We start from the raw sequence: 144,179 nt of genomic DNA, 5'->3' as shown, positions 1-144,179 counted from the left end.
AGGACTCTGGAACTAAACACCTCCCTCTGCAACTGGATCCTGGACTTCCTGATGGGCCGCCCCCAGGTGGTAAGGGTTGGCAACAACATGTCTGCCACGCTGATCCTCAACACCGGGGCCCCTCAAGGGTGTGTACTTAGTCCCCTCCTGTATTCCCTTTTCACCTACGACTGCGTGGCCAAACACGACTCCAACACCATCATTAAGTTTGCTGACGACACAAGTGGTAGGCCTGATCAACGATGAGACTGCCTATAGGGAAGAGGTCAGAGAACTGGTAGTGTGGTGCCAGGACAACAACCTCTCCCTCAGTGTGAGCAAGACAAAAGAGCTGATCGTGGACTACAGGAAAAGGCGGATCGAACAGGCCCCCATTAACATCGACGGGGCTGGAGCGGGTCGAGAGTTTCAAGTTCCTTGGTGTCCACATCACCAACGAACTATCACGGTGCAAACATACCAAGATAGTCGTGAAGAGGGCACGACAAAACCTTTTCCCCCTCAGGAGACTGAAAAGATTTGACATGGGTCCCCAGATCCTCAAAAGGTTCTACAGCTGCACCATCGAGAGCATCCTGACCGGTTGCATCACCGCCTGGTATGGCAACTGCTCGGCATCTGACCGTAAGGCGCTACAGAGGGTAGTGTGTACGGCCCAGTTCATCACTGGGGCCAAGCTTCCTGCCATCCAGGACCTTTAAACTGGGTGGTGTCAGAGGAAAGCCCAAAAAATTATCAGACACTCTGTTCACCCAACATAGTCATAGACTGTTCTCTCTGCTACCACACAGCAAGCGGTACCGGAGCGCCAAGTCTAGGACCAAAAGGCTCCTAAACAACCTCAAGCCATTAGACGGCTAAACAATTCATAAAAATCGCCACCGGACAATTTACGTTGACACACCCCCTTGTACACTGCTGCTACTCGCTGTTTGTTTGTTACCTGTGCATAGTCACTTCGCCCCCACCTACATGTACAGATTACCTCAACTAGCCTGTACCCCAGCACACTGACTCTGTACCGGTACCCCCTGTATATAGCCTCCACATTGACTCTGTACCGGTACCCCCTGTATATAGTCTCATTACTAACCGGTGCCCCCACACATTGACTCTGTACCGGTACCCCCTGTATATAGCCTCCACATTGACTCTGTACCGGTACCCCCTGTATATAGCCTCCACATTGACTCTGTACCGGTACCCCCTGTATATAGCCTCCACATTGACTCTGTACCGGTACCCCCTGTATATAGCCTCCACATTTACTCTGTACCGGTACCCCCCTGTATATAGCCTCCACATTGACTCTGTACCGGTACCCCCTGTATATAGCCTCCACATTGACTCTGTACCGGTACCCCCTGTATATAGCCTCCACATTGACTCTGTACCGGTACCCCCTGTATATAGCCTCCACATTGACTCTGTACCGGTACCCCCTGTATATAGCCTCCACATTGACTCTGTACCGGTACCCCCTGTATATAGCCTCCACATTGACTCTGTACCGGTGCCCCCTGTATATAGCCTCCACATTGACTCTGTACCGGTACCCCCTGTATATAGCCTCCACATTGTCTCTGTACCGGTACCCCCTGTATATAGCCTCCACATTGACTCTGTACCGGTACCCCCTGTATATAGCCTCCACATTGACTCTGTACCGGTACCCCCTGTATATAGCCTCCACATTGACTCTGTACCGTTGCCCCCTGTATATAGCCTCCACATTGACTCTGTACCGGTGCCCCCTGTATATAGCCTCCACATTGACTCTGTACCGGTGCCCCCTGTATATAGCCTCCACATTGACTCTGTACCGGTGCCCCCTGTATATAGCCTCCACATTGACTCTGTACCGGTACCCCCTGTATATAGCCTCCACATTGACTCTGTACCGGTACCCCCTGTATATAGCCTCCACATTGACTCTGTACCGGTACCCCCTGTATATAGCCTCCACATTGACTCTGTACCGGTACCCCCTGTATATAGCCTCCACATTGACTCTGTACCGGTACCCCCTGTATATAGCCTCCACATTGACTCTGTACCGGTACCCCCTGTATATAGCCTCCACATTGACTCTGTACCGGTGCCCCCTGTATATAGCCTCCACATTGACTCTGTACCGGTGCCCCCTGTATATAGCCTCCACATTGACTCTGTACCGGTGCCCCCTGTATATAGCCTCCACATTGACTCTGTACCGGTACCCCCTGTATATAGCCTCCACATTGTCTCTGTACCGGTACCCCCTGTATATAGCCTCCACATTGATTCTGTACCGGTACCCCCTGTATATAGCCTCCACATTGATTCTGTACCGGTACCCCCTGTATATAGTCTCCACATTGACTCTGTACCGGTACCCCCTGTATATAGTCTCCACATTGACTCTGTACCGGTACCCCCTGTATATAGCCTCCACATTGACTCTGTACCGGTACCCCCTGTATATAGCCTCCACATTGACTCTGTACCGGTACCCCCTGTATATAGCCTCCACATTGACTCTGTACCGGTACCCCCTGTATATAGCCTCCACATTGACTCTGTACCGGTACCCCCTGTATATAGCCTCCACATTGACTCTGTACCGGTACCCCCTGTATATAGCCTCCACATTGACTCTGTACCGGTACCCCCTGTATATAGCCTCCACATTGACTCTGTACCGGTACCCCCTGTATATAGCCTCCACATTGACTCTGTACCGGTACCCCCTGTATATAGCCTCCACATTGACTCTGTACCGGTACCCCCTGTATATAGCCTCCACATTGACTCTGTACCGGTACCCCCTGTATATAGCCTCCACATTGACTCTGTACCGGTACCCCCTGTATATAGCCTCCACATTGACTCTGTACCGGTACCCCCTGTATATAGCCTCCACATTGACTCTGTACCGGTACCCCCTGTATATAGCCTCCACATTGACTCTGTACCGGTACCCCCTGTATATAGCCTCCACATTGACTCTGTACCGGTACCCCCTGTATATAGCCTCCACATTGACTCTGTACCGGTACCCCCCTGTATATAGCCTCCACATTGACTCTGTACCGGTACCCCCTGTATACAGCCTCCACATTGACCTCGTTATTCTTATTGTGTTACTTTTTATTATAACTTTTTATTTTATTCTACTTAGTAAATATTTTCTTCTTGAACTGCGCTGTTGGTTCGGGGTTTGTAAGTCAGCATTTCACGGTCAAGTCTACACTTGTTGTATTCGGCGCATGTGGCAAATAAAGCTTGATTTTGATTTGAGGTGCTCCAGTCACTTTATGAACTTTGTCCTCACACACATTTCAGCAAACGGGCAGTACCCACACTATATAAGCAAGCTAAAGCCAAAGTTATCAATGAATTGGCCAATGCACCATGTTTTGCGCTTACTACAGATGGCTGGACCTCCAGGCTACAGAGCTACTTAACAGCCAGTCACATGACCCTGGAGTATGATGCTACAGATACCTTTTTGGTTAAGTTAAATGACAGTCATATATTTGTCTCTTTGTAACAAACATAGCATAGTCATATACGATGTCTGAGCCATGTTTCCATATTGAGTACACACATATAACACTCTATTTGTCTGCTGTGGATGAGTAATGGTGTTTTTCACCAAACTGTCATCAGGCCTTATATGACTCATGATCATCTATGGAATCAAACTTTTGGCTTTTCTTCAATACTCAAAATGAACTACACTGTTGGCTTTTCATTTTATTTCTGTACCGGAACCAAACCAAGAGGCCAAGATGTCCATCCAGGACGGGTCTGGTGAAGTTTTCCAGCAGTGTTGTCGGTGGGTACAGTAATCCTGTTTTGTGTTGGTCTTCCAGGTGCAGACCCGCAGTGCTGATGAACCCATGACCACCTTCGTCTTCTGTAATGACTGTGGGAACAGATGGAAGGTATGTTGTCTACACGCACGCTGTAAACAGACTTACCAAATCCCTTTTGTCTGTTTCACCACATTGTTGAATGTAGGTGTTGTGTTTAACTACATATACACAGTCTCTTCTCTGTCCTCATCTAAGGCTCTTTACTGTTCATCTTCTAGTTCTGTTGAGATCGGGAGAAGGAGACCTTCAGACAGAACCAACCAACCATACAGACGCACCCTCTATTTCTATTGGAAGATATTGTCCATAGCCCCTGTCCTCAGCCGTTCAGATGATAAACACTGTTTCTTCTGTTACCATCCAACATTTTATATGTAGTTTTAACATTTAGACAAAACTTGGATCTACAATTTACTATAGATTTTAGCTTCTTCGACCTTCATGAATTTTTATTTTATTTAAATTTACCAGTAAAATTTTATCCATTTGTTTAAAAATAATGTCTCTGTTTTTTTTGTTTTGTTTTTTTTTGGTCCTGAACAAGTTCTGGTACAAACATCCTCTTGGATGGGTTTCCCAGACCAACATTAAAGGTAGAGTCTGCAATTCATGAAGTAGAGCACAGCATCAGGCCGACCTCTGCAACAGCGATGTGAAGGGCGAGTCTATACTTCAGCTAATCGCAGCACATTGAAGCGTTCATGTGAGCGCGTAACATCTGTTCTAGGTTCATCTTTCTGCTCGTGGAAACGTCATATCACTGAGTCTCAGATGAAGCCTGTCGACCGATTTATGATTTTTCAACGCCGATACCGGTTATTGGAGGACCAACAAAAGCCGATACCGATTAAACTGCCGATATTTTATTTTTATTTTTTATGAATGTATTTCTAATAATGACAATTACAACAATACTGAATGAACACTTTTATTTTAACTTAATATAGTACATAAATAAAATCTATTTAGTTTCAAACAAATAATGAAACATGTTCAATTTGGTTTAAATAATGCAAAAACAAAGTGTTGGAGAATAAAGTAAAAGTGCAATATTTGCCATGTAAAAAAAGCTAACGTTTAAGTTCCTTGCTCAGAACATGAGAACATATGAAAGCTGGTGGTTCCTTTTAACATGAGTCTTCAATATTCCCAGGTAAGAAGTTTTAGGTTGTAGTTATTATAGGAATTATTGACGCGTCGATAATTTCTTTCTACCATTTGTATTTCATATACCTTTGACTATTGGATGTTCTTATAGGCACTATAGTATTGCCAGCCTAATCTAGGGAGTTGATTGGCTTGAAGTCATAAACAGCGCTGTGCCTCAAGCATTGCTAAGAGCTGCTGGCAAATGCAGGAAAGTGCTGTTTGAATGAATGCTTATGAGCCTGCTGCTGCCTACCACCGCTCAGTCAGACTGCTCTATCAAATATCAAATCATAGACTTAATTATAATATAATAAACACAGAAATACGAGCAATTATTCATTAATATGGTCAAATCCAGAAACTAGCATTTCAAAAACAAAACGTTTTTTCTTTCAGTGAAATACGGAACCGTTCCATATTTTATCTAACGGGTGGCATCCATAAATCTAAATATTGCTGTTACATTGAACAACCGTCAATGTTATGTCATAATTATGTAAAATTCTGGCAAATTAGTGCACAGTTCACAACGAGCCAGGCGGCCCAAACTGCTGCATATACCCTGACTCTGGGTGCAATGAACGCAAGACAAATGACACAATTTCCCTTGTTAATATTACCTGCTAACATGAATTTCTTTTAACTAAATATGCAGGTTGAATTTTTTTTTTTACTTCTGTGTATTGATTTAAGAAGGACATTGATGTATGTGGTTATGTACATTTGTGCAACGATTGTGCTTTTTTTTCGCGAATGCGCTTTTGTTAAATCATCCCCCGTTTGGCGAAGTAGGCTGTGATTCGATGATAAATTAACAGGCACCGCATTTCAACAAGAATGTTGTCTTTGCTTTACTAACCACAGTTAGACATTTATTTCTCAAAATGTCTGAAGGACTGCCAGTCACAGGAAGAATCCGTCAATTTAAAGGCAAGGAAATACAAGGAAATTCTCAAAGCTGCTAATGAGAACCTTGACGACCTTGTACCTAGCCGGTGGGGTGCCCCCCCACCCAGGCAGTGGCAGTGCTGGCAACACTAGCTGCAGTAACCCATGGGGAGGGGGGTCACACTCGGACATTCAGAGAGGGGGTATATTATTGTGGCCCTGGTGGCACAAAATCAAAGGTCTGACTGCATGGAGATGCTTAGGGAATATGGTCAATACGGGGGACCGTGTTGTGGGTGTTTCAGGGGAAAGGTTTGACCTCCATCATCTAGGATGTGACAATGGTTAATAAAATCTCTCAATTTCTGCCCATTTTTTTTGCACAGTCTTGCAGGACTTCTCATACAGCTGCAACTGTATATGCATTTGTAAATCAAGACCTTTCTTGAGTTGGGCTCTGGGATGGTGCAACTGTTGAGAATGTGAGCCTTTGGTTGTGTGGGGGGGAAGAGGGTTGAGTGTGTGGGGGGACTTTTTCCAGACATAGGTACAGCAGATCCCCTTATTGTATGGGACACTTTTTAATGTGCCTTTTAGAGGCCATGCAATGCAGTACTCATCTATAAAAGTAAAGCAATTTAGATCCAAAGAGTCCATATTAACAAAGGAAATGGAAGGACTAACAGTACAGTTAGATAGCAATAACAACTGTACCATAGAGGCACAGAATAAGTTAGAGGAAAAGCAAAAAGAAATGGAGGAACTTATTCAAGAAAGATCCAGTGTAATATATTATAAAAAATAAAGCGAACTGGATGGAATATGGGGGGAAAAATGCACCAAATTATTTATCAATCTTCAATATAGAAATGCTACCAAAAAAGAAAGTTGAAACTTGTTACAAATGGAGTCATGCATTCACTGAATTATATTTTGAAAGAGGAAGTAAAGTACTTTAAGAATATGTTTTTGTTTCAGTCTCCTCCATCTCCACTAACTGAAACTAATTGTATGGATTTTTTTTCCCTAATAATAATGTAAAATTAACATCTGTACAGAAAGACTCATGTGAAATTACAGAGGAGGAACTTCTTGATGCAATTAAAGCCTTTAAGGATGGGAAAACTCCAGGGCTGGATGGCACACCAGTGGAAGTATACAAAACTTTTTTTGATATACTCAGAGGACCATTATTAGCATGTTTTAACCACTCCTATATAAATGGTAGATTATCGGACACACAACAAGAAGGTCTGATATTATTACTGAAACAGGACCCAAGTGGTATATATAAAGATCCAGTCCATTGAAAAAATTTGGAGACCTCTTACACTTCAGTGTTGTGATGCAAAAATCGTAGCAAAATGCTTGGCTCAGAATTAAAAAGTATTGGTAGATATTATTCATCCTAATCAGACAGGTTTTTTACATGGATGATACATTGGAGATAATATAAGACAAGTACTGGAAACAATAGAAAACTATGAAATATCGGGAACACCAGGCCTGGTTTTCAAAGCTGATTTTGAAAATGCCTAGAATATTTCAATTTTGGGGAATCTCTTATAAAATTGGTTCAAGTTGTATATAGTAACCCTAGGTGTAATAAATAATGGCTACATCTCAGAAAGTTTTAAACTATCTAGAGGAGTAAAACAAGGTTGTCCACTATCGGCATATCTATTTATTATTGCCATCGAAATGTTAGCTGTTAAGATTAGATCAAACAATAATATTAAGGGATTAGAAATCCGCGGCTTAAAAACTAAGGTGTCATTGTACGCGGATGATTCATGTTTTCTTTTAAAACCACAATTAGAATCTCTCCACGGCCTCAGAGGATCTAGATACTTTTGCTATCCTCTGGATTAAAGCCAAATTAGTGTACTATATTACGTATTGGATCACAAAAAAATGATTTTACATTACCATGTAGTTTACCAATTAAATGGTCTGATGGAGATGTGGACATACTCGGTATCCCAAAAGAAAGAAATTATCTCACTCCAATAAATTTTTATAGAAAGTTTGCAAAAACAGATAAGATCTTGCTACCATGGAAAGGAAAATACCTGTCTATATGTGGAAAAATCACCCTGATTAACTCTTTAGTCATATCACAGTTTACCTCTTTGCTTATGGTTTTGCCTACAACTAGTGACCTGCTTTTTAAATTATATGAACAAAAAATATTACATTTTTTGGGGGATGGCAAGCCAGACAAAATTAAAATGGCCTATTTATATAACTAATATGAATTCGGAGGGCAGAAATTATTAAAGCATTAGACCTCTCACTAAAGGCATCAGTCATACGAAAGGTATACTTAAATCCAAACTGGTTCTCTAGTAAATTGGTAGGAATGTCTCATCCTATGTTCAACAATGGCCTTTTTCCCTTTATTCAGATTACACCTGCTCACTTTCGGTTGTTTGAAAAGGAAATAATCTCCCAAATATATATATATTTTTTTTTTAAACAAGCCTTAGAAAGTTGGTTGCAGTTTCAGTTTAATCCACCTGAAAAGACAGAACAAATAATACAACAAATATTGTGGTTAAACTCAAATATACTAATTGATCAAAAAAGAAACATATTTTTTCGAAGAAATGTTTATAAAAGGTATAATTTTTGTGAATGATATCATAAATAGGACTGGTGGAGTGATGTCACACATGCAGCTAACACAGACATATGGAAATGTCTGCTCTACCCAAAATTACAACCAACAAATTGCAGAATTACCACAAAAATGGAAGAGGCAAGTAGAAGGGGGAAAAAGTAAGGAACTTGTATGTCGGCCCTGTATTAAAGAACATAAATGGTTAAATAAAAGTGTGATAAATAAAAACATATACCAATTTCATTTAAGGACCAAAAAACTGACAGCTGTGCCATATAAATTGCTAAATAGTTTGGAAGAGATTTTGGATGTACCGATTCCATGGCACATGGTTTATGAATTGATACACAAAACAACGCCTGATTCAAAACAATGAATTTTTCAATTTAAATGACTATACAAAATTCTTGCAACCAATAGAATGTTATATACATGGGGGATACAATCTTCCCAGATTCTGCAGATTCTGCTGTGAGGAGTCATTAGATCATTTATTTTGATATTGTCCTTATGGAGCTCGTTTCTGGTCACAGGTCCAGGAATGGCTGAAGAATTACAACATTTCTCAAGAACTAACGCTGCAGATAGCAATACTGGGTGATTTGAAAAGCCAATAATATAATAATTATTTTAGATTTTTTTTTATTTTTATTTACAATCTGTAGCTATGTAGCTATGAGAATAGAAAGGTTCAGTACTTTTGTGAAGCATCACAGCACAGTTGAAAAATATATGGCAAATAGAAATCCAACATGGATGATGTTGAGAGATAGATGGGAGGGGTTGAATGGAGCTGAAGGGTGGGACTAATAACAAGATAAACAATATAAAACATACAGGGGGTCTGTAAAATGTATATAGGTTCAGAACTGTTGTGAAATAACACAGTTACAAATAGAAATCAAACTAGATGGACATAAGAAATAGAGGAAGGACTAAAAACAAACAAAATAAAATAGATTGTGTCTGTAAAATGTGTATGATATGTATAAACTGAAGGTAGAAGCCTAATGTTTATTAGTTTACTCCAATTGGGGGAAGGGTGGTAGGGTTTGGGGAATAATAAAGGTATATTCTTTAAAAAGTATGTATATCTATAGGTATGTGTATGTATATATGTGTATATAGGTATGTGTATGTATATACAGTATATCACAAAAGTGAGTACACCCCTCACAGTTTTGTAAATATTTGAGTATATATTTTCATGTGACAACACTGAAGAAATGACACTTTGCTACAATGTAAAGTAGTGAGTGTACAGCTTGTATAACAGTGTAAATTTGCTGTCCCCTCAGCGGTTTAGACATTAATGGCTGTGTGTTGAGTTATTTTGAGGGGACAGCAAATTTACACTGTTATTCAAGCTGTACACTCACTACTTTACATTGTAGCAAAGTGTAATTTCTTCAGTGTTGTCACATGAAAAGATATACTCATATTTACAAAAATGTGAGGAGGGTACTCACTTTTGTGATATACTGTATGTGTATATAGGTATTTTTACATTTGTATTTTTTTATTTCACCTTTATTTAACCAGGTAGGCTAGTTGAGAACAAGTTCTCATTTACAACTGCGACCTGGCCAAGATAAAGCAAAGCAGTTTGACACATACAACAACAGAGTTACACATGGAGTAAACAATAAACAAGCCAATAACACAATAAACAGGTCAATGACACAGTAGAAAAAAAAAGAAAGTCTATATACAGTGCGTGCAAAAGGCAGGAGGAGGTAGGCAATAAATAGGCCATTGTAGTGAAGTAATTACAGTTCAGCAGATTAACACTGGAGGGATAGATGAGCAGATGATGATGAGCAAGTAGCGATCGGTTAGCAGCTCCGATAGCTGATGTTTAAAGTTGGTGAGGGAAATAAAAGTCTCCAACTTCAGCGATTTTTGCAATTTGTTCCAGTCACTGGCAGCAGAGAACTGGAAGGAAAGGCGGCCAAAGGAGGTGTTGGCTTTGGGGATGACCAGTGAGATATACCTGCTGGAGCGCGTGTTGCAATGGTGACCAGTGAGCTGAGATAAGGCAGGGCTTTACCTAGCAGAGACTTATTGATGACCTGGAGCCAGTGGGTCTGGCAACGAATATGTAGCAAGGGCCAGACGACTAGAGCATACAGGTCACAGTGGAGGGTAGTATATGGGGCTTTGGTGACAAAACGGATGGCACTGTGATAGACTGCATCCAATTTGCTGAGTAGAGTGTTGGAGGCTATTTTGTAAATGACATCGTCAAGTCAAGGATCGGTAGGATAGTCAGTTTTACGAGGGTATGTTTGGCAGCATGAGTGAAGGAGGCTTTGTTGCAAAATAGAAATCCGATTCTAGATTTGATTTTGGATTGGAGATGTTTAATGTGAGTCTGGAAGGAGAGTTTACAGTCTAACCAGACACCCAGGTATTTATAGTTGTCCACATATTCTAGGTCGGAACCGTCCAGAGTAGTGATGCTGGACGGGCGGGCGGGTGCGGCCAGCGATCGGTTGAAGAGCATGCATTTAGTTTTACTAGCATTTAAGAGTAGTTGGAGGCCACGGAAGGAGTGTTGTATGGTATTGAAGCTCGTTTGGAGGTTTGTTAACACAGTGTCCAAGGAAGGGCCAGATGTATACAGAATGGTGTCGTCTGCGTAGAGGTGGATCAGGGAATCACCCGCAGCAAGAGCGACATCGTTGATATATACAGAGTCGGCCCGAGAATTGAACCCTGTGGCACCCCAATGGAGACTGCCAGAGGCCCGGACAACAGGCCCTCCGATTTAACACACTGAACTCTGAGAAGTAGTTGGTGAACCAGGCGAGGCAGTCATTAGAGAAACCAAGGCTGTTGAGTCTGCCGATGAGAATGCGGTGATTGACAGAGTCGAAAGCCTTGGCCAGGTCGATGAATACGGCTGCGCAGTATTGTTTCTTATCGATGGCGGTTATGATGTCATTTAGGACCTTGAGCGTGGCTGAGGTGCACCCATGACCAGCTCGGAAACCGGATTGCATAGCGGAGAAGGTACGGTGGGATTCGAAATGGTCAGTGATCTGTTTGTTAACTTGGCTTTCGAAGACCTTAGAAAGGCAGGGTAGGATGGATATGGGTCTGTAACAGTTTGGTTCTAGAGTGTCACCCCCTTTGAAGAGGGGATGACCGTGTATATAGGTATCTGTGTATATATATATATGTATACACGTATGTATATATATATATGTATGTATATATATATATATATGTATATGTATATATATGTATATATATATGTATATGTATGTATATGTATATATGTGTATATATATATGTGTGTGTGTGTGTGTGTGTGTGTGTGTGTGTGTGTGTGTGTGTGTATGTATATATGTATATATATATGTATGTATGTATATATGTATGTATATATGTATGTATATATGTATGTATGTATATATGTATATGTATGTATGTATATATGTATATGTATGTATATATGTATATGTATATGTATGTATATATGTATATGTATATATGTATATATGTGTGTATATATGTATGTATATATATGTGTGTATATATGTGTGTATATATATGTATATATATATATATATGTGTGTATATATATATGTGTATATATAGGTATGTGTATGTATGTGTATATGGGTATGTGTATGTATATATGGGTATGTGTGTATGTATATGGATATATTTATTTACCCCAAAATATATATGGGGGATTGGAAATGATGCAGACAATTACATTGATGGAAGCAACAATCTTTCCTCAATATTAAGGTGATCCACCCCTTAAAAAAACCAAACAGGCACCGCATTGATTATATGCAACGCAGGACAAGCTAGTTAACCTGGTAATATCATCAACCATGTGTAGTTAACTAGTGATTATGTTAAGATTGATCGTTTTTTATAAGATACGTTTAATGCTAGCTAGCAACTTACCTTGGCTCCTTGCTGCGCTCGCGTAACAGGTGGTCAGCCTGCCAAGCAGTCTCCTCGTGGAGTGCAATGTAATCTGCCATAATTACAGATTGTTATAAAAACGTGAAATCCGCCCTAATTAATCGGCCATGCCGATTTAATCGGTCGACCTCTAATTGATACTCTGTTCAATATAACCTCTGTTCCTCTCCATTGACAGGCTGCGTCCCAAATGGCAGCCCATAGAGCCCTGTGGCCCAGAGCCCTGTGTTGTAATATTGAGTGTGATCTGATGAATGATAAATGTCCCTGTGTGAATATGATTGAGGCCAAAGAACTGATGGATGACTGTGATTGGTTAAGCCAGCAGGACACAATGAGACCTCTTCCTTTGTGGTATTCAGGTGCAGACACTTCACCACAGGAAGGTGGTGGCTGTTCTGTTCTGACACAAAGGGGCCCATAGAGCCAGCCAGGGGCCCATAGAGCCAGCCAGGGGCCCATAGAGCCAGCCAGGGGCCCATAGAGCCAGCTAGGGGCCCATAGAGCCAGCCAGGGGCCTATAGAGCCAGCCAGCGGCCCATAGAGCCAGCCAGGGACCCATAGAGCCAGCCAGGGGCCCATAGAGCCAGCCAGGGGCCCATAGAGCCAGCCAGGGACCCATAGAGCCAGCCAGGGGCCCATACAGAGACACAGAAACATACCCACCCACTCTGAAACGCACACACAACTAGTCCAGAGGAGCTCATTGCTCCAGTCTGTTTAAACACACTGGAGAGAAGACCCATTTTTTAAAAGCACAATAATTTGACTATCTTAAAGTATCAAAATGGCAACATCATTATTTTCTTGGAATAAAACAGAATAAAAATGTAATTTTTTTTACTGTAAACATTCACATATTTGTTTTAAAAATTTATCCTTTAGTAAAGTCGCTGTAAAATAAGACAGTTGATATGTGAACAGAAACTATGAACCTGAATAAGCAGTCTCTCCTAACCCTTAAATTGTGTTTGATCTATTCATCACCTCATATTGCACATAAGAAACATTCTAAAGGTGGCCCAAATGGCACCCTATTCCCTGTATAGTGCACTACTATAGACCAGAGCCCTATTCCCTATATAGTACACTACTATAGACCAGGGCCCTATTCCCTATATTGTACACTACTATAGACCAGAGCCCTATTCCCTATATAGTACACTACTATAGACCAGAGCCCTATTCCCTATATAGTGCACTACTATAGACCAGGGCCCTATTCCCTATATAGTACACTACTATAGACCAGAGCCCTATTCCCTATATAGTGCACTACTATAGACCAGGGCCCTATTCCCTATATTGTACACTACTATAGACCAGGGCCCTATTCCCTATATAGTACACTACTATAGACCAGAGCCCTATTCCCTATATTGTACACTACTATAGACCAGGGCCCTATTCCCTATATTGTACACTACTATAGACCAGAGCCCTATTCCCTATATAGTACACTACTATAGACCAGAGCCCTATTCCCTATATTGTACACTACTATAGACCAGAGCCCTATTCCCTATATTGTACACTACTATAGACCAGGGCCCAATAGGGACTAGGGACCAATAGGGAACAGGGACCAGGTTCCAATAGGGACTAGGGACCAGGTTCCATAGGGCCCAATAGGGACCAATAGGGACTAGGGACCAGGGCCCAATAGGGACCAATAGGGACCAGGTTCCATAGGGACCAGGGACCAATAGGAACCGGGTTCCATAGGGACCAATAGGGACCGGGTTCCATAGGGACCAATAGGGACCGGGTTCCATAGGGACCAATAGGGACCGGGTTCCATAGGGACCAATAGGGACCAGGATCCATAGGGACCAGGGACCAATAGGAACCGGGTTCCATAGGGACCAATAGGGAACAGGGACCAGGTTCCAATAGGGACTAGGGACCAGGTTCCATAGGGCCCAATAGGGACTAGGGACCAGGGACCAGGGCCCAATAGGGACCAATAGGGACCAGGTTCCATAGGGACCAGGGACCAATAGGAACCGGGTTCCATAGGGACCAATAGGGACCGGGTTCCATAGGGACCAATAGGGACCGGGTTCCATAGGGACCAATAGGGACCGGGTTCCATAGGGACCAATAGGGACCAGGATCCATAGGGACCAATAGGGACCGGGTTCCATAGGGACCAATAGGGACCGGGTTCCATAGGGACCAATAGGGACCGGGTTCCATAGGGACCAATAGGGACCGGGTTCCATAGGGACCAATAGGGACCGGGTTCCATAGGGACCAATAGGGACCAGGATCCATAGGGACCAATAGGGACCAGGATCCATAGGGACCAGGGACCATAGGGACCAGGTTCCATAGGGACCAGGGACCAATAGGAACCGGGTTCCATAGGGACCAATAGGGACCGGGTTCCATAGGGACCAATAGGAACCGGGTTCCATAGGGACCAATAGGGACCGGGTTCCATAGGGACCAATAGGAACCGGGTTCCATAGGGACCAATAGGGACCGGGTTCCATAGGGACCAATAGGGACCGGGTTCCATAGGGACCAATAGGGACCGGGTTCCATAGGGACCAATAGGGACCGGGTTCCATAGGGACCAATAGGGACCGGGTTCCATAGGGACCAATAGGAACCGGGTTCCATAGGGACCAATAGGGACCGGGTTCCATAGGGACCAATAGGAACCGGGTTCCATAGGGACCAATAGGGACCGGGTTCCATAGGGACCAGGGACCAATAGGAACCGGGTTCCATAGGGACCAGGGACCAATAGGGACCGGGTTCCATAGGGACCAATAGGAACCGGGTTCCATAGGGACCAGGGACCAATAGGGACCAATAGGAACCGGGTTCCATAGGGACCAATAGGGACCGGGTTCCATAGGGACCAATAGGGACCGGGTTCCATAGGGACCAATAGGGACCGGGTTCCATAGGGACCAGGGACCAATAGGAACCGGGTTCCATAGGGACCAATAGGGACCGGGTTCCATAGGGACCAATAGGAACCGGGTTCCATAGGGACCAATAGGAACCGGGTTCCATAGGGACCAATAGGGACCGGGTTCCATAGGGACCAATAGGGACCGGGTTCCATAGGGACCAATAGGGACCGGGTTCCATAGGGACCAATAGGGACCGGGTTCCATAGGGACCAATAGAGTTCTGGACAAAAGTTGTGCACTAAATAGAGAATAGGGTGACGTCACATCCTTCCATGTCTGCTGACGGTCTCTCTTTGACTCATATATGAGGACTAGTGATTCCTTCCCCCCCCCATGAGGATAGATTAACCTGACCTGACCTGAGGACTAGTGATTCCTTCCCCCCCCATGAGGATAGATTAACCTGACCTGAGGACTAGTGATTCCTTCCCCCTCCATGATGAACCTGACCTGAGGACTAGTGATTCCTTCCCCCCCCCATGATGAACCTGACCTGAGGACTAGTGATTCCTTCCCCCCCCATGAGGATAGATTAACCTGACCTGAGGACTAGTGATTCCTTCCCCCCATGAGGATAGATTAACCTGACCTGAGGACTAGTGATTCCTTCCCCCCCATGATGAACCTGACCTGAGGACTAGTGATTCCTTCCCCCCCCATGAGGATAGATTAACCTGACCTGAGGACTAGTGATTCCTTCCCCCATGAGGATAGATTAACCTGACCTGAGGACTAGTGATTCCTTCCCCCCCATGATGAACCTGACCTGAGGACTAGTGATTCCTTCCCCCCCATGAGGATAGATTAACCTGACCTGAGGACTAGTGATTCCTTCCCCCCCCATGAGGATAGATGAACCTGACCTGAGGACTAGTGATTCCTTCCCCCCCATGAGGATAGATTAACCTGACCTGACCTGAGGACTAGTGATTCCTTCCCCCCCATGAGGATAGATTAACCTGACCTGAGGACTAGTGATTCCTTCCCCCCATGATGAACCTGACCTGAGGACTAGTGATTCCTTCCCCCCCCATGATGAACCTGACCTGAGGACTGGTGAGATCATACAGATAGGGCCTATAGTCTTTAGCTCTGTGGGCTAATGCGGTCTTGAGGCACACAAATGACTCGGGTTCGACACCCGGTTCGGTTTGTCACGTCTTATAGTTAATAAACACAAGCCCTAGTCCTAATGCCAGCCAATCAGGAGGACAGGTCTCCTTCAGCCAGCCAATCAGAAGGACAGGTCAAAGGTCAGGCTGGGAAGGAGTGAGTGTGCTCTAGAAACCATCTATATGGCAAGAGTTATTTTGTGTCCCAAATGACACCCTATTTCCCCATATAGTGAGTGAGTGCACTACTTTTGTCCAGAGCCCTATGGCAACCTATTAACTCTATAGTGCCATACTTTTGACTAGGGCCCGTGCACCCTATTCCCTACTGCTATTCCATATAGTGCACCCTATTCCCTATAGTGCACCCTATTCCCTATAGTGCACCCTATTCCCTATAGTGCACCCTATTCCCTATAGTGCACCCTATTCCCTACTGCTATTCCATATAGTGCACCCTATTCCATATAATGCACCCTATTTCCTATATAGTGCACCCTATTTCCTATATAGTGCACCACTTTTTTTTTTTACAAGGGCCCATTAGCACCCTATTCCCTACTGCATAGTACACTAGGGTGCCATTCCAGACGCAGACATAGTGAACACTATTGCCTGGTAGAGAGATGATGTCACAACAGGATCTGATGTCACAACAGGATCTGATGTCAAGGCACTTCCCCGGAGAGGGAGGATATTGTCTTTATAGTGACAACACGCCTGAGGCAACAACATATTAAACTAGATCATTAAAAACAAAAACACTAGGTGTTTAAGTGAGAAGTAGGCATTGGTCTGAAGCCGAAAAGAAAGGAAGCACCACAATGCCTCTTCCACCCATGCTCTACCAAGGTTTAACAGCACCACAATGCCTACTCCACCCATGCTCTACCAAGGTTTAACAGCACCACAATGCCTATTCCACCCATTGTCTACCAAGGTTTAACAGCACCACAATGCCTCTTCCACCCATGCTCTACCAAGGTTTAACAGCACCACAATGCCTCTTCCACCCATGCTCTACCAAGGTTTAACAGCACCACAATGCCTCTTCCACCCATGCTCTACCAAGGTTTAACAGCACCACAATGCCTCTTCCACCCATGCTCTACCAAGGTTTAACAGCACCACAATGCCTCTTCCACCCATGCTCTACCAAGGTTTAACAGCACCACAATGCCTACTCCACCCATGCTCTACCAAGGTTTAACAGCACCACAATGCCTACTCCACCCATGCTCTACTAAGGTTTAACAGCACCACAATGCCTCTTCCACCCATGCTCTACCAAGGTTTAACAGCACCACAATGCCTATTCCACCCATGCTCTACCAAGGTTTAACAGCACCACAATGCCTCTTCCACCCATGCTCTACCAAGGTTTAACAGCACCACAATGCCTATTCCACCCATGCTCTACCAAGGTTTAACAGCACCACAATGCCTCTTCCACCCATGCTCTACCAAGGTTTAACAGCACCACAATGCCTATTCCACCCATGCTCTACCAAGGTTTAACAGCACCACAATGCCTCTTCCACCCATGCTCTACCAAGGTTTAACAGCACCACAATGCCTACTCCACCCATGCTCTACCAAGGTTTAACAGCACCACAATGCCTACTCCACCCATGCTCTACTAAGGTTTAACAGCACCACAATGCCTATTCCACCCATGCTCTACCAAGGTTTAACAGCACCACAATGCCTATTCCACCCATGCTCTACCAAGGTTTAACAGCACCACAATGCCTATTCCACCCATGCTCTACCAAGGTTTAACAGCACCACAATGCCTATTCCACCCATGCTCTACCAAGGTTTAACAGCACCACAATGCCTATTCCACCCATGCTCTACCAAGGTTTAACAGCACCACAATGCCTATTCCACCCATGCTCTACTAAGGTTTAACAGCACCACAATGCCTATTCCACCCATGCTCTACCAAGGTTTAACAGCACCACAATGCCTATTCCACCCATGCTCTACCAAGGTTTAACAGCACCACAATGCCTATTCCACCCATTGTCTACCAAGGTTTAACAGCACCACAATGCCTCTTCCACCCATGCTCTACCAAGGTTTAACAGCACCACAATGCCTCTTCCACCCATGCTCTACCAAGGTTTAACAGCACACAGCTTCGACCTACTATGTTGGGGCGGCAGGTTAGCGCGCTGGGCCAGTAACCGAAAGGTTGCTGGAACGAATCCCTGAGCTGACATGGTAAAAATCAGTCGTTCTGCCCCTGAGCAAGGCAGTTAACCCACTGTTCCCCGGGCGCCGAAGACGTGGATGTCGATTATGGCAGCCCCCCCCTCTCTGATTCAGAGGGGTTGGGTTAAATGCAGAAGACACATTTCAGTTGAATACATTCAGTTGTACAACTGACTAGGTAACCCCCTTTCCCTATTGTACAAACTATGTTGCTTAGGATTAAAACCTTCTCAAACAGCCTAAGTCCTAGTCTTAGAGGTGATTTGTACCACATTGTAAAGTATTGGATTCTTCACACCACACTCAGACATTATCCCATTACTCTCCTTTCAAGCTGTTTTTATTAACCCTTTAGACCCCAATAGAATTCTGCTGTAGATTACTGAGAATTTTATATAAACCTAATTTTCTCACACATTTCAAACAGACATAGCTCATAAACAAAGAACAAGTTAACTTAGTTTTAAAGAGCACAACCTCTTCTTTGATATGACACCACATTTATGTCAATAGGAATACCACTCTCTTCCATTGTGTAGACATTCACTTTAAAAAAAACTAAACAGTTAACACAAAATCCTAGAATATTTAAGTTGTAAATTTGACTAATTTACTCAAAATATACCAACTATATTATTATACTTAGAAATATTATTTAAATATAAATAAATAAAATATTTAAAATATGACCAGAGGACAATATTCAGAAAATATATCAAAACCCACACAAAGTAGACTATTTGATTGACAACAATGTATAAATATTACATATACAATATTATAGTACAGACCAGACACAATATGTAGATAACCTCTCAATAAGATTTAATACAGACCAGGCCTCACACAATTCAGTGAATGCAACAAGTATTCTAATGAGACAGATAAAGAGATACAAAACACAACTGTTCAGTGACAAAAGATTTGTAGGACAAATTCATATTTCATTTAACCTAGAACATGTCATGGAACTTCTGGAAGCACGACCTCATCCTGCAAAGTGGCACAGAACACGTAGAGTAGAGGTCGACCGATTAATCGGAATGGGCGATTAATTAGGGCCGATGTTATGAAAACTTGAAAATCTGCATTTTTGGACACCGATTATGGCCGATTACATTGCACTCCACGAGGAGACTGCGTGGCAGGCTGACTACCTTTTACGCGAGTGCAGCAAGGAGCCAAGGTAAGTTGCTAGCTAGCATTAAACTTATCTTATAAAAAAACAATCAATCTTAACATAATCACTAGTTAACTACACATGGTTGATGATATTACTAGTTTATCTAACGTGTCCTGCGTTGCATATAATCGATGCGGTGCCTGTTAATTTCTCATCGAATCACATCCTACTTCGACAAACGGGTGATTTAACAAGCGCATTGCGAAAAAAGCACTGCCGTTGCACCAATGTACCTAACCATAAACATCAATGCCTTTCATTAAAATCAATACACAAGTATATATTTTTAAACCTGCATATTTAGTTAATATTGCCTGCTAACATGAATTTCTTTTAACTAGGGAAATTGTGTCACTTCTCTTGCGTTCTGTGCAAGCAGAGTCTGGGTATATACAGCAGTTTGCGCTGCCTGGCTCATTGCAAACTGTGTGAAGACCATTTCTTCCTAACAAAGACCGTAATTTGCCAGAATTGTACATAATTATGACGTAACGTTGAAGGTTGTGCAATGTAACAGCAATATTTAGACTTAGGGATTTCACTGAAAGAATAAACATTTTGTTTTTGAAATGATAGTTTCCAGATTTGACCATATTAATGACTTAACGCTCGTATTTCTGTGTTTATTATATTATAATTAAGTCTATGATTTGATATTTGATAGAGCAGTCTGACTGAGCGGTGGTAGGCAGCAGCAGGCTCATAAGCATTCATTCAAACAGCACTTTCCTGCATTTGCCAGCAGCTCTTCGCTGTGCATCAAGCATTGCGATGTTTATGATCTCAAGCCTATCAACTCCCGAGATTCGGCTGTCAATACTATAGCGCCTATAAGAACATCCTATAGACAAAGGTATATGAAACACAAATGGTATAGAGAGAAATAGTCCTTTAATTCCTATAATAACTACAACCTAAAACTTCTTACCTGGGAATATTGAAGACTCATGTTAAAAGGAACCACCAGCTTTCATATGTTCTCATGTTCTGAGCAAGGAACTTAAACGTTAGCTTTCTTACATGGCACATATTGCACTTTTACTTTATTCTCCAACACTTTGTTTTTGCATTATTTAAACCAAATTGAACATGTTTCATTATTTGTTTGAGACTAATTTGATTTTATTGATGTATTATATTCAGTATTGTTGTAATTGTCATTATACATATATATATAAAAAAATATTTAAAAAAATCGGCCGATTAATCGGTATCGTCTTTTTTTGGTCCTCCAATAATTGGTATCGGCGTAGAACAATCATAATCAGTCGATCTCTAACGTAGAGCATCAAAAGGTTTCTACACAACTCTTTACCCTGGTTCCACTCTTTACCCTGGTTCAACTCTTTACCCTGGTTCCACTCTTTACCCTGGTTCCACTCTTTACCCTGGTTCCACTCTTTACCCTGGTTCCACTCTTTACCCTGGTTCCACTCCGGATGCACACCTCATAACCTCTGGTGCCATTCAAACTGCACCTGCTTTCAGATGAGTGACAGGGTCCACACGCCCTGGTGCCACTCTTGGCTCCCCTCTTCCTGTCACCGTAGCATGTCAGAAAGTGAATGCTGCATTTTGAATGCCTTCAGGAACCAGTGCCTGCAGTTTCTGGGAAGGGGCCTTTGCAGGGTCCCCCACACAATTTGACCCTACTAGAAAGTGTGTGCCCTCAGGCCTGGAGGGAAGTTAAAGTCATTCCCCTACCCAAGAATAGTAAAGCCCCCTTTACTGGCTCATAGCCGACCAATCAGCCTGTTACCAACCCTTAGTAAACTTCGGGGGGAAAAAATGTGTTTGACCAGATACAATGCTATTTTACAGTAAACAAATTGACAACAGACTTTCAGCACACTTATAGGGAAGGACATTCAACAAGCACAGCACTTACACAACTGACTTTGACCAGACTATTGCTCAGTCGTGTGGTCAGGTGCCACAAAGAGGGACTTGGGAAAATTGCAGTTGGCTCAGAACAGAGCAGCACGGCTGGCCCTTGGATGGACACAGAGAGCTAAAATTAATGACATGCAGGTCAATCTCTCTTGGCTCAAAGTAGAGGAGAGATTTGACTTCACCATTTGTGTTTATAAGAGGTATTGATTGACATGTTGAAGGTACTGAGCTACTGGTACACAGCTCAGACACCCATCCATACCCCACAAGACATGCCACCAGAGGTCTGTTTAAACTACTGGCACACAGCTCAGACACCCATCCATACCCCACAAGACATGCCACCAGAGGTCTGTTTAAACTACTGGCACACAGCTCAGACACCCATACATACCCCACAAGACATGCCACCAGAGGTCTGTATAAACTACTGGCACACAGCTCAGACACCCATACATACCCCACAAGACATGCCACCAGAGGTCTGTTTAAACTACTGGCACACAGCTCAGACACCCATCCATACCCCACAAGACATGCCACCAGAGGTCTGTTTAAACTACTGGCACACAGCTCAGACACCCATCCATACCCCACAAGACATGCCACCAGAGGTCTCTTCCCAGTCCCCAAGTCCAGAACAGACTATGGGATGAGCACAGTACTACATAGAGCCATGACTACATGGAACTCTATTCCACATCAGGTAACTGATGCAGCAGGAGAATCAGATTTAAAAACAGATAAAAATACACCTTATGGAACAGCGAGGAGTGAAGCAACACTAACATTGGCACAGACACATGTATACACACACACGATAACATACGCACTATACACACATGGATTTAGTACTGTAGATATGTGGTGGAGTAGTTCCTGCCTTGTATAAACTGCCTTAATTTTGCTGGACCCCAGGAAGAGTAGCTGCTGCCTTGGCAGGAACTAATGGGGATCCATAATAAACCCCAGGAAGAGTAGCTGCTGCCTTGGCAGGAACTAATGGGGATCCATAATAAACCCCAGGAAGAGTAGCTGCTGCCTTGGCAGAAACTAATAGGGATCCATAATAAACCCCAGGAAGAGTAGCCGCTGCCTTGGCAGGAACTAATGGGGATCCATAATAAACCCCAGGAAGACTAGCTGCTGCCTTGACAGGAACTAATGGGGATCCATAATAAACCCCAGGAAGAGTAGCCGCTGCCTTGGCAGGAACTAATGGGGATCCATAATAAACCCCAGGAAGAGTAGCTGCTGCCTTGGCAGGAACTAATGGGGATCCATAATAAACCCCAGGAAGAGTAGCTGCTGTCTTGGCAGGAACTAATGGGGATCCATAATAAACCCCAGGAAGAGTAGCTGCTGCCTTGACAGGAACTAATGGGGATCCATAATAAATACAAATGTACACATTTATGATTGCAATGTTGAGCATCCCCCAAAACGTACTTCCACCATTGTCTGCCTGTGTCCAACATTGTAATAGCTCCTCAGTTTGTCAAGATGGTCAAACCCGCCCATTTTCTTGTTGTAAACAGGAAGTGTTATGGGGATCCAACTAAAATACCACACTATTTTTTTTTATAATAAAACGTATCGGTGCTCATCGGCCACTGGACATAAACATTACACAACAAGTTGAAAATCGTAAATTCAACAATGAGTGGTTTGCAATGAATCAGTGGCTAACTGCAAGCGTTGCAAAGCAATCACTAGCCTGCTATTCAGTGGAGTGGGTGTGTGGTCCCAAGTCTGTGTTTAAGGGTCTCTTTACCAAGCTTAAAAGGATAAACATTCAACATTGGCCATGTTGTCAATCCAGCATGACTTCTGTCGACCTGAAGATTACTGACGTCGTCATGATTCAAAACAACTGGAAGCTTGGAACTGGGAAATCTGACTTCGAGACAACTGGGAAGTCAGGAACTCAGGCCTCTTCCTAGAGCGCCGACCTGAAGATCACTGACGTCATCATGACTCGACCTTGTTTTTCCTCAGAGTTCCCAGTTGTCTTGAAAACACCATAAATCCAGAGAATGACAGAATTTGATGACCAAGTTTAATGACAGAATTTGCCCACGAAGGACCGCCACACCACCTTCCTGTTCAAGTGAGCACAGCGCAACAAGGTGAGTCCAAAAATGTCTTGTATGCTGCTGCATAAATTATGTAATATGCCAGGGAGATGTGTATACCGTAGCTAAGAAAGCAATACTAAGTGTATGTTGTGTAGTAAGCTGTTAGTAGCCCATGTGCCTCACCCTAATCATTTGGTCCCTTTTCCCCTCATGTGCCAGCCTACTAGTGAGCTAGCTTCATAAACATATTTTGGGGAATTCTGTAGTGTATTGGAATAATTTACCAAACTATAAAACTAGCTAGCCAGCTACGTTAGCTTGATAGGTACAGTAATTAACATTTTTAAGCTCAACTTTAAGATTTTCACCTCTCGGATCATCACTCCCTTCTTATTCTTCTCCTGTGGGTTTTATGGCAGACTACACCCAAAAAAGGTGTATTGCAGCCAACTGGATGGTTTGAAACCAAAATGTAAAAAAATCCATATGTAATAGTGAAACTAACTTAATCTACCCCAATAAAAATAATACATTGCCAAAACAAAACAAACAAACTCCCACTTCTTCCTTTTAGTTCTCCATATCACCGTTAGGCTCTAGGACCTGAGAGGGTCTAGGACCTGAGAGGGTGGTGAAGCTCTAGGACCTGAGAGGGTGGTACGGCTCTAGGACCTGAGAGGGTCTAGGACCTGTGAGGGTGGTACGGCTAGGACCTGAGAGGGTGGTACGGCTAGGACCTGAGAGGGTGGTATGGCTCTAGGACCTGAGAGGGTGGTACGGCTAGGACCTGAGAGGGTGGTACGGCTCTAGGACCTGAGAGGGTCTAGGACCTGAGAGGGTGGTGAAGCTCTAGGACCTGAGAGGGTGGTACGGCTAGGACCTGAGAGGGTGGTACGGCTAGGACCTGAGAGGGTGGTACGGCTCTAGGACCTGAGAGGGTCTAGGACCTGAGAGGGTCTAGGACCTGAGAGGGTGGTAGGGCTCTAGGGCCTGAGAGGGTGGTATGGCTCTAGGACCTGAGAGGGTCTAGGACCTGAGAGGGTGGTGAAGCTCTAGGACCTGAGAGGGTGGTAGGGCTCTAGGATCTGAGAGGGTGGTACGGCTCTAGGACCTGAGAGGGTGGTACGACTCTAGGGCCTGAGAGGGTGGTCCGGCTCTGGGGCCTGAGAGGGTGGTACGACTTGTAGCAATATTGCATGTAACTCCTTCGCTGAGAAATCTTTCAGCCCCAGGAGCCGCTCTGCTGCGGTTCACACTATAAATTCTATCTTCCTGGACCTTCTCTCCACCTTGGCAGTGCCATTAATTACCACAGCTATACATGCCATAACGACCACCTTCTTAACCTTTAAAATGTCAGGACTTGCTGGTGAAAGGCAACCCCTGCAGTCTGCAGTGTTGGGCTATCCACCACCATGGGCTCTTCTGATGCACCATTCAGCCCCTCTACCCTTTTCCCAGCTGCTGCATACAGTATGAAATGCTTTGGACAGCCCTGGCTTTGGCCACCTCGTTCTGTTTCCCCCTTGTGGGGCGTTAGGAAGACGTGGCTTCATGGTTCCCACCATAATTACAACATGTCACATTTTCATCACTTTTATAAACACATGATATGGTCCTTTCCACAACTTGGACATCTCTGCTTCTCCCTTCTGCCAACACTTACTACATGACCAAAACCTTAACAATGATCCCACTGCATTGGTCTTGGGATAAATGACTCTGTAGTTAATATACCCTAACTGCACTAGAGTAGGGAGAGACTCCATATAAAATAAATAACTGACGGACTTCACTTTTCCACCATTCACCACACGATTCATCAACATGCTTCATCTCTTCAATATCAACCCCATTGAGGGGAGCTCTGTTCCGAAGAGACACACATGACACTTCAAACTTATCAAATCGGTTAAGATACAAGGCACGTTCCTTCTGATCCGCAGAGACAACAACAACAACAACAAGCCCGCATCTCGTGATCCTCACATCCTTCACTTTACCCAGCACTCTCTCTACCAGTTTGGATAACTCCTGGTTTCTTCCAGATTGGTACTCTGGTCCAGCTGTTCCTCATTTAGAAACAGTACTCCTATTAGATAGGAAGGGTCATTCTCATCACTGTAAACTACTTTGCTCCGTTTTCCATTCTTCCCGACTATATTCCAGTTCTCCTTGGTTCTGCGGCCATATTCAGGATCCACTTCTGCCATCTTTCTTCCGTCCGTCCAGCTTGCTACCATCAAACAGCCTCCACCCTACTCCTCTCATCACTCCCTTGGTCGGGGAACGGACATTTATTAAGGTACACTGGGATGTGACGAGGTGAAACGAGATTGAAGGGTTGAGGGTTTAGGGTCGAGGGTTTAGGGCCGAGGGTTTAGGGTTTATGGCTGAGGGTTTAGGGCCGAGGACAGCTGACTGGATGTTCAGGGCGCTGCTTCCTGCTGACAGCATCACATTGTAGTTGTTAGCGGAGAGATACCAATGGCCTTTTGATTTTAAACCACATAAATTCATGCTCTATTTGGCTTGTGTGTTTTAACGGTAGGAAAATTATATTGTAATGTTTCTATGAGATTACAGGTTCTGTATTGTGTGTTATATCGTTAGAATATCTTGGCGTTGATGCTAGCTATCGTTAGCTTGCACCACGGTATTGACATTAGCCAGTTAGCTAAATTAGCTGGCGAGACGACTCGAACGCATTCAGTAACAACACTCATTTCGGGATTTGTTGACAAGTGCTGTCGTTGTAACTAAATAATACACTTGTTCTGTCAATAACGTTACTGCACCAACATGACATTGCATTACATTGGCCAAGTTCGCTAGCTATGACCTGAGTTGGGCTAACTAGCTAGCTACTGGCTAATGCTGCGTTAGCTAAAGCAGCTGATCTGGTTACGGAGTTGGTAATGAATTCCTGGCATGCTCTAACAAACTGCTTTAACAAACTGCTTTATCAAACTGCTTTAACAAACTGCTCTCACCTGCAGAATTAGGATATTATGAAAAATGAATGATGCAAAATCTCGCTATGTTTGTATGTATATATGTGTGTCCCCCAATAACGTGTTGATTTGGTGTGTGTGTGTCCCAATAACGTGCTGATTTGAGACCTGGGTATTATTTATCAAACACACCTGTCTCCTTCCTTCCAGGTAGTTATTGATTCTTGTCCAGAGAGGTATCCTACAGGTGTATCAGGATGGATATCCGCGGGGCGGTGGATGCTGCAGTGCCCACCAACATCATCGCTGCCAAGGCAGCTGAGGTCAGAGCAAACAAGGTCAACTGGCAGTCTTACCTGCAGTAAGTACACCTTCATCCTACTCCTCTTCCTCCACCTCTCTTCATGGAGAGGACACTATGCCTGTTCGCCCTTTTAACGCTGCAATATGTAACGTTTTGGGTGACTTGACCAAATTCACATAGAAATGTTTGTTATCGATCTGTCATTCTTATTGAAAGGAAGTCTCTAAGAAGAAGTAGATCTGTTCTGTGAGCTATTTATATGCTTCCCGATATTAAGTTTAGTTTTTGCGTCTTCCGGTTTTGTACACCAGTTTCAAACACTTGAAAATACAATATTTTGGGTTATGGAAAATCTTTTTTTTTTAAATGGTACAATGATTCTCTTCTCTATAGTGCACCTTTAATTCCGGCATTTTCATGCTGGGCACTAGGCCTAGTACTAGTCTATAGGTTATTTTGGTATTTCTGGGCTGTGAGTCACAGTCTTGTGGATATGAGTTATTCATGGCTGCTCATTCATAGTATTACACTGATTCTTCTAATCTTGGTCTTTTAATAAGAAGTTGAATCAGCTTGTATAGTGCTGAGCTGGGACAAAAGCCAGTTCCCTCTGCTGTTGTAGTAGTTCCAGGGGTAATGCCAGTGTTGTCAGCTGCTTCTGTAATTAGGAACTACTGTAAGTGTTAAACAGATGTCAAAAGACAGACAGAGAAGTGAATCCCAGTGTCTTTATCTAAAGCAGAACTAGGCCCATAACACTGGGGTTCACTGCTCCATCTAAAGCAGAACTGGGCCCATAACACTGGGATTCACTGCTCCATCTAAAGCAGAACTGGGGTTCACTGCTCCATCTAAAGCAGAACTGGGCCCATAACCCTGGGATTCACTGCTCCATCTAAAGCAGAACTAGGCCCATAACCCTGGGGTTCACTGCTCCATCTAAAGCAGAACTGGGCCCATAAAACTGGGGTTCACTGCTCCATCTAAAGCAGAACTGGGCCCATAACACTGGGGTTCACTGCTCCATCTAAAGCAGAACTGGGCCCATAACCCTGGTGTTCACTGCTCCATCTAAAGCAGAACTGGGCCCATAACCCTGGGATTCACTGCTCCATCTAAAGCAGAACTGGGCCCATAACCCTGGGATTCACTGCTCCATCTAAAGCAGAACTGGGCCCATAACCCTGGGATTCTAGTCTAATTATGTGGACCCCAGGAAGAGTAGATGATGCTTTTGCAGTGGCTAATGGGATCCTAATAAATACCAAATTAGATTTTTCTTTGAATGTTCTCATTGTATGTCTAACATGTATTTTAATATTCATTAATCATAATGTGTGTATCTCGTCTCCAAAGGGGTCAAATTATTTCAGCAGAGGTCGAGGAAAAACTGAATATCTATTATCTATATAATATAGGTCATGTGATTAGGGTCAGGTGACTTCAGCAGTGGATTACAAGAACATTTGTAGTTCAATAATCATGCCGTGTTGCCTGTGTCTTAGGCGTCAATCATTTAGCCAGATATTATGAGGACTATAAATATGTGAAGGAGTAAACTGTGAGCGTTGTCTGCGTAATCAAATAACATACAGCTCAGAAACCTGTAGATCCTGCCACATGCGTCTCGTGTCTGAGCAGTAGAATTGCGACTCTACTTTGTCTCTATACTGACGCTTAGCTTGTATACAGGGGGTACCCATACGGAGTCAATGTGTAGGGTTTCAGGCTCGTCGAGGTAATATGTACATGTAGGTGTCTTCCCTGTGGCTCAGTTGGTAGAGCATGGTGTTTGCAACGCCAGCATGGTGTTTGCAACGCCAGCATGGTGTTTGCAATGCCAGGGTTGTGGGTTCGATTCCCACAGGGGGCCAGTACAAAAAAAAATAAAAAATGCTTGAACTGAAATGTATGCATTCACTACTGTAAGTCGCTCTGGATAAGAGCGTCTGCTAAATTACTAAAATGTAAATGTAGGTAGGGATCAAGTGACCATGCATTGATAATGAACAGCAAGTAGCAGCAGCGTAAAAAATAAATACATAATGCTAATAGTCAGAGTAGCCATTTGATTACCTGTTCAGGAGTCTTATGGCTTGGGGGTAGAAGCTGTTAAGAAGCCTCTTGGACCTAGATTTGGCACTGCTTGCCGTGGTGTTGCAGAGAGAACAGTCTTTGACTGGGGTGGCTGGAGTCTTTGGCAATTCGTAGGGTCTTCCTTTGACACCGCCTGGTATATAGGTCCTGGATGGCAGGAAGCTTGGCCCCGGTGATGTACTGGGCAGTTCGCGCTACCCTCTGTAGTGCCTTGTGGTCGGAGGCCGAACAGTTGCCATACCAGGCGATGATGCAACCAGTCAGGATGCTCTCGATGGTGCAGCTGTAGAACTTTGAGGACCCAAGCCAAATCTTTTCATAGGGGGAATAGGTTTTGTCATTCCCTCTTCACGACTGTCTTGGTGTGTTTGGACCATGACAGTTTATGGACGATGTGGACACCAAGGAACTTGAAGCTCTCAACCTGCTCCACTACAGCCCTGTCGATGAGAATGTGGGCGTGCTCGGTCCTCCTTTTTCCTGTAGTCCACGATCATCTCCTTTGTCTTTATCACGTTGAGGGAGAGGTTGTTGTCCTGGCACAACACTGCCAGGTCTCTGACCTGCACCCTATAGGCTGTCTTGTCGGTGATCAGACCTAATAACACCGTTGTGTCGTCAGCTAACTTAATGATGGTGTTGGAGTCGTGCTTGGGTTTCTGAACTGTATGTTATTTGATTACGCAGACAACGCTCACAGCCTTCCATCCCGCTGGCTTTCATCCCGCTGGCTTTTATCCCGCTGGCTTTTATCCCGCTGGCTTTCATCCCGCTGCCTTTTATCCCGCTGCCTTTTATCCCGCTGCCTTCCATCCCGCTGCCTTTCATCCCGCTGCCTTTTATCCCGCTGCCTTTCACCTTTCATCCCTCTCCTGCTGCTTTGCATCCCGCTCCCTTTCACCTTTCATCCCTCTCCTGCTGCCTTTTATCCCGCTGCCTTTCACCTTTCATCCCTCTCCGCTGCCTTTCATCCCGCTGCCTTTCATCCCGCTGCCTTTCATCCCGCTGCCTTTCATCCCGCTGCCTTGCATCCCGCTGCCTTTCACCTACCATCCCGCTGCTTTGCATCCCGCTCCCTTTCACCTTTCATCCCGCTCCCGCAAGAACTGGTCCCAAACCCGACTGCAGCCCTGCAGTGTTATTTTAGGCTTATGTGACGCAGCTCACTTTGCAGCCCCAACCCCAGCTATTTTGGCCAGCCTAGTCAAGAACTAAATGCACAAAAATATCCTAAGAAATAGTTTAAAATAAGAGATTCTCACCTGGCCCATTTATATTAGGCTTAATTCAATTGATTGGACATGATTTGGAAAGGCACACACCTATCTACAGTATATAAGGTCCCACAGTTGACAGCGCATGTCAGAGCAAAAACCAAACCATGAGGTTGAAGGAATTGATCGTAGAGCTCTGAGACAGGATTGTGTCGAGGTACAGATCTGGAGCTTCCATCCAAATGGAAGAAGTTTGGAACCACCAAGACTCTTCCTAGAACTGACCACCCGGCCAAACTGAGCTCCAGAGTTCCTCAGTGGAGAAGGGCCTTGGTCAGGAAGGAGACCATGAACCCGATGGTCGGCCTTCCGAGTGGCGCAGCGGTCTAAGGGACTGCATCACAGTACTTGAGGCGTCACAACAGACACGGGTTCAATCCCGGGCTGTCACAACCGGCTGTGACCGGGAGTCCCATAGGGCGGTACCCAATTGGCCCAGCATCCATTGGGGAGTTGCAGCGATGAGACAAGATCATAATTGGATCGTAATTTGATATCATGAAAAAGGGATATATATATATATATATATATATATACACACACACGTGTCACACAGGTGCTGTGAAATATATTTTTTTGCACGGTCAGCCATAGTAGTACATCGACCCTGGAGCAATTAGGGTTAAGTGCTTTGCTCAAGGTCACATCGACAGATTTTTCACCTTGTCGGCTCATATAACCTGGTCTACAGGCTATTTAATGGGCCTGCTTCTCCACCCATATAACCTGGTCTACAGGCTATTTAATGGGCCTGCTTCTCCACCCATATAACCTGGTCTACAGGCTATTTAATGGGCCTGCTTCTCCACCCATATAACCTGGTCTACAGGCTATTTAATGGGCCTGCTTCTCCACCCATATAACCTGGTCTACAGGCTATTTAATGGGCCTGCTTCTCCACCCATATAACCTGGTCTACAGGCTATTTAATGGGCCTGCTTCTCCACCCATATAACCTGGTCTACAGGCTATTTAATGGGCCTGCTTCTCCACCCATATAACCTGGTCTACAGGCTATTTAATGGGCCTGCTTCTCCACCCATATAACCTGGTCTACAGGCTATTTAATGGGCCTGCTTCTCCACCCATATAACCTGGTCTACAGGCTATTTAATGGGCCTGCTTCTCCACCCATATAACCTGGTCTACAGGCTATTTAATGGGCCTGCTTCTCCACCCATATAACCTGGTCTACAGGCTATTTAATGGGCCTGCTTCTCCACCCATATAACCTGGTCTACAGGCTATTTAATGGGCCTGCTTCTCCACCCATATAACCTGGTCTACAGGCTATTTAATGGGCCTGCTTCTCCACCCATATAACCTGGTCTACAGGCTATTTAATGGGCCTGCTTCTCCACCCATATAACCTGGTCTACAGGCTATTTAATGGGCCTGCTTCTCCACCCATATAACCTGGTCTACAGGCTATTTAATGGGCCTGCTTCTCCACCCATATAACCTGGTCTACAGGCTATTTAATGGGCCTGCTTCTCCACCCATATAACCTGGTCTACAGGCTATTTAATGGGCCTGCTTCTCCACCCATATAACCTGGTCTACAGGCTATTTAATGGGCCTGCTTCTCCACCCATATAACCTGGTCTACAGGCTATTTAATGGGCCTGCTTCTCCACCCATATAACCTGGTCTACAGGCTATTTAATGGGCCTGCTTCTCCACCCATATAACCTGGTCTACAGGCTATTTAATGGGCCTGCTTCTCCACCCATATAACCTGGTCTACAGGCTATTTAATGGGCCTGCTTCTCCACCCATATAACCTGGTCTACAGGCTATTTAATGGGCCTGCTTCTCCACCCATATAACCTGGTCTACAGGCTATTTAATGGGCCTGCTTCTCCACCCATATAACCTGGTCTACAGGCTATTTAATGGGCCTGCTTCTCCACCCATATAACCTGGTCTACAGGCTATTTAATGGGCCTGCTTCTCCACCCATATAACCTGGTCTACAGGCTATTTAATGGGCCTGCTTCTCCACCCATATAACCTGGTCTACAGGCTATTTAATGGGCCTGCTTCTCCACCCATATAACCTGGTCTACAGGCTATTTAATGGGCCTGCTTCTCCACCCATATAACCTGGTCTACAGGCTATTTAATGGGCCTGCTTCTCCACCCATATAACCTGGTCTACAGGCTATTTAATGGGCCTGCTTCTCCACCCATATAACCTGGTCTACAGGCTATTTAATGGGCCTGCTTCTCCACCCATATAACCTGGTCTACAGGCTATTTAATGGGCCTGCTTCTCCACCCATATAACCTGGTCTACAGGCTATTTAATGGGCCTGCTTCTCCACCCATATAACCTGGTCTACAGGCTATTTAATGGGCCTGCTTCTCCACCCATATAACCTGGTCTACAGGCTATTTAATGGGCCTGCTTCTCCACCCATATAACCTGGTCTACAGGCTATTTAATGGGCCTGCTTCTCCACCCATATAACCTGGTCTACAGGCTATTTAATGGGCCTGCTTCTCCACCCATATAACCTGGTCTACAGGCTATTTAATGGGCCTGCTTCTCCACCCATATAACCTGGTCTACAGGCTATTTAATGGGCCTGCTTCTCCACCCATATAACCTGGTCTACAGGCTATTTAATGGGCCTGCTTCTCCACCCATATAACCTGGTCTACAGGCTATTTAATGGGCCTGCTTCTCCACCCATATAACCTGGTCTACAGGCTATTTAATGGGCCTGCTTCTCCACCCATATAACCTGGTCTACAGGCTATTTAATGGGCCTGCTTCTCCACCCATATAACCTGGTCTACAGGCTATTTAATGGGCCTGCTTCTCCACCCATATAACCTGGTCTACAGGCTATTTAATGGGCCTGCTTCTCCACCCATATAACCTGGTCTACAGGCTATTTAATGGGCCTGCTTCTCCACCCATATAACCTGGTCTACAGGCTATTTAATGGGCCTGCTTCTCCACCCATATAACCTGGTCTACAGGCTATTTAATGGGCCTGCTTCTCCACCCATATAACCTGGTCTACAGGCTATTTAATGGGCCTGCTTCTCCACCCATATAACCTGGTCTACAGGCTATTTAATGGGCCTGCTTCTCCACCCATATAACCTGGTCTACAGGCTATTTAATGGGCCTGCTTCTCCACCCATATAACCTGGTCTACAGGCTATTTAATTGCGACCACACATAGGCGCACTTCATCTGGCATGTCCAACAAAAGAGATGGAAGGTAGCCTACTCAATGTAAATCAGCAAGAGTAAGGCTATTAATTTGTGAATATTACAACGGAGGTGCTTTTGATACAGTAGATAAGGAATAAGCTACAAAACGGGACTGTTTGGAAAACCCAACTTTGATCGGAGCGGGACGATTTGCAGACGGACACAAAAAAAAAATGTTTTATCAATATTTCCAGTCAATGTCAGAGACTGAATTAGCCAATAATATTTAGGAAGTACATTTCCATGGAAAGACAACTGCTTCTCTACCCTGCAGGCTACTCGTTGTGGCACGCCCAACACGAGAGGAGCACTTCCCTATTAGAGTTTGTGAATAGTGTGACAAGTGCTTTTAATACAGTAGATAAAGCATACAAAACAGAAAGAAAACCGTTTTAATTGGCTAAGTTACTCATTCGGTTTTAACAAAGTGTTCCTGCAATTTGTAGTCTGACTTTTTGAATATGATAATTTATCAACAAGTAGTTTGAATGTAGTGAACTTCTTTTTCAAAGTAACTTTAGTTCAATAACATTAAATTTTTTTGCCTTGGTGTAGCTTAACTTCTTCCAGTGATTTGGTAGGGTTTAAACCCTATTTTCAGAGTAGCTTCCCCAAGACTGCTGTATAATAATCATGCTGTGTGGTCTCATAGACTGCTGTATAATAATCATGCTGTGTTTCATAGACTGCTGTATAATAATCATGCTGTGTGGTCTCAGACTGCTGTATAATAATCATGCTGTGTGTCTCATAGACTGCTCTATAATAATCATGCTGTGTGGTCTCATAGACTGCTGTATAATAATCATGCTGTGTTTCATAGACTGCTGTATAATAATCATGCTGTGTGGTCTCAGACCGCTGTATAATAATCATGCTGTGTGTCTCAGACTGCTGTATAATAATCATGCTGTGTGTCTGACTGCTGTATAATAATCATGCTGTGTGTCTCATAGACTGCTGTATAATAATCATGCTGTGTGTCTCAGACTGCTGTATAATAATCATGCTGTGTGGTCTAGACTGCTGTATAATAATCATGCTGTGTGTCTCAGACTGCTGTATAATAATCATGCTGTGTGTCTCATAGACTGCTGTATAATAATCATGCTGTGTGTCTCATAGACTGCTGTATAATAATCATGCTGTGTGTCTCAGACTGCTGTATAATAATCATGCTGTGTGGTCTCAGACTGCTGTATAATAATCATGCTGTGTGTCTGACTGCTGTATAATAATCATGCTGTGTGTCTGACTGCTGTATAATAATCATGCTGTGTGTCTGACTGCTGTATAATAATCATGCTGTGTGTGTCTCAGACTGCTCTATAATAATCATGCTGTGTGTCTCATAGACTGCTGTATAATAATCATGCTGTGTGTCTCAGACTGCTGTATAATAATCATGCTGTGTGTCTCATAGACTGCTGTATAATAATCATGCTGTGTGTCTCAGACTGCTGTATAATAATCATGCTGTGTGGTCTCATAGACTGCTGTATAATAATCATGCTGTGTGTCTGACTGCTGTATAATAATCATGCTGTGTGGTCTCATAGACTGCTGTATAATAATCATGCTGTGTGTCTCAGACTGCTGTATAATAATCATGCTGTGTGTCTGACTGCGGTATAATAATCATGCTGTGTGTCTCATAGACTGCTGTATAATAATCATGCTGTGTGTCTCATAGACTGCTGTATAATAATCATGCTGTGTGTCTCAGACTGCTGTATAATAATCATGCTGTGTGGTCTCATAGACTGCTGTATAATAATCATGCTGTGTGTCTCAGACTGCTGTATAATAATCATGCTGTGTGTCTCAGACTGCTGTATAATAATCATGCTGTGTGGTCTCAGACTGCTGTATAATAATCATGCTGTGTGTGTCTGACTGCTGTATAATAATCATGCTGTGTGTGTCTGACTGCTGTATAATAATCATGCTGTGTGTGTCTGACTGCTGTATAATAATCATGCTGTGTGTGTCTGACTGCTGTATAATAATCATGCTGTGTGTCTGACTGCTGTATAATAATCATGCTGTGTGTCTCAGACTGCTGTATAATAATCATGCTGTGTGGTCTCAGACTGCTGTATAATAATCATGCTGTGTGGTCTCATAGACTGCTGTATAATAATCATGCTGTGTGTGTCTGACTGCTGTATAATAATCATGCTGTGTCTGACTGCTGTATAATAATCATGCTGTGTCTCAGACTGCTGTATAATAATCATGCTGTGTGTCTCAGACTGCTGTATAATAATCATGCTGTGTGGTCTCAGACTGCTCTATAATAATCATGCTGTGTGGTCTCATAGACTGCTGTATAATAATCATGCTGTGTGTGTCTGACTGCTGTATAATAATCATGCTGTGTCTGACTGCTGTATAATAATCATGCTGTGTGTCAGACTGCTGTATAATAATCATGCTGTGTGTCTCATAGACTGCTGTATAATAATCATGCTGTGTGTCTGACTGTTGTATAATAATCATGCTGTGTGTGTCTGACTGCTGTATAATAATCATGCTGTGTGTCTCATAGACTGCTGTATAATAATCATGCTGTGTGTCTCAGACTGCTGTATAATAATCATGCTGTGTGTCTCATAGACTGCTGTATAATAATCATGCTGTGTGTCTCAGACTGCTGTATAATAATCATGCTGTGTGTCTCAGACTGCTGTATAATAATCATGCTGTGTGTGTCTGACTGCTGTATAATAATCATGCTGTGTGTCTCTGACTGCTGTATAATAATCATGCTGTGTTTCATAGACTGCTGTATAATAATCATGCTGTGTCTGACTGCTGTATAATAATCATGCTGTGTCTGACTGCTGTATAATAATCATGCTGTGTGTGTCTGACTGCTGTATAATAATCATGCTGTGTCTCAGACTGCTCTATAATAATCATGCTGTGTTTCATAGACTGCTGTATAATAATCATGCTGTGTGTGTCTGACTGCTGTATAATAATCATGCTGTGTTTCATAGACTGCTGTATAATAATCATGCTGTGTGTCTCAGACTGCTCTATAATAATCATGCTGTGTTTCATAGACTGTTGTATAATAATCATGCTGTGTGTCTGACTGCTGTATAATAATCATGCTGTGTGTCTCATAGACTGCTGTATAATAATCATGCTGTGTGTCTCAGACTGCTGTATAATAATCATGCTGTGTGTCTCATATACTGCTGTATAATAATCATGCTGTGTGTTTCATAGGGGCCAGATGATCTCTGCCGAGGACTGTGAGTTCATTAAGAAGTTTGAAGTGGCTCATTCTGAGGAGAAGCAGACCATCCTCACCAATGAAGGACATCAGGTACAACACACGCACACGCACACGCACACACGCACAGATTCTCCATGACTAGGGTTGGGCATTATGTAGATCTTCATACAGTCATACCTTTTATCGTCAAGTTATGGTTGGTTGTGAATGATGTTTGCTGCGACAAACAGTACCTATCCTGTAACAGGTAATGGAGAATCACATCTGTAGCTACATTTTACTGCTATATGCATATCCTCCAAGATGGGTTTTCACATTAGCTGGTCTTCATTTAATGCATGACGATTTCACAAGGATTCCTTGTGTGCTGTCTTCATGTGAACTGATTATCCTACCGATCCTTGACTTCGGCGATGTCAATACTCTACTCAGCAGTCTATCACAGTGCCATCCATTTTGTCACCAAAGCCCCATATACCACCCACCACTGCGACCTGTATGCTCTAGTCGTCTGGCCCTTGCTACATATTCCTTGCCAGACCCACTGGCTCCAGGTCATCAATAAGTCTTTGCTAGGTAAAGCTCCGCCTTATCTCAGCTCACTGGTCACCATAACAACACCCACCCGTAGCACGCGCTCCAGCAGGTATATCTCTCTGGTCATCCCCAAAGCCAACACCTCCTTTGGCCGCCTTTCCTTCCAGTTCTCTGCTGCCAATGACTGGAACGAACTGCAAAAATGGCTGAAGTTGGAAACTTATATTTCCCTCACCAACTTTAAACATCAGCTATCTGAGCAGCTAACCAATCGCTGCAGCTGTACATAGCCCATCTGTAAATAGCCCACCCAATCTACCTACCTCATCCCCATATTGTTTTTATTTACTTTTTCTGCACTTTTGCACCCCAGTATTTCTACTTGCACATCACCATCTGCTCATCTATCACTCCAGTGTTAATTTGCTAAATTGTAATTACTTCGCTACTATGGCCTATTTATTGCCTTACCCCCTCACGCCATTTGCACACACTGTATATTGACTTATCTTTTGTGTTATTGACTGTACGTTTGTTTATGTGTAACTCTGTTGTTTTTGTCGCACTTCTTTGCTTTATCTTGGCCAGTGTGTGTGTGTGTGTGTGTGTGTGTGTATGTATATGTATAAAATTAGTGTGTCTTGTTTCAGTGTGTACATGCAGTGAATTCGGAAAGTATTCAGACCCATCGACCTTTCCCACGTTTTGTTATGTTATATCCTTATTCTAAAATTGATTAAATTAATGTTTTTCCTCAATCTACACACAATACCCCATAATGACCAAGCAGAAACAGGTTTTTAGACATTTTTGCAAATGTATTATAATCAAAAAACAGATATCAGAAGTATCAGACCCTTTGTTATGAGACTCAATATTGAGCTCAGGTGCATCCTGTTTCCATTGATCATCCTTTAGATGTTTCTACAACTTGATTGGAGTCCACCTGTGGTAAATTCCTAACTGAGCAATCGAGGGAGAAGGACCTTGGTCAGGGAGGTGACCAAGCACCCAGTGGTCAATCTAAAAGAGCTCCAGAGTTCCTCTGTAGAGATGGGAGAACCTTCCAGAAGGACAACCATCTCTGCAGCACTCCACCAATCAGGCCTTTATGGTAGAGTGGCCAGATGGAAGCCACTCCTCAGTAAAAGGCACATGACAGCCATCTTGGAGTTTGCCAAAAGGCACCTAAAGAAACAAGATTCTCTGGTCTGATGAAACCAAGCTTGAACTCTTTGGCCTGAATGCCAAGCGTCATGTCAGGAGGAAACCTGGCACCATCCCTACAGTGAAGCATGGTGGTGGCAGCATCATGCTGTGGGGATGTTTTTCAGCGGCAGGGATTGGGAGACTAGTCAGGATCGAGAGAAAGATGAACGGAGCAAAGTACAGAGAGATCCTTGATGAAAACCTGCTCCAGAGCCTCAGGACCTCAGACTGGGGCGAAGGTTCACCTTCCAACAGGACAACAACCCTCAGCACACAGACAAGACAACGCAGGAGTGGCTTCAGTACAAGTCTCTGAATGTCCTTGAGTGGCCCGGCCAGAGCCTGGACTTTAACCCAATCTAACATCTCTGGAGAGACCTGAAAATAGCTATGCAGCGACGCTCCCCATCCAACCTGACAGAGCTTGAGAGGATCAGCAGAGAAGAATGGGAGAAACTCCACAAATACAGGTGTGCCAAGCTTGTAGCGTCATACCCAAGAAGACTTAAGGATGTCATCTCTGCTAAAGGTGCTTCAAAGTACTGAGTAAAGGGTCTGAATACTTATGTAAGTAAATGTAATTTCTGTTTTATTTTTTATAAATGTACAAAAATTGTGCATGTCAAATCAAATGTTTTTGGTCACATACACATGGTTAGCAAATGTTAATGCGAGTGTAGCGAAATGATTGTGCTTCTAGTTCTGAATATGCAGTAATATCTAACAAATTTACAACAACTACCTTATACACACAAGTGTAAAGGGATGAATAAGAATATGTACATATAAATATATGGATGAGTGATGGCCGTGCGGCATAGGCAAGATGCAGTAGATGGTATAGAGTACAGTATATACATATGAGATGAGTTATGTAGGATATGTAAACATTATTAATTGTTATTATTTGTGTTTTATATATAAACTCAGCAAAAAAAGAAACGTCCTCTCACTGTCAACTGCGTTTTATTTTCAACAAACTTAACATGTGTAAATATTTGTATGAACATAAGATAAAACAACCGAGACACAAACTGAACAAGTTCCACAGACATGTGACTAACAGAAATGGATTAATGTGTCCCTGAACAAAGGGGGGGTCAAAATCAAAAGTAACAGTCAGTATCTGGTGTGGCCACCAGCTGCATTAAGTACTGCAGCGCATCTCCTCCTCATGGACTGCACCAGATTTGCCAGTTCTTGCTGTGAGATGTTACGCCGCTCTTCCACTAAGGCACCTGCAAGTTCCCGGACATTTCTGGGGGGAATGGCCCTAGCCCTCACCCTCCGATCCAACAGGTCCCAGATGTGCTCAATGGGATTGAGATCCGGGCTCTTCACTGACCATGGCAGAACACTGGCATTCCTGTCTTGCAGGAAATCAGAATGAGCAGTATGGCTGGTGGCATTGTCATGCTGGAGGGTCATGTCAGGATGAGCCTGCAGGAAGGGTACCGCATGAGGGAGGAGGATGTCTTCCCTGTAACGCACAGCATTGAGATTGCCTGCAATGACAACAAGCTCAGTCCGATGATGCTGTGACACACCGCCCCAGACCATGACGGACCCTCCACCTCCAAATCGATCCCGCTCCAGAGTACAGGCCTCGGTGTAACGCTCATTCCTTCGACGATAAACGCGAATCCGACCATCACCCCTGGTGAGACAAAACCGCGACTTTTTGCCAGTCCTGTCTGGTCCAGCGACGGTGGGTTTGTGCCCATAGGCGACATTGTTGCCGGTGATGTCTGGTGAGGACCTGCCTTACAACAGGCCTACAAGCCCTCAGTCCAGTCTCTCTCAGCCTATTGCGGACAGTCTGAGCACTGATGGAGGGATTGTGCGTTCCTGGTGTAACTCGGGCAGTTGTTGTTGCCATCCTGTACCTGTCCCGCAGGTGTGATGTTCGGATGTACCGATCCTGTGCAGGTGTTGTTACACGTTGTCTGCCACTGCGAGGACGATGTTCGTCCTGTCTCCCTGTAGTGCTGTCTTAGGCGTCTCACAGCATGGACATTGCAATTTATTTCCCTGGCCACATCTGCAGTCCTCATGCCTCCTTGCAGCATGCCTAAGGCACGTTCATGCAGATGAGCAGGGACCCTGGGCATCTTTCTTTTGGTGTTTTTCAGAGTCAGTAGAAAGGCCTCTTTAGTGTCCTAAGTTTTCATAACTGTGACCTTAATTGCCTACCGTCTGTAAGCTGTTAGTGTCTTAACGACCGTTCCACAGGTGCATGTTCATTAATTATTTATGGTTCATTGAACAATCAAGGGAAACAATGTTTAAACCCTTTACAATGAAGATTTGTGAAGTTATTTGGATTTTTATGAATTCTTTAAAAGACAGGGTCCTGAAAAAGGGACGTCTCTTTTTTTGCTGAGTTTATATGAATGTTTTTAATTAATTGGTTAATGAAAAAACACCATACCATATTCCAAAAGCCTTGATAAAATGGCAATTATAGAGGTGCGTACACTAACAAGGGAAATTCTAAACAGAAAGTGAAATTGATTCCAACATTATATAATCAACTTACCTGGACAATGGTGCATGATGTTGTCATGTAGGGGGAAAGCTGCATTGTAGTACCTGGCAGGACCGCTGATGTTGGTAAATTTGAGGATCTTCTGCAGCAGTGTGGACCCAAGAACTCTCTTGAATCACTCCACCATAGCTCTCCTCTCCGTATGCTACATCCACCATTGTGAACCTGAATCCGCACAAATTCAATTATCTCTCCAGTTTAGTGCGTCTCTGAATACTATTTTTCTCCGGCGGGTGTCTTCCTTGTTGTGGTTGTAGATGGTTACTAACAGCTCATCACCCTCTACTGGCCCGGGGTAATATTGGCTAGCTGCCAGCCAAACTGAAGCATGCTGATGCTTTAGGTGTTATCCTAAAGTTGCCACTTTCAAAAAGAACAGGAATGATAATCTATAGTCTGTAGGCTCAATTACAGCTTTATGAGAGAGAGAACAAATACAGTTCTACAGACGGTACACTTTGCTTCTGTCCAGCGAACGTTAGCTTGCTGGCTCACTAGCTAACGTTATGTGTATGATCTGTGTAGTAATATTATTCAAATCAGAAATCCATAGCCTAATGTTAGCTAGCTAGCTAACGTTGAACCTGGTTGGTTAGCTTTAGCTAGCTGCAGGTTCATACTACAGCTATGACAATCAGTTTGTATTGGTTGGTACTAGTATGAGTTGGGATTATGCAGGTTCATTGTTTAGCTAGTTACATATCTAAACACTTCGCCAGATGGTTACGTGACCCATCAAGTTAGCCAGGTGTGTCTGGGGGTGATTATGGCCATCTATTGTATTTCATGAACATGTCTAGACAATAGTGACCCATCCACTTAGCTAGATGTATTAGCATTTCCTACACATGACCCATCAATTTAGACAAGTGTGTCAGATAAGCTTTGTCTAATAATTATAATTGACACTTTCTGCTTTTGATATTGCTACTATGTAAGTAACCATTTCACTGTACTGTGATCACTTTCACAGAACACAGGTGTGATTTTATTTGATATAGTGTGTGTTTACCAGAGACGGTAATGTGAAGAACAGCATGACCTGCACCAAAGTCAGATTAGGATCAAGGCCAAGGACTAGATAAACTGTATTTTAACCTGGAGTTGTTCCTTATTGTAGGCTACTACTTTTACCACTTTTAGTCTTGTAATCTTTGGTTGTTTACTACACTGCTCACTCTGTTTAGCACATGGCCTCACATGTGAATCCTTAAAGAGATGGGTGGGGCTAAGGCTTAACCTGTTAGGGCTAGGGGGCAGCATTGACACGGCTGGATAAAAAACATACCCGATTTTAATCTGGTTACCACTCCTACTCAGTAACTAGAATATGCATATACTTATTACATATGGATAGAAAACACCCTAAATTTTCTAAAACTGTTTGAATGGTGTCTGTGAGTATAACAGAACTCAAATGGCAGGTCAAAACCTGAGAGATTCCTTTACAGGAAGTGGCCTGTCTGACCATTTCTGGAACTTCTTTGCCATCTCTATCATTTACTAAGGATCTCTGCTCTAACGTGACACTTCCCACGTCGTCCATAGGCTCTCAGAGCCCGGGAAAAAGAGAATGTCGTCATTCCAGCCCCAGGCTGAAACACATTATCGCCTTTCTCAAGTGGCCCATCAAGAGACACTAGCTTATGCGCGTGACCCCGACCGCCCCCCGCCTTTGGGATTTTTTCCTCTGTTTGCCGAAAAGGAGATTCCCTGTCGGAATTTTATCGCTTTCTCTACGAGAAAAATGACGTAAAAATTGATTTTAAACAGCGGTTGACATGCTTCGACGTACGGCAATGGAATACTTTGAATTTTATTGTCAGGAATTGCGCCAAGCGCGACACTTCTTTACTATTTCGGATAGTGTCTGGAACGCATGAACAAAACGCCGCTTATTCGGATATAACGATGGATTATTTTGGACCAAACCAACATTTGTTATTGAAGTAGACGTCCTGGGTGTGCATTCTGACGAAGACAACAAAAGGTAATGACATTTTTATAATAGTAAATATGATTATGGTGAGTGCTAAACTTGCCGGGTGTCTAAATAGCGAGCCCGTGATGCCTGGGCTATGTACTTAGAATATTGCAAAATGTGCTTTCACCAAAAAGCTATTTTAAAATCGGACATATCGAGTGCATAGAGGAGGTCTGTATCTATAATTCTTAAAATAATTGTTATGCTTTTTGTGAACGTTTATCGTGAGTAATTTAGTAAAATGTTAGCGAATTCCCGTAAGTTTGCGGGGGTATGCTAGTTCTGAACGTCACATGCTAATGTAAAAAGCTGGTTTTTGATATAAATATGAACTTGATTGAACAAAACATGCATGTATTGTATAACATAATGTCCTAGGGTTGTCATCTGATGAAGATCATCAAAGGTGAGTGCTGCATTTAGCTGTCTTCTGGGTTTTGGTGACATTATATGCTGGCTTGAAAAATGGGTGTCTGATTATTTCTGGCTTGGTACTCTGCTGACATAATCTAATGTTTTGCTTTCGTTGTAAAGCCTTTTTGAAATCGGACAGTGTGGTTAGATTAACGAGAGTCTTATCTTTAAATGGCTGTAAAATAGTCATATGTTTGAGAAATTGAAGTAATAGGATTTTGAAGATTTTGAAAATCGCGCCACAGGCTGGCAGTGGCTGTTACGTAGGTGGGACGAATTCGTCCCGCCGGTCCCATAGAGGTTAAGAGGGTGTGAACGATGCTGAATGGGTGTAGACAAAGAGCTCTCCAGTAGTAGTACCAAAACATTCAAGGGCCATTTTCTCAACTTTCAAAGCGGAATTACATTCCCGTTGTTCTTCAACTGCATTGCATGATATACCATTTTCTAGCTCATTTCAAATGTTGCTACATAACATCGAGGTGGTCGGTTACATATTGAAGGGCATGTATCACCAGCAAAGAAATTAGTATAATTTCACTTTGCGTGTGAGATCCATTCAGCACAGACAGGGCTGATTCGGCTTAGCCAGCCATTTATTTCTTAACCCAATGAGTCCCACTGTAATGCCTGATCCCGACGAGGCTCTCGGCCGGGTCTTTTAACAAAAACTTCTGTTTGAACCTCACACCTATTAAAAGCTATGTATGAAAAGCGGAGACTCACGCACATGTACACGTTTTGCTCTGATGCTCACAAGGTAATGGGTTCTTCTACATAGAGGATCTTAGGAAATCCCAGGACATAGTGTCTAGAATACTGTAATAAGCTCACACATATTTGCTGTCACAAACTACATACAGTTGTCACTGGCTAGTTGGGTATTAATTTCCCACTGAGTAAACAATGTCTGTACTTACAGCATTCATATAAATAAATACAAAATCTTTTTGTTTTTGTTTTGGACCTTATTTCTTTTGACATTTGTCAATAAAATAAATGTTTTTAACTGTTTTGTGTTGTACCTGTAACCCTGATTATCCTGAAAAGAATATGGTACAATCCTTAATATAAGGGCTGGACATGCAGCTAAATGGAAAACTGATTTAGCTGGGGCCTCAGGACTAATGGGGTTAATATGCTGTACGGCTTTTTACCACTGCCTCTGGGCTTTGCTGTACCACTGCCTCTGGGCTTTTCTGTACCACTGCCTCTGGGCTTTGCTGTACCACTGCCTCTGGGCTTTTCTGTACCACTGCCTCTGGGCTTTTCTGTACCACTGCCTCTGGGCTTTTCTGTACCACTGCCTCTGGGCTTTGCTGTACCACTGCCTCTGGGCTTTTGCTGTACCACTGCCTCCTGTACCACCTCTGGGCTTTTCTGTACCACTGCCTCTGGGCTTTGCTGTACCACTGCCTCTGGGCTTTGCTGTACCACTGCCTCTGGGCTTTTCTGTACCACTGCCTCTGGGCTTTTCTGTACCACTGCCTCTGGGCTTTTCTGTACCACTGCCTCTGGGCTTTGCTGTACCACTGCCTCTGGGCTTTTCTGTAATGCCTTACTGCCTCTGGGCTTTTCTGTACCACTGCCTCTGGGCTTTTCTGTACCACTGCCAAATGAACCATCATGAGTAAGAAACCATGAAAATATTTCAATAAAACCCTATGTAATCTATAAAAACTGTGACAGAAAATGGATGATTTGCTGTATGGATGAGATGGAGGTCATTACCACTAAACAAAGTAATAGGGAAATGTTAGGTGTGAGGCTTTAACGGTAAGGCAGCCTGTTCCTCATCAGTTGACTGTCACTTCGTTCCATCACGCCACACACACACACACCTGCCTGATCCATGCTGAAGGGCATAGGCCCAACCAATCAGAATAATCCCCCCCCCACAAAAGGGCATTATTGTAGACAGAAATGCTCCTCAGTTTCATCAGCTGTCTGGTTGGCTGGTCTCAGACGATCCCGCAGGTGAAGAAGCCGGATGTGGAGGTCGTGGTTACACGTGGTCTGCGGTTGTAAGGCCGGTTGTACGTACTGCCATATTCTCTACAACGTTGGAGGCGGCTTATGGTAGAGAAATTAACATTAAATTCTCTGGCAACAGTTCTGGTGGACATTCCTTCAGTCAGCATGCCAATTGCACGCTCCCTTCTCCTTTAAACTGCACATTTTAGAGTGGCCTTTTATTGTCCCCAGCACAAGGTGCACCTGTGTAATGACCATGCTGTTTTAATCAGCTTATTGATATGCCCCACCTGTCAGGTGGATGGATTATTATTATTATTATCTCTCAAAGGAGAAATGAGCTTTTAGTCCGTATGGAGCATTTCTGGGATCTTTTATTTCGGCTCGTGAAACATGGGGACCAACACTTTTTATATATGTTGTATTTCTGTTTTTTGTTCAGTGTGTTTTTTCGATTTTCTTCAACCACATGTTTTGGGGGTTGAGGGCCAATAGTGGGAGATTAGCATCGTATATATCACTGTTTTAATCGCTTCATAATCAACACAGGATAACGGTTGACATCGCCCAACCCTAGTACATCTGTAGAGTGTTAGTAACGTGTGTATATATATATTGTGTGTATTTCCAGTGTGCCAAGACGTTCCTGAACCTGATGGCTCACATCTCTAAGGAGCAGACAGTCCAGTACATCCTCACTCTAATTGATGATACCCTGCAGGTAACACACATGTTCACACTTAACCTAGAGATACAAAGATACCTTAGCAACCTTTTTCTGAATCATCTGTTTTTACTGGACTTCCTCCCTGAATCTCACTGGTGGACAGATATTACTGTTAGATTTGTACCTTGTCAGCTCGGGGAAGAACTGTCATTCTGCCCTTGAACAAGGCAGTTAACCCCACTGTTCCTAGGCCGTCATTGAAAATAAGAATTTGTTCTTAACTGACTTGCCTAGTTAAATAAAGATAAAATAAAAATAAACTTTGATCTGGGGATGTGAATGTGGAAGGAACCGGTCCAAAAAGTTTTAAATATAGAGACCCGTTCCGAATGGACCCGAGGACAACTAGACCCATTCCGTATAGACCTGGTCGGGTTCAGACCCTATCTGAGTGAGGGAATCAGCAGAAAAGCTTTTTTTTTTTTTAAGCTACTTTGTCAGCTCCGGTTAACAAAGTGCGAGAGGGAGAGCGGTGCCGCTCTAGAAGGTGGGGGAGGGGCCATACTCTGAGCAAGTGACATGGGGAGCAGGGAGGAGAGAGACGGTAACCAACCAACTCACACTGCAGTAGAGTAATAGCTGCCATAGCTAGGTTATTTATCATCAAATATGATTACGAAGTACTTGTCTTGACTGCATCCAACCGGGAGAAGCTAGTTAAGCTAGCTACCGTTAGCTAGCTAGGCTAACTAATCCTACAGTTCCAGATAACAACAACTCCATTCAGAATATAAAGTAGCAGCCGACCTGTTGGCTCTTGGTTGTAGCCTGTCCTTCTCCTTTAACTTTTAATGCTTCTAATCTTCCATTGATTAGATTTCTCCTAACTTTTATCACACGGAGGCTGTAGAACTGTAGCCTACGGCAGCTTTGACTCATGGGGCGGCAGCGTAGCCTAGTGGTTAGAGCATTGGACTAGTAACTGAAAGGTTGTAAGTTCGAATCCCCGAGATGACAAGGTAAAAATCTGTCGTTCTGCCCCTGAACAAGGCAGTTAACCCACTGTTCCTAGGCCGTCATTGTAAATAAGAATTTGTTCTTAACTGACTTGCCTTGTTCTGTTGACACTTTACTCTCATGAAAAGCCAAGAGCAGCAGCAGCATCAATGATAACGTTTCTCTCTGCTGCAGCAGTCGCGTTCGGATCTGTATGTGCCTTTCCGAAGAAGTCAGTTAAAATGAGCCAGACCCGAGACCTGTGACAGTCAGATCAGATCCGACCCAGACCTGTGACATTATTTTGGATCCAGACCCAGTCGCTGGGGAACTAGAGCTCTCCTCGTTGGGGAGCCAGAGCTCTCCTCGCTGGGCCGTTGGGGAGCCAGAGCTCTCCTCGCTGGGGAACTAGAGCTCTCCTCGCTGGGCCGCTGGGGAACTAGAGCTCTCCTCGCTGGGGAACTAGAGCTCTCCTCGCTGGGGAACTAGAGCTCTCCTCGCTGGGGAACTAGAGCTCTCCTCGCTGGGGAACTAGAGCTCTCCTCGCTGGGGAACTAGAGCTCTCCTCGCTGGGCCGTTGGGGAACTAGAGCTCTCCTCGCTGGGCCGTTGGGGAACTAGAGCTCTCCTAGCTGGGGAACTAGAGCTCCCCGCGCTGGGGAACTAGAGCTCTCCTCGCTGGGCGTTGGGGAACTAGAGCTCTCCTCGCTGGGCCGTTGGGGAACTAGAGCTCTCCTCGCTGGGCCGTTGGGGAACTAGAGCTCTCGCTCGGAGCTACTCTCCTAGCTGGGGAACTAGAGCTCCCCGCGCTGGGGAACTAGAGCTCTCCTCGCTGGGCCGTTGGGGAACTGTTCTGTTGTGTTCCTTTAGAACCACTGGAGGTTACAACACTGTTCTGTTGTATTTCTGTAGGAGAATCACCAGAGGGTGAACATCTTCTTCGACTACTCCAAAAAGACCAAGAACACCGCCTGGTCCTACTTTCTGCCCATGCTCAACCGCCAGGACCTGTTCACCGTCCACATGGTTAGTATGACTACGCCACACACTAACCTACAGTTAGCACTGAGGGAGAGCTGGAGGAGAGGGAGAGATGGAGTAGAGGGAGAAAGGGAGGAGAAGAAGAGATGGTGTAGAGGGAGAAAGGGAGAGATGGAGGAGAGAAGCAGAAAAGAGGAGGACAGAGACTATTCAAAGGCAGATTTCGTTAGTCTTCAGAATGACCAGCAGGTTATTACCATGTTGATTGGATTTCCATCTTGTGGCCTTTTGTTATAAAATATTATAAATGGAAGGATTGTTTTGATCTCTCTCTGGGAGAGTAGAGATGCACTTATATATAGTGGAATCTCTGCTGCATTAACATGACTGTGGAAATGGGAAATGGGATTTGAACAATAAGCCATACCATCAGCATTGAGTAGTGAGTGACTTTAATATTGAGCAGGCTCAGGCTGGGCTTTAGGGTCTGACTTGTAGTCTCTCTCCCAGGCGGCCAGGATCATCGCTAAGCTAGCAGCCTGGGGTCGTGACCTGATGGAGGGAAGTGATCTCAACTACTACTTCAACTGGATCAAGACCCAGCTCAGCTCCCAGGTATATAACCCTCTGAACTAAAACCACATGTATATCAGACCCATCTCAGCTCCCAGGTATATAACCCTCCAACCCTCTGAACTAAAATCATATGTGCACTGCCTTTTGAAGTATTCAGACCACCCACAGGAGGTTGGTGGCACCTTAATTGGGGAGGATTGGCTCGTTGTAAAGGCTGGAGCAGAATTTGTGGGATGTATCAAATACATCAAACGTGGTTTCCTTGTGTTTGATGCCATTTGCTCCGTTCCAGCTCCTATGAGCCGTCCTCCCCTCACCAGCCTCCACTGGCACCACCGTCTTTAAAATACCATGTGGAGAACCCTATGGACTGGCCCGCCCGTTCCCCAGACCTGAATCCAATTGAGCACATCTGGGACATCATGTCTCGCTCCATCCACCAACGCCACGTTGCACCACAGACTGTCCAGGAGTTGGCGGATGCTTTAGTCCAGGTCTGGGAGGAGATCCCTCAGGAGACCATCCGCCACCTCATCAGGAGCATGCCCAGGCGTTGTAGGGAGGTCATACAGGCACGTGGAGGCCACACACACTACTGAGCCTCATTTTGACTTGTTTTAAGGACATTACATCAAAGTTGGATCAGCCTGTAGTGTGGTTTTCCACTTTAATTTTGAGTGTGACTCCAAATCCAGACCTCCATGGGTTGATAAATTGGATATCCATTGATTATTTTTGTGTGAAGTATTTAATAAGATTATTTCATTCATTCAGATCTAGGATGTTATTTTAGTGTTCCCTTTATATTTTTGAGCAGTGTGTATACATACATACATACATGCATACATACATACACACATACATACACACATACATACATACATACATACATACATACATACATACATACATACATACATACATACATGCATACACACATACATACACACATACATACATACATGCATACATACATACATACATACATACACACATACATACACACATACATACATACACACATACATACATACATACATACACACACACACATAGTTTAAGTTTACATACACTAAGGTTGGAGTCATTAAAACTCGTTTTTCAACCACTCCACACATTTCTTGATAACAACTATAGTTTTGGCAAGTCGGTTAGGACATCTACTTTGTGCATGACACAAGTCATTTTTCCAACAATTGTTTGCAGACAGTGAATTATAAGTGAAATAATCTATCATAATTCCAGTGGGTCAGAAGTTTACATACACTAAGTTGACTGTGCCTTTAAACAGCTTGGAAAATTCCATAAAATGATGTCATGGCTTTAGAAACTTCTGATAGGCTAACTGACATCATTTGAGTCAATTGGAGGTGTATTTCAAGGCCTACCTTCAAACTCAGTGCCTCTTTGCTTGACATCATGGGAAAATCTAAATAAATCATCCAAGACCAAAGAAGAAAAAAAAAGATTGTAGACCTCCACAAGTCTGGTTCATCCTTGGGAGCAATTTCCAAACGCCTGAAGGTACCATTTTCATCTGTACAAACAATAGTACGCAAGTATAAACACCATGGGACCACGCAGCCGTCATACCGCTCAGGAAGGAGACGTGTTCTGTCTCCTAGAAATTAACGTACTTTGGTGCGAAAAGTGCAAATCAATCCCAGAACAACAGCAAAGGACCTTGTGAAGATGCTGGAGGAAACAGGTACAAAAGTATCTATATCCACAGTAAAACTAGTCCTATATCGACATAACCTGAAAGGCCGCTCAGCAAGGAAGAAGCCACTGCTCCAAAACCGACATAAAAAAGCCAGACTACGGTTTGCAACTGCACATGGGGACAAAGATCATACTTTTTGGAGAAATGTCCTCTGGTCTGATGAAACAAAAATAGAACTGTTTGGCCATAATGACCATCGTTATGTTTGGAGGAAAAAGGGGGGAGGCTTGCAAGCCGAAGAACACCATCCCAACCGTGAAGCACGGGGTGGCAGCATCATGTTGTGGGGATGCTTTGCTGCAGGAGGTACTGGTGCACTTCACAAAATAGATGGCATCATGAGGATGGAAAATTATGTGGATATATTGAAGCAACATCTCAAAACATCAGTCAGGAAGTTAAAGCTTGGTCGCAAATGGGTCTTTCAAATGGACAATGACCCCAAGCATACTTCCAAAGTTGTGGCAAAATGGCTTAAGGACAACAAAGTCAAGGTATTGGAGTGGCCATCACAAAGCCCTGACCTGAATCACATAGAAAATGTGTGGGCAGAACTGAAAAAGTGTGTGCGAGCAAGGAGGCCTACAAACCTGACTCAGTTACACCAGCTCTGTCAGGAGGAATGGGCCAAAATTCACCCAACTTATTGTGGGAAGCTTGTGGAAGGCTACCTGAAACATTTGACCCAAGTTAAACAATTTAAAGGCAATGCTACCAAATACTAATTGAGTTTATGTAAACTTCTGACCCACTGGGAATGTGATGGAAGAAATAAATATATATATTGTAACAGCCTCTTAGGGCAAATGACAGCTGTTTAACAGTCTGATGGCTTTGAGACTGAAAAACAGCTTCTGTCTCTTGGTCCAGCTTTGATGCACCTGTACTGACCTCGCCTTCTGGATGGTAGCGGGGTGAACAGGCAGTGGCTCGGGTGGTTGTTGTCCTTGATGATCTTTTTGGCCTTCCTGTGACATCGGGTGGTGTAGGTGTCCTGGAGGGCAGGTAGTTTGCCCCCGGTGATGCGTTGTGCAGACCGCACCACCCTCTGGAGAGCCTTACGGTTGTGGGCGGAGCAGTTGCCGTACCAGGCGGTGATGCAACCCGACAGGATGCTCTCAATTGTGCATCTGTAAAAACTTTGAGGGTCTTAGGGGCCAAGCCGGATTTCTTCAGCCTCCTGTGTGTGAGTGGACCATTTCAGATTGTCAGTGATGTGTACACAGAGGAACTTGAAGCTTTCCACCTTCTCCACTGCGGCCCTGTCGATGTGGATAGGGGCATGGTCTCTCACACGGACACCGCGCACACGTGCCCCTATCCACATCGACGGGGCCGATCTCTGAAATGGTCCACCCACACAGTGTTGTGAAGAAGGCACAGCAGCGTCTCTTCAACCTCAGGAGGCTGAAGATATCTGGCTTGGCCCCTGAGTCTCTCCTCTCTCACACACACACACACACACACACACACACACACACACACACACACACACACACACACACACACAAAGTACTTCGTCCAGAGCCCAGTCATCTAAGCCAGTCACATGGCTCCTTGTCTGTGTTTTGTCTTCCATTAGAAGCTTCATGGTACAGGTCCAGATTCCTCAGGACAAGGCACTATATCCCCCAGTGAAGTGAGTATGACGGAGTGATGAAGACGATGATGATTCGTCCTAACGCTGCTAACTCTCTCTAATCAACTCTCTATTGGGCTCTTTGCTGTCTCTCTCTGCTGCTTCTGTTCTGTTACAATGGAGGTGCGGAGACATCAGCCAGTCAGGCTGGAAACTAGGCGTATTTCGCGCGTCACTAATTCAAAGGAGAGAAATTTGAACGTTAACTTTTTTTTTTTTTTTTTTTTTATGCCTTTTTTTGGCATAAATGCCTTCTGGAACATGTGAACTTTTCATGTGCCTTAATAACAAAATTGTATTACATCCTTCAATACGAATAAAATGGTTAAATTACGAGTCAAGTTGGAAAAAGTCAGGAACCTTCCCGCTAGCCATGATTGGCTGAGATAATGGATGGGCTGGACATGCCTAGAAAACGAGTTCGGATTGGTTTACACTTTCAGTATCCTGTGTATACACTTTTACAGAACACAGGTGTGATTTTATTTGATATAGTGTGTGTTTACCGGAGACTGAAATGTGAAGAACAACATGACCTGCACCAAAGTCAGATTAGGATATATCGTTAGGCCAACGAGACATTGTCCAACTTCTAAAATTCTCAGGTTGAATGCCCAGCTTTTATTTCGTCACACTATTTTCTGTAATTAGCTCGCCATTAACTTGTAAACAATGATGTTGTTGAGTTTATTTTCCAGTAATAATGAATACAAATTATTTAAGACATTGTCAGCTATATGATGTGGCCATTATTTGTACTGGCTAGCCAGCTAACTTAAGGTTAGCTAGCTAGCTAATAAGCTAGAAACTAACCAAAACATTGTTTAGAAAGTGCTTTTAGTTGCCTGGTTTTTCTAGATTGACATTTACTAAATTAATTTTAAACTGATGGGTTTATTGCTGTTAAAATACACCAGTTAGGCCTCCCAGGTGGTGCAGTGGTCTATGGCACTGCTTCGCAGTGCTTGCTGTGCCACCAGAGATTCTGGGTTTGAGCCGGCCGCGACCGGGAGGCCCATGGGGCGGCACACAATTGGCCCAGCGTCGTCCGTGTTAGGGAGGGTTTGGCCGGCAGGGATATCCTTGTCTCATTGCGCACTAGAGACTCCTGTGGCGGACCAGGTGCGGTGCACGCTGGCCAGGTCGCCAGGTGTATGGTGTTTCCTCCGACACATTTGTGCGGCTGGCTTCCGGGTTGGATGTGCATTGTGTCAAGAAGCAGTGCGGCTTGGTTGGGTTGTGTTTCGGAGGACGCACGGCTCTCGACCTTCGCCTCTCCCTAGTTTCATCGCTGCAACTCCCGTATGGACAAGACTGTAACTACCACGAAATTGGGGAGAAAAAAGGGGGTACATTTTTTTTATATTTTTAAATAGACCAGTTATGCTATTTTACCGAGCTGCTGATGTCATGCAGCAGGTCACTTTTGTGTTTTAAACTTTTTCATAATGACAACGACAGAGTGTTCGTGACTGCAACAACAAAATACAGACATGTCGATAGACGTAGTATAAACCAGCCTTTAGTCTTAATCTTTGGTTGTTTAGTACACTACCGTACTCACTGTTTAGCACATGGCCTCACTTGAATCCTTAATAGCCGTACCCTTATCCTAGTCCTCCTCTGTTCCTCTGGTGATGTAGAGGTTAATCCAGGCCCTGCAGTGCCTAGCTCCACTCCTATTCCCCAGGCGCTCTCATTTGTTGACTTCTGTGACCGTAAAAGCCTTGGTTTCTTGCATGTTAACATTAGAAGCCTCCTCCCTAAGTTTGTTTTATTCACTGCTTTAGCACACTCTGCTAACCTGGATGTCCTAGCCGTGTCTGAATCCTGGTTTAGGAAGACCACCAAAACCCCTGTAAATTCCATCCCTAACTATAACATTTTCCGACAAGATAAAACTGCCAAACGGGGCGGAGTTGCGATCTACTGCAGAGAGAGCCTGCAGAGATTCTGTCCTACTATCCAGGTCTGTACCCAAACAATTCGAGCTTCTACTTTTAAAAATCCATCTTTCCAGAAACAAGTCTCTCACCGTTGCCACTTGCTATAGACCCCCCTCTGCCCCCAGCTGTGCCCTGGACACCATATGTGAACTGATTGCCCCCCATCTATCTTCAGAGCTCGGGCTACTAGGTGACCTAAACTGGGACATGCTTAACACCCCGGCCATCCTACAATCCAAGCTTGATGCCCTCAATCTCACACAAATTATCAATGAACCCACCAGGTACAACCCCAAATCCGTAAACACGGGCACCCTCATAGATGTCATCCTAACCAACCTGCCCTCCAAATACACCTCTGCTGTCTTCAACCAGGATCTCAGCGATCTCTGCCTCATTGCCTGCATCCGTAATGGGTCAGCGGTCAAACGACCTCCACTCATCACTGTCAAACGCTCCCTAAAACACTTCAGCGAGCAGGCCTTTCTAATCGACCTGGCCAGGGTATCCTGGAAGGATATTGACCTCATCCCGTCAGTAGAGGATGACTGGTTGTTCTTTAACAGTGCTTTCCTCACCATATTAAATATGCATGCCCCATTCAAAAAATGTTGAACCAGGAACAGATATAGCCCTTGGTTCACTCCAGACCTCCAGGCCAGCACAAAAACATCCTTTGGCGTTCTGCATTAGCATCGAATAGCCCCCGCGATATGCAACTTTTCAGGGAAGGTAGGAACCAATATACACAGGCAATTAGGAAAGCAAAGGCTAACTTTTTCAAACGGAAATTTGCATCCTGTTGTACAAACTCCAAAAAGTTCTGGGACACTGTAAAGTCCATGGAGAATAAGAGCACCTCCTCCCAGCTGCCCACTGCACTGAGGCTAGGAAACACTGTCACCACCGATAAATCCACGATAATTGAGAATTTCAATAAGCATTTTTCTACGGCTGGCCATGCTTTCCACCTGGCTACCCCAACCCCGGTCAACAGCTCTGCACCCCCCACAGCAACTTGCCCAAACCTCCCCCATTTCTACTTCACCCAAATCCAGATAGCTGATGTTCTGAAAGAGCTGCAAAATCTGGACCCCTACAAATCAGTCGGGCTAGACAATCTGGACCCTCTCTTTCTAAAATTATCCATCAATTGTTGCAACCACTATTACTAGCCTGTTAAACCTCTTTCGTATCGTCTGAGATCCCCAAAGATTGGAAAGCTGCAGCGCTCATCCCCCCTCTTCAAAGGGGGAGACACTCTAGACCCAAACTGTTACAGACCTATACAGTGAGGGAAAAAAGTATTTGATCCCCTGCTGATTTTCTACGTTTGCCCACTGACAAAGAAATGATCAGTCTATAATTTTAATGGTAGGTTTATTTGAACAGTGAGAGACAGAATAACAACAAAAATATCCAGAAAAACGCATGTCAAAAATGTTATAAATTGATTTGCATTTTTTCCCTCACTGTATGTAGATATTCCAGAAAAAGTCTTACGTTTCCAGCTACAATAGTCATTTACAACATTAACAATGTCTACACTGTATTTCTGATCAATTTGATGATATTTTAATGGACAAAAAATGTGCTTTTCTTTCAAAAACAAGGACATTTCTAAGTGACCCCAAACTTTTGGATGGTGTTGTACGTAGGGTCACTGTGGGGATGGCGTTATCGATGCACTTATTGATGATGCCAATGACTGATGTGGTGTACTCCTCAATGCCATTGGATGAATCCTGGAACATATTCCAGTCTGTGATAGCAAAGCAGTCCTGTAGCTTAGCATCTGCTTCATCTGACCACTTCTTTATAGACCGAGTCACTGGTGCTTCCTGCTTAAATTTTTGCTTGTAAGCAGGAATCAGGAATTATCAGATTTACCAAATGGAGGGTGAAGGAGAGCTTTGTATGTGTCTCTGTGTGTGGAGTAAAGGTGGTCTGGGGTTTTTATATTTTTTATTTATTTAAAAAAAAATCTCCTCCCCCCCCTTCTGGTTGCACATTGAACATGCTGATAGAAATTTGGTAAGACTGATTTAAGTTTCCCTGCATTAAAGTCCCCGGCTACGAGGATCGCCGCCTCTGGGTGAGCGTTTTCCTGTTTGCTTATGGTGCAATACAGCTCAATCAGTGCGGTCTTAGTGCCAGCATCAGTCTGTGTTTGTATGTAGACAGCTACGAAATATACAGATAAACTCTCTAGGTAGATAGTGTGGTCTACAGCTTATCATGAGATACTCTACCTCAGGTGAGCAAAACCTCGAGACTTCCTTAGATATTGTGCACAAGTTATTTACAAAAAATGTGTAGTCCTCCGCCCCTAACCAGCCAGCTGTATGTTGATAATCTCGTCATTCAGCCACGATTCCGTGACGCATAAGATGTTACAGTTTTGAATGTCCCGTTGGTAGTTTAATCTTCCGTGTAGGTCGTCTATTTTATTTTCGTTTGCTAGCAGAATGAATGGAAGGAAGTGGGGTTTATTCGATCGCCTACAAATTCTCAGAAGGCAGCCCGCCCTCTGGCCCTTTTTCAAATGACTGGGATCTGGGCCTGTTCCCGGGAAAGCAGTATATCATTCACGTCGGACTCGTTAAAGGAAAAAAATTGATTCTGCCAGGCCGTGGTGAGTAATCGCAGTTCCGATGTCCAGAAGTTCTTTCCGGTCGTAAGAGACGGTAGTAGCAACCAAAAAGCTGCGCGTTCGTATCTCATCACGGTCAATTTTAGCTAATTAGCAACTACTTACTACATTTTGCAACTACTTAGCATGTTAGCTAACCCTGCCCCTATCCTTAACCCTTTACCCGAACTCCGATATTGCTTGTCCAAATTCCATTATTTTACTTTTAGATTTGTTTGTATAGTTAGATATTACTGCACTGTTGGAGCTAGGAGCACAACCCGAATAAAATCTGAAAAATGTGTATACGACCAATAAAATATGATTTAACCTTTAACCCTAGCCTAGCTAACGTTAGCCACTGGCAAATTTGCGTGATTTATTCTCAGTCTCGGAGATCATCTTAATAACCCAACCAATCACTGTCTAAGACCTGCTGTTGTTACTGCTACTACTACTGCTGCTGCTGCTGTTACTACTACTACTACTACTACTACTACTGCTGCTGCTGTTACTACTACTACTGCTGCTGTTACTACTGCTACTACTACTTTCTGCTGCTGCTGCTGCTGCTGCTACTACTGCTGCTGCTGTTACTACTGCTACTACTACTTTCTGCTGCTGCTGCTGCTACTACTGCTGCTGCTGCTACTACTGCTGCTGCTGCTACTACTACTGCTGCTGCTTCTGTTACTACTGTTACTACTACTACTACTACTACTACTACTGTTACTACTACTGTTCTACTACTGTTACTACTACTACTGCTGATGTTACTACTACTACTACTGTTACTACTGCTGTTACTACTGCTGCTGCTGTTACTGCTACTACTGCTGTTACTACTACTACTACTACTACTACTACTACTACTACTACTGCTGTTACTACTACTACTACTACTACTATTGCTGTTACTACTACTACTGTTGTTACTACTACTACTACTACTACTGCTGTTACTACTACTGCTGTTACTACTACTGCTGCTACTACTACTGCTGTTACTACTGCTGTTACTACTACTACTGCTGTTACTACTGCTGTTACTACTACTACTGCTGTTACTACTACTACTACTACTACTACTACTGCTGTTACTACTACTACTGCTGCTGCTGCTGCTACTACTACTGCTGCTGCTGTTACTACTACTACTGCTGCTGCTGTTACTACTACTACTACTACTGCTGTTACTACTACTACTACTACTGCTGTTACTACTACTACTACTACTGCTGTTACTACTACTACTGCTACTACTGCTGTTACTACTACTACTGCTGTTACTACTACTACTACTACTACTGCTGTTACTACTACTGCTACTGCTGCTGTTACTATTACTACTGCTGTTACTGCTACTGTTACTACTATTACTACTGCTTTTACTACTGCTACTACTGCTGCTGTTACTACTGCTACTACTGCTGCTGTTACTACTGCTACTACTGCTGTTACTATTACTACTACTACTGCTGTTACTACTACTGCTGTTACTACTGCTACTACTGCTGCTGTTACTACTGCTACTACTGCTGCTGTTACTATTACTACTACTACTGCTGCTGCTGTTACTACTACTACTACTACTACTACTACTGCTGTTACTACTACTGCTGTTACTACTGCTACTACTGCTGCTGTTACTACTGCTACTACTGCTGCTGTTACTATTACTACTGCTGCTGCTGTTACTACTACTACTACTACTGCTGTTACTACTGCTGTTACTACTACTGCTGTTACTACTACTACTACTACTACTGCTGTTACTACTACTGCTGTTACTACTACTACCTACTACTACTACTACTGCTGTTACTAACTACCACTACTACTACCACTGCTGTTACTACTACCACTACTACTGCTACTACCACCACCGCTGTTACCACCACCACTGCCACTACCACCGCGCTGTTACTACCACTACTACTACTGCTGCTGCTACTACCGCTGTAACCACCACTACCACTACTACCGCTGTTACTACTCACCGCTGTTACTACTACTACTACTACCACCACTGCTGTTACCACCACTACCACTACTACTGCTACCACTACCACCGCTGTTACCACTACTGCCGCTGTTACTACCACACTGCTGCTACCACTACCACTGCTGTTACCACTACCACTACTGCTGTTACCACTACTACTGCTACCACTGCTGTTACTACTACCACGCTGCTGTTACTATTACTACTGCTGTTACTACTGCTGTTACTACTGCTACTACTACTGCTGTTACTACTGCTACTACTACTGCTGTTACTACTGCTGCTGTTACTATTACTACTGCTGTTACTACTATTACTACTGCTTCTACTGCTGCTGTTACTACTGCTGCTGCTACTACTGCTGCTGTTACTACTATTACTACTGCTGTTACTACTACTACTACTACTGCTTCTGTTACTACTGCTACTGCTGCTGTTACTACTACTGTTACCACTACTACTGCTGCTGTTACTACTGCTACTGCTGTTACTACTACTACTGCTGATGCTACTACTGCTGATGCTACTACTGCTGCTGTTACTACTACTACTACTACTACTACTACTACTACTACTGATGCTACTACTGCTGATGCTACTACTGCTGCTGTTACTACTACTACTACTACTACTACTACTACTGCTACTGCTGCTGTTACTACTGCTACTGCTGCTGTTACTACTACTACTACTACTGCTGTTACTACTACTACTACTACTACTACCACTACTGCTACTGCTGCTGTTACTACTGCTACTGCTGCTGTTACTACTGCTACTGCTGCTGTTACTACTACTACTGCTGTTACTACTACTGCTGATGCTACTACTGCTGACGCTACTACTGCTGATGCTACTACTACTGCTGATGCTGTTACTACTACTACTACTACTGCTGCTGCTGTTACTACTACTACTACTACTACTACTACTACTACTGCTGCTGTTACTACTGCTGCTGCTGTTACTGCTGCTACTGTTACTACTACTACTACTACTACTGCTGCTGTTGCTACTGCTGTTACTGTTAGTACTACTACTGTTACTACTACTACTACTACTACTACTACTACTGCTTCTACTACTACTGCTGCTGTTACTACTACTACTGCTGCTGCTGTTACTACTACTAGTACTGCTACATCTACTATTATTGCTGCTGCTGCTACTACTACTACTACTACTGTTACTACTGCTGTTACTACTAGTACTACTACATCTACTACTATTGCTGCTATTGCTGCTGCTACTACTACTACTACTACTACTACTGTTACTACTGCTGTTACTACTAGTACTACTACATCTACTACTATTGCTGCTATTGCTGCTGCTGTTGCTACTACTACTACTACTGCTGTTACTACTACTACTACTACTAGTACTACTACATCTACTACTATTGCTGCTATTGCTGCTGCTTCTGTTGCTCTCAGGATGTCTCTCCTCCCTCAGTTTCTCACTCCCTTCCTGATCCTTTTATGAAACACCTAACAGATTAATTGTATCTATTTTCTCCTCCGCTTTCTTTGCTCAGGTCCTTGAGGGGACACGTCCCTGTCTGTCTGTTCTGTAATGTTACACTCTTTGTCTAGCATGGTTCAGCGGGGTGCATGGTGCTCGTGGTTGCAGATGGTATGCCTGGTTACTATTGAGCTGTTACTGTCAAGCACTGTGACTGTTTTTGTTAAATGGGCTATATAAATAAAGATGGATTTGATTGAGGTTGGTGATGTTGAACACACCTGTTTCAGAATGGAAGAGCAGGTATCTCCAAATCCCTGCCTGTGTTTCCCTGACCAGTCTTACTAACAGTTTGTGTGTGTGTGTGTCTGTTCTCCCCTTGCAGAGCTCTCAGTATGTGCAGTGTGTGGCTGGCTGTCTCCAGCTGATGCTGAGGGTGAATGAGTACAGGTTTGCCTGGGTGGAGGCTGACGGGGTGAACTGGTGAGTCTCTGGGTCTGCTACATCTACTATTACTACTACTATTCTCTGGATACTATTACTACATCTAATACTAATACTACATCTACTATTACTATTCTCTGGATACTATTACATTTATTACTACTGACTACTAGTCTATTCATACCATTACTACATCTAATACTATTACTACTACTCGGGATAATATTACTACAGCAAGTACTATTACTACTACTCGGGATAATACTACATCAAGTATTATTACTACTATTCTCTGGATACTATTACTACATTTAATACTATTACTACTAGTCTCTGGGTACTATTACTACATCTATTACTACTAGTCTCTAGATGCTATTACTACATCTAATACTACATCTAATACTATTACTAGTCTCTGGGTACTATTACTACATCTAATACTAATACTACATCTAATACTATTACTACTAGTCTCTGGATACTATTACTACATCTAATACTAATACTACATCTAATACTATTACTACATCCATTACTATTACTACTAGTCTCTGGTTACTATTACTACATCTAATACTATTACTACATATAATACTATTACTACATCTAATACTAATACTACATCTAATACTATTACTACTAGTCTCTGGATACTATTACTACATCTAATACTATTACTACATCTAATACTATTACTACTAGTCTCTAGATGCTATTACTACATCTAATACTATTACTACATCTAATACTATTACTACATCTAATATTATTACTACTAGTCTCTGGGTACTATTACTACATCTAATACTATTACTACTAGTCTCTGGGTACTATTACTACATCTAATACTATTACTACATCTATTACTATTACTACATCTATTACTACATCTATTACTACATCTAATACTATTACTACATCTAATACTATTACTACATCTAATACTATTACTACTAGTCCTAGATGCTATTACTACATCTAATACTATTACTACATCTAATATCATTACTACTAGTCTCTGGGTACTATTACTACATCTAATACTATTACTACTAGTCTCTGGGTACTATTACTACATCTAATACTAATACTACATCTAATACTATTACTACTAGTCTCTGGGTACTATTACTACATCTAATACTATTACTACATCTATTACTATTACTACATCTATTACTACATCTATTACTATTACTACATCTATTACTACATCTAATACTATTACTACATCTATTACTACATCTAATACTATTACTACTAGTCTCTGGATACTATTACTACATCTAATACTATTACTACTAGTCTCTAGATTCTAATACTACTGAGTATTAACATGTATCTGTTAGAAATATCCAGTGATTTAACAATGCTATTACAATACTGAACAAAAATAGAAATGCAACATGCAACAATTTAAATGATTTCACTCGGTTCATATAAGGAAGTCAGTCAATTGAAATAAATTCATTAGGCCCTAACCTATAGATTTCACATGATGGGCAGGGGCATATCCAATGGGTGGGCCTGGGAGTGCATGGGCCCACCCATTGGGGAGCCAGGCCCAGACATTCAGAATGAGTTTTTCCCCACAAGCATTGTTATACAGACAGAAATACTCCTCAGTTTCATCAGCTGTCTGGGTGGCTGGTCTGACGATCCCACAGCCGGATATGGACGTCCTGGGTTGGCGTGGTTACACGTGGTCTGCGGTTGTGAGTTTGGTTGGAGGTACTGACAAATTCTCTAAAACGACGTTGGAGGCGGCTTATGGTAGAGAAATTAACAAACATTTCTGGAAACAGCTCTAGTGGACATTGTCAGGATGCCAATTTCACACTCTAACCTCTCACCATTGCATTAATGGGAGGTTAGCATGTCTGGGGGGGGGGTATTTGGGGCTCCTGAGTGGCCTAAGGCACTGCATCTCAGTGCTAGAGGAGTCACTACAGACACCCTGGTTCAAATCCAGGCTGTATCACAACCGGCTGTGATTGGGTGTTCCATAGGGCGGCGCACAATTGCCCAGCGTCGTCCAGGTTTGTCCGGTGTAGGCCGTCATTGTAAATAAGAATTTGTTCTTAACTGACTTGCCTGATTAAATAAAGGTAAAAAAAAAAAAAAATGGGTAATCTGTGGCATGGCTTTGTGACGACAACTGCACATTTTAGTGATCTATTGTCCCCAGCACAAGGTGCACCTGTGTAATGATCATGCTGTTTAATCAGCTTCTTGATATGCCCCACCTGTCAGGTAGATGAATTATCTTGGCAAAGGAGAAATGCTCACTATCAGGGATGTAAACACATTTTTGAGAAAAATGAATTTTGTTCATATGGAACATTTCTGGGATCTTTTATTTCAGCTCATGAAACATGGGACCAACATGTTGCGTTTATATTGTTGTTCAGTATACTTTTATCTGTTAGTTAGCATTGTTACAATCACTGGATACTTCTATTACTACTACCTTCTATCTGTTAGCGTTACATCGTTAGTGTGATTGAAGTGGTCTGATGCTTTATACTGCTTGACTACACTACAAGATGAAGTTAGCCTAACCACTGCTGTTATCTGTAACTCAAGCCATAAAATCCATAACCAAAACAATGCAATAAAACCATGATGCACCATAAAACTGCTGTGATCGACAACAAGTGTGGTTTCCTGTACCAGATGGGGTTCTGTGTGTTTCTAACGCCTGACCCCGTTCTCTCTCCTCCCTCTCTAGCATCACGGCTGTGCTCAGTAACAAGTGTGGTTTCCAGCTGCAGTACCAGATGGTGTTCTGTATGTGGCTGCTGGCCTTCAGCTCTCAGCTCTGTGAGCAGCTACGTCGTTACAACGTGGTGCCGGCCCTGTCTGATATCCTGCAGGAGTCTGTCAAGGAGAAGGTCACGCGCATCATACTGGCTGCCTTCAGGGTACGTACTTTTAGTTAGGCTGCTCAGTCGGACAACCAGTCATTCAATCCCATCATCTCAAATGGCATCCTATTCCCTATAGGCCCCTACATGGCTAGGATTAGTATTTTATTTTATTTATTTCACCTTTATTTAACCAGGTAGGCACGTTTGAGAACAAATTGTCATTTACAACTGTGACCTGGCCAAGATAAAGCAAAGCAGTTCGACAACATACAACAACATAGAGTTACACATGGAATAAACAAAACATACAGTCAATAATACAGTAGAAAATAAGTCTATATACAATGTGAGCAAATGAGGTGAGATAAGGGAGGTAAAGGCAAAAAGGCCATGGTGGCAAAGTAAATACAATATAGCAAGTAAAACACTGGAATGGTAGATTTGACAGTGGAAGAAAGTGCAAAGTAGAAATAGAAATAATGGGGTGCAAAGGAGCAAAATAAATAAATAAATACAGTAGGGGAAGAGGTAGTTGTTTGGGCTAATTATAGATGGGCTATGTACAGGTGCAGTGATCTGTGAGCTGCTCTGATAGCTGGTGCTTAAAGCTAGTGAGGGAGATAAGTGTTTCCAGTTTCAGAGATTTTTGTAGTTCGTTCCAGTCATTGGCAGCAGAGAACTGGAAGGAAAGGCGGCCAAAGGAGGAATTGGCTTTGGGGGTAACCAGAGAGATATACCTGCTGGAGCGCGTGCTACAGGTGTGTGCTGCTATGGTGACCAGTGAGCTGAGATAAGGCGGGGCTTTACCTAGCAGGGTCTTGTAGATGACCTGGAGCCAGTGGGTTTGGCGACGAGTATGAAGCGAGGGCCAGCCAACGAGAGCGTACAGGTCGCAGTGGTGGGTAGTATATGGGGCTTTGGTGACAAAACGGATGGCACTGTGATAGACTGCATCCAATTTGTTGAGTAGGGTATTGGAGGCTATTTTGTAAATGACATCGCCGAAGTCGAGGATCGGTAGGATGGTCAGTTTTACGAAGGTATGTCTGGCAGCATGAGTGAAGGATGCTTTGTTGTATGTCTGGAGAGACCCTCTGCTGGGAGGAAGTCCTTATTCCACTTGTAACAGGATGCAACTGCTGACACAAAATTACCCAGAGAGCACTGCAGTCCTATGAGAGATGCTCTATTCTTTAGGAAGATTCTTGCTCTCAAACCATGAGTTTCCATGCTACTGTTTTGCATAGCTCTCCTCTCATATCTCTCCTCTGCACTCTCTGAATGTTTGATTTCAACTTTCTCATAACAGAGCGAATGTGAGGTGGAGAAGAGGTGAGGGCAAGCCATATAAACTAAGCCTATAAAGTCTATGAAAGATTCCTGAATACAGTTGATGGGTTTGTTGCCCTTACAGCCATGTGGTTCTGCTGCTCAGACTTCTATAGGCTGTAGGATGTAATCCAGAATGGTACCCTATTTCCTATATATTGCTCTACTTTAGACCAGGGCCCAGAGTGCCCTACATAGTGTGCTACTTTAGACCAGGGCCCTATTTCCTATTTCGCAGCAAATGTTTTCGCAACACAAAAGCTGTCAAGTCATGCTGATGATTGTGTGTGTGTAACCTTTTATTTAACTAGGCAAATCAGTTAAGAACAAATTCTTATTTACAATGACGGCCAAACCTGGCAGATGCTGGGCCAATTGTGTGCCAGCCTATGGGACTCCCGATCACGGCCGCTTGTGATTCAACCTGGATAATAGGATGTTCGTATTAAACATTTGCCTGATGTTGCAAGAACATTCCTACGACACATTTTAATCTGTTCCTTTAAAGGTTCCCAGAATGTTTTTATTAGGTTGTAGTCTGGTGAGAACATAGTTGGGACATCACAAAAGATATGTTCCCTAAACACAAACACTTTCCAGTTGTGAGGATAATTCTGCAGCGTTTGTTTTAGGGTGCAAAAAAAACCTTCACCTGACGTTGCCAGAAAGTTGTTAAGCTAACAGACATTTTGATCATTACTGAGACTTGGTTATAAAGGGAAAAAAAATTTTTTTGTGACCGTTGTCCCATTGCCTGCATTAGAGATGCTAAGCTACCTGTTACAAAGAGACATTTTAGGACTTTCAATCAGCAACATTTCCTGTATGACATGGGGTTGTAGTGATTTTTATTGTTATTTTTTTACCTTAACTTACTTTCCTAGTTAAATAAAGAACAAATTCTTATTTACAATGACGGCCTACACCGGCCAAACCCGGACGATGCTGGGCCAATTGAGCGTCGCCCTATGGACTCACAATCACGTCCGGATGTGATACAGCCTGGTTGGGCCTTGGTAATAACTGGGAGGGTGTGTCCCCCTCTCTCTGATTCGCATCAGGCCCTTCAATGTTTTACCTCTCTGTTTAACTCTAATTGTAGATAAGTATTCTCCATATAAGAGATTAAGGGGTAAAGGACAGATCTAAAACATGTTCCCCCGTGAATTTTCTGAAAGATTTCATGAAGGAAACATAACTTGGGCTAAGGCTAGACAGACGGATTCTTCCTGTGACTGGCAGTCCTTCAGACATGTTGAGAAATAAATGTCTAACTGTGGTTAGTAAAGCAAAGACAACATTCTTGTTGAATGGTGTATCTGAGAGTGGTGGAAATCCAGCTACATTTAAAAACACAACTCCAGCCCCTCATTACCAGAGGCTGTCACAACCTGAGGGGGTAATGAGGGGCTGGAGTTGTGTTTTTGACAGCCTCTGGTTCCCATAACAGACAACAATTACATTTTGCGGCGCTTTTCATTTAAAATAAATGACATTTCAGCTGGCCATCTATTTGGAGAAAAAAAAAAGTCTGAAAATACCTCAAGCTCCACTAGAGGGAGTCTTTTATTCACCTCGAAGCAAATAGCAGAGGATGATGCACTTTTGGTTTGAACCATTTTATGCCAATGATGTATTAATTGCCTTGCAAAAAAAAAAAAGTCTGTAAACAAATCCACAGGAGCTGATTGGCTTGATCCCTTTCTACTGCGGCTTTCTGCCCCCCTCATTGTAGAACCTTTCACCCACATGTTGTATTTAACAATTGCTTCTGGTGCCATCTATCCCTGAGATCTGGAAGGCAGAGCATATCCTCTTCCTATGCAAAGATGCGGATCATTCTGACCTGGATAACTGCTGCCCAATGATCTAAATTATCTTGCAAAAATATTAGAACCATTGGCTAACTCTCAGCTAATAACCATTATTTTTATTTTTTTTATTTTTTTTACATAAAATGATATTCTTAATGTGTACCAGTCTGGTTTTAAACCTGGACATGGTACCGTTTCAGCAGCTACGCTTTTGTCTTAAATGATCTGTTTAAAGGAATCTAAGCAATTGTACGTAATGTTGATGCTACCGTCTCTTATGACCGAAAAGAGCTTCAGGATATCAGAACAGCGATTACTCACCTCGAACTGGATGAAGATTGTAATCTTTAATGAGTCTGACAGGAAGTGTATAATGTTGTTCCCAGAAATGGGCCAAATCCCTGTCATTCATATGAAGAAAATACAGGGGGCAGAGGTCAGGGTGCCTTGTGAAAATTTGTCGGCGAGTGGGTATCCCGCCTCTACCATCCGTTCTATTAGCCAACGTGTAATCACTGGAGAATAAACTGGAAGAGCTCCGTTCGAGACTATCCTATCGACGGGACATTTAACGGTAATATCTTCCGTTTCACCTAGTCATGGTTGAACGACGACACAGATAATATACAGTTGGCTGGGTTTCCTGTGCATTGGCAGGACAGAACAGCTCCATCCAGTAATACGAGGAGGGGTGTGTGTCTATTCGTCAATAACAGCTGGTGCGCGATGTCTAATATTAAGGTAGTCTCAAGGCATTTGTATTTATTATCGATCCCCATAACTCTTCCTGGGGTCTGGCAAAATTAAGGCAGTTCATACAATTTTAAAAACATTACAATAAATTTCACAGATTTCACAATACACTGTGTTCCCTCAGGCCCCTACTCCAATACCACATATCTACAATACACTGTGTTCCCTCAGGCCCCCACTCCACCACTACCACATATCTACAATACACTGTGTTCCCTCAGGCCCCTACTCCACTACCACATATCTACAATACACTGTGTTCCCTCAGGCCCCTACTCCACCACTACCACATATCTACAATACACTGTGTTCCCTCAGGCCCCTACTCCACTACCACATATCTACAATACACTGTGTTCCCTCAGGCCCCTACTCCACCACTACCACATATCTACAATACACTGTGTTCCCTCAGGCCCCTACTCCACCACTACCACATATCTACAATACACTGTGTTCCCTCAGGCCCCCACTCCACCACTACCACATATCTACAATACACTGTGTTCCCTCAGGCCCCTACTCCACTACCACATATCTACAATACACTGTGTTCCCTCAGGCCCCTACTCCACCACTACCACATATCTACAATACACTGTGTTCCCTCAGGCCCCTACTCCACCACTACCACATATCTACAATACACTGTGTTCCCTCAGGCCCCTACTCCACCACTACCACATATCTACAATACACTGTGTTCCCTCAGGCCCCTACTCCACCACTACCACATATCTACAATACACTGTGTTCCCTCAGGCCCCTACTCCACCACTACCACATATCTACAATACACTGTGTTCCCTCAGGCCCCTACTCCACCACTACCACATATCTACAATACACTGTGTTCCCTCAGGCCCCTACTCCACTACCACATATCTACAATACACTGTGTTCCCTCAGACCCCTACTCCACCACTACCACATATCTACAATACACTGTGTTCCCTCAGGCCCCTACTCTACTACCACATATCTACCATACAAAATCCATGTGTACGTGTGTGTGTGTAGTGCGTATGTCATCGTGTGTATGCATGTTTGTGTTGCTTCAGTCCTCGCTGTTCCATAAGGTGTTTTTTTATCTATTTTTAAATCTGATTCTACTGCTGCATCAGTGACTTGATGTGGAATAGAGTTCCATGTAGTCATGGCTCTATGTAGTACTGTGCTCCTCCCATAGTCTGTTCTGGACTTGGGGACTGTGAAGAGACCTCTGGTGGCATGTCTTGTGGGGTATGTATGGGTGTCTGACCTGTGTGCCAGTAGGTTAAACAGACCTCTGGTGGCATGTCTTGTGGGGTATGGATGGGTGTCTGAGCTGTGTGCCAGTAGTTTAAACAGACCTCTGGTGGCATGTCTTGTGGGGTATGGATGGGTGTCTGAGCTGTGTGCCAGTAGTTTAAACAGACCTCTGGTGGCATGTCTTGTGGGGTATGGATGGGTGTCTGAGCTGTGTGCCAGTAGTTTAAACAGACCTCTGGTGGCATGTCTTGTGGGGTATGGATGGGTGTCTGAGCTGTGTGCCAGTAGTTTAAACAGACCTCTGGTGGCATGTCTTGTGGGGTATGGATGGGTGTCTGAGCTGTGTGCCAGTAGTTTAAACAGACCTCTGGTGGCATGTCTTGTGGGGTATGGATGGGTGTCTGAGCTGTGTGCCAGTAGTTTAAACAGACCTCTGGTGGCATGTCTTGTGGGGTATGGATGGGTGTCTGAGCTGTGTGCCAGTAGTTTAAACAGACCTCTGGTGGCATGTCTTGTGGGGTATGGATGGGTGTCTGAGCTGTGTGCCAGTAGTTTAAATGGATGGCCGAGCTAGTAGAGTCTTGGAACAACATTATCTCCTTTTCTCTCACATTGACTCTGTACCGGTACCCCCTGTATATAGCCTCCACATTGACTCTGTACCGGTACCCCCTGTATATAGCCTCCACATTGACTCTGTACCGTAACACCCTGTATATAGCCTCCACATTGACTCTGTACCGGTACCCCCTGTATATAGCCTCCACATTGACTCTGTACCGGTACCCCCTGTATATAACTTCCACATTGACTCTGTACCGGTACCCCCTGTATATAGCCTCCACATTGACTCTGTACCGGTACACCCTGTATATAGCCTCCACATTGACTCTGTACCGTAACACCCTGTATATAGCCTCCACATTGACTCTGTACCGGTACACCCTGTATATAGCGTCCACATTGACTCTGTACCGGTACCCCCTGTATATAGCCTCCACATTGACTCTGTACCGGTACACCCTGTATATAGCCTCCACATTGACTCTGTACCGTAACACCCTGTATATAGCCTCCACATTGACTCTGTACCGGTATCCCCTGTATATAGCCTCCACATTGACTCTGTACCGGTACCTCCTGTATATAGCCACCCCATTGACTCTGTACCGGTACCCCTGTATATAGCCTCCACATTGACTCTGTACCGGTACCCCCTGTATATAGCCTCCACATTGACTCTGTACCGGTACCCCCTGTATATAGCCTCCACATTGACTCTGTACCGGTACCCCCTGTATATAGCCTCCACATTGACTCTGTACCGGTACCCCCTGTATATAGCCTCCACATTGACTCTGTACCGGTACCCCCTGTATATAGCCTCCACATTGACTCTGTACCGTAACACCCTGTATATAGCCTCCACATTGACTCTGTACCGTAACACCCTGTATATAGCCTCCACATTGACTCTGTACCGGTAACCCCCTGTATATAGCCTCCACATTGACTCTGTACCGGTACCCCCTGTATATAGCCTCCACATTGACTCTGTACTGGTACCCCCTGTATATAGCCTCCACATTGACTCTGTACCGGTACCCCCTGTATATAGCCTCCACATTGACTCTGTACCGTAACCCCCTGTATATAGCCTCCACATTGACTCTGTACCGTAACACCCTGTATATAGCCTCCACATTGACTCTGTACCGTAACCCCTGTATATAGCCTCCACATTGACTCTGTACCGTAACACCCTGTATATAGCCTCCACATTGACTCTGTACCGGTACCCCCTGTATATAGCCTCCACACTGACTCTGTACCGGTACCCCCTGTATATAGCCTCCACATTGACTCTGTACCGGTACCCCCTGTATATAGCCTCCACATTGACTCTGTACTGGTACCCCCTGTATATAGCCTCCACATTGACTCTGTACCGGTACCACCTGTATATAGCCTCCACATTGACTCTGTACCGGTACCCCCTGTATATAGCCTCCACATTGACTCTGTACCGGTACCCCCTGTATATAGCCTCCACATTGACTCTGTACCGGTACCCCTGTATATAGCCTCCACATTGACTCTGTACCGGTACCCCCTGTATATAGCCTCCACATTGACTCTGTACCGGTACCCCCTGTATATAGCCTCCACATTGACTCTGTACCGGTACCCCCTGTATATAGCCTCCACATTGACTCTGTACCGGTACCCCCTGTATATAGCCTCCACATTGACTCTGTACCGGTACCCCCTGTATATAGCCTCCACATTGACTCTGTACCGGTACCCCCTGTATATAGCCTCCACATTGACTCTGTACCGGTACCCCCTGTATATAGCCTCCACATTGACTCTGTACCGGTACCCCCTGTATATAGCCTCCACATTGACTCTGTACCGGTACCCCCTGTATATAGCCTCCACATTGACTCTGTACCGGTACCCCCTGTATATAGCCTCCACATTGACTCTGTACCGGTACCCCCTGTATATAGCCTCCACATTGACTCTGTACCGGTACCCCCTGTATATAGCCTCCACATTGACTCTGTACCGGTACCCCCTGTATATAGCCTCCACATTGACTCTGTACCGGTACCCCCTGTATATAGCCTCCACATTGACTCTGTACCGGTACCCCTGTATATAGCCTCCACATTGACTCTGTACCGGTACCCCCTGTATATAGCCTCCACATTGACTCTGTACCGGTACCCCCTGTATATAGCCTCCACATTGACTCTGTACCGGTACCCCCTGTATATAGCCTCCACATTGACTCTGTACCGGTACCCCCTGTATATAGCCTCCACATTGACTCTGTACCGGTACCCCCTGTATATAGCCTCCACATTGACTCTGTACCGGTAACACCCTGTATATAGCCTCCACATTGACTCTGTACCGTAATACCCCTGTATATAGCCTCCACATTGACTCTGTACCGGTACCCCCTGTATATAGCCTCCACATTGACTCTGTACCGTAACACCCCTGTATATAGCCTCCACATTGACTCTGTACCGGTACCCCTGTATATAGCCTCCACATTGACTCTGTACCGGTACCCCTGTATATAGCCTCCACATTGACTCTGTACCGGTACCCCCTGTATATAGCCTCCACATTGACTCTGTACCGGTACCCCCTGTATATAGCCTCCACATTGACTCTGTACCGGTACCCCCCTGTATATAGCCTCCACATTGACTCTGTACCGGTAACCCCCTGTATATAGCCTCCACATTGACTCTGTACCGGTACCCCCCTGTATATAGCCTCCACATTGACTCTGTACCGGTACCCCCTGTATATAGCCTCCACATTGACTCTGTACCGGTAGCCCCCTGTATATAGCCTCCACATTGACTCTGTACCGGTACCCCCTGTATATAGCCTCCACATTGACTCTGTACCGGTACCCCCTGTATATAGCCTCCACATTGACTCTGTACCGGTACCCCCTGTATATAGCCTCCACATTGACTCTGTACCGGTACCCCCTGTATATAGCCTCCACATTGACTCTGTACCGGTACCCCCTGTATATAGCCTCCACATTGACTCTGTACCGGTACCCCCTGTATATAGCCTCCACATTGACTCTGTACCGGTACCCCTGTATATAGCCTCCACATTGACTCTGTACCGGTACCCCTGTATATAGCCTCCACATTGACTCTGTACCGGTACCCCCTGTATATAGCCTCCACATTGACTCTGTACCGGTACCCCCTGTATATAGCCTCCACATTGACTCTGTACCGGTACCCCCTGTATATAGCCTCCACATTGACTCTGTACCGGTACCCCCTGTATATAGCCTCCACATTGACTCTGTACCGGTACACCCTGTATATAGCCTCCACATTGACTCTGTACCGGTACCCCCTGTATATAGCCTCCACATTGACTCTGTACCGGTACCCCCTGTATATAGCCTCCACATTGACTCTGTACCGGTACCCCCTGTATATAGCCTCCACATTGACTCTGTACCGGTACCCCCTGTATATAGCCTCCACATTGACTCTGTACCGGTACCCCCTGTATATAGCCTCCACATTGACTCTGTACCGGTACCCCCTGTATATAGCCTCCACATTGACTCTGTACCGGTACCCCCTGTATATAGCCTCCACATTGACTCTGTACCGGTACCCCCTGTATATAGCCTCCACATTGACTCTGTACCGGTACCCCCTGTATATAGCCTCCACATTGACTCTGTACCGGTACCCCCTGTATATAGCCTCCACATTGACTCTGTACCGGTACCCCTGTATATAGCCTCCACATTGACTCTGTACCGGTACCCCCTGTATATAGCCTCCACATTGACTCTGTACCGGTACCCCCTGTATATAGCCTCCACATTGACTCTGTACCGGTACCCCCTGTATATAGCCTCCACATTGACTCTGTACCGGTACCCCCTGTATATAGCCTCCACATTGACTCTGTACCGGTACCCCCTGTATATAGCCTCCACATTGACTCTGTACCGGTACCCCCTGTATATAGCCTCCACATTGACTCTGTACCGGTACCCCCTGTATATAGCCTCCACATTGACTCTGTACCGGTACCCCTGTATATAGCCTCCACATTGACTCTGTACCGGTACCCCCTGTATATAGCCTCCACATTGACTCTGTACCGGTACCCCCTGTATATAGCCTCCACATTGACTCTGTACCGGTACCCCTGTATATAGCCTCCACATTGACTCTGTACCGGTACCCCCTGTATATAGCCTCCACATTGACTCTGTACCGGTACCCCCTGTATATAGCCTCCACATTGACTCTGTACCGGTACCCCCTGTATATAGCCTCCACATTGACTCTGTACCGGTACCCCCTGTATATAGCCTCCACATTGACTCTGTACCGGTCCCCCTGTATATAGCCTCCACATTGACTCTGTACCGGTACCCCCTGTATATAGCCTCCACATTGACTCTGTACCGGTACCCCCTGTATATAGCCTCCACATTGACTCTGTACCGGTTACCCCCTGTATATAGCCTCCACATTGACTCTGTACCGTAACCCCTGTATATAGCCTCCACATTGACTCTGTACCGGTACCCCCTGTATATAGCCTCCACATTGACTCTGTACCGGTACCCCCTGTATATAGCCTCCACATTGACTCTGTACCGGTACCCCCTGTATATAGCCTCCACATTGACTCTGTACCGTACCCCTGTATATAGCCTCCACATTGACTCTGTACCGGTACCCCCTGTATATAGCCTCCACATTGACTCTGTACCGAGTACCCCTGTATATAGCCTCCACATTGACTCTGTACCGGTACCCCCTGTATATAGCCTCCACATTGACTCTGTACCGGTACCCCCTGTATATAGCCTCCACATTGACTCTGTACCGGTACCCCCCTGTATATAGCCTCCACATTGACTCTGTACCGGTACCCCCTGTATATAGCCTCCACATTGACTCTGTACCGGTACCCCCTGTATATAGCCTCCACATTGACTCTGTACCGGTACCCCCTGTATATAGCCTCCACATTGACTCTGTACTGGTACCCCCTGTATATAGCCTCCACATTGACTCTGTACCGGTACCCCCTGTATATAGCCTCCACATTGACTCTGTACCGGTACCCCCTGTATATAGCCTCCACATTGACTCTGTACCGGTACCCCCTGTATATAGCCTCCACATTGACTCTGTACCGGTACCCCCTGTATATAGCCTCCACATTGACTCTGTACCGGTACCCCCTGTATATAGCCTCCACATTGACTCTGTACCGGTACCCCCTGTATATAGCCTCCACATTGACTCTGTACCGGTACCCCTGTATATAGCCTCCACATTGACTCTGTACCGGTACCCCTGTATATAGCCTCCACATTGACTCTGTACCGGTACCCCCTGTATATAGCCTCCACATTGACTCTGTACCGGTACCCCCTGTATATAGCCTCCACATTGACTCTGTACCGGTACCCCCTGTATATAGCCTCCACATTGACTCTGTACCGGTACCCCCTGTATATAGCCTCCACATTGACTCTGTACCGGTACCCCCTGTATATAGCCTCCACATTGACTCTGTACCGGTACCCCCTGTATATAGCCTCCACATTGACTCTGTACCGTAACCCCTGTATATAGCCTCCACATTGACTCTGTACCGGTACCCCCTGTATATAGCCTCCACATTGACTCTGTACCGGTACCCCTGTATATAGCCTCCACATTGACTCTGTACCGGTACCCTGTATATAGCCTCCACATTGACTCTGTACCGGTACCCCCTGTATATAGCCTCCACATTGACTCTGTACCGGTACCCCCTGTATATAGCCTCCACATTGACTCTGTACCGGTACCCCCTGTATATAGCCTCCACATTGACTCTGTACCGGTACCCCCTGTATATAGCCTCCACATTGACTCTGTACCGGTACCCCCTGTATATAGCCTCCACATTGACTCTGTACCGGTACCCCTGTATATAGCCTCCACATTGACTCTGTACCGGTACCCCCTGTATATAGCCTCCACATTGACTCTGTACCGGTACCCCCTGTATATAGCCTCCACATTGACTCTGTACCGGTACCCCCTGTATATAGCCTCCACATTGACTCTGTACCGGTACCCCCTGTATATAGCCTCCACATTGACTCTGTACCGGTACCCCCTGTATATAGCCTCCACATTGACTCTGTACCGGTACCCCTGTATATAGCCTCCACATTGACTCTGTACCGGTACCCCCTGTATATAGCCTCCACATTGACTCTGTACCGGTACCCCCTGTATATAGCCTCCACATTGACTCTGTACCGGTACCCCCTGTATATAGCCTCCACATTGACTCTGTACCGGTACCCCTGTATATAGCCTCCACATTGACTCTGTACCGGTACCCCCTGTATATAGCCTCCACATTGACTCTGTACCGTGTCCCCCTGTATATAGCCTCCACATTGACTCTGTACCGGTACCCCTGTATATAGCCTCCACATTGACTCTGTACCGGTACCCCCCTGTATATAGCCTCCACATTGACTCTGTACCGGTACCCCTGTATATAGCCTCCACATTGACTCTGTACCGGTACCCCTGTATATAGCCTCCACATTGACTCTGTACCGGTACCCCCTGTATATAGCCTCCACATTGACTCTGTACCGGTACCCCCTGTATATAGCCTCCACATTGACTCTGTACCGGTACCCCCTGTATATAGCCTCCACATTGACTCTGTACCGGTACCCCCTGTATATAGCCTCCACATTGACTCTGTACCGGTACCCCCTGTATATAGCCTCCACATTGACTCTGTACCGGTACCCCCCTGTATATAGCCTCCACATTGACTCTGTACCGGTACCCCCTGTATATAGCCTCCACATTGACTCTGTACCGGTACCCCCTGTATATAGCCTCCACATTGACTCTGTACCGGTACCCCCTGTATATAGCCTCCACATTGACTCTGTACCGGTACCCCTGTATATAGCCTCCACATTGACTCTGTACCGGTACCCCCTGTATATAGCCTCCACATTGACTCTGTACCGGTACCCCTGTATATAGCCTCCACATTGACTCTGTACCGGTACCCCTGTATATAGCCTCCACATTGACTCTGTACCGGTACCCCCTGTATATAGCCTCCACATTGACTCTGTACCGGTACCCCTGTATATAGCCTCCACATTGACTCTGTACCGGTACCCCTGTATATAGCCTCCACATTGACTCTGTACCGGTACCCCCTGTATATAGCCTCCACATTGACTCTGTACCGGTACCCCCTGTATATAGCCTCCACATTGACTCTGTACCGGTACCCCTGTATATAGCCTCCACATTGACTCTGTACCGGTACCCCTGTATATAGCCTCCACATTGACTCTGTACCGGTACCCCCTGTATATAGCCTCCACATTGACTCTGTACCGGTACCCCCTGTATATAGCCTCCACATTGACTCTGTACCGGTACCCCCTGTATATAGCCTCCACATTGACTCTGTACCGGTACCCCCTGTATATAGCCTCCACATTGACTCTGTACCGGTACCCCCTGTATATAGCCTCCACATTGACTCTGTACCGGTACCCCCTGTATATAGCCTCCACATTGACTCTGTACCGGTACCCCCTGTATATAGCCTCCACATTGACTCTGTACCGGTACCCCCTGTATATAGCCTCCACATTGACTCTGTACCGGTACCCCCGTATATAGCCTCCACATTGACTCTGTACCGGTACCCCCTGTATATAGCCTCCACATTGACTCTGTACCGGTACCCCCGTATATAGCCTCCACATTGACTCTGTACCGGTACCCCCTGTATATAGCCTCCACATTGACTCTGTACCGGTACCCCTGTATATAGCCTCCACATTGACTCTGTACCGGTACCCCCTGTATATAGCCTCCACATTGACTCTGTACCGGTACCCCCTGTATATAGCCTCCACATTGACTCTGTACCGGTACCCCCTGTATATAGCCTCCACATTGACTCTGTACCGGTACCCCCTGTATATAGCCTCCACATTGACTCTGTACCGGTACCCCTGTATATAGCCTCCACATTGACTCTGTACCGGTACCCCCTGTATATAGCCTCCACATTGACTCTGTACCGGTACCCCCTGTATATAGCCTCCACATTGACTCTGTACCGGTACCCCCTGTATATAGCCTCCACATTGACTCTGTACCGGTAACCCCTGTATATAGCCTCCACATTGACTCTGTACCGGTACCCCCTGTATATAGCCTCCACATTGACTCTGTACCGGTACCCCCTGTATATAGCCTCCACATTGACTCTGTACCGACTGTATATAGCCTCCACATTGACTCTGTACCGGTACCCCCTGTATATAGCCTCCACATTGACTCTGTACCGGTACCCCTGTATATAGCCTCCACATTGACTCTGTACCGGTACCCCCTGTATATAGCCTCCACATTGACTCTGTATCGGTACCCCTGTATATAGCCTCCACATTGACTCTGTACCGTTACCCCTGTATATAGCCTCCACATTGACTCTGTACCGGTACCCCCTGTATATAGCCTCCACATTGACTCTGTACCGGTACCCCCTGTATATAGCCTCCACATTGACTCTGTACCGGTACCCCCTGTATATAGCCTCCACATTGACTCTGTACCGGTACCCCCTGTATATAGCCTCCACATTGACTCTGTACCGGTACCCCCTGTATATAGCCTCCACATTGACTCTGTACCGGTACCCCCTGTATATAGCCTCCACATTGACTCTGTACCGGTACCCCCTGTATATAGCCTCCACATTGACTCTGTACCGGTACCCCCTGTATATAGCCTCCACATTGACTCTGTACCGGTACCCCCTGTATATAGCCTCCACATTGACTCTGTACCGGTGCCCCCTGTATATAGCCTCCACATTGACTCTGTACCGGTACCCCCTGTATATAGCCTCCACATTGACTCTGTACCGGTACCCCTGTATATAGCCTCCACATTGACTCTGTACCGGTACCCCCTGTATAGCCTCCACATTGACTCTGTACCGGTAACCCCTGTATATAGCCTCCACATTGACTCTGTACCGGGACCCCTGTATATAGCCTCCACATTGACTCTGTACCGGTACCCCCTGTATATAGCCTCCACATTGACTCTGTACCGGTACCCCTGTATATAGCCTCCACATTGACTCTGTACCGGTACCCCCTGTATATAGCCTCCACATTGACTCTGTACCGGTACCCCCTGTATATAGCCTCCACATTGACTCTGTACCGGTACCCCCTGTATATAGCCTCCACATTGACTCTGTTCCGGTACCCCCTGTATATAGCCTCCACATTGACTCTGTACCGGTACCCCTGTATATAGCCTCCACATTGACTCTGTACCGGTACCCCCTGTATATAGCCTCCACATTGACTCTGTACCGGTACCCCCTGTATATAGCCTCCACATTGACTCTGTACCGGTACCCCCTGTATATAGCCTCCACATTGACTCTGTACCGTACACCCCTGTATATAGCCTCCACATTGACTCTGTACCGTTACCCCCGTATATAGCCTCCACATTGACTCTGTACCGGTACCCCCTGTATATAGCCTCCACATTGACTCTGTACCGGTACCCCTGTATATAGCCTCCACATTGACTCTGTACCGTACCCCTGTATATAGCCTCCACATTGACTCTGTACCGGTACCCCCTGTATATAGCCTCCACATTGACTCTGTACCGGTACCCCCTGTATATAGCCTCCACATTGACTCTGTACCGGTACCCCCTGTATATAGCCTCCACATTGACTCTGTACCGGTAACCCCTGTATATAGCCTCCACATTGACTCTGTACCGGTACCCCCTGTATATAGCCTCCACATTGACTCTGTACCGGTACCCCCTGTATATAGCCTCCACATTGACTCTGTACCGGTACCCCCTGTATATAGCCTCCACATTGACTCTGTACCGGTACCCCCTGTATATAGCCTCCACATTGACTCTGTACCGGTACCCCCTGTATATAGCCTCCACATTGACTCTGTACCGGTACCCCCTGTATATAGCCTCCACATTGACTCTGTACCGGTACCCCCTGTATATAGCCTCCACATTGACTCTGTACCGGTACCCCCTGTATATAGCCTCCACATTGACTCTGTACCGGTACCCCTGTATATAGCCTCCACATTGACTCTGTACCGTACCCCCTGTATATAGCCTCCACATTGACTCTGTACCGGTACCCCCTGTATATAGCCTCCACATTGACTCTGTACCGGTACCCCCTGTATATAGCCTCCACATTGACTCTGTACCGTAACCCCTGTATATAGCCTCCACATTGACTCTGTACCGGTACCCCCTGTATATAGCCTCCACATTGACTCTGTACCGGTACCCCCTGTATATAGCCTCCACATTGACTCTGTACCGTACCCCCTGTATATAGCCTCCACATTGACTCTGTACGGTACCCCCTGTATATAGCCTCCACATTGACTCTGTACCGTAACACCCGTATATAGCCTCCACATTGACTCTGTACCGGTACCCCCTGTATATAGCCTCCACATTGACTCTGTACCGTTAACCCCTGTATATAGCCTCCACATTGACTCTGTACCGGTACCCCCTGTATATAGCCTCCACATTGACTCTGTACCGTAATCCCCTGTATATAGCCTCCACATTGACTCTGTACCGGTACCCCCTGTATATAGCCTCCACATTGACTCTGTACCGGTACCCCCTGTATATAGCCTCCACATTGACTCTGTACCGGTACCCCTGTATATAGCCTCCACATTGACTCTGTACCGGTACCCCCTGTATATAGCCTCCACATTGACTCTGTACCGGTACCCCCTGTATATAGCCTCCACATTGACTCTGTACCGGTACCCCCTGTATATAGCCTCCACATTGACTCTGTACCGGTACCCCCTGTATATAGCCTCCACATTGACTCTGTACCGGTACCCCCTGTATATAGCCTCCACATTGTCTCTGTACCGGTACCCCCTGTATATAGCCTCCACATTGACTCTGTACCGGTACCCCCTGTATATAGCCTCCACATTGACTCTGTACCGGTACCCCCTGTATATAGCCTCCACATTGACTCTGTACCGGTACCCCCTGTATATAGCCTCCACATTGACTCTGTACCGGTACCCCCTGTATATAGCCTCCACATTGACTCTGTACCGGTACCCCCTGTATATAGCCTCCACATTGACTCTGTACCGGTACCCCCTGTATATAGCCTCCACATTGACTCTGTACCGGTACCCCCTGTATATAGCCTCCACATTGACTCTGTACCGGTACCCCCCTGTATATAGCCTCCACATTGACTCTGTACCGTAATACCCCTGTATATAGCCTCCACATTGACTCTGTACCGGTACCCCCTGTATATAGCCTCCACATTGACTCTGTACCGGTACCCCTGTATATAGCCTCCACATTGACTCTGTACCGGTAACCCCTGTATATAGCCTCCACATTGACTCTGTACCGGTACCCCCTGTATATAGCCTCCACATTGACTCTGTACCGGTACCCCCTGTATATAGCCTCCACATTGACTCTGTACCGGTACCCCCTGTATATAGCCTCCACATTGACTCTGTACCGGTACCCCCTGTATATAGCCTCCACATTGACTCTGTACCGGTACCCCCTGTATATAGCCTCCACATTGACTCTGTACCGGTACCCCCTGTATATAGCCTCCACATTGACTCTGTACCGGTACCCCCTGTATATAGCCTCCACATTGACTCTGTACCGGTACCCCTGTATATAGCCTCCACATTGACTCTGTACCGTAAACCCCTGTATATAGCCTCCACATTGACTCTGTACCGGTACCCCTGTATATAGCCTCCACATTGACTCTGTACCGTAATCCCCTGTATATAGCCTCCACATTGACTCTGTACCGGTACCCCCTGTATATAGCCTCCACATTGACTCTGTACCGTAACCCCTGTATATAGCCTCCACATTGACTCTGTACCGGTACCCCCTGTATATAGCCTCCACATTGACTCTGTACCGGTACCCCCTGTATATAGCCTCCACATTGACTCTGTACCGGTACCCCCTGTATATAGCCTCCACATTGACTCTGTACCGTAATACCCCTGTATATAGCCTCCACATTGACTCTGTACCGGTACCCCCTGTATATAGCCTCCACATTGACTCTGTACCGGTACCCCCTGTATATAGCCTCCACATTGACTCTGTACCGGTACCCCCTGTATATAGCCTCCACATTGACTCTGTACCGGTACCCCCTGTATATAGCCTCCACATTGACTCTGTACCGGTACCCCCTGTATATAGCCTCCACATTGACTCTGTACCGGTACCCCCTGTATATAGCCTCCACATTGACTCTGTACCGGTACCCCCTGTATATAGCCTCCACATTGACTCTGTACCGGTACCCCCTGTATATAGCCTCCACATTGACTCTGTACCGGTACCCCCTGTATATAGCCTCCACATTGACTCTGTACCGGTACCCCCTGTATATAGCCTCCACATTGACTCTGTACCGGTACCCCCTGTATATAGCCTCCACATTGACTCTGTACCGGTACCCCCTGTATATAGCCTCCACATTGACTCTGTACCGGTACCCCCTGTATATAGCCTCCACATTGACTCTGTACCGGTACCCCCTGTATATAGCCTCCACATTGACTCTGTACCGGTACCCCCTGTATATAGCCTCCACACTGACTCTGTACCGGTACCCCCTGTATATAGCCTCCACATTGACTCTGTACCGGTACCCCCTGTATATAGCCTCCACATTGACTCTGTACTGGTACCCCCTGTATATAGCCTCCACATTGACTCTGTACCGGTACCCCCTGTATATAGCCTCCACATTGACTCTGTACCGGTACCCCCTGTATATAGCCTCCACATTGACTCTGTACCGGTACCCCCTGTATATAGCCTCCACATTGACTCTGTACCGGTACCCCCTGTATATAGCCTCCACATTGACTCTGTACCGGTACCCCCTGTATATAGCCTCCACATTGACTCTGTACCGGTACCCCTGTATATAGCCTCCACATTGACTCTGTACCGGTACCCCCTGTATATAGCCTCCACATTGACTCTGTACCGGTACCCCCTGTATATAGCCTCCACATTGACTCTGTACCGGTACCCCCTGTATATAGCCTCCACATTGACTCTGTACCGGTACCCCCTGTATATAGCCTCCACATTGACTCTGTACCGGTACCCCCTGTATATAGCCTCCACATTGACTCTGTACCGGTACCCCCTGTATATAGCCTCCACATTGACTCTGTACAGGTACCCCCTGTATATAGCCTCCACATTGACTCTGTACCGGTACCCCCTGTATATAGCCTCCACATTGACTCTGTACCGGTACCCCCTGTATATAGCCTCCACATTGACTCTGTACCGGTACCCCCCTGTATATAGCCTCCATATTGACTCTGTACCGGTAACCCCTGTATATAGCCTTCACATTGACTCTGTAAAGGTACCCCCTGTATATAGCCTCCACATTGACTCTGTACCGGTAACCCCTGTATATAGCCTCCACATTGACTCTGTACCGGTACCCCCTGTATATAGCCTCCACATTGACTCTGTACCGAGTACCCCTGTATATAGCCTCCACATTGACTCTGTACCGGTACCCCCTGTATATAGCCTCCACATTGACTCTGTACCGGTACCCCCTGTATATAGCCTCCACATTGACTCTGTACCGGTACCCCCCTGTATATAGCCTCCACATTGACTCTGTACCGGTACCCCCTGTATATAGCCTCCGCATTGACTCTGTACCGGTACCCCCCTGTATATAGCCTCCACATTGACTCTGTACCGGTAACCCCTGTATATAGCCTCCACATTGACTCTGTACCGGTACCCCCTGTATATAGCCTCCACATTGACTCTGTACCGGTACCCCCTGTATATAGCCTCCACATTGACTCTGTACCGGTACCCCCTGTATATAGCCTCCACATTGACTCTGTACCGGTACCCCCTGTATATAGCCTCCACATTGACTCTGTACCGGTACCCCCTGTATATAGCCTCCACATTGACTCTGTACCGGTACCCCCTGTATATAGCCTCCACATTGACTCTGTACCGTAAACCCTGTATATAGCCTCCACATTGACTCTGTACCGGTACCCCCTGTATATAGCCTCCACATTGACTCTGTACCGGTACCCCTGTATATAGCCTCCACATTGACTCTGTACCGGTACCCCCTGTATATAGCCTCCACATTGACTCTGTACCGGTACCCCCTGTATATAGCCTCCACATTGACTCTGTACCGGTACCCCCTGTATATAGCCTCCACATTGACTCTGTACCGGTACCCCCTGTATATAGCCTCCACATTGACTCTGTACCGGTACCCCCTGTATATAGCCTCCACATTGACTCTGTACCGGTACCCCCCTGTATATAGCCTCCACATTGACTCTGTACCGGTACCCCCTGTATATAGCCTCCACATTGACTCTGTACCGGTACCCCTGTATATAGCCTCCACATTGACTCTGTACCGGTACCCCCTGTATATAGCCTCCACATTGACTCTGTACCGGTACCCCCTGTATATAGCCTCCACATTGACTCTGTACCGGTACCCCCTGTATATAGCCTCCACATTGACTCTGTACCGGTACCCCCTGTATATAGCCTCCACATTGACTCTGTACCGGTACCCCCTGTATATAGCCTCCACATTGACTCTGTACCGGTTCCCCCTGTATATAGCCTCCACATTGACTCTGTACCGGTACCCCCTGTATATAGCCTCCACATTGACTCTGTACCGGTACCCCCTGTATATAGCCTCCACATTGACTCTGTACCGGTACCCCCTGTATATAGCCTCCACATTGACTCTGTACCGGTACCCCCTGTATATAGCCTCCACATTGACTCTGTACCGGTACCCCCTGTATATAGCCTCCACATTGACTCTGTACCGGTACCCCCTGTATATAGCCTCCACATTGACTCTGTACCGGTACCCCCTGTATATAGCCTCCACATTGACTCTGTACCGGTACCCCCTGTATATAGCCTCCACATTGACTCTGTACCGGTACCCCCTGTATATAGCCTCCACATTGACTCTGTACCGGTAACCCCCAGTATATAGCCTCCACATTGACTCTGTACCGGTACCCCCTGTATATAGCCTCCACATTGACTCTGTACCGTAACACCCAGTATATAGCCTCCACATTGACTCTGTACCGTAACACCCAGTATATAGCCTCCACATTGACTCTGTACCGGTACCCCCTGTATATAGCCTCCACATTGACTCTGTACCGGTACCCCCTGTATATAGCCTCCACATTGACTCTGTACCGGTACCCCCTGTATATAGCCTCCACATTGACTCTGTACCGGTACCCCCTGTATATAGCCTCCACATTGACTCTGTACCGGTACCCCCTGTATATAGCCTCCACATTGACTCTGTACCGGTACCCCCTGTATATAGCCTCCACATTGACTCTGTACCGGTACCCCCTGTATATAGCCTCCACATTGACTCTGTACCGGTACCCCCTGTATATAGCCTCCACATTGACTCTGTACCGGTACCCCCTGTATATAGCCTCCACATTGACTCTGTACCGGTACCCCCTGTATATAGCCTTCTTATTTTATTGTTACTTTTTTAAATAATTTTTTACTATTTTCTTAACTCTTTCTTGAACGTGTGTGGCAGCGCGGCGAGCTGCGTGTAGTTGGAGCAGCGTGTATTTGGAGCAGCGTGTAGTTGGAGCAGCGTGTATTTGGAGCAGCGTGTATTTGGAGCAGCGTGTAGTTGGAGCAGCGTGTAGTTGGAGCAGCGTGTAGTTGGAGCAGCGTGCAGTTGGAGCAGCGTGCAGTTGGAGCAGCGTGCAGTTGGAGCAGCGTGCAGTTGGAGCAGCGTGTAGTGTGGAGCAGCGTGTAGTGGTGGGAGTGTGTAGTGGTGGGAGTGTGTCGCTGTAGCAGTTTGGTGTAGAGTTGTGCATTCAGAAAGTATTTCCGATGCCTTGACTTTAAGAGGCAATCTAATTAGCATAATACACAATTCCCCATTAAATATGTCCGTTTCAGCTAGAGATCCGTTTTTCATTGGATGCGTCTCAATCCACGCCGTCCGCCGATATGGCCTTTCTGCGGTGAAGTTGATAAAGCAATCTTTCCTAGAGGGAAGGAATCTGATTTCATTGGTCCTCAATTCGTGGCTCACATACTTTGTTCAGGGTAAATAGAGTTAAACCTGCCCGGGAGAAGATTAGTTCTGAAGGATTTGTTGCCGTAGAAATGTACCTGTCTAAAAGCTGAGCACCTTTCGTTGTACTTGTTATCCAGAGTTGAGCTCAGGGTTGACCAAAGTTACCTCGCTAACTCCTCAAACCACAAACGTAGTAGAGGGTTCTGGAGAAATCGACTGAGAGGGAGACCTGTCAGGAGAATGCCCTGGCCATGATCCTTATTATTATTATTATTATTATTATAGAACCTGTTGGAGAAGTCAGTGGAGCGGGAGACCCGTCAGGAGTATGCTCTAGCCATGATCCAGTGTAAGGTTCTGAAGCAGCTGGAGAATCTGGACCAGCAGAAGTATGATGATGAGGACATTACGGAAGACATCAAGTTCCTGCTGGAGAGTCTGGGAGAGAGCGTTCAGGACCTCAGGTAGGTTACCTCTGACCCCTAACCCTAACTTCTCCAGGTCAGAACCTAGAGTCTGGGAGAGAGCGTTCAGGACCTCAGGTAGGTTACCTCTGACCCCTAACCCTAACTTCTCCAGGTCAGAACCTAGAGTCTGGGAGAGAGCGTTCAGGACCTCAGGTAGGTTACCTCTGACCCCTAACCCTAACTTCTCCAGGTCAGAACCTAGAGTCTGGGAGAGAGCGTTCAGGACCTCAGGTAGGTTACCTCTGACCCCTAACCCTAACTTCTCCAGGTCAGAACCTAGAGTCTGGGAGAGAGCGTTCAGGACCTCAGGTAGGTTACCTCTGACCCCTAACCCTAACTTCTCCAGGTCAGAACCTAGAGTCTGGGAGAGAGCGTTCAGGACCTCAGGTAGGTTACCTCTGACCCCTAACCCTAACTTCTCCAGGTCAGAACCTAGAGTCTGGGAGAGAGCGTTCAGGACCTCAGGTAGGTTACCTCTGACCCCTAACCCTAACTTCTCCAGGTCAGAACCTAGAGTCTGGGAGAGAGCGTTCAGGACCTCAGGTAGGTTACCTCTGACCCCTAACCCTAACTTCTCCAGGTCAGAACCTAGAGTCTGGGAGAGAGCGTTCAGGACCTCAGGTAGGTTACCTCTGACCCCTAACCCTAACTTCTCCAGGTCAGAACCTAGAGTCTGGGAGAGAGCGTTCAGGACCTCAGGTAGGTTACCTCTGACCCCTAACCCTAACTTCTCCAGGTCAGAACCTAGAGTCTGGGAGCAGGCATTACTGTGCTGTTACTAGGCGCTACGCTAGCAGGCATTACTGTGCTGTTACTAGGCGCTACGCTAGCAGGCATTACTGTGCTGTTACTAGGCGCTACGCTAGCAGGCATTACAGTGCTGTTACTGGGCGCTACGCTAGCAGGCATTACTGTGCTGTTACTAGGCGCTACGCTAGCAGGCATTACTGTGCTGTTACTGGGCGCTACGCTAGCAGGCATTACTGTGCTGTTACTGGGCGCTACGCTAGCAGGCATTACTGTGCTGTTACTAGGAGCTACGCTAGCAGGCATTACTGTGCTGTTACTGGGCGCTACGCTAGCAGGCATTACTGTGCTGTTACTGGGCGCTACGCTAGCAGGCATTACTGTGCTGTTACTGGGCGCTACGCTAGCAGGCATTACTGTGCTGTTACTAGGCGCTACGCTAGCAGGCATTACTGTGCTGTTACTGGGCGCTACGCTAGCAGGCATTACTGTGCTGTTACTAGGCTACGCTAGCAGAACAGTACAGATCTCTTAAACCACACTGGAACTGACCTGGAATACCCCTCAAATTGATCTCTCCACAGGTCAACATCTCTCTATATTAAGGACTGTCGGTCTGAGGCTGTTCTTCAACAAAATGTATCTGCTAGTTTGTTTGTTACTTGTTATTTCAGCTGTTTAGGATGGGGGGCAGTAGCGGAACATCTAGATGTAAGGGGTTAAGCTTGTTTTCTCTCGCTCTCTTTCTCTCCCTCTCAGTTCGTTTGATGAGTACAGCTCGGAGCTGAAGTCCGGGCGCCTGGAGTGGAGCCCGGTCCACAAATCAGAGAAGTTCTGGCGTGAGAATGCTGTTCGCCTCAACGAGAAGAACTACGAACTCCTCAAGTAAGCAAAGAGCACTTCCTAGTGTGGATGGTTCGGTAAGACACAGAGCACTTCCTAGTGTGGATGGTTCGGTAAGACACAGAGCACTTCCTAGTGTGGATGGATCGGTAAGACACAGAGCACTTCCTAGTGTGGATGGTTCGGTAAGACACAGAGCACTTCCTAGTGTGGATGGTTCGGTAAGACACAGAGCACTTCCTAGTGTGGATGGTTCGGTAAGACACAGAGCACTTCCTAGTGTGGATGGTTCGGTAAGACACAGAGCACTTCCTAGTGTGGATGGTTCGGTAAGACACAGAGCACTTCCTAGTGTGGATGGATCGGTAAGACACAGAGCACTTCCTAGTGTGGATGGATCGGTAAGACACAGAGCACTTCCTAGTGTGGATGGATCGGTAAGACACAGAGCACTTCCTAGTGTGGATGGATCGGTAAGACACAGAGCACTTCCTAGTGTGGATGGATCGGTAAGACACAGAGCACTTCCTAGTGTGGATGGTTCGGTAAGACACAGAGCACTTCCTAGTGTGGATGGATCGGTAAGACACAGAGCACTTCCTAGTGTGGATGGATCGGTAAGACACAGAGCACTTCCTAGTGTGGATGGTTCGGTAAGACACAGAGCACTTCCTAGTGTGGATGGATCGGTAAGACACAGAGCACTTCCTAGTGTGGATGGATCGGTAAGACACAGAGCACTTCCTAGTGTGGATGGTTCGGTAATGAGGGTTGCATCCCAAATAGGCTGTTCCATAACTGAGGGGCTTTACTAGAGAACGTTTTGCATCTAGGGACTGTCGACAGACCTGCTCCTTAGCTGAGAGTTTGTAAAGAAGGGTGATGCGCACGACGCGTTTCGTGACAAAAAAATTCTAAATATTCCATTACCGTACTTGGAAGCATGTCAACCGCTGTTTAAAATCAATTTTTATGCCATTTTTCTCATTAAAAAAGCGATAATATTCCGACCGGGAAAGCGTGTTTACGTTCAAAGAGGGAGAAAATAAAAACATGGGATCCCCTCGTGCACACGCCTCAGTCTGATGGTCCTCTGATAGAGCACTTACCAAAGGCGCTAATGTTTTTCAGCCTGGGGCTGGAATTACATCATTCAGCTTTTTCCCGGGTTCTGAGAGCCTATGGGAGCCGTAGGAAGTGTCACGTTACAGCAAAGATCCTCAGTTTTCAATAAACAGAGCCAAGAAGAACAAGGAATGGTCAGAGAGGGCACTTCCTGTACAGAATCTTCTCAGGTTTTTGCCTGCCATATGAGTTCTGTTATACTCACAGACACCATTCAAACAGTTTTAGAAACTTTAGGGTGTTTTCTATCCAAAGCCAATAATTATATGCATATTCTAGTTTCTGGGCAGTAGTAATAACCAGATTAAATCGGGAACGTTTTTTATCCGGCCGTGTAAATACTGCCCCCTAGCCCTAACAGGTTATGTGTTCTCTCCTCAGGATCCTTACTCGTCTGTTGGAGGTATCTGATGACCCTCAGGTTATTGCTGTAGCTGCTCATGATGTTGGAGAATACGTCAGACACTACCCTCGGGGGAAACGGTGAGAACACACAGTATACACTGAGTTAACAATACATTATGAACACCTGCTCTTTCCATGGCATAGACTGACCAGGTGAAATCTATAATCCCTTATTGTCACCTGTTAAATCCACTTTAATCCGTGTAAATGAAGGGGAGGAGACAGGTTAAAGAATAATTTTTAAACCTTGAGACATGGATTGTGTATGTGTGCCATTCATAGGGGTAATAAGCAAGACAAAATATTTAAATGCTTTTGAACAGTGAATGGTAGTATGTACCGGTTTGAGTGTGTCAAGAACTGAAACGCTGCTGGGTTTTTTACACTCACCAGTTTCCCGCGTCTATCAAGAAACGGTCCACCACCCGAAGGACATCCAGCCAACTGTGGGAATGTTTTGTCCACTCAGTGTGGGTCTAACCAGTGTTTATCTCTCTGTCAGGGTGATCGAGCAGCTTGGAGGGAAACAGCTGGTGATGAACCACATGCACCATGAAGATCAGCTGGTCCGTTACAACGCCCTGCTGGCCGTGCAGAAACTCATGGTCCACAACTGGTACGTACTACTGCTGCTATACTACTGCTATACTACTGCTGGGTACTAGTTTAAACTCATGGTCCACAACTGGTACGTACTACTACTGCTACTAATACTACTGCTGGGTACTAGTTTAAACTCACGGTCCACAACTGGTACGTACTACTGCTGCTATACTACTGCTATACTACTGCTGGGTACTAGTTTAAACTCACGGTCCACAACTGACTGTTTCAGCGTGGGCCTAGACTGTTTCAGCGTGGGCCTAGACTGTTTCAGCGTGGGCCTAGACTGTTGAGTACAGAAAACAAGGGCTTAAATACACTACATGACCAACAGTATGTGAACAGTACAGGACACCTGCTCGTCCAACATCTCGTTCCAAAATCATGGGTATTAATATGGAGTTGGTCCCCCTTTGCTGCTATAACAGCCTCCACTCTTCTGGGAAGGCTTTCCACTAGATGTTGGAACATTGTTGCTATAACAGCCTCCACTCTTCTGGGAAGGCTTTCCACTAGATGTTGGAACATTGCTGCTATAACAGCCTCCACTCTTCTGGGAAGGCTTTCCACTAGATGTTGGAACATTGTTGCTATAACAGCCTCCACTCTTCTGGGAAGGCTTTCCACTAGATGTTGGAACATTGCTGCTATAACAGCCTCCACTCTTCTGGGAAGGCTTTCCACTAGATGTTGGAACATTGCTGCTATAACAGCCTCCACTCTTCTGGGAAGGCTTTCCACTAGATGTTGGAACATTGCTGCAGGGACTTGCTTCCATTCAGCCACAAGAGCATTAGTGAGGTCGGGCACTGATGTTGGGTGATTAGGCCTGGCTCGCAGTCGGCATTACAATTCATCCCAAAGGTGTTCGATAGGGTTGAGGCCAAGGAGGATAGATTCTGGATTATAGATGTTCTCCTCTGCAGGGAGTACCTGGTCAATACTATAGTAATGATTATTGATTTTCTCCTCTGCAGGGAGTACCTGGTCAATACTATAGTAATGATTATTGATTTTCTCCTCTGCAGGGAGTACCTGGTCAATACTATAGTAATGATTATTGATTTTTTTCCTCTGCAGGGAGTTCCTGGTCAATACTATAGTAATGATTACAGATCATAGATTGTGGATTATCTACTCCTCTCCTCTACAGGGAGTATCTGGTCAATACTATAGTAATAATTACAGATGATAGATTGTGGATGATCTACTCCTCTCCTCTACAGGGAGTATCTGGGGAAGCAGCTCCAGTCGTCAGACCAGCAGCAGCAACAGGCTGTGGCCACCAGGAGCTGATCTGGAACTCCTGACCCCTGCATGGAACTGGGTTATACATGCATACCAGTATATCTACTTTATGTGTGTATCTATGTACATCGTCCAATGAAATTACCTGGATCAACCGTCCAGTTTATGTCAGGAGTTGATGTGTAAAAGGTGTCTCTTCTTTCCTGTCTGATTCTCCTCCGGCTACATGTTGATTTCCTGGTCATGCTACAGTATATTATGTCATGTGTCCTCACAGCTATGTGATGTAAGGTGATTTAAATAGCACTTTTTTGTGTTGTGATCAATTTAAAACGGCTGAAGTTATTTGTGTCGTGTGTAAAACATTGTGAGTTTCCAATAAAACGAATCTAGATGGCTGTTGGGCTGTTGTTTCTTCGCAGGTTCTTGACTGCTGTCGTCTCTCTGTAAAGTCTTTCAGGTAGTTTAAGATTTATTTCGAAAAACATGTCAGATTGACCACAGCAGGTCAGCATTGGATCCCTGGATCTTCTGTTGCCGCTCACAGGAGAAGAGTTGTTGGAACAGAAAACTAAGACCTGCGCTGTGTGCATACAGCTGCGGAGTTGTGATGAGTCAATATTTATGTATTTGTTCCCCCCGCTCCACTGGGTTCTCTCTCACACAGACAGCACACGCAAATAACAGGTTGTTGTCCTGGCACCACACCGCAAATAACGCAAATAAACACACAAGATCCCCTGTTTAGATGAACTCTGGACTACCAGTCGAGCTAATTTACTTCTATGTGCTCTTCGACGCAAGCAACACTGAACCATGCATGAGAGCATCAGCTGTTCTGGATCACGCTCTCTGTAGCCAATGTGAGTAAGACCTTTAAACAGGTCAACATTCACAAGGCCGCAGGGCCAGATGGATTACCAGGACGCGTACTCAGAGCGCTGACCAACTGGCAAATGTCTTCACTGACGTTTACAACCTCTCCCTTACCAGGTCTGTAATACCAACATGTTTTAAGCAGACCACCATAGTCCCTGTGCCCAATAACACTAAGGTAACCTGCCTAAATGACTACCGACCCGTAGCACTCAGGTCTGTAGCCATGAAGTGCTTTGAAAGGCTGGTCATGGCTCACATCAATACCATTATCCCAGAAACCTTAGACCCACTCCAATTTGCATACCACCCCAACAGATCCACAGATGATGCAATCTCTATTGCCACTCCACACTGCCCTTTCCCACCTGGACAAAAGGAACACCTATGTGAGAATGCTGTTCATTGACTACAGCTCAGCGTTCAACACCATAGTGCCCTCAAAGCTCATCACTAAGCTAAGGACCCTGGGACTAAACACCTCCCTTTGCAACTGGATCCTGGACTTCCTGACGGACCGTCCCCAGGTGGTGAGGGTAGGTAACAACACATCTGCCACGCTGATCCTCAACACAGGGTTCCCTCAGGGCTGTGTACTTAGTCCCCTCCTGTACTCCCTGTTCACCCAAACATGACTCCAACACCACCATTAAGTTTGCTGATGACACAACAGTGGTAGGCCTGATCAATGATGAGACGGCCTATAGGGAAGAGGTCAGAGAACTGGCAGTGTGGTGCCAGGACAACAACCAACCCCTCAATGTGAGCTAGACAAAGGAGCTGATCGTGGACTACAGGAAAAGGCGAGCCGAACAGGCCCCCATTAACATCGACGGGGCTGTAGTGGAGCGGGTCGAGAGTTTCAAGTTCCTTGGTGTCCACATCACCAACGAACTATCATGGTCCAGACACACCAAGACAGTCGTGAAGAAGCACGACAAAACCTATTCCCTCTCAGGAGACCGTAAAGATTTGGCATGGGTCCCCAGATCCTCAAAAAGTTCTACAGCTGCACCATCGAGAGCATCCTGACCGGTTGCATCACTGCCTGGTATGGCAACTGCTCGGCATCTGACCGTAAGGCGCTACAGAGGGTAGTGTGTACAGCCCAGTACATCACTGGGGCCAAGCTTCCTGCCACCCAGGACCTACATAATAGGCGGTGTCAGAGGAAAGCCCAAAACATTGTCAGACTCCAGTCACCCAAGTCATAGACTGTTCTCTCTGCTACCGCACGGCAAGCGGTACCGGAGCGCCAAGTCTAGGACCATAAGGCTCCATAACAGCTTCTACCCCCAAGCCATCAGACTGCTGAACAGCTAATCAAATGGCCTCCAGACTATTTACATTGACCCCCCCCCCCCCCCCATTTGTTTTTACACTGCTGCTACTCGCTGTTTCTTATCTGTACGTAGTCACTTCACTCCTACCTACATGTACAAATTACCTCGACTAACCTGTACCCCCACACACTGACTCGGTACGGTACCCCCAGCCCCGTTTATTTTGTAACTTTATTTTATTTGGTAAATATTTTCTTAACTCTTTCTTGAACGGTGCTGTTAAGGGCTTGTAAGTGAGCATTTCACAAAATATTCTGCTGACTGTTATTAAATGACAAATAAACGTAACATTTAGTTTCACCACTAGGAGCCAGTTATCACCAAGGAAACGTATAAAGGGCAGATTGTATACAGGGACATTCTACAATAAATCAATTCAAATGAATGAGATTCTGGTGAACATACTCAATTGTAGATGCATTAATCTTTGAAAAGTGAAGAATTACAGATAGTAATAGGCCTACATTATTAATATGAAGAAACTCATATTCTGTTGGAATGACCTTTAAACAGGAAACTACATGTATGTTTGCGTTTAACCCAACTGTAAAATGACTGTGTTTGAAGCTGAGAGTCCTTCAGTGTAACATTAGAACAGAGCAGCAGCTGTCCCATGCAGCCATGAGCAGAGCAGCAGCTGTTGTCCTGGGTTAGAGCTGACTGACTGAGGGCTACCTCTCCCCTTCTCTCTCTCTCCCCCACTCCCACAGACACACACAAGTATCGAAGATATTTGCTCAGAAAGTTTCTAGTATTATTTGCTATTACCGACAAGCACCTCTGGAAATACGATCGGTGATCACAGAGCAGCAGCACCACACATCTGATTTACCAGACCTGGATCCTAAGCAGCATTCATCACAGGACAGGTGCTGTTGTAGTCAGACTAAGGAGAAGAGGTAGGAGAGCTGTTGTAGTCAGACTAAGGAGAAGAGGTAGGAGAGCTGTTGTAGTCAGACTAAGGAGAAGAGGTAGGAGAGCTGTTGTAGTCAGACTAAGGAGAAGAGGTAGGAGAGTTGTTGTAGTCAGACTAAGGAGAAGAGGTAGGAGAGCTGTTGTAGTCAGACTAAGGAGAAGAGGTAGGAGAGCTGTTGTAGTCAGACTAAGGAGAAGAGGTAGGAGAGCTGTTGTAGTCAGACTAAGGAGAAGGTCAAACCGCCCTCCACTTCCTAGTATAGTACTTGCTAATGTACAGTCTCTGGATAGTGAACTATGATTAGCTGATTCCTACCAGAGATATTGTAACATAATCTGTTTAACTGAGACTTGGCTATCGGGGGAGGCGCTTGACACCGCTATAGAAGTTACAGTTGGCTCAGGGCGGCACGGCTGGCCCAGAACGGGGCGGCACGGCTGGCCCAGAACGGGGCGGCACGGCTGGCCCAGAACGGGGCGGCACGGCTGGCCCAGAACGGCTGGCCCAGAGCGGGGCGGCACGGCTGGCCCAGAACGGCTGGCCCAGAGCGGGGCGGCACGGCTGGCCCAGAGCGGGGCGGCACGGCTGGCCCAGAACGGCTGGCCCAGAGCGGGGCGGCACGGCTGGCCCAGAACGGCTGGCCCAGAGCGGGGCGGCACGGCTGGCCCAGAACGGCTGGCCCAGAACAGAGCAGCACGACTGGCCCTTGGATGTACACAGAGAGCTAATATTAATAATATGCATGTCAATCTCTCCTGGCTGAAAGTGGAGAAGAGATTGACTGCATCACTACTTGTCTTTGTGAGAGGTATTGACATGCTGAAAGCACTGAGCTGTCTGAGCTGTGCGTTAGTAGTTTAAACAGACCTCTGGTGGCATGTCTTGTGGGGTATATATGGGTGTCTGAGCTGTGCGTTAGTAGTTTAAAAACAGACACCCATATATACCCCACAAGACATGCCACCGTTCTTTTACTTATAGATTTGTGTGTGTTGTTGTGAATTGTTAGATAGGTAGGTAACTGATGCAGCAGTAGAATCAGATTGGTTTATTTAAACTGATAAAACTACACCTTATAGAACAGTTTGAACGTTCTGCACACACAAACACACACACACACACATGCTAACAGACACACACACACACACACACACACATACTGTACATTGTAATATTGTTATTTTGCTGTATTATGGATTTTGTATTGTAGATATGTAGTGGTGTAATGTGTTGCATTGTAGACATGTACTGTTGAAGTCAGTAGTTTACATCCACTTAGGTTGGAGTCATTAAAACTCGTTTTTCAACCACTCCACACATTTCTTGTTAACAAACTATAGTTTTGGCAAGTCGGTTAGGACATCTACTTTGTGCATGACACAAGTAATTTTTTCCAACAATTGTTTACAGACAGATTATTTCACTTATAATTCACTGTATCACAATTCCAGTGGGTCAGAAGTTTACATACACTAAGTTGACTGTGCCTTTAAACAGCTTGGAAAATTCCAGAAACTTATTTCATGGCTTTAGAAACTTCTGATAGGCTAATTGACATAATTTGAGTCAATTGGAGGTGTACCTGTGGATGTATTTCAAGGCCTACCTTCAAACTCAGTGCCTCTTTGCTTGACATCATGGGAAAATCTAAAGGAATCAGCCAAGACCTTAGAAGAAAAATTGTAGACCTCCACAAGTCTGGTTCATCCTTGGGAGCAATTTCCAAATGCCTGAAGGTACAACATTCATCTGTACAAACAATAGTACGCAAGTATAAACACCAAGGGACCACGCAGCCGTCATACCGCTCAGGAAGGAGACGCGTTCTGTCTCCTAGAGATGAACGTACTTTGGTGCGAAAAGTGCAAATCAATCCCAGAACAACAGCAAAGGACCTTGTGAAGATGCTGGAGGAAACAGGTACAAAAGTATCTATATCCACAGTAAAACTAGTCCTATATCGACATAACCTGAAAGGCCGCACAGCAAGGAAGAAGCCACTGCTCCAAAACCGCCATTAAAAAAGCCAGACTACGGTTTGCAACTGCACATGGGGACAAAGATTGTACTTTTTGGAGAAATGTCCTCTGGTCTGATGAAACAAAAATAAAACTGTTTGGCCGTAATGACCATCGTTATGTTTGGAGGAAAAAGGGGGATGCTTGCAAGCCGAAGAACACCGTCCCAACCGTGAAGCACGGGGGTGGCAGCATCATGTTGTGGGGGTGCTTTGCTGCAGGAGGGACTGGTGCACTTCACAAAATAGATAGCATCAAAAGGCAGAAAAATTATGTAGATAATTGCCCACTGACAAAGAAATGATCAGTCTATAATTTTAATGGTAGGTTTATTTGAACAGTGAGAGACAGAATAACAATGAAAATATCCAGAAAAACGCATGTTATAAAATGATTTGCATTTTAATGAGGGAAATAAGTATTTGACCCAAAGATTTCTGGCCAGAAATTCTTTTTTATTATTATTTATTTTTTTATATTATTTTATTTTGTGTTGCCTGTTTTGCATGTTATTTTTGCATTAATACTTATCACATATCAGTTTCCAAACAATGTAAACTGAGGGGGATCAACTGAGAGGGATCAAGTTTCAGCTGAGAGGGATCAAGTTTCAGCTGAGAGGGATCAAGTTTCAGCTGAGAGGGATCAAGTTTCAGCTGAGAGGGATCAAGTTTCAGCTGAGAGGGATCAAGTTTCAGCTGAGGGATCATCCCCCTTTAGCCCCTCGTGTTGCCAGGCAGAGCTGTTTTATCCAGACGCACGTCCTGTGCTTTTTCATTTGGACCATAGGGCATACAGACACAGCTTGGCTACATTGTAACCTTGATGTGGCCACCGCACACTATCATATGGGCCAGGACTGTTACTTTTGTAACTGAATGAAAACATTTTAACAATGTGATTTAACCGATTTGAAGTTGGAAAATAGACGGCAAAATGCCGAATGGTGTTCAATGCCTGTAAACAGCTTGTGGTGCACGCAGCTCAATGATATTTAACTACAGCATCGGATCAACACCATTGGATCGACAGCATCGGATCAACACCATTGGATCAGCAGCATTGGATCGACAGCATCGGATCAACACCATTGGATCAGCAGCATCGGATCAACACCATTGGATCAGCAGCATTGGATCGGCAGCATCGGATCAACAGCATTGGATCAGCAGCATCGGATCAACACCATTGGATCAGCAGCATCGGATCAACAGCATCGGATCAACAGCATCGGATCAACACCATTGGATCAGCAGCATCGGATCAACACCATTGGATCGACAGCATTGGATCAGCAGCATTGGATCAACAGCATCGGATCGACACCATTGGATCGACAGCATCGGATCAACACCATTGGATCAGCAGCATCGGACCGACACCATCGAACATTAAAACAACGATACAAATGTAACAGCACAATAAAGTAGATAAACATTGTCTTTAGCAGGAGCCTTTTCATCTAAACACCAGTGGTGAAACTAGTGCCTTCTAACTGCACTGGGCCAACACACTGGGCCCCAACACACTGGGCCAACACACTGGGCCAACACACTGGGCCAACACACTGGGCCCCAACACACTGGGCCAACACACTGGGCCAACACACTGGGCCAACACACTGTGCCCCAACACACTGGGCCCCAACACACTGGGCCCCAACACACTGGGCCCCAACACACTGGGCCCCAACACACTGGGCCCCAACACACTGGGCCCCAACACACTGGGCCAACACACTGGGCCAACGCACTGGGCCAACGCACTGGGCCCCAACACACTGGGCCCCAACACACTGGGCCAACACACTGGGCCCCAACACACTGGGCCCCAACACACTGGGCCAACACACTGGGCCCCAACACACTGGGCCCCAACACACTGGGCCAACACACTGGGCCAACACACTGGGCCCCAACACACTGGGCCCCAACACACTGGGCCAACACACTGGGCCCCAACGCACTGGGCCCCAACGCACTGGGCCAATGCACTGGGCCAACGGACTGGGCCAACGGACTGGGCCAACGCACTGGGCCCCAACACACTGGGCCAACGGACTGGGCCAACGCACTGGGCCAACACACTGGGCCCCAACACACTGGGCTAACACACTGGGCCAACACACTGGGCCAACGGACTGGGCCAACGGACTGGGCCAACGCACTGGGCCAACGGACTGGGCCAACACACTGGGCCAACGGACTGGGCCAACGCACTGGGCCAACACACTGGGCCAACGCACTGGGCCAACACACTGGGCCCCAACACACTGGGCTAACACACTGGGCTAACACACTGGGCCAACGGACTGGGCCAACGCACTGGGCCAACACACTGGGCCCCAACACACTGGGCTAACACACTGGGCCAACACACTGGGCCCCAACACACTGGGCCCCAACACACTGGGCCCCAACACACTGGGCCAACGCACTGGGCCAACGCAGTGGGCCCCAACACACTGGGCCAACGCACTGGGCCAACGCAGTGGAGCGCAAGCAAAGAAACAACTAGACTTTTGAGTAATCAGAACCATTCATTTTGAGGTGACGGCGGTACGGGGTGCAAAATGCAATCTGTTCATTATTTTATCACATTAAATTAGATGTGTCCATTTTATATATAGACTAGCTCAAAACATTACTAATCACTGAACATGACAAATTACCCGATGGGTCATTTTCTGGTACAACATAGAGGTGCAAAAACATTCATTCAGACACGATGGACACAGGCCTCTCCCACCTGGACACGAGGAACACCTGTGTGAGGATGTTGTCCACTCCAAGCTTGACACTAAAGCTGAAGGCCCTTGGTATGAGCACCTCCCTCTATAACTGGATCCTGGACTTCCTGATGGGCTGCCCCCTGGTGGTGAGGGTAGGTAACAACACATCTGCCACTCCAACACCGTCATTAAGTTTGGAAGTCCAGGGAGGAGGTTATAGCGCTGGCAACCAGCTACAGGGAGGAGGTTAGAGCCCTGGCAACCAGCTACAGGGAGGAGGTTAGAGCCCTGGCAACCAGCTACAGGGAGGAGGTTAGAGCCCTGGCAACCAGCTACAGGGAGGAGGTTAGAGCCCTGGCAACCAGCTACAGGGAGGAGGTTAGAGCCCTGGCAACCAGCTACAGGGAGGAGGTTAGAGCCCTGGCAACCAGCTACAGGGAGGAGGTTAGAGCCCTGGCAACCAGCTACAGGGAGGAGGTTAGAGCCCTGGCAACCAGCTACAGGGAGGAGGTTAGAGCCCTGGCAACCAGCTACAGGGAGGAGGTTAGAGCCCTGGCAACCAGCTACAGGGGAGGAGGTTAGAGCCCTGGCAACCAGCTACAGGGAGGAGGTTAGAGCCCTGGCAACCAGCTACAGGGAGGAGGTTAGAGCCTGGCAACCAGCTACAGGGAGGAGGTTAGAGCCCTGGCAACCAGCTACAGGGAGGAGGTTAGAGCCCTGGCAACCAGCTACAGGGAGGAGGTTAGAGCGCTGGCAACCAGCTACAGGGAGGAGCTTAGAGCCCTGGCAACCAGCTACAGGGAGGAGGTTAGAGCCCTGGCAACCAACTACAGGGAGGAGGTTAGAGCCCTGGCAACCAGCTACAGGGAGGAGGTTAGAGCCTTGGCAACCAGCTACAGGGAGGAGCTTAGAGCCCTGGCAACCAGCTACAGGGAGGAGGTTAGAGCCCTGGCAACCAGCTACAGGGAGGGGGTTAGAGCCCTGGCAACCAGCTACAGGGAGGGGGTTAGAGCCCTGGCTCATATACCTCAAATATGCCATATACCTCAAATATCTAATCAAATTCCAAATCATATCAAATGTATTTATAAAGCCCTTCTTACATCAGCTGATATCTCAAAGTTCTATACAGAAACCCAGCCTAAAACCCCAAACAGCAAGAAATGCAGGTGTAGAAGCACGGTGGCTAGGAAAAAATCCCTAGAAAGGCCAAAACCTAGGAAGAAACCTAGAGAGGAACCAGGCTATGAGGGGTGGCCAGTCCTCTTCTGGCTGTGCCGGGTGGAGATTATAACAGCACATGGCCAAGATGTTCAAATGTTCATAAATGACCAGCGTGGTCAAATAATAATAATTACAGTGGTTGTCGAGGGTGCAACAGGTCAGCACCTCAGGAGTAAATGTCAGTTGGCTTTTCATAGCCGATCATTGAGAGCATCTCTACCGCTCCTGCTGTCTCTAGAGAGTTGAAAACAGCAGGTCTGGGACAGGTAGCACGTCCGGTGAATAGGTCAGGGTTCCAGCAGGTCTGGGACAGGTAGCACGTCCGGTGAACAGGTCAGGGTTTCAGCAGGTCTGGGACAGGTAGCACGTCCGATGAACAGGTCAGGATTCCATGTGTTGTTTGATGCTAGAAACCACTTTACAAAATAAAATGCATCATTATTCCCCTACCATTATTACAGAGAATCAGACAAATTATTCTTCCTTCTGCCTATTGGCTATGTAGCTTATTCAAACCTGTCTCAAAATACAACACCGCCCCTTTAAGACATAAAAAAAAGCTCTTTACCTGACTGGCTTTTCAAAGATGTCTAGAAAAGTACATGATTTGTGCTCTCGTAGGAAGCAACCACTGGCCCATTGTTGACTACAAATGATCCAATAATAATAATAATCAGTAACTAGTAAAGGATATGAACTAAATGGCACATGGCGACATGCGGCTCTCTCTTCGATCTCAACACTAGTGAGTTACTCATGACCGCTCATGCAGTACGGGCACAGATCCATATTTAGCCTATTTGTAATGGGCTATTTGCATACTGCAGCTCTGATTGGTGATGCCGCACTGGTCTGTGTGGAGTAGGGTTTAATAGTGTGTGTCAATGCAATAGGATCCTACTCCAATGAGTTGTGCCTACAACAAAATCTCTTGCACAGTTCCATTTGTTTCGCTATGTTGCTTTGATCGTGTTAACAGGGAAAACTCTAGAACAGTGGTCACCAACCTTTACTGAGTCAAGATCACTTTACTGAGTCAAGATCACTTTCTGAGTCAAGATCACTTTACTGAGTCAAGATCACTTTCTGAGTCAAGATCACTTTCTGAGTCAAGATCACTTTCTGAGTCAAAATCACTTTCTGAGTCAAGATCACTTTACTGAGTCAAGATCACTTTCTGAGTCAAGATCACTTTCTGAGTCAAGATCACTTTACTGAGTCAAGATCACTTTACTGAGTCAAGATCACTTTCTGAGTCAAGATCACTTTCTGAGTCAAAATCACTTTCTGAGTCAAGATCACTTTCTGAGTCAAGATCACTTTACTGAGTCAAGATCACTTTACTGAGTCAAGATCACTTTCTGAGTCAAGATCACTTTCTGAGTCAAGATACAAGCCCAGATCTACCACTGAGACTTTTTTTAACATGTCTGAAAAAACGTAAGCCGATGCAACATTAACCAATTAAAAACAGTACTGTAGTAATGAGGTTTGAGCAGTAAGCTACAGGCCCAATACATTATCACCGCATACTGGCTTTGCTTGAATTGTCCTGCCAATGCATAGTTGCTTGGGCCATTTAAAAAATATATATATATTTCAACATTTGAGGTGGACTATATGATCATACCGGTAATAGGTCAGTTGTTGTATTATTTGAGGCACAGCTGAGTGAGCATACATTTAAATAATACAGTATGCTGTTTATCTTTGGGAGAGAGCAGCAGACTGAGGGTCCGCCTCTCAACGTCCCTCTGCTCTGCCACTGACCTAAAAGGGACACCGTCTTCCAGTTTATTGGTCAACTCGAGTCGCACCCCACTATCTCTGCCTCATGCACAAATTAATGTTGTTTCTCCTATGAACAGAGAAAGTGAAATATTCCTCGAAATTAAAAAAAAAGACCCAAGCCGCTAATAATAACAACGCAGGCCTATAGACACTGTCCTACTCATTCATTCCTATAGATACACTGTCCTACTCATTCATTCCTATAGATACACTGTCCTACTCATTCATTCCTATAGATACACTGTCCTACTCATTCATTCCTATAGACACTGTCCTACTCATTCATTCCTATAGATACACTGTCCTACTCATTCATTCCTATAGATACACTGTCCTACTCATTCATTCCTATAGATACACTGTCCTACTCATTCATTCCTATAGATACACTGTCCTACTCATTCATTCCTATAGACACTGTCCTACTCATTCATTCCTATAGATACACTGTCCTACTCATTCATTCCTATAGACAGTGTCCTACTCATTCATTCCTATAGATACACTGTCCTACTCATTCATTCCTATAGACACTGTCCTACTCATTCATTCCTATAGACACTGTCCTACTCATTCATTCCTATAGATACACTCTGCTACTCATTCATTCCTATAGACACTGTCCTACTCATTCATTCCTATAGACACTGTCCTACTCATTCATTCCTATAGATACACTGTCCTACTCATTAATTCCTATAGATACACTCTGCTACTCATTCATTCCTATAGACACTGTCCTACTCATTCATTCCTATAGATACTGTCCTACTCATTCATTCCTATAGATACACTGTCCTACTCATTCATTCCTATAGACACTGTCCTACTCATTCATTCCTATAGACACTGTCCTACTCATTCATTCCTATAGATACACTCTGCTACTCATTCATTCCTATAGATACACTGTCCTACTCATTCATTCCTATAGACACTGTCCTACTCATTCATTCCTATAGATACACTCTGCTACTCATTCATTCCTATAGATACACTGTCCTACTCATTCATTCCTATAGATACTGTCCTACTCATTCATGCCTATAGATACACTCTGCTACTCATTCATTCCTATAGATACACTCTGCTACTCATTCATTCCTATAGATACTGTCCTACTCATTCATTCCTATAGATACTGTCCTACTCATTCATTCCTAGAGATACACTGTCCTACTCAGTCATTACTGCTGCAGTGCTTGTTGTAGCGCTGAGTGGAAATAGGAAGAACACGCATTTTATGGCTTATAAAAGTGTGGAATACAAAGTGTTGACAGTTCTGAGTAAGAATTTAAACATGAAGTCAGTCATAAAAACAGCAGCTCTGTGCTGTATTCGTTGACAGTCTCTCTCTAATCGTGGTTTTATACGTTTTGAAATCTCACGGTATAAATTTTGCTGTAGCTTTGTTTAATGCCTGCTACATTACTGCAGATACAGATACAGTAATCTGAGCCATCCGATTGGCCAGCGGTAGTTTTATCGTGCACTTGATTTGCTCTCTGGGCCTGCCGATAAGGCACATTTTCTACCTTGAGACAAATTAAATTGTTTAAAATGGCAACAAATCGAGTGCACCTACCGACAACAGCCGAGACAAATACAATGAAAATAGGAACACGAGGCTTTATCATTGGGTTTTTTACAGAAATGTTTGGAGATCGACTAGGAATGCCTTGGAGATCGACTAGGAATGCCTTGGAGATCGACTAGGAATGCCTTGGAGATCGACTAGGAATGCCTTGGAGATCGACTAGGAATGCCTTGGAGATCGACTAGGAATGCCTTGGAGATCGACTTGGAATGCCTTGGAGATCGACTAGGAATGCCTTTCGCAATCGACCGGTTGGTGACCACTGCTCTAGAATATTGAGTGAAGATCTATCTCATGCTTTTCTCTGTGCGTTGATATTTCTGCGTGACTGTCCCGGGGGAGCTGCACGGCAGGAGTAATCTCCTCCATGAAGACTGGAGGTCAGCCTGATGAACCAAACTACTCAGTAATCTCCTCCATGAAGACTGGGGGTCAGCCTGATGAACCAAACTACTCAGTAATCTCCTCCATGAAGACTGGGGGTCAGCCTGATGAACCAAACTACTCAGTAATCTCCTCCATGAAGACTGGAGGTCAGCCTGATGAACCAAACTACTCAGTAATCTCCTCCATGAAGACTGGGGGGGTCAGCCTGATGAACCAGACTACTCAGTAATCTCCTCCATGAAGACTGGGGGTCAGCCTGATGAACCAAACTACTCAGTAATCTCCTCCATGAAGACTGGGGGTCAGCCTGATGAACCAAACTACTCAGTAATCTCCTCCATGAAGACTGGAGGTCAGCCTGATGAACCAAACTACTCAGTAATCTCCTCCATGAAGACTGGGGGTCAGCCTGATGAACCACACTACTCAGTAATCTCCTCCATGAAGACTGGGGATCAGCCTGATGAACCAAACTACTCAGTAATCTCCTCCATGAAGACTGGGGGTCAGCCTGATGAACCAAACTACTCAGTAATCTCCTCCATGAAGACTGGGGGTCAGCCTGATGAACCAAACTACTCAGTAATCTCCTCCATGAAGACTGGAGGTCAGCCTGATGAACCAAACTACTCAGTAATCTCCTCCATGAAGACTGGGGGTCAGCCTGATGAACCAAACTACTCAGTAATCTCCTCCATGAAGACTGGGGGTCAGCCTGATGAACCAAACTACTCAGTAATCTCCTCCATGAAGACTGGAGGTCAGCCTGATGAACCAAACTACTCAGTAATCTCCTCCATATAGCCCAACTCTCACACACTCACATGCACACATACATTTAAACAAAACAAATAGGCTACTCTTTGTTTTTTGGTCATTACTGATAAATTCATTTATCATTAGTAGGTATCTCTTTGAACAATCCTTTTTTATTTTTGTACTTATAGTTTTTTGTGGTGTGGTTTTTATAAAAGCCCCTGAGCTTCCAACCTGCACACCAATTATGTATTAGTTTGTATCTGTATTGTTGGTCAATTGTTTTCTTTGGTGAAAATAAATTAAACTAAACTTAAACTAGGTCCCCCTCCGATGATTCCCCTCGATCGCTAACGAGACAAGAATCAGATGCATTCATAATGAACCAATTTCAGTTACAGGATGTTCCCCACGTTCAGCCAGTTTCAGTTACAGGATGTTCCCCACGTTCAGCCAGTTTCAGTTACAGGATGTTCCCCACGTTCAGCCAGTTTCAGTTACAGGATGTTCCCCATGTTCAGCCAGTTTCAGTTACAGGATGTTCCCCACGTTCAGCCAGTTTCAGTTACAGGATGTTCCCCATGTTCAGCCAGTTTCAGTTACAGGATGTTCCCCATGTTCAGCCAGTTTCAGTTACAGGATGTTCCCCACGTTCAGCCAGTTTCAGTTACAGGATGTTTCCCATGTTCAGCCAGTTTCAGTTACAGGATGTTCCCCACGTTCAGCCAGTTTCAGTTACAGGATGTTCCCCATGTTCAGCCAGTTTCAGTTACAGGATGTTCCCCATGTTCAGCCAGTTTCAGTTACAGGATGTTCCCCACGTTCAGCCAGTTTCAGTTACAGGATGTTCCCCATGTTCAGCCAGTTTCAGTTACAGGATGTTCCCCATGTTCAGCCAGTTTCAGTTACAGGATGTTCCCCATGTTCAGCCAGTTTCAGTTACAGGATGTTTCCCATGTTCAGCCAGTTTCAGTTACAGGATGTTTCCCATGTTCAGCCAGTTTCAGGTTGACGTTTAATGGGATTCGTCTTGTCCTGAAGGCAGAACTGATTTCCACTAGATTGGCCAGCTGAAAAAGTCCAAATTGGCTTTATTGTAAGAATTCATGAAAACAAATATGAGCTTTTTGGTCTTAATTTAAGGTTAGGGTTACTAGTGTGGTTAAGGTTAGGGTTACTAGTGTGGTTAGGGTTACTAGTGTGGATAAGGTTAGGGTTACTAGTGTGGTTAAGGTTAGGGTTACTAGTGTGGTTAAGGTTAGGGTTACTAGTGTGGTTAGGGTTACTAGTGTGGATAAGGTTAGGGTTACTAGTGTGGATAAGGTTAGGGTTACTAGTGTGGTTAAGGTTAGGGTTACTAGTGTGGTTAAGGTTAGGGTTACTAGTGTGGTTAAGGTTAGGGTTACTAGTGTGGTTAAGGTTAGGGTTACTAGTGTGGTTAAGGTTAGGGTTACTAGTGTGGTTAAGGTTAGGGTTACTAGTGTGGTTAAGGTTAGGGTTACTAGTGTGGTTAGGGTTACTAGTGTGGATAAGGTTAGGGTTACTAGTGTGGTTAAGGTTAGGGTTACTAGTGTGGTTAAGGTTAGGGTTACTAGTGTGGTTAAGGTTACTAGTGTGGTTAAGGTTAGGGTTACTAGTGTGGTTAGGGTTACTAGTGTGGATAAGGTTAGGGTTACTAGTGTGGTTAAGGTTAGGGTTACTAGTGTGGTTAGGGTTACTAGTGTGGATAAGGTTAGGGTTACTAGTGTGGTTAAGGTTAGGGTTACTAGTGTGGTTAAGGTTAGGGTTACTAGTGTGGTTAAGGTTACTAGTGTGGTTAAGGTTAGGGTTACTAGTGTGGTTAAGGTTAGGGTTACTAGTGTGGTTAAGGTTAGGGTTACTAGTGTGGTTAAGGTTAGGGTTACTAGTGTGGTTAAGGTTAGGGTTACTAGTGTGGTTAAGGTTAGGGTTACTAGTGTGGTTAGGGTTACTAGTGTGGTTAAGGTTAGGGTTACTAGTGTGGTTAAGGTTAGGGTTACTAGTGTGGTTAAGGTTAGGGTTACTAGTGTGGTTAAGGTTAGGGTTACTAGTGTGGTTAAGGTTAGGGTTACTAGTGTGGATAAGGTTAGGGTTACTAGTGTGGTTAAGGTTAGGGTTACTAGTGTGGTTAAGGTTAGGGTTACTAGTGTGGTTAAGGTTAGGGTTACTAGTGTGGTTAAGGTTAGGGTTACTAGTGTGGTTAAGGTTAGGGTTACTAGTGTGGTTAAGGTTAGGGTTACTAGTGTGGTTAAGGTTAGGGTTACTAGTGTGGTTAAGGTTAGGGTTACTAGTGTGGATAAGGTTAGGGTTACTAGTGTGGTTAAGGTTAGGGTTACTAGTGTGGTTAAGGTTAGGGTTACTAGTGTGGTTAAGGTTACTAGTGTGGATAAGGTTAGGGTTACTAGTGTGGATAAGGTTAGGGTTACTAGTGTGGATAAGGTTAGGGTTACTAGTGTGGTTAAGGTAGGTTACTAGTGTGGATAAGGTTAGGGTTACTAGTGTGGTTAAGGTTACTAGTGTGGTTAAGGTTACTAGTGTGGATAAGGTTACTAGTGTGGATAAGGTTACTAGTGTGGATAAGGTTAGGGTTACTAGTGTGGATAAGGTTACTAGTGTGGATAAGGTTAGGGTTACTAGTGTGGTTAAGGTTAGGGTTAAGCTGTTATGTTTTGACTTTGTGGCTGTGCCGGCTAGTGACCACCCTGCAGAACTGAGCTTGTCTCTCTCTCAATTCAATTCAAGGGGCTTTACTGGCATGGGAAACATTTGTTAACGTTGCCAAAGCAAGTGAAGTAGATAATAAACAAAAGTGAAATAAACAAAAGTAAACATTTACAGTAAACATTACACTCACAGAAGTTCCAAAATAATTAATACATTTCAAATGTCATATTATGTATATATATACAGTGTTTTAAAGATGCGAAAGTACAAAATGGAAAATAAATCAACATAAATATGGGTTGTATTTACAATGGTGTTTGTTCTTCACTGGTTGCCCTTTTCTTGGGGCAACAGGTCACGTATCTTGCTGCTGTGATGGAACACTGTGGTATTTCACCCAGTAGATATGGGAGTTTATCAAAATTGGATTTGTTTTCTAATTCTTTGTGTATCTGTATAATCTGAGGGAAATATGTGTCTCTAATATGGTCATACATTTGGCAGGAGGTTAGGAAGTGCAGCTCAGTTTCCACCTCATTTTGTGGGCAGTGTTGCACATAGCCTGTCTTCTCTTGAGAGGAAAGCTTTGACTATGTACAGACTCAGTGAGCATAGCCTTGCTATTGAGAAAGGTCGGCGTAGGCAGGTTTGGGTCAGTTTGGGTCGGTCACAGTGGTCAGGTATTCTGCCGCTGTGTCCTCTCTGTTTAGGGCCAAATAGCATTCTAGTTTGCTCTGTTTTTTTGTTAATTCTTTCCAATGTGTCAAGTAATTATCTTTTTGTTTTCTCATGATTTGGTTGGGTCTAATTGTGTTGCTGTCTCTCTCTCTCTCCCCTCCCCCTCTCTCCCCTCCCCCCTCTCTCCCTCCCCCCTCTCTCCCCTCCCCTCTCTCCCTCCCCCTCTCTCCCTCCCCCTCTCTCCCCTCCCCCTCTCTCCCCTCCCCTCTCTCCCCTCCCCCTCTCTCCCTCCCCCTCTCTCCCTCCCTCTCTCCCCTCCCTCTCTCCCTCCCCCTCTCTCCCTCCCCTCTCTCCCTCCCCCTCTCTCCCTCCCCCTCTCTCCCTCCCCCCTCTCTCCCTCCCCCTCTCTCCCTCCCCCTCTCTCCCTCCCCCTCTCTCCCTCCCCTCTCTCCCTCCCCTCTCTCCCTCCCCCCTCTCTGCTATATTTACCGTGCCTCCTGATGGGGATGCCTTAAAAGGTCCTGCCGGTGTCTTCAGCATTCTGCCGAGTGGCAGCATTATTTTAGTTCTGTGGCTGCCGCTGCTCGTCCTGTCCCCTCCACTCCCATTGCTGTTCTGCCTGGTTAAGGATTTGCTTTGGATACTTTTTGAGTTGCACCCCTCTGTCCTGTTGGTTTCAACGATTTTAACGATTTTCAGTTTTGGTGAGTGGAAATGTTTTTAATTCATATGCTTTTGTATAATGAAATTAAACTCCAATCTATATTTTGCATATATTGTTTAATGGATAATAGTAGGCCTGTATCTAGGCTGTTGAAGACTATATTTATTACCATAGGCCTGAATGTATAGAATTTATTATTAAGTCAGTTACATTAATGTCACCTTCACTAGGTAGTTGTTTCATTTGATGAATGTAGCTAACATAACAATTCTGAGGAAACTAACTTACCTCCCAATGTATTCAGTTATTTTTTATTTTTTATTTTTTATTGACTAACTCTCATAATGGTACTAAGACTGAGGTCATATTTGCAGTTGAATAGTGCATGGTAGCTAATTTTAGAATAAGGGCCCAGAGGCCTACATTAAGTCATGTTACATAACATCTTTAGACACCGTAAAGAGATTCTCTGGTACTTTTTAGCCAGTAGTTCTGAAAGTAGCACTCACAAGCCAAAAAGTGGTTCATGAAAATAGCTTATTACGTCATTACTCTCTCTCTCTCTCTCTCTCTGCTGTGTCCACTGAGCTTTTGGGCCCGCCCTGCAACCTCATTGGATAACGTAGGGCAGGTCTCTTGCTAGGGGACACTCAAATGCGAGGGGCTGAAGCTCATTGGCTAGAACTCATATTGCTAGGGGGCTGGCCGGCCCACGTTGGGGGAAATGTAGGGAAAGTGGCGCCTGCACCGCTTCAAGAAAACAGTTGCTTTCTAACTAGGGATTTGGTGGCTAATTGAGGTAAGACAGTAATTCTGGTCGAAGATGATGCATGTATGAAATACATAGTGGGAGGTTTAAAAGATACTTTCTATGTCGCCAAAGTACCGGAGCATGTCTTTAAGACATGTAAACTACAGGCTAATGGAATGAATAGCGTTCTTTACATTGCATTGTAACATGCTTTGATGGATGCCCATTCATTTCATCAGCTAGCAGTGTGTGGAAGTGTAGTGTACATGCTAGTGATTGCACCCTGTCAGACAGACCTCTCACAGTATTTGTGTAATTTCTCTAATGATCTGATCATGGGTTGGTTGTCTACTACAGCAGATGATGAGGTAGAGCAGAGCATCAGTCTACCTATAGGCTTACTACCAGAGCATCAGTCTACCCCCAGGCTTACTACCAGAGCATCAGTCTACCCCCAGGCTTACTACCAGAGCATCAGTCTACCCATAGGCTAACTACCAGAGCATCAGTCTACCCATAGGCTTACTACCAGAGCATCAGTCTACCCATAGGCTTACTACCAGAGCATCAGTCTACCCATAGGCTTACTACCAGAGCATCAGTCTACCCATAGGCTTACTACCAGAGCATCAGTCTACCCCCAGGCTAACTACCAGAGCATCAGTCTACCCATAGGCTTACTACCAGAGCATCAGTCTACCCATACCTCCCTTGGTAGGCCTATCCTACCCATGACACCTGATTGTGCTCACCCTTTCCAGAGTCAGGAATAGCACTTTAGTCTCTCAGTCTCCAGGCTCAAGACTGAAGTGGTTGTTAGGCTGGAGTAGGAGAGGAAGTGGTTAAAGACACAATATAGCCTATTAGCAAAGAGGAAATGAATTGGAGAGGAAGTGGTTAAAGACACAATAATGCCTATTAGGAAAGAGGAAATGAATTGGACAAGTGAATTGGTTAAAGACACAATATAGCCTATTAGTAAAGAGGGAATTAATTGGAGAGGAAGTGGTTAAAGATACAATATAGCCTACTAGCAAAGAGGAAATGAATTGGAGAGGAAGTGGTTAAAGACACAATATAGCCTACTAGCAAAGAGGAAATGAATTGGAGAGGAAGTGGTTAAAGACACAATATAGCCTATTAGCAAAGAGGAAATTAATTGTGAACTTGGCTATTTCAATCAGATTCTTCTAATAACAGCTTTGTCATTTTGATATGTTGTAAACTAAAGTACAGTATCGCTATAGCCTAGCTACAGTGGAGGAACCAAGCTTTAACTTCCTGACTGATGTTTTGAGATGTTGTGAACTAATGTACAGTATAGCTATAGCCTAGCTACAGTGGGGGGGGGGAAATTATTTGATCCCCTGCTGATTTTGTACGTTTGCCCAGTGACAAAGAAATGATCAGTCTATAATTTTAATGGTAGGTTTATTTGAACAATGAGAGACAGAATAACAACAAAAAAATCCAGAAAAACGCATGTCAAAAATGTTATAAATTGATTTGCTTTTTAATGAGGGAAATAAGTATTTGAGATTTCTGGTTCCCAGGTGTCTTTTATACAGGTAACGAGCTGAGATTAGGAGCACACTCTTAAAGGGAGTGCTCCTAACTCAGATTGTTACCTGTATAAAAGACACCTGTCCACAGAAGCAATCAATCAATCAGATTCCAAACTCTCCACCATGGCCAAGACCAAAGAGCTCTCCAAGGATGTCAGGGACAAGATTGTAGACCTACACAAGGCTGGAATGGGCTACAAGACCATCGCCAAGCAGCTTGGTGAGAAGGTGACAACAGTTTGTGCGATTATTCGCAAATGGAAGAAACACAAAAGAACTGTCAATCTCCCTCGGCCTGGGGCTCCATGCAAGATCTCACCTTGTGGAGTTGCAATGATCATGAGAACTGTGAGGAATCAGCCCAGAACTACACGGGAGGATCTTGTCAATGATCTCAAGGCAGCTGGGACCATAGTCACCAAGAAAACAATTGGTAACACACTACGCCGTGAAGGACTGAAATCCTGCAGCGCCCGCAAGGTCCCCCTGCTCAAGAATACATATACATGCCCGTCTGAAGTTTGCCAATGAACATCTGAATGATTCAGAGGACAACTGGTGAAAGTGTTGTGGTCAGATGAGACCAAAATGGAGCTCTTTGGCATCAACTCAACTCGCCGTGTTTGGAGGAGGAGGAATGCTGCCTATGACCCCAAGAACACCATCCCCACCGTCAAACATGGAGGTGGAAACATTATGCTTTGGGGGTGTTTTTCTGCTAAGGGGACAGGACAACTTCACCGCATCAAAGGGACGATGGACGGGGCCATGTACTGTCAAATCTTGTGTGAGAACTCCCTCAGCCAGGGCATTGAAAATGGGTCGTGGATGGGTATTCCAGCATGACAATGACCCAAAACACACGGCCAAGGCAACAAAGGAGTGGCTCAAGAAGAAGCACATTAAGGTCCTGGAGTGGCCTAGCCAGTCTCCAGACCTTAATTCCATAGAAAATCTGTGGAGGGAGCTGAAGGTTCGAGTTGCCAAACGTCAGCCTCGAAACCTTAATGACATGGAGAAGATCTGCAAAGAGGAGTGGGACAAAATCCCTCCTGAGATGTGTGCAAACCTGGTGGCCAACGACAAGAAACGTCTGACCTCTGTGATTGCCAACAAGGGTTTTGCCACCAAGTACTAAGTCATGTTTTGCAGAGGGGTCAAATACTTATTTCCCTCATTAAAATGCAAATAAATTTATAACATTTTTGACATGCGTTTTTCTGGATTTTTTTGTTGTTATTCTGTCTCTCACTGTTCAAATAAACCTCCCATTAAAATTATAGACTGATCATTTCTTTGTCAGTGGGCAAACGTACAAAATCAGCAGGGGATCAAATACTTTTTTCCCCCCACTGTACAACTGTTCTATTTAGTCTAATAATAATAATAATATCAATTAAAACCATTTAATCATAAATTGACATATTTAACTGCAAGCTTGAACTAAACCAACTATAACATAACCCCAACATAACCATAATCAGATTGTTTTACAGACGTATTTTAAACTGAATAGATACAAATCCTGTTCTGATTGAACGTAGCGTGTGGCGGGGAGCCTGGAGTCTGAACTTATCAGCCAGTCAGGATGTCTGCATCGTTCCATGTGAAACAACACCACCACCACCACAGTGACAAGAAGCAGCAGCGTGAGAGCATCAGCCATCACAGCTCTCGCTCCTCTTTTAGTCAGCTGTCATATGCTGCCCACAAGAGAATCCAGCACAGCACCATAGGGTAAGAACAGGAGGATGAGGAGGAGAGGAAGACTGTGGCATCTCTCTACTGCTCCTCTCCTCTGCTGTTTGATCATTTATAATCTATCCGCGTGATTAACTCATGTCCTGGTTGTAACAGTCCTGGTGTGGTGAAGTGACTGTTGGTCTAATACTACTAAAGATGACTGTAGTAGTAGTTTTTGTGTTGAGGGTTTTGCTTTTACTATGTTGTGTTGACACAGGTATGTGACTGACTGCTGATTTGTTATGTCTGGAGGAAATATCTTCATAATCCTTATGTCTGTTGACGCACCCTTGCCTCAATCTAAGTAATATAATAATAATCATCGATCAGTTTAAGCTAGAGATATCTGTGTGTGTCGGCCTTCCGTATCTGCGGTGGAAGGTGGCCGAGCTACAGCGCTGTTTGTTAGACCATGAGACATGAAACATCGGTTTGGCCTATGGAGTGACCACTCTGTGGAAAGGGAAGAGTCTCATGAACACCGTGATGCTCTCTGTTCTGCTCTACGACCACCACACGTGACACAGGACTCATCTGAAAGTAACACACACAAACACATTGATGTATGGAGGTACGTTTCTGCCACCAAAAATAATGGTTTAAGTATGTGTAAAAAAAAATAGACTCTTCAAAAGCTTATTCCCTGTGATTTATTTTTTGACTGTCTTTTTTTGCCATTTATGAATGTGTTATTAAATGTGTTTCTCTGGACTAAATAAACATGGTTAATACCAAAAGGGATCCAAAAATTCCAAGTCAAATAGCGACATGATCCATGGTATGACCATCTTAAAATCATTCCAGATGTTAGTTTAGTAGCCTCTGGTACAATATCAACAATATCACATGGTTCTGTAGACACATGGTCAGAAGGCTTTTGTTCTTCAGACTAAAGGCTTCATGTTGGAGACATGCTGAAGGCTCCATGTTGGAGACATGCTGAAGGCTCCATGTTGGAGACATGCTGAAGGCTGAAGGCTTCATGATGGAGACATGCTGAAGGCTGGAGGACCAGACTGAAGGCGCCCTGTTGGAGAAATGCAGTGGTCTGAAGGCTCCATGTTGGAGACCTGCTGAAGGCTGGAGGACCAGTCTGAAGGCTCCATGTTGGAGACCTGCTGAAGGCTGGAGGACCAGTCTGAAGGCTCCATGTTGGAGACCTGCTGAAGGCTGGAGGACCAGTCTGAAGGCTCCATGTTGGAGACATGCTGAAGGCTGAAGGCTCCATGTTGGAGACCTGCTGAAGGCTCCATGTTGGAGACCTGCTGAAGGCTGAAGGCTCCATGTTGGAGACCTGCTGAAGGCTGAAGGCTCCATGTTGGAGACATGCTGAAGGCTCCATGTTGGAGACATGCTGAAGGCTCCATGTTGGAGACATGCTGAAGGCTGAAGGCTTCATGATGGAGACATGCTGAAGGCTCCATGTTGGAGACATGCTGAAGGCTCCATGTTGGAGACATGCTGAAGGCTGAAGGCTTCATGTTGGAGACCTGCTGAAGGCTGAAGGCTCCATGTTGGAGACCTGCTGAAGGCTGAAGGCTCCATGTTGGAGACCTGCTGAAGGCTGAAGGCTCCATGTTGGAGACAGGCTGAAGGCTGAAGGCTCCATGTTGGAGACATGCTGAAGGCTGAAGGCTCCATGTTGGAGACATGCTGAAGGCTGAAGGCTCCATGTTGGAGACCTGCTGAAGGCTGAAGGCTCCATGTTGGAGACATGCTGAAGGCTCCATGTTGGAGACATGCTGAAGGCTCCATGTTGGAGACATGCTGAAGGCTCCATGTTGGAGACATGCTGAAGGCTGAAGGCTCCATGTTGGAGACATGCTGAAGGCTCCATGTTGGAGACATGCTGAAGGCTGAAGGCTCCATGTTGGAGACATGCTGAAGGCTGAAGGCTCCATGTTGGAGACATGCTGAAGGCTGAAGGCTCCATGTTGGAGACCTGCTGAAGGCTGAAGGCTCCATGTTGGAGACATGCTGAAGGCTGAAGTCTCCATGTTGGAGACATGCTGAAGGCTTCACGTTGGAGACATGCTGAATCTGAGGGACCCGGCTGAATGCCTTTCTTCCTGCTGAGTAAACATGATCTCTTGCAGGCTGGGAGCCAGAGATACTCATGGAGAGAGTTGAGCTACATGTGTCTGCTTCAGCGGAAAACAACTCAATGACTGTACTATTGGGACATGATTTATTACTATTAATAATGACGCTGCTGTTGGCTGGCCTGTACAGGAACAGTTTAATTCTGAAATGCATTGGTGGTGCCTTGGTCGAATGCTCACTGAACAGACCTGTATCTTTAGTCTTGGGATTCTAAACTTTAGCTTGTAGCGATGTATTTGATGTGCCGTTAGAGGCTTAATCATCATTATAATGGTCCAATCTGCTCTCTGCACTGCACTCTTAGAGAAAAACGTAGAATGTAGAAACTTACAGGTTTCTTTGGCTCTCCCAATGTGGTGTATCTGTGGTGTCTGGTGTATCTGTGGTGTCTGGTGTATCTGTGGTGTCTGGTGTATCTGTGGTGTATCTATGGTGTATCTGTGGTGTCTGGTGTATCTGTGGTGTATCTGTGGTGTCTGGTGTATCTGTGGTGTATCTGTGGTGTATCTGTGGTGTCTGGTATATCTGTGGTGTATTTGTGGTGTCTGGTGTATCTGTGGTATATCTGTAATGTATCTGTGGTGTATCTGTGGTGTCTGGTGTATCTGTGGTATATCTGTGATGTATCTGTGGTGTCTGGTGTATCTGTGGTGTATCTGTGGTGTATCTGTGGTGTCTGGTATATCTGTGGTGTATTTGTGGTGTCTGGTGTATCTGTGGTGTATCTGTGGTGTATCTGTGGTATCTGGTTTATCTGTGGTGTCTGGTGTATCTGTGGTGTATTTGTGGTGTCTGGTGTATCTGTGGTGTATTTGTGGTGTCTGGTGTATCTGTGGTGTCTGGTTTATCTGTGGTGTCTGGTGTATCTGTGGTGTCTGGTGTATCTGTGGTGTCTGGTATATCTGTGGTGTATCTGTGGTGTCTGGTATATCTGTGGTGTCTGGTGTATCTGTGGTGTATCTGTGGTGTATCTGTGGTGTCTGGTGTATCTGTGGTGTCTGGTATATCTGTGGTGTCTGGTGTATCTGTGGTGTCTGGTATATCTGTGGTGTATCTGTGGTGTATCTGTGGTGTATCTGTGGTGTCTGGTATATCTGTGGTGTCTGGTGTATCTGTGGTGTATCTGTGGTATCTGGTTTATCTGTGGTGTCTGGTGTATCTGTGGTGTCTGGTATATCTGTGGTGTCTGGTGTATCTGTGGTGTATCTGTGGTGTGTGGTGTATCTGTGGTATATCTGTGGTGTCTGGTGTATCTGTGGTGTATCTGTGGTGTATCTGTGGTGTCTGGTGTATCTGTGGTGTCTGGTTTATCTGTGGTATCTGGTGTATCTGTGGTGTCTGGTATATCTGTGGTATATCTGTGGTGTGTGGTATATCTGTGGTGTATCTGTGGTATAGCTGTGGTGTATCTGTGGTGTCTGGTATATCTGTGGTGTATCTGTGGTGTATCTGTGGTATAGCTGTGGTGTATCTGTGGTTTATCTGTGGTTTCTAATGTGTCTGTGGTATCTTGTGTATCTTTATCTATTTTGTCTGTTGTTTGTGTGTTGTTATTGTGTCCGTAATGTGTGTCAGGATCATGCCAGTTATTTCTAGGTTACATTATCAGTATGTCTTCATATATGTATTTGTTTAGTGACACTGATAACTTTCCATTCTTACATCTTTCTCAGTAGTAACTGTTACTGTAAAGGTAAATCCAGGTAGAACATCTGTCGCTATGACACAGCTACTGTTGCTATGACACAACTCCCCGGTGTTAAAGAGTTGTAAAAGCTCTGACTCAGTCTGTCTCTCTCTCTCTCTCTCGCTCTCTCTCTCTCTCTCTCTCTCTCTGTCTCTCTCTGTCTCTCTCTGTCTCTCTCTCTCTCTCTCTCTCTCTCTCTCTGTCTCTCTCTCTCTCTCTCTCTCTGTCTCTCTCTCTCTCTCTCTCTCTCTGTCTCTCTCTCTCTCTCTCTCTCTGCTCTCTCTCTCTCTCTCTCTCTCTCTCTCTCTCTCTCTCACCTTCTCTCCCCCTGTCAGAGTGCAGAAGAGTTCTGTCGAATTAGAGAAGAGGTCGGAGTTCATACCTAGCCAGCTGCTGCCGCCGAGAGTCAAGAAGTACCTGGCTATGGACCCTGACACCAACGATGTCATTGGATACATAGTTCCTGTCTTCAGGACCAGGTGGGGGACTGGGATGTAACATGGTAACATTGACATGTTTCAGATAGACATTTACACTGACCCCCAGTCTTCATGGAGGAGATTACTGAGTAGTTTAGTTCATCAGGCTGACCTCCAGTCTTCATGGAGGAGATTACTGAGTAGTTTGGTTCATCAGGCTGACCCCCAGTCTTCATGGAGGAGATTACTGAGTAGTTTGGTTCATCAGGCTGACCCCCAGTCTTCATGGAGGAGATTACTGAGTAGTTTGGTTCATCAGGCTGACCCCCAGTCTTCATGGAGGAGATTACTGAGTAGTTTAGTTCATCAGGCTGACCTCCAGTCTTCATGGAGGAGATTACTGACTAGTTTGGTTCATCAGGCTGACCCCCAGTCTTCATGGAGGAGATTACTGGGTAGTTTGGTTCATCAGGCTGACCTCCAGTATTCACTTGAAGTTATTGAGGGAGTACGATGTTTTGACAATGTGAAGATAATAATTCCAGAGTCTGGTACCTCTATATCTAATAGAGAATTGACTATGCGAGGTGCATCAGTGGGGAGGGTGAAGGTTATCGCATTGTCTTGTGTTAAATAGATGGATTTCAGAATAACCTGGAAGAATCCATTGAAGGGTTTAGGTAAACTGTCTGGGACCTGGAAGAATCCATTGAAGGGTTTAGGTTAAACTGTCTGGGAGGTATGAGTATTTGTAGATGAAAGTGCATAGTTGGCGTACATTAATGTCGTAAATAGACAAGATATTGAGTTTCTTAAACAAAGGTGCAGATGGAGCCAGGTAATTAGAGGAGGTATCTAGTCTTGTAAATGTATTTTGTATGATGAGTAATTTGTGTAGGTAGGAGGCATATGTTCTGGCCCAGACAATATTACTGTAAATGAGATATGGGTAAATTAAGCTATAGCATAGAGTTAGGAAGCAAACCTGATGAACCATAAACAAATTGTTCTCTATCAGAAACATAACTAGAGTTCAATTGGAAAGTATTCAGACCCCTTGATATTTTCCACATTTTGTTACGTTACAGTCTTATTCTAAAATTGATTTGAAAAAAAATCTCATGAATCGTCACAGAATGCCCCAGAAAAACAAAGCATAAACAGGTTTTTAGATTTTGTTTTGCCCAAAATTAAAATAAAAACAGAGAAATCACATTTCCATCAGTATTCAGACCCTTTACTCTGTACTTTGTTGAAGCACCTTTGGCAGCGATTACAGCCTCCAGTCTTCTTGGGTATGATGCTACAAGCTTGGCACACCTGTATTTGGGGAGTTTCTCCCATTCTTCTCTGCAGATTCTCTCAAGCTCTGTCAGGTTGGATGGGGAGCGTTGCTGCACAGCTATTTTCAGGTCTCTCCAGAGATGTTCGATCGGGTTCAAGTCCGGGCTCTGGCTGGGCCACTCAAGGACATTCATAAGCTTGTCCCGAAGCCACTCCTGCGATGTCTTGGCTGTGTGTTAGGGTCGTTGTCCTGTTGGAAGGTGAACCTTCGCCCCAGTCTGAGGTCCTGAGCGCTCTGGAGCAGGTTTTCATCAATCCTGACTAGTCTCCCAGTTCCTGCCTCTGAAAAACATCCCCACAGCATGATGCTGCCACCACCATGCTTCACTGTAGGGATGGACCCAGGTTTCCTCCAGACGTGACACTTGGCATTCAGGCCAAAGAATTCAATCTTGGTTTCATCAGACCAGAGAATCTTGTTTCTAATGGTCTGAGAGTCCTTTAGGTGCTTTTTGGCAAAAACTCCAAGTGGGCTGTAATGTGCCTTTTACTGAGTAGTGGCTTCCGTCTGGCCACTCTACCATAAAGGCCTGATTGGTGGAGTTCTACAGAGATGGTTGTCCTTCTGGAAGGTAGCTGGGTCCAGGGTCAGGCAGAAGGTCATACACAGGGACTCCAAAAAAGTTACAGTACAGGCAGGGAAAAGGCAAAAGGGCATTGTTAGTGAGGATGGCCAAAAACACGGGAGGACTAAAACGGAAATAAACAGAGCTCCGAATAGAACGTGAATCAAAACAAGCAATACCTCACAGTGATGGGGTGCAAAGAACTTAACTAAATAGTGTGTGATAATGACATACAGGTGTGTGAACAGGTGATCAGAATAGAGTTAATAGAGTTAAGAAAATATTTGCTAAAGTAAAAAATACTCTGTACCGGTACCCCCTGTATATAGCCTCCACATTGACTCTGTACCGGTACCCCCTGTATATAGCCTCCACATTGACTCTGTACCGGTACCCCCTGTATATAGCCTCCACATTGACTCTGTACCGGTACCCCCTGTATATAGCCTCCACATTGACTCTGTACCGGTACCCCCTGTATATAGTCTCCACATTGACTCTGTACCGGTACCCCCTGTATATAGCCTCCACATTGACTCTGTACCGGTACCCCCTGTATATAGCCTCCACATTGACTCTGTACCGGTACCCCCTGTATATAGCCGGTACCCCCTGTATATAGCCTCCACATTGACTCTGTACCGGTACCCCCTGTATATAGCCTCCACATTGACTCTGTACCGGTACCCCCCTGTATATAGCCTCCACATTGACTCTGTATCGATACCCCCTGTATATAGCCTCATTATTGTTATGTGGTTACTTTTGAGGTAATTTGTACATGAAGGTAGGGGTAAAGTGACTATGTATAGATCATTAACTGCGAGTAGCAGCAGTCTAAAAACAAATGGGGGATGGGGGTCAATGTAAATAGTCCGGGTGGCCATTTGATTAATTGTTCAGCAGTCTTATGGCTTGGGGGTTGAAGCTGTTAAGGAGCCTTTTGGATATTCCTCTGACACAGCCTAGTATATAGGTCCTGGAAGGCAGGAAGCTTGGCCCCAGTGATGTACTGGGCCGTTCGCATTACCCTCTGTAGCGCCTTATGGTCGGAGGCCGAGCAGTTGCCATACCAGGCAGTGATGCAACCGGTCAGGATGCTCTCGATGGTGCAGCTGTAGAACTTTTTGAGGATCTGGGGACCCATGCCAAATCTTTTCAGTCTCCTGAGGGGGAATAGGTTTTGTCTTGCCCTCTTCACACCTGTCTTGGTGTGTTTGGACCATGACAGTTTGTTGGTAATGTGGACACCACGGAACATGAATCTCTCGGCCCGCTCCACTACAGCCCCATTGATGGGGATCTGTTCGGCCCTTCTTTTCCTGTAGTCCACGATCAGCTCCTTTGTTATGCTCACATTGAGGGAGAGGTTGTTGTCCTGGCACCACACTGCTGACCTCCTCCCTATAGGCTGTCTCGTCGTTGTCGGTGATCAGGCCTACCACTGTTGTGTCGTCAGCAAACTTAATGATGGTGTTGGAGTCGTGCTTGGCCACCCAGTCATGAGTGAACATGGAACACAGGAGGGGACTAGGCACGCCCTTACCACCTGGGGGCCGGCCCGTCAGGAAGTCCAGGATCCAGTTGTAAACCAAGGTTTCCAGAATCCTTCTGCTGATCTCTTACTTGGTTTAACTAAGGTGAAATACAGAGTTGAAAGACGTGAGTAAAGTCTGGTAAGCAGACTCCTCATCGGCCGGATTATAAACATTTACCATGAAATATCAACAATTAACATCTTAAAGAGCTCCCAATTGCTTTAGTTCAATATTCTACATTTAATGCTACTAATCCTTCCCATCTGTTAATGTCCAGCTGCCAAAGAGAAGTGGAAAGTTGGAAAGTGGTCGAATGTCAGTATAAAGTGTACCTGTATTTTAATTTTTTTATTTCACCTTTATTTAACCAGGTAGGCAAGTTGAGAACAAGTTCTCATTTACAATTGCGACCTGGCCAAGATAAAGCAAGCTGTTTGACACATATAACAACACAGAGTTACACATGGAGTAAAACAAACATACAGTAGAAAAATAAGTCTACATACAAAGTGAGCAAATGAGGTGAGATAAGGGAGGTAAAGGCAATAAAAGGCCATGGTGGTGAAGTAAATACAAGTAAAACACTGGAATGTTAGATTTACAGTGGAAGAAAGTGCAAAGTAGAAATAGAAATAATCGGGTGCAAAGGAACAAAATAAATAAATAAATACAGTAGGGGAGGAGGTAGTTGTTTGGGCTAAATTATAGATGGGCTATGTACATGTGCAGTAATCTGTGAGCTGCTCTGACAGCTGGTGCTTAAAGCTAGTGAAGGAGATAAGTGTTTCGAGTTTTAGAGATTTTTGTAGTTTGTTCCAGTCATTGGCAGCAGAGAACTGGAAGGAGAGGTGGCCGAAGGAGGAATTGGCTTTGGGGGTGACCAGAGAGATATACCTGCTGGAGCGCGTGCTACAGGTGGGTGCTGCTATGGTGACCAGCGAGCTGAGATAAGGGGGAACTTTACCTAGCAGGGTCTTGTAGATGACCTGGAGCCAGTGGGATTGGCGACGAGTATGAAGCGAGGGCCAGCCAACGAGAGCGTACAGGTCGCAGTGGTGGTAATATATGGGGCTTTGGTGACAAAACGGATGGCACTGTGATAGACTGCATCCAATTTATTGAGTAGGGTATTGGAGGCTATTTTGTAAATGACATCGCCGAAGTCAAGGATCGGTAGGATGGTCAGTTTTACGAGGGTATGTTTGGCAGCATGAGTGAAAGATAGTTTGTTGCGAAATAGGAAGCCAATTCTAGATTTAACTTTGGATTGGAGATGTTTGATGTGAGTCTGGAAGGAGAGTTTACAGTCTAACCAGACACCCAGGTATTTGTAGTTGTCCACATATTCTAAGTCAGAACCGTCCAGAGTAGTGATGCTGGACGGGCGGGTAGGTGCGGGCAGCGATCGGTTGAAGAGCATGCATTTAGTTTTACTTGTATTTAAGAGCAGTTGGAGGCCACGGAAGGGGAGTTGTATGGCATTGAAGCTCATCTGGAGGTTTGTTAACACAGTGTCCAAAGAAGGGCCAGAAGTATACAGAATGGTTTCGTCTGCGTAGAGGTGGATCAGAGACTCACCAGCAGCAAGAGCGACATCATTGACGTATACAGAGAAAATAGTCAGCCCAAGAATTGGACCCTGTGGCACCCCCATAGAGACTGCCAGAGGCCCGGACAACAGGCCCTCCAATTTGACACACTGAACTCTATCAGAGAAGTAGTTGGTGAACCAGGCGAGGCAATCATTTGAGAAACCAAGGCTGTTGAGTCTGCCGATGAGGATGTGTTGATTGACAGAGTCGAAAGTCTTGGCCAGGTCAATGAATACAGCTGCACAGTATTGTTTCTTATCGATGGTGGTTAAGATATCGTTTAGGACCTTGAGCGTGGCTGAGGTGCACCCATGACCAGCTCTGAAACCAGATTGCATAGCGGAGAAAGTGCGGTTGGATTCAAAATGGTCGGTAATCTGTTTGTTGACTTGGCTTTCGAAGACTTTAGAGAGGCAGGGTAGGATAGATATAGGTCTGTAGCAGTTTGGGTCAAGAGTGTCCCCCCCTTTGAAGAGGGGGATGACCGCAGCTGCTTTCCAATCTTTGGGAATCTCAGACGACACAAAAGAGAGGTTGAACAGGCTAGTAATAGGGGTTGCAACAATTTCAGCAGATCATTTTAGAAAGAAAGGGTCCAGATTGTCTAGCCCGGCTGATTTGTTGGGGTCCAGATTTTGCAGCTCTTTCAGAACATCAGCTATCTGGATTTGGGTGAAGGAGTGTTGCTGCAGGGGGTGTTGAGTTGTTGGCCGGGGTGGTGGTAGCCAGGTGGAAAGCATGGCCAGCCGTAGAAAAATGCTTATTGAAATTGTTGATTATCGTAGATTTATCGGTGGTGACAGTGTTTCCTAGCCTCAGTGCAGTGGGCAGCTGGGAGGAGGTGCTCTTATTCTCCAAGGACTTTACAGTGTCCCAGAACTTTTTTGAGTTCGTGTTGCAGGAAGCAAATTTCTGTTTGAAAAAGCTAGCCTTGGCCTGTGTATATTGGTTTCTAACTTCCCTGAAAAGTTGCATATCACGGGGGCTGTTCGATGCTAATGCAGAACGCCACAGGATGTTTTTGTGTGGTTAAGGGCAGTCAGGTCTGGAGAGAACCAAGGACTATATCTGTTCCTGGTTCTACATTTTTTGAATGGGGCATGCTTATTTAACCTCTATGGGCTAGCGTCCCACCTACTCAACAGCCAGTGTAATCCCGTGGCGTGTTATTCAAATACCTCAAAAATGCAAAAACTTCAATTTTTCAAACATATGACTATTTTACACCATTTTAAAGATAAGACTCTCGTTAATCTAACCACACTGTCCGATTTCAAAAAGGCTTTACAACGAAAGCAAAACATTAGATTATATCAGCAGAGTACCCAGCAAGAAATAATCAGACACCCATTTTTCAAGCTAGCATATAATGTCACATAAACCCAAACCACAGCTAAATGCAGCACTAACCTTTGATGATCTTCATCAGATGACAACCCTAGGACATTATGTTATACAATACATGCATGTTTTGTTCAATCAAGTTCATATTTATATCAAAAACCAGCTTTTTACATTAGCATGTGACTTTGCATGTGACTAGCATTCCCACCGAACACTGCCGGTGAATTTACTAAATTACTCACGATAAACGTTCACAAAAAGCATAACAATTATTTTAAGAATTATAGATACAGAACTCCTCTATGCACTCGATATGTCCGATTTTAAAATAGCTTTTCGGTGAAAGCACATTTTGCAATATTCTCAGTAGATAGCCCGGCATCACAGGGCTAGCTATTTAGACACCCAGCAAGTTTAGCACTCACCAAAGTCAGATTTACTATAAGAAAAATGTTATTACCTTTGCTGTTCTTCGTCAGAATGCACTCCCAGGACTTCTACTTCAATAACAAATGTTGGTTTGGTCCCAAATAATCCACTGTTATATCCAAATAGCGGTGTTTTGTTCGTGCGTTCAAGACACTATCCGAAAGGGTAAATAAGGGTGACGAGCATGGCGCATTTCGTGACAAAAAAAAATCTAAATATTCCATTACCGTACTTCGAAGCATGTCAACCGCTGTTTAAAATCCATTTTTATGCCATTTTTCTCGTAAAAAAGCGATAATATTCCGACCGGGAATCTGCGTTTAGGTAAACAGACGAAAGAAAATAAAGCATGGGGTCGACTCGGGCACGTGCCTAAGCCCATAGTACTCTGATCGGCCACTTGCCAAACGCGATAATGTGTTTCAGCCAGAGGCTGCCTCAATATCATTCCGCTTTTTCCCGGGCTCTGAGAGCCTATGGGAGCAGTAGGAAGTGTCACGTTATAGCAAAGATCCTCAGTCTTCAATAAAAAGAGCCAAGATGAACAACAACTTGTCAGACAGGCCACTTCCTGCATGGAATCTTCTCAGGTTTTGGCCTGCCATATGAGTTCTGTTATACTCACAGACACCATTCAAACAGTTTTAGAAACTTTAGGGTGTTTTCTATCCAAAGCCAATAATTATATGCATATTCTAGTTACTGGGCAGGAGTAGTAACCAGATTAAATCAGGTACGTTTTTTATCCGGCCGTGTCAATACTGCCCCCTAGCCCTAACAGGTTAAGATGGTGAGGAAGGCACTTTTAAAGAATAACCAGGCATCCTCTACTTTCGGAATGAGGTCAATATCCTTCCAGGATACCTGGGCCAGGTTGATTAGAAAGGCCTGCTCGCTGAAGTGTTTTAGGGAGCGTTTGACAGTGATGAGGGGTGGTCGTTTGACCGCAGACCCATTACGGACGCAGGCAATGATGCAGTGATCTCTGAGATCCTGGTTGAAGACAGCAGTGGTGTATTTAGAGGGCAGGTTGGTTAGGATGACATCTATGAGGGTGCCCGTGTTTATGGCTTTGGGGTTGTACCTGGTAGGTTCATTGATAATTTGTGTGAGATTGAGGGCATCAAACTTAGATTGTAGGATGGCTGGGGTGTTAAGCATGTCCCAGTTTAGGTCACCTAACAGTATGAACTCTGAAGATAGATGGGGTACAATCAATTCACATATGGTGTCCAGAGCACAGCTGGGGGCAGAGGGGGGTCTATAGCAGGCGGCAACGGTGAGAGACTTGTTTTTAGAGAGGTGGATTTTTAAAAGTAGAAGTTCAAATTGTTTGGGTACAGACCTGGATAGTAGGACAGAATCTCTGCAGTAGATTGCAACACTGCCCCCTTTGGCCGTTCTATCTTGTCTGAAAATGTTAACCACATTATTCAAATAATTTGTAAAAATAGTACCAATAAGGGTGTCAGATAAGCTGGTCAGTCTGGTCTGATAGATACATACAGATAGATGAAGTATTCAGAAAGGGGTTACAGTAGGGGAGACAGGTAGCCTAGTGGTTAGGGGGGGGAGGCAGGTAGCCTAGTGGTTGGGGGGGGGGGGGAGGCAGGTAGCCTAGTGGTTAGAGAGGGGAGGCAGGTAGCCTAGTGGTTAGGGGGGGGGAGGCAGGTAGCCTAGTGGTTAGAGGAGGCAGGTAGCCTAGGGGTTACAGTAGGGGAGGCAGGTAGCCTAGTGGTTAGAGCGTTGGGCCAGTATTACAGATACAGATAGCTGGAGTATTCAGAAAGTCAGATTTTTACATTTACATTTTAGTTATTTAGCAGACGCTCTTATCCAGAGCGACTTACAGTAGTGAATGCATACATTTAATTTCATGAATTTTTAATTTTTAATTTTTTAATTTTATTTTTGTATTTCTTTCTTCAATTAGTCGTGGCAGCAGTTCATTTCTTCTGAGGCGTACCTTTTCGGAGAAGTCTAAATTGATGAATATTGTGGTTCCCTTCAGTCACTTGGTTCTCCTGAGAATATCCTCCTTGTCTTTGAACCTGAGCACTTTCACCACTATAGATCTGGGCCGCCCATCAGGGCAGTTTCACCACTATAGATCTGGGCCGCCCATCAGGGCAGTTTCACCACTATAGATCTGGGCCGCCCATCAGGGCAGTTTCACCACTATAGATCTGGGCCGTCCATCAGGGCAGTTTCACCACTATAGATCTGGGCCGCCCATCAGGGCAGTTTCACCACTATAGATCTGGGCCGCCCATCAGGGCAGTTTCACCACTATAGATCTGGGCCGCCCATCAGGGCAGTTTCACCACTATAGATCTGGGCCGCCCATCAGGGCAGTTTCACCACTATAGATCTGGGCCGCCCATCAGGGCAGTTTCACCACTATAGATCTGGGCCGCCCATCAGGGCAGTTTCACCACTATAGATCTGGGCCGCCCATCAGGGCAGTTTCACCACTATAGATCTGGGCCGCCCATCAGGGCAGTTTCACCACTATAGATCTGGGCCGCCCATCAGGGCAGTTTCACCACTATAGATCTGGGCCGCCCATCAGGGCAGTTTCACCACTATAGATCTGGGCCGCCCATCAGGGCAGTTTCACCACTATAGATCTGGGCCGCCCATCAGGGCAGTTTCACCACTATAGATCTGGGCCGCCCATCAGGGCAGTTTCACCACTATAGATCTGGGCCGCCCATCAGGGCAGTTTCACCACTATAGATCTGGGCCGCCCATCAGGGCAGTTTCACCACTATAGATCTGGGCCGCCCATCAGGGCAGTTTCACCACTATAGATCTGGGCCGCCCATCAGGGCAGTTTCACCACTATAGATCTGGGCCGCCCATCAGGGCAGTTTCACCACTATAGATCTGGGCCGCCCATCAGGGCAGTTTCACCACTATAGATCTGGGCCGCCCATCAGGGCAGTTTCACCACTATAGATCTGGGCCGCCCATCAGGGCAGTTTCACCACTATAGATCTGGGCCGCCCATCAGGGCAGTTTCACCACTATAGATCTGGGCCGCCCATCAGGGCAGTTTCACCACTATAGATCTGGGCCGCCCATCAGGGCAGTTTCACCACTATAGATCTGGGCCGCCCATCAGGGCAGTTTCACCACTATAGATCTGGGCCGCCCATCAGGGCAGTTTCACCACTATAGATCTGGGCCGCCCATCAGGGCAGTTTCACCACTATAGATCTGGGCCGCCCATCAGGGCAGTTTCACCACTATAGATCTGGGCCGCCCATCAGGGCAGTTTCACCACTATAGATCTGGGCCGCCCATCAGGGCAGTTTCACCACTATAGATCTGGGCCGCCCATCAGGGCAGTTTCACCACTATAGATCTGGGCCGCCCATCAGGGCAGTTTCACCACTATAGATCTGGGCCGCCCATCAGGGCAGTTTCACCACTATAGATCTGGGACGCCCATCAGGGCAGTTTCACCACTATAGATCTGGGCCGCCCATCAGGGCAGTTTCACCACTATAGATCTGGGCCGCCCATCAGGGCAGTTTCACCACTATAGATCTGGGCCGCCCATCAGGGCAGTTTCACCACTATAGATCTGGGCCGCCCATCAGGGCAGTTTCACCACTATAGATCTGGGCCGCCCATCAGGGCAGTTTCACCACTATAGATCTGGGCCGCCCATCAGGGCAGTGCCATTCCTATGGCCCTTCTCCATCTCGATGAGTTTAGGGTCCAGTTTGAGTTGATCTGCCAGGAGTTTCTTGACCTTGACTTCTGTTTCATGCTAAGTTTCCGTCTTTACGTCCTCAATTCCATCGATTTAAAATGTTAATGCGCCTCAATTGGTTCTTACTCCTTTGGATGAGTGCTTGTCAAATGTTTTTTGGATAATTGCAAAATCCTCAGACATGGTTTTGAATGCGGTCTGACTGTTGACTATGTCTGTTGTTGTCTGTTTTGTCCGTAGCCATGAGTTTGCCCGGGGCCTAGTGGAGGTCCAGGAAGAAGTGAAGGAGGAGGGGGTGGGGCATGTTGCCATGAGGAACCTGTTCTCCCTGGAGACCAGCTCCCTGGAGACCAGCTCCATGGAGACGATTACCGTGGAGAAGAAGAGCAGGAAGAGGCACATTAGAGAGTCAGCTGATCGCCTGGAGCTCAGCAAGAAGGTCAGTACTATTGATTGATCGATTGACTGGAGCTACAGAAGAAAGTCATCCTGGACACCACAAGTAATGTGGTCTTTTTTCAGTCTTAGAGGAGTTAACCCTTTCCTCTCCATATCCCTGCTATCTGTCCCTTGTAGGTTGAGGAGAGAGAGCAGAGTTTTAAAACTGTAGGTTGAGGAAAGAGATTTAACCCCTTCCTGTCCTGTTGTAGGTTGAGGAGAGAGCAGCATTTTAACCACTTCCTGTCCATATCCCTGCTATCTGTCCCTTGTAGGTTGAGGAGAGAGAGCAGAGTTTTAAAACTGTAGGTTGAGGAAAGAGATTTAACCCCTTCCTGTCCTGTTGTAGGTTGAGGAGAGAGCAGAGTTTTAACCACTTCCTGTCCTGTTGTAGGTTGAGGAGAGAGCAGCATTTTAACCCCTTCCTGTCCCCCTGTAGGTTGAGGAGAGAGCAGCATTTTAATCACTTCCTGTCCCCCTGTAGATTGGGGAAAGAGCAGAGTTTTATCCACTTCCTGTCCCACTGTAGGTTGAAGAGAGAGCAGAGTTTTATCCACTTCCTGTCCCCCAGTAGGTTGAAGAGAGAGCAGAGTTTTAACCACTTCCTGTCCCCCTGTAGGTTGAAGAGAGAGCAGAGTTTTAACCACTTCCTGTCCCCCTGTAGGTTGAAGAGAGAGCAGAGTTTTATCCACTTCCTGTCCCCCTGTAGGTTGAGGAGAGAGCAGAGTTTTAACCACTTCCTGTCCCCCTGTAGGTTGAGGAGAGAGCAGAGTTTTAACCACTTCCTGTCCCCCTGTAGGTTGAAGAGAGAGCAGAGTTTTATCCACTTCCTGTCCCCCTGTAGGTTGAAGAGAGAGCAGAGTTTTATCCACTTCCTGTCCCCCTGTAGGTTGAGGAGAGAGCAGAGTTTTAACCCCTTCCTGTCCCCCTGTAGGTTGAGGAGAGAGCAGCATTTTAATCACTTCCTGTCCCCCTGTAGATTGGGGAAAGAGCAGAGTTTTATCCACTTCCTGTCCCACTGTAGGTTGAAGAGAGAGCAGAGTTTTATCCACTTCCTGTCCCCCTGTAGGTTGAGGAGAGAGCAGAGTTTTAACCACTTCCTGTCCTGTTGTAGGTTGAGGAGAGAGCAGCATTTTAACCCCTTCCTGTCCCCCTGTAGGTTGAGGAGAGAGCAGCATTTTAATCACTTCCTGTCATGTTGTAGGTTGAGGAGAGAGCAGCATTTTAACCACTTCCTGTCCCCCTGTAGATTGGGGAAAGAGCAGAGTTTTATCCACTTCCTGTCCCACTGTAGGTTGAAGAGAGAGCAGAGTTTTATCCACTTCCTGTCCCCCTGTAGGTTGAGGAGAGAGCAGAGTTTTATCCACTTCCTGTCCCCCTGTAGGTTGAAGAGAGAGCAGAGTTTTATCCACTTCCTGTCCCCCTGTAGGTTGAAGAGAGAGCAGAGTTTTAACCACTTCCTGTCCCCCTGTAGGTTGAAGAGAGAGCAGAGTTTTAACCACTTCCTGTCCCCCTGTAGGTTGAAGAGAGAGCAGAGTTTTAACCACTTCCTGTCCCCCTGTAGGTTGAAGAGAGAGCAGAGTTTTAACCACTTCCTGTCCCCCTGTAGGTTGAAGAGAGAGCAGAGTTCCGTAAGAAGCAGAACAGTGACAACCTGACCCATCCTCCTGAGTTCATAGTTCGTCCCCGAGGACAGACTGTCTGGGAGGGCAAGACTGTCAAGCTGCACTGCACCGTGTCTGGATGGCCCAAACCACGTATTGCATGGTGAGACACACAAACAGACACACACATACACCCTCTCCTGCTGCCCTTCATCCCTCTACTGCTGCCTTTCATCCCTCTCCCGCTGCCTTACATCCCTCTCCCACTGCCTTTCATCCCTCTCCTGCTGCCTTTCATCCCTCTCCCGCTGCCTTTCATCCCTCTACTGCTGCCTTTCATCCCTCTCCTGCTGCCTTTCATCCCTCTCCCGCTGCCTTTCATCCCTCTCCTGCTGCCTTTCATCCCTCTCCCACTGCCTTTCATCCCTCTCCCGCTGCCTTTCATCCCTCTCCTGCTGCCTTTCATCTCTCTCCTGCTGCCTTTCATCTCTCTCCCGCTGCCTTTCATCCCTCTCCCGCTGAACCTTCGCCCCAGTCTGAGGTTCTGAGGCTCTGGAGCAGGTTTTCATCAAGGATCTCTCTTTACTTTGCTCCGTTCATCTTTCCCTCGATCCTGACTAGTCTCCCAGTTCCTGCCTCTGAAAAACATCCCCACAACATGATGCTGCCACCACCATGCTTCACCGTAGGGATGGAGCCAGGTTTCCTCTAGACGTGACACTTAGCATTCAGACCAAAGAGTTAAATCTTGGTTTCATCAGACCAGAGAATCTTGTTTCTCATGGTCTGAGAGTCCTTTAGGTGCTTTTTGGCAAACTCCAAGCGGGCTGTCATGTGCTTTTTACTGAGTAGTGGCTTCCGTCTGGCCACTCTACCATAAAGGTCTGATTGGTGGAGTGCTGCAGAGATGGTTGTCCTTCTGGAAGGTTCTACCATCTCCACAGAGGAACTCTGGAGCTCTTGGTCACCTCCCTAACCAAGGCCCTTCTCCCCTGATTGCTCAGTTTGGCCGGGCGGCCAGCTCTAGAAAGAGTCTTGGTGGTTCCACACTTCTTCCATTTAAGAATGATGGAGGCCACTGTGTTCTTGGGGAACTTCAATGCTACAGACATTTTTTGGTACCCTTCCCCAGTTCTGTGCCTCGACAGAATCCTGTCTCGGAGCTCTATGGACAATTTCTTAGGGTTTTTCACGGTCAACAGTTTCCTGTGTGTGTCAAGAATGGTCCACCACCCAATGGACATCCAGGCTACTTGACACAACTGTGGGAAGCATTGGAGTCAACTTGGGCCAGCATCCCTGTGGAACGATTTCAACGCCTTGTAGAGTCCATGCCCCGACGAATTGAGGCTGTTCTGAGGGCAAAAGGGGGTGCAACTCAATATTATGAAGGTGTTCCTAATGTTTTGTTCACTCAGTGTATTATACTTCAGCTCTCATCAAGAGTCAAGCCTCTCTAGCCCAGAGATCTCTTTCTCTCCTTTTCTGTTCTTCTGAAAACAATGTCTTCTCTCACTCCCTCCATCAGGTATAAGAACAATGTGGTGATAGATGACAAGGTCCATCCTGACAAGTACACAGCAGAGAGTAACTACAACATGCACTCTCTGGAAATCAAGAGGTAGGTAGCTGTAGTAACCATGACAACACTCTCTGTAGATCAAAAGGTAGTAGCTATAGTAACCATGACATCACTCTGTAGATCAAGAGGTAGGTAGCTGTAGTAGCTATAGTAACCATGACATCACTCTGTAGATCAAGAGGTAGGTAGCTGTAGTAGCTATAGTAACCATGACATCACTCTGTAGATCAAGAGGTAGGTAGCTGTAGTAGCTATAGTAACCATGACAACACTCTCTGTAGATCAAGAGGTAGGTAGCTGTAGTAGCTATAGTAACCATGACATCACTCTCTGTAGATCAAGAGGTAGGTAGCTGTAGTAGCTATAGTAACCATGACATCACTCTCTGTAGATCAAGAGGTAGGTAGGTGTAGTAGCTATAGTAACCATGACAACACTCTCTGTAGATCAAGAGGTAGGTAGCTGTAGTAGCTATAGTAACCATGACAACACTCTCTGTAGATCAAGAGGTAGGTAGCTGTAGTAGCTATAGTAACCATGACAACACTCTCTGTAGATCAAGAGGTAGTAACTATAGTAACCATGACATCACTCTCTGTAGATCAAGAGGTAGGTAGCTGTAGTAGCTATAGTAACCATGACAACACTCTCTGTAGATCAAGAGGTAGGTAGCTGTAGTAGCTATAGTAACCATGACATCACTCTCTGGAAATCAAGAGGTAGTAACTATAGTAACCATGACATCACTCTGTAGATCAAGAGGTAGGTAGGTGTAGTAGCTATAGTAACCATGACAACACTCTCTGTAGATCAAGAGGTAGGTAGCTGTAGTAACTATAGTAACCCTGTATGGTTGTATGGTATATCAGACAGGGCTGTGTTGTGGTTGTTGTGGAGGTGTCGTAATGTCCGTGTTCTGCCTTGTAGCTGTGACTTCCTGGACACGGCTCAGTACCGTGTGTCTGCTCTCAACATAAAGGGAGAGAGCTCCTCCGTGGCCACTGTGGTTATCAAGAGTATGTTCTTCTCCTCTCAAATCATGTTCTTACGTCTCTTCTGTATCTCTAAATATAACTTTGTTTTTGCCAATATAGTTTATATTGATCTCAACTTGCTGAATCAAATATGTGTTATTCATATTCATTTACTTATCATTTAAATCTCCACCAGGGTTCCAGGAGGGACAGAAAGTGGGACCTCTTGATGCTAAACCACGTGAGTCTAGTCTGAAATCTGGCTCCTGTCTGTCTCTCTGTATGCTTTAGATGTGTTAACCCTAAACCGTGTGAATCTGGCTCCTGTCTGTCTCTCTGTATGTTGTAAAGGTGTAATGGTATAGTTCAGTATGAACGTTGTCTTAGTTCTAGTCTCCTGTCTGTCTCTCTGTGCTGTAGAGGTGTCATGGTATAGTTCAGTATGAACGTTGTCTTAGTTCTAGTCTCCTGTCTGTCTCTCTGTGCTGTAGAGGTGTCATGGTATAGTTCAGTATGAACGTTGTCTTAGTTCTAGTCTCCTGTCTGTCTCTCTGTATGTTGTAAAGGTGTCATGGTATAGTTCAGTATGAACGTTGTCTTAGTTCTAGTCTCCTGTCTGTCTCTCTGTGCTGTAGAGGTGTCATGGTATAGTTCAGTATGAACGTTGTCTTAGTTCTAGTCTCCTGTCTGTCTCTCTGTGCTGTAGAGGTGTCATGGTATAGTTCAGTATGAACGTTGTCTTAGTTCTAGTCTCCTGTCTGTCTCTCTGTGCTGTAGAGGTGTCATGGTATAGTTCAGTATGAACGTTGTCTTAGTTCTAGTCTCCTGTCTGTCTCTCTGTGCTGTAGAGGTGTCATGGTATAGTTCAGTATGAACGTTGTCTTAGTTCTAGTCTCCTGTCTGTCTCTCTGTGCTGTAGAGGTGTCATGGTATAGTTCAGTATGAACGTTGTCTTAGTTCTAGTCTCCTGTCTGTCTCTCTGTGCTGTAGAGGTGTCATGGTATAGTTCAGTATGAACGTTGTCTTAGTTCTAGTCTCCTGTCTGTCTCTCTGTGCTGTAGAGGTTGTCTTAACAGTCTGTTGTCCCTCATCTGTCTGTGTTTCAGATGGGTTCTGCTCGGAGCACGGCGTGACCTTTGAGACAGCCATCATAGACTCGTTTGAGGTGGCGTTCGGCCGGGAGGGAGAGACTCTGAGTCTGGGCTGCACCGTCATCGTCTACCCCACCATTAAACGCTACCAGCCTGACGTCCTCTGGTACAGAAATGGTGGGTAACAACACACACAGGGCCGTAAAACCTACTTAATTTCTATACAATAAAAAAAAACTTTAAATGCCATTTAGAGAACAGCTAAAATGACCCCAGACATTATCACGTTGGCTGCTGTAGCTTCATCACCTCAGTCCATCTACAAACACATAGCCTATTAGCTATACAGTTGAAATGTTATATCCCTGAAAGTGGGGAAATATGACAAATTATTCAGACTAACACGCAGTGAAGAAGCGAAAACATCAAATGTTTAGAACTGTATTGTTTGCATGTTGGTTGTATTTTAATGTAGGTCTGTAGGGAAGATAGGTCCTGGTGAGATGTTCATATTGAAACATACATTAGTTGTATTCTAATGTCTGCCTATAGGGAAGATAGGTCCTGTAGAGGTGTTCGTATTGAAACAAACAGTGGTTATATTTTAATGTAGGTCTGTAGGGAAGATAGGTCCTGTAGAGGTGTTCGTATTGAAACAAACAGTGGTTATATTTTAATGTAGGTCTGTAGGGAAGATAGGTCCTGGTGAGATGTTCGTATTGAAACATACAGTGGTTGTATATTAATGTAACATATTGTATTTTTTAAAGTGTGTAACTTGTTTGATGAGATTAGTACAGATTTTCTCAGGGGACCCCTCATGGGGCCCCAACCCTAAGTTTGGGAACCACTGTACACACTCTCTCTCTGCTTGCTTCCTCTCTCTCTCTCCTCTACTTCCTCTCTCTCTCTCCTCTACTTCCTCTCTCTCTCTCTCCTCTACTTCCTCTCTCTCTCTCCTCTACTTCCTCTCTCTCTCTCCTCTACTTCCTCTCTCTCTCCTCTACTTCCTCCTGCATGCATAGCAGCCTGCCTCAGCCTCACCACATCAAGGTCTGTCTCAGTAGCCTACTTTCTGTAAAGCAAAGTTATTATGAGAACTTAGTAGCATATTTTTTGCTCCTGCTGACTCCCTTTAACGTTAGCTTCTTACGTCATTCTTCTAGCTGGCTAAGTAATTATAGCCAGTGCCCTTCAATGTTACTGCAATAGAAGTCTCTGCAGGCAGCTATCTATAAGCGACTATTTACCAGGTGTTCGCTCATTCTCCGAGAGTCGGTTTTCGTTTGGGGATATCTGTAGACACGGCAGAAGTATCAGGACGGTTTTAAAATGGCCTTTTGTCCGGCATCTCGCAAAACACACTGTCAGTAGCGTCTCTATTGCCTACTTGAGCCGACCGCGAGCTGGGCTATTTCGTTTCACGTCTCAGGCCCTCAGCCAGTGCCGCGAGAAGGCGGAGTTAACCATTTCACAGAGTGGTGAATCTGCTGCTAAAAGGCAAATCAGGAGACGAATAAGGACGCAGGAGAACATAACGAACAAACCACTGTTCATGACTCCACTTGTTTGCAGATAGGTAATGAGAACTCAGTCAGATCAGGAATATAAGCTTTATCAGCTTTGATCATCGCTGGTAGACATATTTAGATGTTGACCCATAATTGATTTTCTTTATTGTATACAAAATATATATTTGTATTATTTCATCTTTTTTCAAATGTGACCGACCGCCTTGATTCGGTCTTATGTAGCAAAATTTGAAATTGTGTTTTTTACATTGGATAAAGGTCAGAGCTAGAAAATGGTATATCATACACTGCAGTTGAGGAACAATGGGAAAGTAATTCTGCTTTGAAATTGTATTTTTTCTTTTAAGCCCCGCCCCCGTCCCCGCAGGAGGCCTCTTGTTTGGCCGTCATTGTAAATAAGAATGTGTTCTTAACTGATTTGCCGAGTTATATAAAGGTTAAATAAATAAAATCAATACAAATAAACACATACTGACCAGCTCACGTTATAGACAGAATCATGCTACATGGTAGAACAATCCAATCTCATCTCCCGGCATGTTTAGCCCCTCAGACCAATCCAAACTCATCTCCCAGCACGTCAAGCCCATCAGACCAATCCAAACTCATCTCCCGGCACGTCAAGCCCATCAGACCAATCCAAACTCATCTCCCAGCATGTCCAGCCCCTCAGACCAATCCAAACTCATCTCCCAGCATGTCCAGCCCATCAGACCAATCCAAACTCATCTCCCAGCATGTCCAACCCATCAGACCAATCCAAACTCATCTCCCAGCATGTCCAACCCATCAGACCAATCCAAACTCATCTCCCGGCATGTCCAGCCCATCAGACCAATCCAAACTCATCTCCCGGCATGTCTAGCCCATCAGACCAATCCAAACTCATCTCCCGGCATGTCTAGCCCATCAGACCAATCCAAGCTCATCTCCCGGCACGTCTAGCCCATCAGACCAATCCAAACTCATCTCCCAGCATGTCCAGCCCATCCATTATCTCAGCCAATCATGGCTAGCGGGAAGGTTCCTGACTTTTTCCCGGATGGACGGACGGACGGACAGAGCTGTTCTTGCGGCTACAGCACACACATTCATTTCACACTGTCCTGTGCTTTACCTTTGTGAACTACTGAGTCCATCTGTCTGATACTGTAGTGTCTCCCCAGGCAAGGCCCTGGCAGAGTCGAAGTGGGTCCACACCCACTGGAGTGGAGAGAAAGCCACCCTGACACTGGTCCATCTGAACAAGGAGGATGAAGGACTCTACACCCTGAGAGTTAACACCAAGTCTGGCTTCCAGTCCTACTCTGCTTACGTCTTCGTCAGAGGTACGACCTGAAATGGTTTACTTAACAGTATGATAGGATAGGATATAATACCATAAGAAAGCAATAAGGCAGGACAAGGCTTGTATTATAAGGGAACGGCGGTGTGAGAAGACATGAGGCTGAAGGCCTCATGTTGGTCCCAAGACTGAGATCAGGAGAAGTACAATGACAGCATGTGTTTTATTCATGTGTACGGCAGTGGGTCAGTGTTAACCAGTGGGTCAGTGTTAACCAGTGGGTCAGTGTTTAACCAGTGGGTCAGTGTTTAACCAGTGGGTCAGTGTTTAACCAGTGGGTCAGTGTTAACCAGTGGGTCAGTGTTTAACCAGTGGGTCAGTGGGTCAGTGTTAACCAGTGGGTCAGTGTTTAACCAGTGGGTCAGTGTTTAACCAGTGGGTCAGTGTTAACCAGTGGGTCAGTGTTAACCAGTGGGTCAGTGTTTAACCAGTGGGTCAGTGTTTAACCAGTGGGTCAGTGTTAACCAGTGGGTCAGTGTTAACCAGTGGGTCAGTGTTAACCAGTGGGTCAGTGTTAACCAGTTGGTCAGTGTTAACCAGTGGGTCAGAGTTTAACCAGTGGGTCAGTGTTTAACCAGTGGGTCAGTGTTTAACCAGTGGGTCAGTGTTAACCAGTGGGTCAGTGGGTTAGTGTTAACCAGTGGGTCAGTGTTTAACCAGTGGGTCAGTGTTTAACCAGTGGGTCAGTGTTAACCAGTGGGTCAGTGTTTAACCAGTGGGTCAGTGGGTCAGTGTTAACCAGTGGGTCAGTGTTAACCAGTGGGTCAGTGTTAACCAGTGGGTTAGTGTTAACCAGTGGGTCAGTGTTAACCAGTGGGTCAGTGTTTAACCAGTGGGTCAGTGTTTAACCAGTGGGTCAGTGTTAACCAGTGGGTCAGTGTTTAACCAGTGGGTCAGTGGGTCAGTGTTAACCAGTGGGTCAGTGTTTAACCAGTGGGTTAGTGTTTAACCAGTGGGTCAGTGTTAACCAGTGGGTCAGTGTTAACCAGTGGGTCAGTGTTTAACCAGTGGGTCAGTGGGTTAGTGTTAACCAGTGGGTCAGTGTTTAACCAGTGGGTCAGTGTTTAACCAGTGGGTCAGTGGGTCAGTGTTTAACCAGTGGGTCAGTGGGTCAGTGTTTAACCAGTGGGTCAGTGGGTCAGTGTTTAACCAGTGGGTTAGTGTTAACCAGTGGGTCAGTGTTAACCAGTGGGTCAATGTTAACCAGTGGGTCAGTGTTTAACCAGTGGGTTGGTGGGTCAGTGGTTAACCAGTGGGTTAGTGTTAACCAGTGGGTTAACCAGTGGGTCAGTGTTAACCAGTGGATCAGTGTTAACCAGTGGGTCAGTGTTAACCAGTGGGTTAACCAGTGGGTCAGTGGTTAACCAGTGGGTCAGTGTTAACCAGTGGGTCAGTGTTAACCAGTGGGTCAGTGGTTAACCAGTGGATCAGTGTTAACCAGTGGATCAGTGTTAACCAGTGGGTTAACCAGTGGGTCAGTGGTTAACCAGTGGATCAGTGTTAACCAGTGGGTCAGTGTTAACCAGTGGGTCAGTGTTAACCAGTGGGTTAACCAGTGGGTCAGTGGTTAACCAGTGGATCAGTGTTAACCAGTGGGTTAACCAGTGGGTCAGTGGTTAACCAGTGGGTCAGTGTTAACCAGTGGGTCAGTGTTAACCAGTGGGTCAGTGGTTAACCAGTGGGTCAGTGTTAACCAGTGGGTTAACCAGTGGGTCAGTGGTTAACCAGTGGGTCAGTGTTAACCAGTGGGTCAGTGTTAACCAGTGGATCAGTGTTAACCAGTGGGTCAGTGTTAACCAGTGGATCAGTGTTAACCAGTGGGTCAGTGTTAACCAGTGGGTTAACCAGTGGGTCAGTGTTAACCAGTGGATCAGTGTTAACCAGTGGGTTAGTGTTAACCAGTGGGTTAACCAGTGGGTCAGTGTTAACCAGTGGATCAGTGTTAACCAGTGGATCAGTGTTAACCAGTGGATCAGTGTTAACCAGTGGATCAGTGTTAACCAGTGGATCAGTGTTAACCAGTGGATCAGTGTTAACCAGTGGGTTAGTGTTAACCAGTGGGTCAGGGTTAACCAGTGGATCAGTGTTAACCAGTGGATCAGTGTTAACCAGTGGGTTAACCAGTGGGTCAGTGTTAACCAGTGGATCAGTGTTAACCAGTGGGTCAGTGTTAACCAGTGGGTTAACCAGTGGGTTAGTGTTAACCAGTGGGTCAGTGTTAACCAGTGACTGTCCCAGCACTGTCTGTGCTTCTCTGTCTCAGTTTAATCTCTATGCTGCCCCCTAGCCCTAACAGGTTTAATCTCTATGCTGCCCCCTAGCCCTAACAGGTTTAATCTCTATGCTGCCCCCTAGCCCTAACAGGTTTAATCTCTATGCTGCCCCCTAGCCCTAACAGGTTTAATCTCTATGCTGCCCCCTAGCCCTAACAGGTTTAATCTCTATGCTGCCCCCTAGCCCTAACAGGGTTTAATCTCTATGCTGCCCCCTAGCCCTAACAGGTTTAATCTCTATGCTGCCCCCTAGCCCTAACAGGTTTAATCTCTATGCTGCCCCCTAGCCCTAACAGGGTTTAATCTCTATGCTGCCCCCTAGCCCTAACAGGGTTTAATCTCTATGCTGCCCCCTAGCCCTAACAGGGTTTAATCTCTATGCTGCCCCCTAGCCCTAACAGGTTTAATCTCTATGCTGCCCCCCTAGCCCTAACAGGTTTAATCTCTATGCTGCCCCCTAGCCCTAACAGGTTTAATCTCTATGCTGCCCCCTAGCCCTAACAGGTTTAATCTCTATGCTGCCCCCTAGCCCTAACAGGTTTAATCTCTATGCTGCCCCCTAGCCCTAACAGGTTTAATCTCTATGCTGCCCCCTAGCCCTAACAGGTTTAATCTCTATGCTGCCCCTAGCCCTAACAGGTTTAATCTCTATGCTGCCCCCTAGCCCTAACAGGTTTAATCTCTATGCTGCCCCCTAGCCCTAACAGGTTTAATCTCTATGCTGCCCCCTAGCCCTAACAGGGTTTAATCTCTATGCTGCCCCCTAGCCCTAACAGGTTTAATCTCTATGCTGCCCCCTAGCCCTAACAGGTTTAATCTCTATGCTGCCCCCTAGCCCTAACAGGTTTAATCTCTATGCTGCCCCCTAGCCCTAACAGGGTTTAATCTCTATGCTGCCCCCTAGCCCTAACAGGTTTAATCTCTATGCTGCCCCCTAGCCCTAACAGGTTTAATCTCTATGCTGCCCCCTAGCCTAACAGGGTTTAATCTCTATGCTGCCCCCTAGCCCTAACAGGTTTAATCTCTATGCTGCCCCCTAGCCCTAACAGGGTTTAATCTCTATGCTGCCCCCTAGCCCTAACAGGTTTAATCTCTATGCTGCCCCCTAGCCCTAACAGGTTTAATCTCTATGCTGCCCCCTAGCCCTAACAGGTTTAATCTCTATGCTGCCCCCTAGCCCTAACAGGTTTAATCTCTATGCTGCCCCCTAGCCCTAACAGGTTTAATCTCTATGCTGCCCCCTAGCCCTAACAGGTTTAATCTCTATGCTGCCCCCTAGCCCTAACAGGTTTAATCTCTATGCTGCCCCCTAGCCCTAACAGGTTTAATCTCTATGCTGCCCCCTAGCCCTAACAGGTTTAATCTCTATGCTGCCCCCTAGCCCTAACAGGTTTAATCTCTATGCTGCCCCCTAGCCCTAACAGGTTTAATCTCTATGCTGCCCCCTAGCCCTAACAGGTTTAATCTCTATGCTGCCCCTAGCCCTAACAGGTTTAATCTCTATGCTGCCCCCTAGCCCTAACAGGTTTAATCTCTATGCTGCCCCCTAGCCCTAACAGGTTTAATCTCTATGCTGCCCCCTAGCCCTAACAGGTTTAATCTCTATGCTGCCCCCTAGCCCTAACAGGTTTAATCTCTAATGCTGCCCCCTAGCCCTAACAGGTTTAATCTCTATGCTGCCCCCCTAGCCCTAACAGGTTTAATCTCTATGCTGCCCCCTAGCCCTAACAGGTTTAATCTCTATGCTGCCCCCTAGCCCTAACAGGTTTAATCTCCTATGCTGCCCCTAGCCCTAACAGGTTTAATCTCTATGCTGCCCCCCTAGCCCTAACAGGGTTTAATCTCTATGCTGCCCCCTAGCCCTAACAGGTTTAATCTCTATGCTGCCCCCTAGCCCTAACAGGTTTAATCTCCTGAAATGTTGCTTCTATATCTGTCTCAGTTTAATCTCTATGCTGCCCCCTAGCCCTAACAGGGTTTAACCTCCTGAAATGTTGCTTCTATATCTGTCTCAGTTTAATCTCTATGCTGCCCCCTAGCCCTAACAGGGTTTAATCTCCTGAAATGTTGCTTCTATATCTGTCTCAGTTTAATCTCTATGCTGCCCCCTAGCCCTAACAGGGTTTAATCTCCTGAAATGTTGCTTCTATATCTGTCTCAGTTTAATCTCGTAGCCGTGTCAATGCTGCCCCCTAGCCCTAACAGGTTTTAATCTCCTGAAATGTTGCTTCTATATCTGTCTCCACCAAACACACAGAAACACACTGCAGAGAGAGGAAAGGAGAGTACAGTCGTTGCCAAAAGTTTTGAGAATGACACAAATATACATTTTCACAAAGTCTGCTGCCTCAGTTTGTATGATGGCAATTTGCATATACTCCAGAATGTTATGAAGAGTGATCAGATGAATTGCAATTAATTGCAAAGTCCCTCTTTGCCATGCAAATTAACTGAATCCCCCCCAAAAACATTTCCACTGCATTTCAGCCCTGCCACAAAAGGACTAGCTGACGACATGTCAGTGATTCTCTCGTTAACACAGGTGTGAGTGTTGACAAGGACAAGGCTGGAGATCACTCTGTCATGCTGATTGAGTTTGAATAACAGACTGGAAGCTTCAAAAGGAGGGTGGTGCTTGGAATCAATGTTCTTCCTCTGCCAACCACGGTTACCTGCAAGGGAACACATGCCGTCATCATTGCTTTCCACAAAAAGGGCTTCACAGGCAAGGATATTGCTGCCAGTAAGATTGCACCTAAATCAACCATTTATTGGATCATCAAGAACTTCAAGGAGAGCGGTTCAATTGTTGTGAAGAAGGCTTCAGGGCACCTAAGAAAGTCCAGCAAGCACCAGGACCGTCTCCTAAAGTTGATTCAGCTGCGGGATCGGGGCACCACCAGTACAGAGCTTGTTCAGGAATGGCAGCAGGCAGGTGTGAGTGCATTTGCACGCACAGTGAGGTGAAGACTTTTGGAGGATGGCCTGGTGTCAAGAAGGGCAGCAGAAAAGACACTTCTCTCCTGGAAAAACATCAGGCACAGACTGATATTCTGCAAAAGGTACAGGGATTGGACTGCGTAGGACTGGGGTAAAGTCATTTTCTCTGATGAATCCCCTTTCCGATTGTTTGGGGCATCCGGAAAAAAGCTTGTCCGGAGAAGACAAGGTGAGAGCTACAATCAGTCCTGTGTCATGCCAACAGTAAAGCATCCTGAGACCATTCATGTGTGGGGTTGCTTCTCAGCCAAGGGAGTGGGCTCACTCACAATTTTGCCTAAGAACACAGCCATGAATAAAGAATGGTACCAACACATCCTCCGAGAGGAACTTCTCCCAACCATCCAGGAAGAGTTAGGTGACGAACAATGCATTTTCCAGCATAATGGAGCACCTTGCCATAAGGCAAAAGTGATAACTAAGTGGCTCGGGGAACAAAACATCGATATTTTGGGTCCATGGCCAGGAAACTCCCCAGACCTTAATCCCATTGAGAACTTGTGGTCAATCCTCAAGAGGCGGGTGGACAAACAAAACCCCACAAATTCTGACAAACTCCAAGCATTGATTATGCAGGAATGGGCTGCCATCAGTCAGGATGTGGCCCAGAAGTTAATTGACAGCATGCCAGGGCAGATTGCAGAGGTCTTGAAAAAGAAGGGTCAACACTGCAAATATTGACTTTTTGCATCAACTTCATGTAATTGTCAATAAAAGCCTTTGACACTTATGAAATGCTTGTAATTATACTTCAGTATTCCATAGTAACATCTGCCAAAAATATCTAAAGACACTGAGGCAGCAGACTTTGTGAAAATTAATATTTGTGTCATTCTCAAAACTTTTGGCCACGACTGTAGATGGGGTGGTAAAACAGACCTTATTATATCCCCAGTGAATGACTACAGGACAGATTTAAAGAGTTTGATACATGACCTAATGCTGAGTGGTCTGACTGGTAGTGTAGTGGGGCGGCAGGTAGCCTAGTGGTTAGAGCGGTGGGCCAGTAACCCAAAGGTTGCTTGATCGAATCCCCAAGCTGACAAGGTAAAAATCTTTTGTTCTGCCCCTGAGCAAGGCAGTTAACCGGGCTCCGAAGACATGGATGTCGATTATGGCAACCCACCTCACCTGTCTGATTCAGAAGGGTTGGGTTAAATGTTAGTGTGTGTGTGTGTACAAGTGTTTACGTGTGTGTGTGTGTCACAGATGAAGAGGTGGAGTTGGAAGGTGTTCCCGTGGCGCCCCTGGACGTACGTTGCCATGACGCCAACAAGGACTACGTTGTGGTGACCTGGAAGCAGCCGGCGGTGGAGGGAAGCAGCTCCATCCTGGGATACTTCATTGATAGGTAGGGACTTCTGTTCTTCTGTGGTTTCCTAGCTCTCTGTGGAGCTCTCTCTTCTACTGTGGTTCTCCACATCTCTAGAGATCAACCTGGACAGACTAGCTCCATCCTGGGATACTTCATTGATAGGTAGGGACTTCTGTGGTTTCCTAGCTCTCTGTGGAGGTTAGCTCTCTCTTCTTCTGTGGTTCTCCACATCTCTAGACAGATCAACCTGGACAGACTAGATCCATGGTACTTCTCTCTCTTTGTGTGTGCACATGCGCGTGTGTGTGTGTGCGTGTGTGTGCGTGCGTGCGTGTGTGTGTGTGCGTGTGTGTAGGTGTGAGGTGGGCCACCACCACTGGGCTCAGTGTAACGACACCCCTGTGAAGTACGCCCGTTTCCCGGTAACGGGGCTGATTGAGGGGAGGAGCTATACCTTCCGGGTCAGAGCCATCAACCGGGCTGGGGTCAGCCGACCTTCTAGAGCCTCTGATCCCGTTACCGCCATAGACCCCCACGACAGGGCACGCCATCGAGGTTAGCATCTGATTGGTTAGAACAGGAGTGACCAACCCTCTTCCTGGAGAACTACTGGTTGTTTAGGCTTTGTTCAAGCCCAGGTGTGTTAGTCCATGTTTGTTAGTCCAGGCATATTAGTCTATGTTTGTGTTATCCCAGGTGTATTAGTCCTGGTGTGTTAGTCCATGTTTGTTAGTCCAGGTGTATTAGTCTACGTTTGTGTTATCCCAGGTGTGTTAGTCCATGTTTGTTAGCCCAGGTGTGTTAGTCCAGGTGAATTAGTCTAGGTTTGTTAGTCCAGGTGTGTTAGCCCAAGTGTTAGTCCAGGTGTGTTAGTCCAGGTGTGTTAGTCCAGGTGTGTTAGTCCAGGTGTGTTAGCCCAAGTGTGTTAGCCCAAGTGTTAGCCCAGGTGTATTAGTCCAGGTGTATTAGTCCAGGTGTGTTAGTCTAGGAGTGTTAGTCTAGGTGTGTTAGTCCAGGTGTGTTAGTCCAGGTGTGTTAGTCCAGGTGTATTAGTCCAGGTGTGTTAGTCCAGGTGTGTTAGTCTAGGTGTGTTAGTCTAGGTGTGTTAGTCCAGGTGTGTTAGTCCAGGTGTATTAGTCCAGGTGTGTTAGTCCAGGTGTGTTAGTCTAGGTGTGTTAGTCCAGGTGTGTTAGTCCAGGTGTGTTATCCCAGGTGTGTTAGCCCAAGTGTTAGTCCAGGTGTATTAGTCCAGGTGTATTAGTCTAGGTGTATTAGTCCAGGTGTGTTCGTCCAGGTTCGTTAGTCTAGGTGTGTTAGTCCAGGTTCGTTAGCCCCAGGTGTATTAGTCCAGGATCGTTAGCCCCAGGTGTATTAGTCCAGGTTCGTTAGCCCCAGGTGTGTTCGTCCAGGTTCGTTAGCCCCAGGTGTGTTAGTCCAGGTTCGTTAGCCCAGGTGTTTTAGTGAATAAATAAAAGGCCCCACCCAGACCAGTCTGAGAACTCTGGTTTAATTAAAAACCTGATTAGA

The 144,179-nt window shown here is 45.5% G+C and overlaps 3 protein-coding genes across 9 annotated transcripts in view; all 3 read left to right on the top strand.

Annotated features, from left to right (window-relative positions):
- Window positions 1–4,357, top strand: part of tcea1 (transcription elongation factor A (SII), 1) — a 34,198-nt gene extending 29,841 nt beyond the window's left edge. For 2 of the 3 annotated variants that reach the window (XM_045714292.1, XM_045714293.1), the window contains exons 7-8: window positions 3,858–3,929; window positions 4,079–4,357. In XM_045714292.1, the coding sequence (XP_045570248.1) occupies window positions 3,858–3,929; window positions 4,079–4,087 (81 nt within the window). In that variant the 3' untranslated portion in view covers window positions 4,088–4,357. 3 annotated transcript variants of the gene reach the window in all.
- Window positions 4,358–25,732: 21,375 nt separating this feature from the next.
- Window positions 25,733–91,429, top strand: LOC106595987 (V-type proton ATPase subunit H). 5 transcript variants are annotated; one of them, XM_045714358.1, is made up of 14 exons: window positions 25,740–26,189; window positions 27,049–27,199; window positions 36,986–37,085; window positions 46,293–46,382; window positions 48,236–48,349; window positions 48,815–48,919; window positions 52,186–52,242; window positions 60,675–60,772; window positions 63,468–63,660; window positions 85,878–86,056; window positions 87,566–87,691; window positions 89,156–89,257; window positions 89,682–89,795; window positions 91,009–91,429. In XM_045714358.1, exons 2-14 carry the CDS (start codon window positions 27,096–27,098, stop codon window positions 91,076–91,078), a joined length of 1,452 nt encoding a protein of 483 aa, XP_045570314.1. In that variant the 5' UTR covers window positions 25,740–26,189; window positions 27,049–27,095; the 3' UTR covers window positions 91,079–91,429. The 5 variants fall into 5 exon arrangements, with proteins under 5 accessions (XP_045570317.1, XP_045570314.1, XP_045570315.1 ...); XM_045714359.1 differs by lacking the exon at window positions 25,740–26,189 and adding an exon at window positions 26,193–26,431; XM_045714360.1 differs by lacking the exon at window positions 25,740–26,189 and adding an exon at window positions 26,274–26,431 and having other exon boundaries at window positions 27,053–27,199.
- Window positions 91,430–108,547: 17,118 nt separating this feature from the next.
- The window catches only part of myom1a (myomesin 1a (skelemin)), a 98,342-nt gene continuing 62,710 nt past the window's right edge, over window positions 108,548–144,179 (top strand). The window contains exons 1-12 of the mRNA XM_045714357.1: window positions 108,548–108,733; window positions 112,554–112,746; window positions 116,878–117,021; window positions 127,739–127,937; window positions 129,546–129,703; window positions 131,069–131,161; window positions 132,050–132,138; window positions 132,293–132,337; window positions 133,203–133,364; window positions 135,886–136,047; window positions 142,547–142,688; window positions 143,008–143,207. Of these exons, the coding sequence (XP_045570313.1) occupies window positions 112,598–112,746; window positions 116,878–117,021; window positions 127,739–127,937; window positions 129,546–129,703; window positions 131,069–131,161; window positions 132,050–132,138; window positions 132,293–132,337; window positions 133,203–133,364; window positions 135,886–136,047; window positions 142,547–142,688; window positions 143,008–143,207 (1,543 nt within the window). The 5' untranslated portion in view covers window positions 108,548–108,733; window positions 112,554–112,597. The remainder of the gene's footprint in view (window positions 108,734–112,553; window positions 112,747–116,877; window positions 117,022–127,738; window positions 127,938–129,545; window positions 129,704–131,068; window positions 131,162–132,049; window positions 132,139–132,292; window positions 132,338–133,202; window positions 133,365–135,885; window positions 136,048–142,546; window positions 142,689–143,007; window positions 143,208–144,179) is intronic.

The sequence above is a fragment of the Salmo salar genome, chromosome ssa03 (genome assembly GCF_905237065.1).
Source record: "Salmo salar chromosome ssa03, Ssal_v3.1, whole genome shotgun sequence".
NCBI lineage: Eukaryota > Metazoa > Chordata > Actinopteri > Salmoniformes > Salmonidae > Salmo > Salmo salar.
The sequence above is the reverse complement of the archived record's forward strand: the minus strand, read 5'-3'. Positions and strand labels throughout refer to the sequence as shown.

Bases quoted from the DNA above. Each gene is read 5' to 3' on its own strand.
- LOC106595987 (XM_045714358.1), top strand. From the start codon at position 27,096: ATGGATATCCGCGGGGCGGTGGATGCTGCAGTGCCCACCAACATCATC. The intron at 60,773-63,467 runs GTGAGTCTCTGG...CTCCCTCTCTAG, and splicing joins GAGGCTGACGGGGTGAACTG to CATCACGGCTGTGCTCAGTA. The intron at 63,661-85,877 runs GTACGTACTTTT...TTATTATTATAG, and splicing joins TCATACTGGCTGCCTTCAGG to AACCTGTTGGAGAAGTCAGT.